At 38.3% G+C, this 144,179-nt stretch overlaps 2 protein-coding genes across 3 annotated transcripts; both read right to left on the bottom strand.

Moving 5' to 3' along the window:
• Positions 1 to 24,435: 24,435 nt before the first annotated feature.
• Positions 24,436 to 49,088, bottom strand: HSPA4L (heat shock protein family A (Hsp70) member 4 like; the record flags this gene model as incomplete). 2 transcript variants are annotated; one of them, XM_081998678.1, is made up of 20 exons in its annotated part: positions 24,436 to 24,630; positions 25,092 to 25,253; positions 25,829 to 25,948; positions 27,056 to 27,163; positions 28,341 to 28,466; positions 29,359 to 29,496; positions 30,024 to 30,125; positions 31,260 to 31,307; positions 32,681 to 32,873; positions 34,056 to 34,199; positions 34,597 to 34,703; positions 35,187 to 35,338; positions 36,516 to 36,592; positions 36,679 to 36,923; positions 37,865 to 37,998; positions 39,787 to 39,886; positions 41,368 to 41,490; positions 43,012 to 43,152; positions 44,559 to 44,616; positions 48,982 to 49,088. In XM_081998678.1, the coding sequence occupies 20 exons, from the start codon at positions 49,086 to 49,088 to the stop codon at positions 24,436 to 24,438; spliced, it is 2,580 nt and encodes an 859-aa protein (XP_081854804.1). The 2 variants fall into 2 exon arrangements, with proteins under 2 accessions (XP_081854804.1, XP_081854805.1); XM_081998679.1 differs by lacking the exon at positions 31,260 to 31,307.
• Positions 49,089 to 64,920: 15,832 nt separating this feature from the next.
• INTU (inturned planar cell polarity protein) lies at positions 64,921 to 112,102 on the bottom strand (the record flags this gene model as incomplete). Its single annotated transcript, XM_081999520.1, has 16 exons — positions 64,921 to 65,032; positions 65,622 to 65,776; positions 69,376 to 69,565; positions 70,248 to 70,345; positions 70,884 to 71,306; positions 71,848 to 72,069; positions 73,127 to 73,189; positions 74,567 to 74,620; positions 79,709 to 79,898; positions 80,697 to 80,774; positions 81,312 to 81,401; positions 84,018 to 84,136; positions 88,725 to 88,928; positions 95,074 to 95,159; positions 106,479 to 107,065; positions 111,963 to 112,102. 16 exons carry the CDS (start codon positions 112,100 to 112,102, stop codon positions 64,921 to 64,923), a joined length of 2,811 nt encoding a protein of 936 aa, XP_081855646.1.
• Positions 112,103 to 144,179: the final 32,077 nt, after the last annotated feature.

Below are 144,179 nucleotides of genomic sequence, written 5' to 3'. Positions count from 1 at the left end.
ATCTTAGACACAGTATTAGGCAGTGAAAATGGTTATTTTAAATCTGATGTCTCTTGGCTGCACTGGCTAATTTTAGGATGGATAATTTTTTTTGCTATTGAAATCCATTTATGTGTATCACAAATGATGCAAATCAACTTTGTCCTTGAACAAAATGACAGAGGTGCAGTGTCAAGTGGGTTGCAGAAATGTCCATGCAGGTAGAGCTCAGGTCTTTAATCAGCTTGCTTGTTCAGAACATCTCTGTGCTGAGATTTGCTCATTAAAAAGGGCAGAATTTACCTCAATTTACATTCTCACAGAGTCAGAAAAGCTAGTAGAAAGCTTGGGTGATAAAGCCCACTTGGCATACTGTGCCCAGCACTTATTTCATGGGTATATTGTTAGGTGAGACTGCAATGCATTTGGGCTGCGTGTGGTTGGTATCAGTTGTTCTGTTGGCTGACAAGCAGAGTAGTATTCTTAGTACGGTCTTGTAACTTCCAGATACAAGTTCTTCTCTACATGGAGTCTCTAGATGGGTTATTTTGTGCTCTTTCATTGTCATGGAAAAAAAATGGATAAGCATCCTGTGGCTTTGGCCTGATCTGTTTTACACTGATACGTGATTAGCTAAATGCAAAAAACATCTTATGTCATGCAAACAGCATGATCCGAGGTCTTTGTTCTGGGCTCATTATGTTGTTCTGACCACTGGTTCCAGAACTTGTGCATAACTAGTAGAATGTATGCGATATAGTTGTTTTTCTGTGTGTTAGTTGTGACTATAAGCAGCCAGTAATTAGACAATTTCTGGTATTTCATATTCAAAATGTGAAGACGATCAAATTTACCCTACTTCTGTTTTTATTTCTGACATTGAGAATATAAAAGGTTTTGCTGGGTCAGACCAAGAACAAACTTTTTATTTTAGCAGGCCTTTTTCGTTTAAATTTTCTCAATTTCAAAAAAGAACCTCTTGGATTTTTGGTTGTAACTCTTAATTTTAATAAGCCGTTTAAATAACAACTACTTGTAAAGCCTGGAAGCAGCTAGTGCATTTGTAAAGCTGTATCAAAGAATATATGGATACACCTGTGGGGTTCATACAGGCAAGAATATGTGTTTACAAAATAAACATGTTTACACACTGACACTGGGAACATTCTCCGAGAGTGCTTGACCACAGGGCATAAAGTTACAGTTTACAAACAATAATCTGTCATCTTTGGTTGTTCTGCAGCTTTCCTTGCATCTTGGCAGCAAGATTCATGACACTAGTAGTTTCACATATTTAACACTTGCATATATTTATTTCTTCTTGCTACTTTTGACAGATGCAGGGAAGCGTTCTCAGTTGTACCTGGGAGTGTAGTGGCAATCTAGACAACAAAAGTTGAGTCTTTTCAAAAATGTTGGTGTATCCTGGGTAAATGCTGAGTTGTGAGCATGTAATGATCCATCAGCTGTGGCTTTTATTTGACAATTAGGACTAAATAGAAAAATCCACCTGGTTTTATGTTTTTCTCCTTCAATGACACTCAAGTGTCATGAAACATTAATTCTTACTGACATTATTTCTTTTGTGATGGACATTGGTCCCTGGTGTTACTTCCCAGTTGGATTTGGCTCATTGCTTTGTACAGCAAATTGCTTCAGCAAGTCATATCCCACTAAACCTTGATTACAGTGGATAATTTCTGTCGAAGAAACCAAAAGCAAGGGGTAGTTAGAGAGTTTCTAAAAAATTAAGTTGTGATATTTCAAAGGTTTCTTTCTTGCTTGAGGAGGAGAAGGAAAAGTTTGAATAAGAAAACCAATGGCTTTATAAATATATTCCTCCCCTCTGCCCCTTCCTGTCACCACCCTTGCAATATTTTTGCCAAGACTTGATTTCTTTAGCTAAGCAAACTAGTATTAAGGCTGCTTCATCTGTGCCTTTGTAATTTGAGCATCATGAAAGTTGTTATATGAGAATGACACTTCCTGTTCACTGTTTTTTTTATTAACTGTGTTTACACTGCTCAAGTAGTTAAGCATCAGGGCAATGGTCAAGCTAATGTTTGGGAACTGTCTAGTTTACTAGTGTACCTGGTGCTGGTGTCCATTTCTCTAATAGCGTACTTGTAAACAACATTTAAGACCTCTTTAAGTCTTTATTTTATCACTATAAACAAGCCAAGCTTTTCTACTCTCCTGTCATGTCATATGTTCTTTGTTCCCCAGGTCAATCTGTAGCTTTTCTCTGCACTTCCTATATAATGAATTCATCTTTTTCTCAACATGAGCTGTTAGGGCTGTTGCTGGTATTAAATTAACACTTAGTAATACTAATCTTTTTCTTTTAATAGAAATACTTTTCCTGATACTTCAGAAAATCACATTTTACTTTTCCCGGCCTGTTATACTGACAGTTTATAGTTTTCATGAGATCAGCGATTGCATTCAAATCCTTCCTTCATTGTCATTCTTAAAATTTAGAAACATCTTCTAATAGCGTAAGTATTTTTGATTAATCCACAAATGCATGACCCTTCACTGTGTATTACTGGGTTTCATTTCATCTCTGTTATTGAAATTCTGAGTGTCATCTGATTAATCATGTATGATACCCAGCCCTCTGTTTTTATGATGGCTTCTAATTCTATGTTATTATTCCAGCTTTTTCTTGCATCCCCCATGCTTTTATAACAAGGCTATTGCTGGTCTTTTCAATTTTCAGTATTTTACACCTTTAATGAAAAGCAATTCTAAGCCTTCTTCATACTTGGGTTCCAAAATCTTTGTATCAAAGAATTGTATATTTGCTGAACATGAGCAATAGTTCTGTGATTATTTTCTACAAACAGATTTTTTTATGGTAGTTTCGCTGGTTGCCAGTCCAAATTTCAAGTAGTGTCACCCCTCTCTGGCTCAGTGTATATATGGCAAGGACTTTGACTGAGCTTCAGTTTCCTCTGATCCGTTGAATTGTTTTCTCATGCTGACACTATACTCTGTAATATTTCTCCTTCTAATCATACAAGAACACTTAAGCCTTATCTGCATCTGATTTTCTCTTTTGTGGACTTTTTACCCTGCCCCAGAAGAGTATCTGAATCCCAGTTTGGAATCCCCTAATTATCTGACCCTGTTTTATTTATAGTAGTTCTTATAGCATCAACGTGTTGTACGAACTCAACGACAAAATTAATTGGCTTAGGATTTCTGCATTAATTATTAAATTAGATTTGTCTTTTGTGATCCAAAGTCTGTATCAGCCTTTTCCCATACATATGTTACTGTAAAATATGCTCCAGCCAAGAGAGAAAGACAGAAAGAAAGAAATCTCTCCGTGTTCCTCTGCTGCAGCTGCCATGTGCAGACATACTCAAACTGCATTGTTTTCTACACAGAAGAGAAGGAAGAGTACTGGTAGTGTGTTTGCCTGAGAGGCCCACAGCTCTGCCATTCCATCTCCAGTGATCTCATTTCCACATTATACATGTCAAATGGCAATGACTCCATTTTGCCTTTAGCTAGCTTGTCTCAGTGGTTAATTACCCCCACTTTAAATGTATGCATTTATTCTAGAGTGACTTTACCTACCTTTGGCTTCAAGCCATTTAGCTTTGTGCTTCTTTTCTGCTAAAATACAAATCACTACTGTTATCCTGTTTTAACAAACATGTCAGGTGGTAGTGAGTCCAGTGCTTTTCAAAAGTCTCAGGATATGATGTTGTATTTGGTTTGTAATAGGACTTCTGAGTGAATCAAGGAGTACACCTGCTGTGTTTGGTGCCCCTTCTGTCATGCTGTATGACTGATATTTGTGGTGCTAGTGCCCTTTAACTCTTTCACATCATCTACTTTGGTCTGCGCTGATGTCAGACTGATCCATCCATATCTCAGGTCATTCCATCAGCCCTTTAAAAATATGATTATAATATTAATTTTTTATTAGTTACCTGAGGCTTCCCCAAGTTTCAGCAGCTTGAATAATCTCTTTAATAATCTCTGTATTAGAAAGAATGAAGACGTGGAGTCATTTAGATAATAACCTTTGGTTATTTTTTCCCCTCCATTTTATTGCTTCAGAAAGTGCCAATCTTTGTTCTTTATTTTGCCCCACTTTAAGTCTAGAGCCAAAACAGATGCTCAGTTTCATTTTAATAATAAATTAAAACCATAGAGTCCTCTGAACAGATATTTCCTAGTAAGACAACTACACTGCTTGCCATTTGTAATAAGCACTTTTTTTTAAAATCTGGATTGTGATTTGAGTTAACCTAAAAGCTGTCCAATTTTGCATAAATTTTTAAATTTTGTTTCACAATGTCTTACTTCCCAGACCAAGAAAAGCGTATCAGTAGAACGATTAGAAACAGTAGGAGATCTCTTTTTTTTCATAGAAACATTGCACTCTACAATAGTGGCTGGTACTCTTTCAAACTGTTCCTGTTGCTGTATTCACTTATTTAGTGCCAAGTGTTACTGAAGAAGATTGGAAGTCTGTAGTTTTTCTGGTGTAATACAGAGATGGTCAAGCGGACGCCTTACATTTAGTGGAGATTTGCTGGCTGTTAACAGTGTTCTACTAAGTGTTACTCTCTTACCCAAGAAGACACAAATGGTTTGGAGAATGACTCAGTTGTATCCTCCTTCATCCCCTGAAGAACTGGGAAGATGGCTTTGCTTTTGAAGAACATGGCAAAGTTTGATGAGTTCTTCGTTACTTTAGATTTAATTTTTTTAAGTTTGCATAACTTCTCTCACTTATGACTTCTTTAATATGCAAGAATGCTAGAAATAACATGTTCAGCTCAGGTGAAGGGAAGAAGTAAAGGAAATAAACCACATAATGCATCATTTACTCTCTTAAGACAATTAAGGTGTGGCACAGGAAGGTGTTGAAAGGATCCCTGTCCAGTTCTGCTTTGATGTGTTAACTTTATATTCTAAATATTAGAATAAATTATGTCTTAGCTTCACAGGCATATGCACAAGAGATTGCTGTGACCTGCCAGGGAGTGAGCTCATCAGCAGCATGCTTGTGCAGGGAGTGTATTTCAGCAGCACTGCAAGCTGCTGAAGCAAGGAAGGGCAAGCAAAGCAATCCAAGCACCAGGGCTTGTCCTACAAGTCTGCCTGTGTGCGTTAGCAACTTGATAAAGTAAATGGAATTCTGCAAGACTTCACTGGAAACCAAGTCAAACAACTGCCAAGAAGAACAACGACTTATTTTTAAAAATTGAAATTTGTAATTACACAGTCACAAAACTTTAGTGGGGTATTTCCTGGCCTAATACCACTGAAATGTGTATTTTGTTTTTGTATTTATCATGACTGCCCTGTGAGGGAAGAGACCCTTCCAGTTACTGTCTCAGTGACACCACACAGGCAGTTTTCTCCCATGTTCTTCATTCTGGATGGTAATGCTAGAAAAATTGGGCAGGGAAGGACTGATTTACCCAAAACATAACATTGAATCAAATCCAGATTATGTTTGCAATGTTTTTTGTTGTATATTTTTTGTTCACTTATTTTATTCAAAGGAAAGTATGTGATCATGGAGGCTTGGGTACTTCTCTGTCTTTCACTAAATAGAATTATGTGTTTCTACAAAGAATATCAGATTTTATCAAATGAAAATTTTCTTCGTTTTGCTGCCCACCCACACAAATGCTTTCAGAGTTAACCTTTCGGTGAGAGAACTGAGCTTTGCTTTCAGAGATGAGGAACCTTGCTCTTGTTATTTAGAATCATCTGTCTGATGAAAACTTGAGTGGTGAAAAGCTAAGTTTCTGTCAGTAACAATTCATTACTGGGAGCTTGTTTCAGTCTGGCATTTCAACAGTTTGATCATTAATTTTGGAACATACTTGCTGGATATCTGCTGTTTACAGTAGCCTGTAGTCTTCACATCATGCTTCTTATGTTAAACATAGTACATCTTACTGCCTGTACTTACAGATGAGCATAAGAAGGTCTTGCCACTTATATCTTAAAAGGCACCATGCCAAAACTCGTGAGAACAAAATCTCTGTATCTTGATTATACTGAAGTTTGGAGCAAATCTCATTAAAAATTTTGGCTCTGACTGTGCACAATTAGGAGCATATAACCTGTTCCTTGTGGTTATTATCCACGCCTTTGGTGTCTGTAACTTTATTTTTTTTTCTATGTTATAAACTGTCCAAAAATTTAGTGTTCTCCTATGACTCAGAAGCTAATCTGGGGGGAAAAAAACAACAAACCAACCAAAAAAACTCTTTAATTTTTGGTTTATGCAAGGGCATTCCACCTCAGACTTTACCTATGCTTAATTCAGCCTGCCAAAATGCCTTGAGAGGAATACTGCAGCGTCTATTTATTGCAAATGCATTTTATTCATGTAAAGGCTTCAGTCTACAATTTCTTTCTCTTTCCATCTTGAGCATCCCCATATCCAAAGGTGATAATAGCCTCCACGCTGGTGGAATTTTAGCTGTTTGTCTTCAGCTCTGCAACCCTTTTCATTTTGTGTTTCTCTACCTTTTCTCTTGGCAGCTGAGTGACTTGGTACACTGGAAATGCAACTCCACCGATACACGTCGGCTGAAGCATATGCTCAGTGTGGTTTGGTATCTGAGGATTTACTAGTCTGTTGTTTTTATCCTTGCCCAATGCCAACATCATTTCCTCCCCCCTCCAGATACACTGCCTAACATATTAGTTTATTTAGATGTTCACTAGAGGTTTCTCTGGTCTTCCTTATTGAATATTCAGTTGCCAGCAGTGGGTGTAACTTCCAGTGTTGACAGCTAGTTTATTTGCAAACCTAGACTGCTCCCTTAGACAGAATTCCTTTGTTAATGATGTTTCCAAGCCATACACAATTATGCTACAGCCATGAGAGTAACTACTGTCTTATGTCACATTTTAATCCTTTTTCTAATTAGCATTTGTCCTTATATATGTTTTCAGAACTCAGATCTTTGCACTTACCTGTACACTGAGCTTACTGTAAGCAGATGAAGTTTGCATCTGTTTCATAGAATGCAAAAAGACCACTGAATAGAAAACAACTGCATTTTGAACTGTGCTGTAATGCCTCCATACAGGAAGACAGGGTCATAGTAAGCAATGCTTTTGATAATAAATGGAGCATTCATATCTGAGCAGTCTTTTAAAGTTAAAAAACCCAATAAACTCTTATTGAGTATAGATATTCTTTTAAGACACCATGGGTAAAAAAGAGTTAATCTGCCTTTGCAGAATGTACTGTTTATTTTGCTCTTCTGTCAAAAGAGGATGAATGGATTTACCCCTGTCTTTATGCTTCACGCTAGCAGTAAAGCTAACTGAATTGTGGGAGGAAACATATGTGCCTGTCATATGCAGCATAGTATTATTAGGTGCATTTATTTGAACTATGAACATTTATGATCATCCACTGAGCCATCAAGTATTACCTTCTGTCACATGAAGCCTAGAAGTTCTCTAAGTGAATAAATGATCTGAAGTGACTATCGCTGTATTCCTGGTATCCAAAACAACCTGTGACATTCATGTGACTGCGGAGGCTTGCCCAGCTAGAACATCCTCAGCTTCCTCTAAAATAAGTGGAGCTTAGCAAAAAAGTGAATAAGATTTCTGTCAGTTTAGCAATAGAACTGATCACTAACTAAATGAATGTGGTTATTTGCCACCATCTTGACTAAAAATAAGTTTGAAGTGCCTGCTTAAACCATGCAACTCCTCTGAAGCAAACATAGGACAGTACTTTCCAAGAGCAGAAACTGTAGTGAACTATTTTTGTCTCTAAACAGAAGCAGCTGTAGTTCCACTGACACTAGAGAAGTTGCGTTGTTTTGTACAAAGGTTCAATTTGATTCCTAGGTTTAAATTTTGAAAAACCGTGAAGTTGCATTTCTTCTGTGACATTTCCAGCTCAGTAGTAAGCAGCCTTACTCATAGTGAATAAGAGGAAAAATAAGAATAATTGTTTATTTCACCAGTAAAATTCATGTACTGTCAGGTTGGGTGGTTTTTCCTGTGTGTTCCAATCTCAGGAATACTTTGACCTAATGGCTTCACGTATGCGCCACTTCTCTTACAACAATGCATGCCTAGTTTTTACTAAAGCCTGAGATTGAGCCTGTGTTTCAGCACTAATAAGCCTGTGTTGAGCTTTGTGCTGGTGTGGCTGCACTAGTACTTGAATGAGGCAGTTTAAAACTGGCAGGGGTATCTTTACAATGTGACTGAAGTTTGGAGAGACATGAAGCAGTATATGGGGTTAGCTTTGAAACTCCTTCCTTAAACAAAAAGCCTATGCTCAGCTTTAATTATTGAGCTCTTGGTTCTCCTCCCTGATATTCTTTCCTACCATTAAGAGATCAGACTGGTTTTCCTTGAGAACTTTCCATGGCATGTTTATGCCCATGATACTTTATTGCTTAAGGCTGACAAACAATAGCGTTGCTACAGTGCAGTACAGTCTCTGTTTTTCCTTTCAGTAGCCCAAGCTTTTTTTTTTTTTTTTTAACTTTCTCCACTTCGGATTCTGCATGTGGTTGCTCAGGAGAATTACGTTTCTCTCTTAAGCATGCTCAGAGGAAATATGTGAATTTAGATATCAGAACATTTGAGTTGTGAGAGACTGGGAGTTGAACAAGTATCTTGAGACGTAGTTTTTGACGCTTTGCCTCGCACAGGAAAGAGCTGTGATTCTCATTTGTTTGTCTGACGGTGAGTTCTCCAGAGGGAACGTCTGTTTCAGACAGAAAAAAGAAATGAAAACTTCTTCATCCTGTAACTGACCCTGCCACAGCCATACTGATCAAGAAAAAAAATACAAGAAAAAAAATTACTTTCTCAGCTACACTAATTCTGTGTTAGTGAAATCCATTTGTTTCAGAGAGGAATTTTTTATTTAAATTTGTATCTTTAAGAAGCAAGTCAAACTTGTCAGCCATGTGATTTGGTTTACTCATCTGTAAAATTGACAACATGTTTCATCCTTAGCTGAACAATGTGGGTGGAGGGGAGTTATTTGTAATACAAGGGAAGGGAAAATAGTTTGTGCAAAGAATGATTGTTTCTGAAATACTAGTTATTAAATATATTCTGGTTTGAGTAAAATCCTTGGTATGTCATAAGGCTTTGTTTCAATGACTAATACATTTTTATGGACATTCCAACTTTGAACACTCCTATCAAGTTACTGGCCCTGCAGCATAGTCCCTAAGTCTATGTTACAGGAATATTATGTTGCTTATATAAATGCTGTCAAAGCCAGGTGGGTATTCTGTTTTTGCTAATTGTCTTGAACTACAATGCCAGGATTTGGTAGTCCAGTGGTATTACTCAGTGGAATTTCACCGTTTATGCCAGCCAAAGCTTTTTTCTCCCCATATCTTTTGTATGTCTTAGTGATGTTACTGTATTTGTAACTTTGTGTGGTACAGTTGAGTCCTGTCTCTGTAGATACCGAGTGTGAGATTAGTCACTGATTTACCACTAGAGCCAGGCTGACATCATGCCTTATAATGTTATGGAAACAATTAAGTCATTGGTATGTTTTGCTAATTTAGCTGATGTCTTGGTTGTAAGTGTCTGCCATTGCTGTATGGAACATAGTACCAGATTGTGCCGTGTTCTTACACAGGACATGAATCATGGTGAAAGTAGCATTTTATGGTCGTCTTTGGAAGTTCAGTGTATGTTCCCCAGTCAGCCTCTCAGTACATTAGTCTTCTGTCTTTGGAAGTCGTATCTTCCTGATTGGACTTCCCCACTCTTGACTATACTTATTTGTTTGCAACCTTCTTTATAACTCCTTACATCAGTGGATATCAGTATGTGATAGATGCATTGACTGTGAAATTATCTTTGTGTCATTGTAATTGCAATTGCAAAAGCAATTATTGTTAGTTGTGACTTACAATGTAGTTGTTTCCTCTTTCTTCCCTGTTCGTCGAACTTCTCAATGGCAATCAAGTGCCTTATATGCGTATCTGCATACCTTTTGAAAATGAAATAGCATTTCTATTCTTTAACTGTACAACAGTAGAGAATAGATACTCTAGATGAGTTCAAGATCCAACAGTGCTCAGTCTTTTGCATATGCATATTCAGTATTTTTCCTGCAGAACTCAACCGACATAGACTTGCCAAAAAGGAGACTTGTTCATAGTCAGATTGGAAATTTGTAGCAGAGCCAGGGGCTCGTTCTCACCGTTGACAGTAATAGCTAATGCCCCATCCCTTAAAATAGCTATAAAATCCGTTTAGCAAGAAAACATCTTTAAAAGCTTTTGCTTGGGGTTTTTTTTGTGTGTTCTCTGTGAACCCACAAATATATTCTCACTATAAGGGATTATCTCCTAGAATTACGAAGTCTGTAATTTTCAAGAAAAGCAAAATATACATTTGTTAGGACGAGTATGACTTTTTTTTATTTTTGCCTTGATGCACTTAGGTGGACTAGATAACCTTGAAAATGTCTTTCCAGATGCATTTTTCTGTGATTCTTTTCACTGTACAGCACTTGTGACCACTATGTGCTAGTTTCTAATAAAGGAAACTTTTGTAAGTCAAAATAAATTCTGTGAGAAAGGGTGGTCTCAGTATTTGAACTGTTTCTTAAGACCTAGCTTGGTCTAGTATTATCATTACATTCATCACATGATCTTCACAAACCTTGCTTACATCAGTGAAAAGAATTCCTCACACCAAAGTGAAAATAACATCATCACAACACAGATGAAAGAGTTTCAAATCAGTGCAGATACTTACAGGTTAGCACTTGTTCTGCCTTGTAAAGTGATACAAACTTAAAAATAGAGGACAGATTTTCCTGTGCAGCAACACTGCTATTTGGATACCTAGAGCTAATAACCAATTTAAATAAAGATATCTTCAGTATTTCCTTAGGCTATTATGTTGGAAATTTTGACTGACTCCCTTTGAAGCTATTTTTGTAAATTTTTAGTTTTAACTAGCACTTAGTTACTGGGCAAGCTGAATCCCTTGGGTAGTGATATCTACTAAGGTCATTCAGGTGGATTTGAAGAGCATAATAAAGGATGCAGTATGAGATTTGAAAGCTTCCTCAACAAAATATCAATGACATTGTAGTATGCCTAACTGAAATCCTAATAATAGAATTTTTTTTTTCCTTTTTTTGAGTTCATACTTCACCATCAGGGCATGTGTCTACCCCTTTGGCTTTGAAAATTGGTTTATTGACATTATCCATGAAAACAAAATGTCACCTGAGCATAAAGATGTAGTTTATGCATTTGTGCAGTTGTTTACAAAGGATTTAGATCAGCAGTTTAGCATATTAAGACAGATGACATTTCTCAGTGCCCTTTTTGTGGCAAACAGGTCATTGCAGTGTTTTTTCTGACATGATACTAAAGGAAAGCAAGACAAAATACTTCTCTAATGGCTTGTTTATATCACCAAGATGATGTAGCAAGAAGTTACTTGAAAAATCAGTTTCCGTTTGAGCCCAGTTAGTTTGTCTTGAAAAAGCACCGTCACGGTAATTTAGCAAATTGGGCCGTGGTGGTTTGTTTCCTTGTGAGCAAAGACAAATGCAAATACTGTATTTCTGTCATTTAAAGTTGTAGGAACATTGTTTTAAAGATTTCCATAGTCTTGGCAACTTAGTGAATTTAGATACATTTTATATTTCTACATGTCAAATTGTATTTATAAATATGCATTTCATACTTTCTGTAATAGGGAAGAAAATGAAACTTTCCCGTGATAGACCAGGTCAAGTAAATCCTTCTTGAATATCTGCAGTCTTGATTTAGGAATCTAAAAGTCCACATTAAAAACTGTGATTTCTAAAACCACCAATTCTGCTTAATTTAGAAAGTACCTAAATCTCCAAATGTAGTGCTGTTTTGCTCTCAGATTCCCAGGCCTCAGTTGTTCTTGTGTGCGCACGCGGCACCGTCTCAGGCCAGTAGAGCCTGAGCAGCTCCCTCGCTAGCTCCAGCCCCAAGTCAGACCAGGTGGAGAAGACCAGGTGTGCCTCTGCCGGTTGCTCTGAAGGGCCTTCTCATTGACAACAAGTTTTTTTATTTGTTTGTTGGGTTTTTTTACCTTATGGCCAACTTCAGCTTGCCGTTTTGGTGGTAAAGCCAGTCCAATAATACTCTCTGCTTTAAAAAAACACCTGTATGGATGGAAAGGCCTGCCTGGAAGAGAAAAAATGGCAAGGTGAGGCTTGTATTGCCTGTGCAGTGTCACTTGAAGGTTTTTGAGGACTAAGTTTCCCTAGTAAAATGTTCTGTGTTTTACTTCTAACGTGTTTTAATTGTGACGACTCGCCTTTTAAAATGTCCAAAGCATTCAAAGACTACCATCTTCATGAAGAAAACTCTATTTCTCTGACTTCCTGCAGAACAGAAATGTAACAGGTGCAGTTCTTGTGCCTATGGCTAAACCAATGAGTGACTAACATCTGCCCCTTTTTGAAGTGTCTGCTGGGACTTGACAAGCTGCTCCTTGAGCGAGTCGTAAGAAACGACAGAATCCATATTTTCACATACACCTGTTTGTTCCTACCATCTGAAAAGAGAGCGCAGAATGGAGGTGCTTAAGAAGGGGCTCAGAACCGAAGACCAAAAGCTGTGTTTAGACTGAAGGGGAAAATGTTTGTGTACAAAGCCCTAAAATACAGTTCTGTTCTGGAAAGCGATGGCAGCAAGTTGCATGAGACCTCTTCACTGGAGTCCTAGGCTCAAATCTGGTAGAGTCACACCTGTGCTCTACTCTGCATATTGCAGGCAGCGCTGTTGACATCAGTAGGATTAATCACACCATGTTCATGTAAGGATCTGTGTAATCTTTGCAGAATTGGTCAGGGACCTCCATTTCAACTTTATATGCCTTATAACTACGGAGTTATTCTTTTGCAATTGTTGGTTATGTAGAACCTCATTGATTTGGGAGTCACGCTGCATGTTTATTTGGTTTGGTTTTTTCAACTGTAAGGATAATAAAGAGCTCACATTAAGCCTTTATTTACACGTTTGTAAAGCCATTGCCTCCTGGCAGAAAGACAAGAGGAATTTAGGAAGCGGTGACAGCAAATCACAAGAAGTAGAAGAGGTTAGATCCCTCTGAGATAGCTCTACAAGATTTAGGGAAGTAAAAAGTTAGGAAGAATGTGTCCCTGTTTTCTTATTTAAATCAATGTCTAAAAAAGTTTGTTTGCAAAATATACCGAGCTATAGAAAGTCCTCTTTGCTCCTACCTCATTCTGCATGTGTGTACATATCTAAACTTTTTCTGAAAGCCGTTTCTCCAGTGGTTGCTGTAATTTTGGCTACCTATACAGAGTGTGTTCAGAAGTCTTATCACTCTCTTCAGTCATAGCTTCTACTTGATTTTAACATGTGATCCTGTCGGCAAAGTATAACTAGAAATGGAGTTGTTTTATTAAATTTTACCTGTTGACTTACTGCAAATGTTTGAGACAAATAAAAATGTGCGTTTACTCTCCTTTTTGTTTTTATACTCGAAAGATGGGAAAATGTACTGTACTTTTGTTTTTAGGTATTTATTTCTCTGCTTGTAAATGCCAGGATTTTGCATTTTCCTACTCCACCCTTTGCATCTTTGAAGTAATTGTCTTTGAGGTCTGGGGGTTTGTTTGGGATTTTTATTTTTATTTTTTCCCCAAAATGTGTGTTTGACTGTCAAGTAAGTATAATATCCTCTTGCCTCTGGGTCTTTTTCTCGGGAGTTGAAGGTTGTTTGGGTCAACAGTGCTGGTCAAAAGTAGAATTATGAAAGTGCCAGAGAGAGAAGTCATTGAAGGTCTTAGGTAAATAGGAGATTCCTTGAGGAATAGCACTTTTATGACAGGAGGGAGTTTGGATTTTACTTGAATTCAAACTGCTGCTGTTGCTCAGGAAATAAAGCCCAGCTGATTATGTGCAGCACAAGAGAAATGGTGGAATCTCCTCCCTGTTCTTGTCGAGAATGTCATCGTGACTGGAGTGAGGAGCTTCAGGAAACAAGGATTAGGGTAGAAGGAATTAGGGAAACCTTAAATCTTATATTTGTGGGAATTATGGATATGTACAGTAAAAAAGAAACCTCACAAACTATTTCCTTTGCTGTGGATTCCACAGTCTGTGAGGCAGCCAGGTCTCTGTGCACCACTATTTTGTCAGTTCTTCTAGGAAAAACATTTCTTCCCGAGCTGTGTATTGTAAGGGGCTCACAGCTTTAGGAGTGCAGAGGTAGCTGGGAGTTTCCCCACTGCCCATCAGAGCCCTTGTTTCAGGGAAGATGTGGGCAGAGGAGAGGACTAAGGAGGACTGAATGTAGGTTGTACCCTTTCAACAAAGCTGGTGACCCTGCCTGCTGCCATTTTCAGACGGTGGCATGTCCTACTAAGGCATGCTCCCAGCCCATGTGCCTTGAGCACTCCCTCCCTCGTGGGTATTGCATCTCATCCTTACTACCTCAGGGGTAGTGTGTGCTTAAGCTACTCTTGTGTACAAGGGAATGGAAGTGAGGCAAGGTGCTGGGGCTGCAGGAGTGAGCAGCTGAGCACCATGTGTTCTGTGAGTATGTAATACATTGAGTTTTCTGTTCACTTATTGAGGGATAGTAATTGAGTACACTTTATTTGGGACAGCAGTTTTGATCACTCCCTGACTAAATGTGTGTTACAGTACTTTTCAAACCTGGCAGTGCCAAGTCCACCACTAAACCATGCCCTTAAGCACCATGTCTACCTATCTTTTAAATACCTCCAGGGGTGGTGACTCAACCACGTCCCTGGGCAGTCTGTTCCAGGGCTTGACAACCCTTTTGATGAAGAAATTTTTCCTAATAGCCAATCTAAACCTCCCCTGGCGCAATTTGAGGCTGTTTCCTCTCATCCTATCACTTGTTACCTGTGAGAAAATCCCATGTTTCTTTATGGAAACAGTTCTTTGAGGAAAACAGTTTTTTTAATAGCAGCAAGCATAGGAGTAACTACATATGTGCCTGGATGTGCTGAGTTGCCTGGACAAGAACTGGAGTGCTTTGTGGAGAGGGAGCAGGCATATGGGAGCTGGAGAGGAAGCAATGAGAACCTGGGGTTCTCTCTTGGGTGCTCTGCTTTCTTCTGTTTGGCACTGGATGCTTCTTTCTTGCTAGTGTTAAGGCTCAGAGATGTCAGACTGGTAAGTTTTATCAGGTGTTTGTGAACTGCTTGATGTTACAGGGAAGTGCTTTGGAAAAAGCAACAGTCGGGGAGAGTTTTCAATTCGAACTGAAGAACTTAGATGCAGTTTATAAAATAAATTACTAGGAAAAAAGGAAAAAAATGTGCAAAAGGGGAATATAGTTCATGGACATATTAAGGGAAATGGACAGTTCAGAGTTAGTACCACCGGGTGTCTGTGAAACTGGCTGTTGCTACGGTATGGATGTATCTACTCGTACAGTTTACTGGGTACTGTGGGTGGCAACAGAGATCTTTTTTGTCCCTGTGGATAACTGCTACAGGTGGGAGTGTGGTTGTTTTTTATTTTTGTTTAGATTTTGTTTTCTGAGTATTAGAATACGCCGATCTTCTAACAGAAGAGTGACTCCAGGCTTCAAACAGAAACTCGAGAGATGTAGAGTGGGAAATGTATGGAACTACTGGTTTTCTCCTCCCTCATGGTCGCCTGCCTGAGCTTTCCAAGAGCATTAGTCTCTAAGACAGGCAGGAGGCTCATTTGTCATATATTTGGTTAAATGAGTATAGATCACACAAGCCATAGATAAGCTGGGTTGTTTATTCCTTGTAAATTAACACTCAAAAGCAGCAAAGGACTTTTCTGAAATATCTAGTGAGCAGGTGGTTAACCCTTACTTAGTAAGAACTTGCAGGATGGAGCTTGTGTGGTTATTCTTTCTTCAGTGACTTTTCAAAGCACAGATCTAGAAAAGCAGTCATAAATAGGATGAGCTTTGCCTCCCAGATCTCATGTCCATCTCCGCTTTCTGTGCTAAAATTGCCATATAAAATTTCATAAGGATATTTTGACCTGCCTTGGTGTCATAGACAATGCAGTGCAGGTGGGTGATGGCGTTGATGGGGAATGCTTATTGCAACAGAGTCCTGGAGCATTTGTAATATGTGGAATGAGCAAGTGAAGTGGGAAAGGTTATTTTTTGGTTGAGAAAGGAAACTTCTTAGGTCCCATCTTGCTGTAATATTGTCAAGAAAAATGTTTCTTGTTTTGCTTTGTCATTTTAGCTTCCAGAGTAGCTCTTGTGCTGGCTGCTGCCATGCTCTACGGAAGGAACACAAAGCTCTGGCCTAGGATTTTTATGCAGGTGTCTGCCATCCTGGTGTTGAGGGTGGCTATGGTCCTGGGAATGTAACGTGTTTTGCCCTTGTCATAGGTGTTGTGTGACTTGAATGAGTCACTTAAATGGAGGCAAAGTAGTAATGCACATTTACCTTCGTCTGTGCAACGCTTGTACAAAGTCCATCCTTACCTCTGGAGCCCCCCTAAAATGGACATAGTGCATGCCACAATAAGCCTCCAAACATCCGGATGTTACCACTTCAGGGCGTACTCAGCACTTGCCCAACTGTTAGACTATACATCTTTGCAGCCACTGAGAAACTTTAAATTGTTATGCAGTTCATCTGGGAAATCACCCAGTTGAGAGACTGTTGTTCATTTTTGATAGGTTTTAACTTTTTTTCTAAGACTATGGGCTACCACTTTTAATTGAAAGAGGTTCACTGCTCATAGTGCTGTGGACCATGCCTGCTGTTTCATACTTTGCAGCATCTACAGTTAAAAGAAAAAAAGCGAATAAAAATCCCTGCCACCTCTTTCTTTAGAAACTGGTGTTTATATTATAGTATAGACAGAATAGCTGCTGACTCAAAAGCTTAAAATTTTTTCATTAATAAAACCGAGACCAGTGCCCCTGACTTTTCTGTTTTTGCGGGTCATTTTTGGAGGAAGCTCATGGCCCTACGTTGTCCTCCTCAGCATGTGAGGCTCTGGGGCGCAGGGGGTCATGTTTGCACAGGTCGAACTCTGGGAACTGCTGGCCCTTGTGGATCTGTTTCCACTGCAGTGTTCATTCCTGGGTATCCTGTGGCCAATACCCATGCTGTGGGAAGCACTACGGTATTTACAGGCCTAATCTTGTAAAATCTGAGTCCTCTGAGAGCTGAGGGATTTTTGTCTTTTCTGTGGCTGGTGAATTGCTCATAATCCACTCCTCTGGAGGGAGAAGAGACATGAAACTGCTGAGGGGTTAGACTATTGTCCTGAAAATTGTCGTGCTGGTAGGGTTTATTACTTTAAATCCTCTTCTTTAAACTTGTGGTTTTAATGTTATTTTTGTATCACATGAAGCAGGGCAAAGATACTGTTGTTTGGCTAGTGCTCAGGCAAGACACAGCAAGAGAAAAGGACACGTAGTTGTACAGTTATTTAGGAACCTGCTTGGATAATTTAGGACTTCTAAAAATCCTTTTGGTCAGGTGGTGTGTTTTTCTTATTTCCCAACTGCATTGAAAAGCTGCTTGTAAAATAGTAGCCTTGGGAGACCGAACCACTGGTGGCGCGATGCCGGGTGCTCCTGTTGCCCGCCCGCTAGCACCAAAGGCAGCAATGGAGAAACGTGAAAGGCAGACTCAGGGCTGGGCGGTAGGGCAGGCAGGGTTTCTTACCTTTGTGGCTTATGATGTCTCAGCTGAGAACATTTTTCTCCTGAAGAATTACCCAAGTTCAGTGCTGCAGCAAAAAATGAGAGAGCAACCAGGATTTTCAGAACTCTGGCATCTGTTTTGTGATGTTGTGCGGAGCTTTTAATCGTGTCCAACTGATAATGGAGTATTAAATTTCTGTGATGATGTGTCTTCCACCAGCTACGTCTCCTTCTTGAATATTAGAGGATGAGGGTATTTTCTGGAGAAATTTGCTCGTAAAATAGTCTTGACTAGTAGTTTTGAAATGTATTTGCTATAGAAAGTGCTGTTTTCTTCTTTGTGATTGAAAGTGCTTCAGCACTATTGAAAATGCAATTAACTTCTCATAAAAGGAAGAGCACACTGGTAGTTGTAGAGGGAATAAGGAAGGTAAGACAGAGTTAATCTGAGAAAGGACAATATTTATTTGCAGTCATGGTAACGATCACTGGGACACTCTTGTTTCAGCAGCTCTGTGACAAACACAATCTTTGGGAATAAATTGTTTTTATTCTGTAAGCTTGCTCTTTTCTGCCTGAAACTGCGCCGAGTCAGCCCCTCGAGATAGCTTCTCTGGCATTGTAATATCCTAACACTATTTTTCAGATGAAATTTGAAATCTAGGTCCTCACATTATATTTCAGTATTTTGATGCAAATACATTAGCATGACATCATGGCTATGTCTTGAATTCCTTGAGTTTCAGCTAGCTGCCTTAAGCTTCTTTTCACGTTCACCTAATTTTGCTAGAATTGTTGATTTTCCTCTGTTGCAGTGTACTGGTGGAACGCTTTTCTTGATGGCGAGCATCCTTGCACAGCTGGTAAATACCGGAGCGTAAACCAGCTGGTTTAGTAGTCTGAGATGCTCAGACTGCAAAGTAGGTTAAGGGCAGTATTTTCCCCTATGCTGACTGCCGTTAAGTACATGGAGTTGATTTTTAGATGGTACATTTTTACATATGCACATACCGGTGTATACATACATACGTGTATACACACACACACTTTTTTTTTAATAGGAAGGAACTTTTGCCACCCCTGAATCCCAAACCTTGCCTGTGAAAGTAATGATACTGAAATATTTTGTTTGACTTTATTTATTGAGATCCAAGTGTGCAAAGCCTGGAAGAAATGCAGACTTTGTGAAGCTTTTAAAGTGTCTTGAAGAAGATGAATATAAACATATTGAGTCATGTTGTGTTTTGATACATTTGTATAGGTTGTGCAGATATTCTACAGTCATTGCGTACTGGTGGAGGATGGAGGGATTGCCCTTGCACTGCTAAGACATGAAAGAACTCCTGGCATAAGCCCCCAGACTGCTGCCTTCCTGCTGCACCTCCAGATCTTCTCAGAGAGCCAACAGTTTCCAAAGCCGTTGCCTTCCCCAAGTGGTTCCAGGCGCAGGAAAAACTAATTCAAACTTGGATGTTGCAATAAACCATTCGTCAGAGATAAATTACTCGAAATGTGGCAGTTTGTGCTCATCCAAGTGCACAAGTGTGATGTGAATGTGACCCGAGTTCCGCAGTGGCAAAGCAGGACTGCGTTTGGGCTGCAGTGGATGGAGCGAGGAGTCACACTGTTCATGGGTAACACATCTGGTGGAATTTGGCTGAAGCCAACTGGGACAGAGGAGCATGAGAGACACCACACCTGACTGAGCAGGCAGGATGGGGTGAGCCACCAAAAATACCTGTTTCTTACTTACGGTCTTTTGGACCAGTCATGCGGTCAGCCCCTACCAACCCATGACATCAGACAAAGCTTCTTTTAAGAACACTGATGTAAAAATGAGGTCTTGGGTGGTCATTTACGGTTCAAGTAGCGGTTTATATATTTATTATAATTATACACAACCTTGACAATCTATATTGCCATTCAAAAATAAATTGAAGTATTGCCAATTTGCACATGATTTGTCACTAAGAAGAATCCCATTTACATACATAGTAAACATTTTGCATACTTAAAACACTGCTTTAAATTCTAACACTCCCCTCTCTTCCCTCCCCCCCATCCTGTGGAGATATGTTTAGACTATGTGAATGAACTTTTCCAACTATGTGACATTCAGAGACTACCACCTTTTCTTACTAATTTACTTAAGCCATTTCAGCACTTTGTAGAGGTGGCCAGTGGGTAGAGCTCTTAATTGCATTTTTGTTTAAAATGATTCTTCATAGATCACGTTGCAGTGATTCCTGCTTTTCATTGCTTGGTGTATTTCCTTCTGACCAGGAAGCTGGAAAACAGGATTCAAGAACTGTACCAGGTAAGTCACACAAGCACATTCCTGGTTTAATATTCAGTAGTGCTAATAGTCACATTTAGTTGTTTTCACTGTTATTTACATGTGTAATAAGTGGTTGAAGTCTTCAAATTTCAACTGTGGAGATTTTAAGAATTCATCTAGGAGCCCCCACTTTCTCTAGTGTACTAAGAGTTTGTATTTATACTCCAACTGCTACCTTGGGAGTTGAAATGAAAATTTACAAGGCATTAACTGCCTTTTGTTAAGCAACACGGTTTTTACCACCTCTTTTGGCAGAGAACTTCTGTCTTCTGGTGCCTGAAAGGCTAGAAAACTTAGCGTAACAAAAAGCGTAAGAGGCAATGTTATCTTCTTCTATCCAGTTAATGAAAACTCACAGCTCACTGTAGGTAACTAATGTAAGCATCCGTAAAGCGTGTGGACACTACACTGACCCACAGCTGAAGTCTGGGCATCTGGGCTTCAGCTTAGAAGGGCTCACAGAAGTCAGCGTATTGAAGTGAAAGCCCTATTTTGAGGAATGAGGTTCATGACGGCGTTACTCTAGGGGACTTCAATTTAGCTTCTTTCACCTAGAGCAACCAGCTCAGTGCTTTGAACCAGTAAATGCAAGATGTAAAATGGTTTCATGTTTTTGAAAGCTGGTGTCAGTTAACCAAAAGGCATGGATAACTAGGGCATGGTTAAGTGTAAAGATTCCAAGGTTTGTTAAGGCTGTAAAGTTCTCACACTGGTGTCAAAAAATACCTAGGAAGAAAAGTCTCCTGCCAGCTCCTTGCCAGTTTCCTGAAATTACACTTAAATGTAATCCTTAAAGGAGAAAAACCACACTTAAAGATGGTGCTACTTGAGAACAGTAACAAAAGAATCTATCACAGGGGTCAGAGTTCAGTGCAGTGAGATGTTTAAAGACACTATTAAATAATTTCAAATGCTGAAGATACAAAGGAATCGTATCAATGGGCAGATTGGATGCTTTAGATGCAAGAGCCTTCACTTTTAAGTGGAAGCACCAAAAACCCCCTTCTGCACCCCGTGGCAGGGACACCCTGTGCCTGCCCACGGGGCAGGCCTGTGCACTTCAGCTGCAGCACAGCAGCACCTCCGGTCCCCTCCCGTGGTGCCATACCCGACCGAGATAGCGGCACCACCCCGCTCGCCTCCTGCAGCCGAGTGGAAACACAGGTTCGGTGCTTCATCCCAGGGGTGTGGAGGATCCAGGACCCAACTGCCTACAGGCAGTTTTGTGAGCATGCCCCAAAGGCAGCATTTAAACAGTGAAAGGACACTGCCAGAAACAAACAAGGGAGAGGATTCTTCACTCCTATTCAGACCAAACAAGGCAGGCGGCTGTACTGGGTTATTTTATCATGTAGCACTCTTGTCAGGTTAAAGAAAGAAAAGTATAAAAACTTAACTTAAAGAGATTGTTAAAAGTCGGTTTATGTTACATCCGAATGAAGTTCAAAGAAAATCCTGAAGTTTAAACTACTGTAATGAAAGATGTGGGAAGGAAGCCATGAATCAGTTGTAAAAGAGCTAGTAGCAACTTAGTTTAGTAGAGCAAATTAATGTTAAAGCCATTTTTTGAGCAAGTCCATTAATGCTCGACAGTTCTTGTTAAAAGAAAAACAATGTTACTCATAAAATAAAACAAAGCTTTTACACTGTTTTGTAACTAAACTTTTACATTAAGTTGTAGACTGTGTAACAGGTTTTTTTTTAAAAAAAAACAAAAAACTCTACTACCTTTACAAAGATAGTGTGGCTTCCTGTTCTCTCTTCTTGTGTGATGGAAAGAACATTTTCAAACTTTAGAAATGTATCTTGCCCCCAATAAAAGTCTCCAACAAGACGTTAGCAACAAATACCTGCTTTTAAAATATACAAGATGCAGAGCAGCATACTACTGTTGGTTCCCTAACAAAATTTGTTATTTCATGTTACAAGATACTCATTCTGGTGCTGTCAGGGTAGCCACAGGATAACTCACTTGTCAAGTCCGGCGCACAAAACCTCATTTTCAAGTACTGCATAGCTCACATAAGTAGTTAAGAACCTTACATCTGTGTCCTGGTAAAATTTCCTCTTATGTAACAGAAAATGGACTGCATATTAACAAGTCATATGGTCACACATTAGTGTGAAGCTCACTGTGAAAAGTACAATTTTGCCCTTCTAAATGGGATTGTTAAAATGTACATCAGCAACCAGCTACTAGCAGCAGTCTGTGGGTCGCATTCCTCTTCACCAGGGATCTAGAGACAGAGCAGATGCACAGCACAAAAAAGAAAACCTAATCTAATAAGAAAACCTTACTACAATTGCTTGTCTTAACCATGTCTGCTTTTAAGCTTGCTGTAGAATTATTCCAGCTTTTATGCATAAGAATTGCCTCACACATTTGTAATGTAGTATTAAGCATCTAATGACCATGAGCAGAAGACTTTCTGTTCTTACACATGACCTTTTAGTTATTGGAGAGCTTACAGGGGAGACTTCTATTGTTTTAGCTCTTCTGCCTGGTATCAGGAAGTCTACTAGACACATTACTGTGTAGATGGGTTTTAGGAAGCCAGTATTTCATAATGCTATCCATTACACTGCTGTGGTAAAGCCAGTAAGATATTCATACTGTTGAAGCCTACAGGACCAAAGCTACCTCAGTCACGTACTGACTTAAACACAGGACAACTGACTGAAGTGCAGTCACCCCCTCAGTGTCAAAGGCATGTGACTACAGCAGAATTCAAGACTGAGGCTGGAGAGTAGCTGCAGCTCTCTTCAAGGTCACTCAGTTTTTCTTCAAGGGCTTTAACTATGTAAACTCAAAATGCCAGACCATCCACAATTGATTGTGTAGAGGAGGAACAGTAGAGAAAAGTATGTGCATCTCAGTCACAAAGATACAATTTAGCACTTTAGCTAGTTTAGCAGGTTTATATACAGCTCTAAATGATGGCTCCTTTTTCTGTGAAGGTATTTGAGAGTGTAGTTCACCTCTACCAACTCTAACTTGGGTCACAGACTACTCTCTGGCACTGAACAGTGGTAGAACATGAAAGGCAGGGTTGCAGATAAAATGGCTGCAAAGCCAGAAACAAGAGCATGACCCTTCACTTGTTTGCAGAGGCAACAAGCTGGTACAGGAGAACTGCTGCAGGAATGCCTGATCAACACCTGAACACCTAAATGCATTTCTGCAGTGGTGTTCAAGTCACTGAATTGTTTCACTGCAACTAATCTCAGTCTCTTACGCCAACTTGACTAAGAAACCACTTTCCATAGAGTAGTCCATTCCTATTCTGCTAACAGAAGAGTGGTTTGAAGTCAAGAGAGAAGTGACTTGTTCTAGCAAGTGCTACAGTACCTCAGTGACTGACAGCAGCACTCAATGTATGAACATGCAATGGCCCTTGACAATGCCTAAGATGTGTCAAAGAAAAGAGTGACTCAACTGTGTAAGACATTATATAGATACTTTCATTAGATAAACTAAAAAACCAAAAGGTAGTTATGTGCAGAGTATCAAGGCTTAAATAGGCTCTCAGTATTTCTTTGAAATTTGCTTAAATGCTGTTCATTGCAATCTCAAAATTAGGGTGCTAATATCTAGCTTGCAGAGCACATGTTCTGTGGTTCCTCCTCCCCAGCACCAGATGTGGATTTAATTCAAAACAAGAGAGGCTGAAATAATAACGTGTGCAGTAAGACATTTTCAAGGAAAAGCTACGCAACAGTCCTTGTATATTCTACCCCTTATTATCATCATCCTATCATAAGCATGGTACGTTACCTACAGCGATGTGCACTGAGAGCATTCACTTAATTTCAGCACATGGCAGAGCCATTATGCTAGCATTCTGCAACTAAGATTGTTAGTGGTATGGGAATCAAAAAAAAATGTTTACGCTTGTATTACTCAGTTTATATGGAAGAGACCATACAATTCTCATGGTACATCAACAAGATTGACTAGTAAGCCAACTAACCTCTATTTTAATATTTAAATTATAACAATACAATAACTAGAAAAGGTCAGTGCTTCAAGTGACAAGTTTTGCCACTTCAATTCCAATATTTTTCCAAAATAAAGATGCAATTAGATCTACACTTGAGCATCAGTAGTGCAATACAGTATCCTTTCCTGAATAAAGGAGCTGAGGTTTATCCACAATAAAAGCTTTAAATAAGGTAGATTGTTGCCATTTATATATCAATTCTGTACGTTTGATATAAAATATATTGGGAAAGCTTAAACTGACTTATACAATCTACATTTGGCTAAAGCTCCACATAAGCAGCATCAGTGGAAATGAACATCAGAGGTGTACTTAATATAAAACACTTTCAAAACTACTCAGCAACAAATGACAGAAGGTTGGCTAAGAATAACTGAACATCTGAGGTGTGTACCCGACAAAAAGAATGGACCCTGTGGTTACTTGCACTATTTTAATTATGCAAAAGAAATGCAAGATTTAGTCCACTTCCATTTCTCCAGGTGGTTTGGTCTGCTGAGAATTGTCCTTTGCTGGCTCAGGTTTTGTTTCAGTACCGCTCTGTCCATTCACTGGTCCATTGTGTTCACCATTAGCTTTTGACTGCCCATCATTGGGAGGTTCTATCTTCGGTTTGGGCTTGTATATAATGGGATTACAGAAGCTATCCAATTCCTAGTTGTAACAGAAGTGAGAGAGCAAGTTCATTTGGTGGCACAGTAATTGCATTAAACTAGAGTGTCTCAAATTTGATTCTGGTTCATAATGACCTGGAATTTGGTTTTCAAGGACTAGACTTTTCAATTCTGTCAAGTCTAGAAACTTGCAATGAAACTTCCCACTAGCTAAAGAGCTTCTGCGCTGTTAAAAGGCTATATGGTAATCCATTTTCTAGCAAGCCTGGTGCTGTAATTCAGGATATTTTAAAAGGTCTTATGCAGAGAAACTGCTGTAAATCGAGAGCCAGAATTGAAGATTGATAAAATTGCTGCTCCCTCTGTATGGATCTTTTCATAGCATTAAAAATCTCTGCAGGTTTAATATTCTAGCTCAACACAGAAGCCAAAATCTTGTTAAAGAAAAACGTACTAGAATGCAACAAGTACAATGATTGGGCTTTGGTTTGGTTTTTTTACCTTAGATTTTGTCAGTATTTCTGCCACTTTGACAACTGGATCCTGAGTTAGACTTAGTTTGTTCTGGGCATTCATTTTGCTGTTCAACCAATTCATAGCCTCACTAATGTATTTTTCAACTTTTTCCATCTCAGCAGGATCTAGGTGATCATACTTTTCATCCTAAGGAAAGAGGTATTTATACCATCAGTTAGTATATGCTTCTCACCCAATTACAAATTTCATCGACACAAAATAGCATAACACTGCTACAACCTGACAAAAATAGTTTTTAAGAAGCGTTTAGTATGAAGAATGGCTGTAGAACAAGACAGACAGGACATTATTTTTAGACACTTGAAATTTTGATCTTAAGTGCACACTGCTGAAGCACAGGTTACTAATAAAGTTTTGAGAAAAAAAGCACCTGAGATCTACTGTAGTTTAATTAACTAACCTCAATAAATAGTCTTACAAGTTATAGAAACAATGGTAACAGCCATAACTTGAGATACCCATTTCAAGTGTTACAAGTCACCATAAAAAAAATGCGACTGTTGAATTCATGTTCTCATGAAGAAGCCATTTTTGCTAGCAATCCAGAACAGTTTTAAAAGTTCTCAGGAGCAGAAGCACAACAACCATTTTAAAGCAGCTGAACAGGTAATCCTACAGGGTTTCTTTTTAAATACAAAACACTCTGTAAGCCAAGCTCAAAACACCCATAATAGTTCATTCCCTAAATAATTTGCTTCTACCTTATTTTTGTATGCTTCTACTGCTTTCATAAGGAGCTGAATCTTCTTTCCCAGTTCATTTAAAACTTTCGGTCTTTCTTCATGTTCCATGTATCTTTCCTGAATAGGCTGTCCAAATTTCTGGAAACATAAGCACAAAGATCTTGGCAAAATACAAGTTTACTTTAGTCTGGTCTAAGAGTAAAACACTGCATTGCAAGGAAGGCTGCCTCTAACTTCTTTTCTCACCTGTTCAAGAGCTTAATCTTTGCCTTTAGCTTCAGTGCACAAAAAAAAGCCCAGAAGTTTAAACACAGGAGTAGTGCCTGTCCTTTTTAGGCTTAGTATTTCACAGATATATTCAGCAAAAAGAGCATTTGGAACAATGCATTCAGAAGAGAAACTAGACAGGATTTACCTAGATGGTTTTAGTTTTAAAGTAGTTCATCTGAAAACTTCCGGGTTTATCCGCTTTGTTTTTTCTGTCTCTTAAAAACTGATATCCAGGCAAAAAAGCAGTTGCCAGGATCTACAATGCTGTTTCCAACAGTTATCCCTCCCCCAAAGGAAATCTGACTTGAGAGAAGACAGTTGGAGCCCAAGAGCTAAAGACATACTTCAACTTCCTACAAACAGAGTAACTAGTCATTCATCAGAATTCATATTTTTCCCATGAGATTATTAAAATCTGAAGTATTTAAGGTGTTTTTGGTCATTACTAATCAAATGATACAGTGGAAGCTACTGTTAAAGCACTCTTCAGCCTTTACCATTAGATATTAGACCAAAAATCTGAGTTTGTGATACAACTACAGAAGACCACTGAAAACAAGAAAACCAGAGCATCTGTTCTGGAGTATAATTCTGAACACCTGGGAGAGCAGTCAAACTAATCAAAAGCCCCCTTCAGATTGTAACAAGGCTGACAAAGAATTTCCGTAGCAGTTATTTTTATTGTCACTAGCGACAGTCTACTTAATTTTGACTGTTTTCAAATAAGGAGAATAATAGGCATTAAGAAAAAATTTATTTCTAGTTCTAAATAATATGTTCATTTCATAACTAAACTACATCCCGATACAGCCCGAAATGTCCATACTTAATGGATTTACAAAACTCACGTATGGGTATGCACGCACACATATCCGTCATTAAAAGAGCTTTGCTCACTTAAGCCGTATATATTTATCTAAGTGTCCCCACCTCCAAACACAGATGATTCTTCTACAAAGTAACATAAAGCCTTACTCTTAATTCCTGAAGCTTATCCATGTAGACTTGTTTTGGCTGGTCCTCTCCATCTTCATAAAGCCAGTTTTCTGTGTCCTCCAACATCAAGGTCAGCTTGTTGGAATCCTATGAAGCAAAGCAGGGATACTCTAGTTCCAAAGGGAACGTGACAAACAATCTTCTCCCCGCAGCACACAAAGAAACCTCCCTACTCAAAAAAACCTGTTTCATCAGTTTAAAATATTCAAAGTGATAGTTAAGGAAGCTGTAATTAACAGACTTCAAAGCCAAGATTTTACAGAATGATAAGGGAGGCAGGCCAGCCCTACTAATCTGATTTGCAGGTGACGTTTATGGGAGTTACATAGCTTCAGGATTGATTTTATAAGAAAGCACATGCATATGTTAACATTCTTGCCTATTATCTTTACACGGGAGGTTCTGCTTCTCAGGTTCTCTGACAGCAGGATGGGAGAACAGACAAATTTGGACAACTCTACATCCAGTTGAAGTTAAAATTGTTTTAATTGGACTCTACTGACTATAAACAAAGACTTTATTTTTAATTATCTAGAAATAACGATTCTATCTATCCCCATAACTTATGTAAGAGATTGTTTTGAAATCGGTATGGGAAAGACAGCCTCACACCCTTGAGTTTATACTGGAAGGATGTCTGTACTGTGTTGCTAGGTTGATGACCAGGTAATCCAGAGAGACAACCTTAAAACTGCTGCTGGACATTTGTTGTTTCAACAACTGGTTGCTTGTGTACCAGCCACATTTATTTAGATGGCCATTACAGAGAAATGATTATAAGACAAGTGTTCTTTCAATACTGCTTCTGTAAAAGCCCAGTGCACAGCTTTCTTCATCACCTTTACTTGGACTTATAAGTGGGTAAAGAATTGTGTTTGTAAGTTAATTAAATCAGACAATAAAACACAGAGCTACAGACACTCCGTTTCTGCTCATTTTCATTCCTACTCACTCACACTGTTTAGAAGCTTGTGGTGATCTGCCCTGCTTTCCTACTCCCATCATAGTGTTTTTATTTTCCACCTACATCCCAAACCTTTCCTTGCCACTGAGAAGCTTCTCAGACAATAAAAGAACTCTGCACACTTGCATGTCAAGTGTCAGGCGTTAAGTGTAGTTTGAACTTCACTTCTGTGAAGTTAATCCACTCCATATTCCGAAACAATTCCAAGAGACCCCTGTAGCCTCCACATAACCCACACTCAAAAGGTTATAAATACAAAGGATTTTTTTCCAACAGTTGAAACACATAGGCAAGTCTTACTTCTTCAGTGATGAATTTCTCAAAGACTCCACACAGTTTGTCTCTGAAGTCATACACATATTCTTCAACAGCATTCTTAGCATCATTTCTTTCTTTCTCAAGCTTGTCCTGCATCATCATCTTCCCCTGCGGTGGAAAAAAGCCTGTATAAACTAAAAGCTTAAAGTGTCAAGCTTAATGATTACTCTCTCAAAACTGTACCACAGAACTTTGCGGAAGCCTGTTAATCCACAATTACTGATTAAAATTTTCACCTTTGTGTAGGTCATCTTCACTGCAGACAGAACTGGAACAGGAGAAAAATGAGTTCATTATTTAAAAGCTGTTTGGCAAGTGCTTCAACATAAATGGATCAAGGTATCAATTATGATCTGATCACCACAGGCAGGATTAGAAGTAAAGACAAGTCTCAGACTCTGGTTTGGAAGTCACTAGGAATCATTTTGCCCTATAAAAACTATTTCGTATTTTATCCTTCAGACTGACCATCTTTCCCAGAGGAGCTTATGCTGGTGGGATCTTCACAGACATGATACCTAGAAAGTTCAGAAAGGATCCTCTGAAAGGCAGGTTTTCTACATGTTCCAGTATTTCCCTGCTGATGTAGGACTTGAAGGGCAAAAATGTGACATAACTAAGGACACAGCTTCTGTAAAGTACCAAAAAACCATGCAAATGCTACTGCTGACCAGTATCAGGTCACTCAGTAACAATTAGCATTCCTATAACATGCTGTGCGGCCTTTGCTGGCAATCCTAGGCATTTCCTGCCTAAGAACAGAATTGATACTTCAGGTAATGACAGGCTAATAGGTGAAACTCAGACATCTGGGTAGTTAAAGTCTAGTGAAACTGATTATTTCTCCAAAAAACCCAACCAAAATGAACCCCCCTTACAATTAAGGGCAACCCCCCAAGAAATTCAGAATTGGCTACTAAGTTTATGGTTGCATAATGGGTTTCTCGATAATTATTTACAGTGACATTAATTTGAGTGGTCATCTGTTTATGCTGCTTACCTCATTTTCTATATAGCAATTGATAAGGTCTTGTCCCAGTTGTCTATAGAGGCTTGCCTGTATAGGTAGGTCAATACTCTTAACTTTTGCTTTAGCCTTTGGCTGGGCTGGATGATCCTGCTTCTCTCCAGAAGCAGCCTGCAAAGATTTGCACTATTAAATAAACTTTCAAGGATAGAAATACTACTACATTTATGCTCAAAAAAGAGAGACAAACGGAACTAGTATGACAGCTACAAATTAATCATATGTAAATGAAGCACCTAGTTATTCCTCTGATATTCAGAATCACCACTAGCTTAGTTTTGAACCAAACTGGTGAAATTTAATTTCTTTAAACATAATCTGAAGAGCTGTTGAGAAAACCTGCTCAAAAGCTAAAGGCACCACATATTCTTCTCCGTAACGTTTTCTAAGTTTCCCTACATTCCATCTTCACTATAAAACTAGGTTAACTGAAACTTACTTCAAAGTCTTAATCATAGTCTATGTTGAAAATGAAAGTGCTAAGGAAGGATTCCTAACTTAACCATTTCAATATAGCTGTACTCCTCTAAATACAGTCCATGTTTGCAACTAAGGCAGGCTAATGACTTTCAGAATACTGGGCAAAAAACATCTAAGGGAAGCAACATTACAATTCCTTATCAATACTGAATACAAACTTTTGTTTCGGTTCCTGCATTTTCAGTCTCCTCATCTGCTTGGTTCTGTTGTTCAGCTTGACTTTTCTGAATACCTTCATCTTGATCAACCTGCATTTTATCCTAGAAAAAGAGTTACATAACTGAATGCAAAGGTTTGCTGCATGATTTCAGACTGACATCAATTATAGTTGATCACAGATACTGCAAGGACTTACTCGCATGTTTAAACAAGCATTTTGGTGTAGTACTTGTGTTCATATCTTTCTCAAATCCAATGGAAATTCTATTCTGCCTGTCCCCCTTGAAATAATTATGATGTTGCTCTTTGTCCCCTGCTCAAGAATTACACTAAGCCCTGTGAATACTCCATTTTAAATTAGAAATGAATACATATAAAACATACGCGAAGAACATTCTAGAAACACACCACCAACACAGGCAATACCAACAGGTTCTCTATGGAACAGCCAGAACTTCCACCTCATAATTTTTCACCTAAACTTTAAAGTTTGTAATCCAAAGCAGAAGTAATTTAGTCATCGTAACTGTTACCTGCATCGGTCTCATAGGACCATAAAAATTACTTTCTGTAGTAGCCTCTTGGAGCACATGACCAGCTGTCTTCCCTCCCTGCCACCCAAAATTAAGAAAGTTTCACTTGAATTTATCTGTAGTTCACCTATGCCTTATTCTACATTTAAGGATGTTAAAGACATCACCAATTATTATGCTGCTCACTTGATTTAGTTTAAGTAATACAATTCCCTGTCATCACTGCAAAAAACTTTTAAGAACATAATAATGTCTAAGTCTCAAGTTTACAGGATGACCCCAATATTTGGACATCCAAAGCATAAATAAATAACAAGCTGTAGCTGAGGTCTGAAAACTCTAAGATTACTTCCATTACAAGGAATTAAGATTCCTGGATTCACAGACTAAATATGCATGTAAAATAATTTACTGTTATTTCTGCGAGATACAATAAAAAGTTATTTAAGGATTTCAAACTCTAGCACAGGTGTGTACGTTGCAGTTTAGCTATGTTAATTGATTCAGCAAGCTTTTAATGATAGAAGTGTAAAACAAGAAGGCTACTTTTACCAAATTTAAGTTTTGTCACTTCAGAGTAGAAAAAACACACCTCATTTATTGTTCTTACTGTTCACATAGAAAAGGCAGCAACTAGAAGGAACTCTTTTGCCTACACAGAAAAGCTAGAGGGGGAAAATAAGACATATATACACCACAAACCTCCTCCTCAGAGTCGAGGGTATCATCCTCAGTAATGAAAGGTAATTGCTGACAAGCACCATTGTAAAACAGAAGATGTGTTAGATGAATGGAGGTACTACAAATTGAAAGCCTGAGGATGGAAGGGGTTACTCTTGGTACTGAACACAGCGTACTCATCTTAGTAACCTCCACATGCAGTACGCCTATTACACAAAATGGCAGCTGCGTCACTTACAAACATCAGATGCAGAGCACTTGTCCACAAGGAACTGCATCGTGTTTGGCATTTCAAATATGCTCAAATTCCTGGAAAGCAGTATAATATTTAAGGAGTTGCTTATATCAATTATGTAACACTAATTGTGTAACTGCTTGCTCTAATATAGTAGTATATTCAACTAAGGTGAGAAAAGCTGCTCAGGACAAATTTTAAATGATTATGACAGGAAATGCATCCACTCCTTCCTCTGAATAAAGCTGCCAAGCGTTTGCTTTCTGTTCAACCTTACTCCCTAAGGAAACCCTCCCTCAGTATGCCTGACAGCCTGTAGGACGGGTCACTGCTGAGCACTCTGCAACCTCAGAAAGACAGCATGAGTGTGGAGCAGCAGCTTGCCCACTGCTTTATCTTTTTCTCTACACTATTATCTCTCTCCCCTGGGAGCTGTGACTTAAGCAAAAGCCCAAGCAATGGAAGGGCACAAGAAAGGCTGCCGAGGCCTGCACTGGTGCGCCGCTCCCAGCCGGAAAGCACTCCCTGGCACCCAGTCCTCAGCTTTACAGCATCGAATAGAATAGCAGCACCTCCCTCTCTCACTGATCTACCTTCAGTATGCAGTGCGCTATCAAGAAAATTGATCCTGCTTGCACTAGAAGAGAACGTAAATTTCTTAATTTCTCAGTATTAACAACAAAGCTGTTGCACATCTATTTCCAGTAATATTCCCTTATGGGCTTACAAGCCAGTTTGTAAGAACTGCCAACACTGAAGTACATAAAAGAAGTGCCCTTAGCAAAAGAATGTTTATGAAGAACAAGTTTTCCATATATAAAGAAATACCATGTATTTTTTTCCTCAATTAAAATGTAGTACTTGAGAAAAAACAAACCTTTACAATTCATTTGTCAACAGATCTCATTACGTATGTTGCCAGTTGACAGAAACATTGGATAATGCTAAGACTAGCAGAGAGATGGCAAAGAAAAGTGAAAAAATTAAAAGTTTTCTTTAGAATCCTGTTTTACATTCTTTTTTGCTTTCTTAGTGCCACATGGCACCATAACAAACACGAAGAAATGTGTTACATAACTGAAGAAATAATTTAAAGGTGGAGAAGTAGTAATTGTCAAAAGCTGTATGCTATGATTGACTCCCTAATTATTGACTCTCTTGTCAGAATTACAAGGACTGTAGATATAAAATTTATAAGTTTACATACCAGCTCATCATCTCTGCCTTGGTTCTTACTTGATGATTCAGTGTCCATAGGTGTGTCATTGTGATCTCCCTCTATGTTCTGCTTCTCTATTATAGAAGCATTAGCCACGCTGAAAAGGCCATGAATATTGACACGTACTTTAACCTTCACTTTGGAATTGTCGCCATCATGTTGGGGACCAACATTCTGAATACTGAAACGCCCTTGAAAAAAAACAAAGATGGTTTTAATTTTTGTTCCAAAAAATAGTGAAAGAGGAAAAAAATAAAATACATTCCTTGAAGGGTGTTAACTTAAATAGCAACTTCATGTAACTTAAACTACTTGAAAACTTCCTACTTCATTGTCAATTCTACAATGTAAGCTGCAGCTAGATGCACTAAAACCTGGTTCCTCGATTATTATCAGTTAACTGATAATTACCAAGACTTTTTTGCTTTACCTGTATTTTATAAAAAGTCAAGATAACACTTTACTAGGTGTTGCCTTCTCTAACGATCACACTACAGAAATTACTCTGATTCATCTCAAACAGTTTCTTTCATCCATGTAACCCAAACTTTGCACTGAAAATGTTAACAGAGATAAAAAATTCTATTTAGTAACATTGATGCACTACACATTTTGCAGAATGAACAAGTGCTTATGAAGGCTTCTGGAAGCAGTGAGGTTGACACTTTATTATGCAAATGATGCAGGCTGTGCGTATGTAAAGGAGAATGTTCTTTCCTAAAGATGACACACTTCTTGCATAGACAGCTAAACAGGTAGCACCAAGTTTATATCAGATTCATAAATCGGTAAATAAAGTCATGACTTAAAGACCCAGAGGAGTCTACTAGTAACTACAAGTAAGGTAGTATTAGCTACCAGGAAACTTACTCATACCATCTAGTACTGTAGACTCTACTACAGATGCTTAAGTTCAGGAAATGCTTATCTTGTACATTCTCAGATTAACTGAAAGAGACCTGAGAGATACCTGTCTGGACAGATAACTGTCTAGTGCTCACACGTCCTTGGATCCAATCTCTTTGGAAAATCCAGGCTGGCCGGCACATAAGATCCTTAACCATTTTATAAAGGTTGAAAGAACCAGACAATAGAGCACTACACTCTTCGTACCCACTTTTTTTAAAGCATTCAGAAACAGTGAAGACAGACAGAATGGAGAAAGGAAATTTTTTAGGAACTGCCAAAAGAAGGTGTTGATACTGTTTGATCAAGGCATTTAAACCAAGACAACTGTGCCGTGCCTTTCTAAAGAACCTAGGCTTTTCTGTAACCTAGTAAATACAGAAGGAACATTACCTTGAAAAAATGAGAACTGCTTTTCCTATTATCAACATGAGTTGGGTATGAGGTTTTTATTCACATGTCCTTACCTATTCTGGAATCAGGATAAGGCACTTCATGCGGATGGGTATAGTAAGCTTCCAGGTCAAAAGGCTCTTTCTTGTGAAAAGTAATTACTTTTGAGAATGGAGCAGCATGGTTCTTACTGAAGACTTCACACTCCCTAAAGCAGGAAAATATTAAGCAAGGTTAAACCACTGAGCATAACACAATGGATAATCAAAATCAAGGTATGTTAATGATCAGCAGCCGTGCTAACCAGGCAGCTAAATAATTTAGTTTACTAAAGTCCGTTTATGACATGAGTTGCAGGTTGAAAGCCTGTAGATCTCAAAGCTGGACTACGCATTCTACGTCACACTTCTCAAAAATCAAGCAACTTCACACCAACATTTTTAAATTAAATGTATTTCCAATTATTAAACAGTAATCGTCAATTAAGTAGTATAATGCAAAACAAGAAAACTAAAACTGTTAGAGCGAATGACAGCTTCAAAGCCTGAGGCCTGGTCTTCTATGTACACAAACACACACTTTTTAGTAGGCACCATAGAACTTACCCTGTTCCTTCTTCATAAGATGATTTCCATCTTAATGTTACTGAATAAGGAACGACATCTGTGATGGAAAATTCACGCACTTTAAAAGCTGGGGAAAGAATTGCACACTAGAAAACAAAGACCAAAATTTTATTATATCCATGTAGTCAAATAAATAGCGAGTAATTAATTAATACCTAAGTGCAAAAAGGCTACAATTCATATAGGTCACATGGAGGTCCTGCTTATCACAGAATTTTTAACAGAAAGTTAATTGAACTGAAAGACTTAACTAAATTAAAGTAACACTACTTCCCCAGTGACTGTCAGTGAAGACACCCAGCAAAGCTTCCACATGACTAGACAGAAGTGGAACAGTGCAATTTATGTCATCAAACTTAACAGGTCTAACAAGACCATCGTTCTAATATGACACAGCAGCAAATTACCAAATGTACAATAATTTCTGACATGGTCACTGTCACCAACTGTTGAAAGAACAAGTAAGACTCTTTGTCCTGTTTCAGCTACCTTTTGCTTTTTGTTAGTTGTATTTCATTAGCACATGACATTAGAGAAGCAATACTCAAGTTTAATTTCAGTAACTATACCTGCAAGGCACAGCCTCTTGCAACAGCTTCATCAGCATTTAGCGTGGTGCTTATCTCTTTACAGAAAAAGTTAGAGATCTGTTCCTTCACTGCTGGAATTCTAGTAGCCCCACCTACTATTTCTATACTGTAGATATCTTCACGCTGAAGTTCTAGAAAAGAGTGCATGGCCTTAAGTTATCATCAAGATATCAAAAAGCTGTCTTTGAACAACAACAACAAAAAGATAGGAGTTCTTTTACTATCTAGACGCTGTGTGACAAGCACTGAATATATTCCAACAGCCGATAAGATGTTTAAAATCAGATTGGTCATGGTATGTCTATTCAAACTCTTTGGTCTCTCCTGCAGGCTACAAAGTTTTCTACTTGCATAATCCTGGAAGATGCAGATGCCAAGCATCACACTTTAAAATGCACTGTCCATGTGCATCCCCTTCCTGGTGTGCATGAACTCAAGTGTGTAATTCGGTGGTTTTTGGCAGCCCTGCACTACTGGACAATACCTCACCCCTCCCAAACAAGAACAAAATGAAACCCTAATATACCTCACTTTATGTTTGATTTAATTTTGCTTGCCAATAAAGAGAAGTAAAACCCTTTACTAAAAATACATAATAAATATTGGACTGTGCTTGCAGGGTAACTTTTTAATTCTGAATTCAAGATACATGTATAAAGTGATCTCAAACAACTGTCAATCTTTGAACAGCTCTGCTCAGCAGTTATTCAGGTTCTTACTTCCTGTATTAGCTATCTAGCCTTGTCACAAGATAAGCAGAATTCTTCCCTTTGTTTTAGTAGAAGATGCCGGAATTAGGGGTAAAACTTTCCTGTGAAAGTTTATTTCCCTCCTTTATACTACATAGAAAAAAAAATTGTTATTTGCACATGCTTCAGAATTTATTTCAAGAATATACTGCCAAATTCTCAGGTCAGTGAGGACATGTATGTATCATATATGGAACAGGCTGGCCAGACAGCTGCAGTAAAGAGTAAGTTATTCCCATCATGGTTTTAGTTTGGTTGTTTCTTGATTTTAAATAAAATAATCTTTCAGAGGGCCAACCTCTTCCATTACACAGGGTGAATGAGGGTCAATAAACCAAGGCTGCAGAGTGATATGTGCACTAAATGAGGCAGGAATGGCATCATGCATACATGACAAGCATACAAATGGAACTTACATTTAACTTTTCAGTACTTAGCTTTGCAATTCTAATAAATACAAAAATATATTAAAAAGATAATCATTAAAGAGATCTAGGATAACCGAATTACTAGTTACTTTCTTGAACCAAAAGTAGTACCTAAAGTAACTCCTACTTACTAGCTTGATCCATGGCTGCTCTTAGAGGAGGTTCCACTCTAGACAGAAGGGTGGCACACAATTGCTCAAACTGAGCTCTGCAGGAACAGAGAAAGCATTTCATGTTACAAGACAGCTCAGAGACCACACTTCACCACACTTCAGTGAAAATAATGTACAGTACCTGTTCATCTTACTGGAGACATCGAGGTCATTCATGAAGCACTCAATGTTGAGTGGAAGGTCCGAAGCATTTGCACTCATAAGCTTCTTTAGTTTTTCACATTCCTGATACAATCGTAGCAGCGCTCGGGGATTCTCCTTTACATTCAGTTTATATTTTGTCCTAAATTCTTCAGAGAAGTAGTCTACCAAAGCCTCATCAAAATTCCTACCACCTACAAAAGGGTCAAAGGTAGTAGCCAAGACCTGCACAGCAGTGAAAGAACAATGATTAAAAAGTTATTAGACAATGCTTGTTTAGATACAGGGATAGCTTTCCTACAGACACTAGTTTTAGAAGTTAACATCTTTAAAAACAGGTTTGATCTGGGGAAAATTCTCTGTGGTTTTCTCACCTTCTTCTACGCAGATGCCAGATAGGACAACCTAAAAAGATCACTCCTCAATTTAGTTTCTGTCCTCCCCAAATAAAATACTATCACACCTACCATGCTATTCTCTACCATGCTGCAGCCCCTTATCAGTTTACTAGCTCACTAAAGAAAAGGCAGACTAGCATAGCTATTTTGTCTTGCTATTACTAGTTGTCTGTCATTTACTCAAAACAGAAAAACTTGCTATCTTCCATATGACATTTGATGACTACATTTTGCTATTAAAGACAAGTTAACATACACATTCATCCATCAGTAGCTCACAGACAAAAGTCTACAAACCAGGAACTGAAGACTGTTCCATTTTACTTCATATCTCCTACTTGAATTTAAATTTTGGGCCATCATGGATATCAGAAAAAAAAAAAATCACCACAGAGCAATTCAGGGACTTCCAACAATTTCCCAAAGATAACTCAGCAGCACAACTACAATGCTTATGAGACTACCAGAACATGCAAATATTTCAGTGATACAACATGAAACAAAAACTGTGCAGTATGCTTAATTTTCAAGCACTTTTCAAAACACACTTTAGGATAATTCATTTCTACATTTTATAAAAATTGATTTGCTGAAATAGCAAAAAAACCCCACAAAGTTTTTTTATTCAGCATTTCAAAAATATTTGCTATAGATACTTATTTAGTTTGGGGGAAAAAAAAAAAATCTTTCCACAGAACAGTATTTTGAGTATTGTTCAATTAAATACTTCAGGAATATGGGATTTTACTGTATGACTTAATAGATTACCTTCAGTTTTCCCTTGTTAAAAGCACAGATTGAAACCTGATACGCAGAATGACCCATATCTACAAAGACTACGTTTCTTGGCTTCTCTTCCAAGGCTGGCAGATCTTGCTTGTATATTCCATAGGCTAGTGCAACTGAAAAACACCACGCGCAGAAGGTAAGGGAAAGCTTTACGTACAACTGTAAAGCATGCATTAAAAGCACTACCAAAAGAAAGACACTGCTTATGTTTATTCTTTCTAAACACCTCCATTACTCTGCTCAAATAGAGCATAAGGGTCAAAAGGGTCACAAGTTTTAGACCATTATGAGTTGCCACGTTCTTTACTTTCATTTCTTGTTTGATTTATAGTTTTACTAATAAATTACCTCATGTCCATTCATATAATTGACATTGAAGTATTCTGTATAACCTAGCACCTCTTTTCAACACTTACTGCATGCTGTGCACCTTCAAAGCACTAACTTAAAGTCAGCAGGATACGCACCATCATATATTTAAATTTTTACATCCAGGATTTAATCAGATTTGTTATTTTTGCTTCTGTTTAAGAATTACTGTTCACATATAAAGCAGCTCATCACAAAGAAAGTTAACATGTTGAAAACACGTTTTTCACTCTCAACGGAAGAAACAGATGCAAGTGGAGGTTTAATACTGCTAAAGTATCATCTTGTATTTCAGTTCTGCTTATAGCCAAATTAACATTGTGGTTTGTGAAATTGCACAGATTAAGTCTCATGCCTACACCTCTCCTTTGAAAGGCCTTACTTTCACTATTTTTTAGCTCAGCTTTGCGAAATTGAAGCATGCTCAAGGATAAAAAAAAGCTTTAGAAGACTAGTTTACACATATCTAACATTTCAATACCAGCACTCATTCGGAAAGTTGGTTGAACCTTTCTAAAAACAAAGGTAATTTAACTCAAGAAAAAACTAAGTTACTGGTTTAAATGGCTCCAACTTCAGTTCCCATGAAGTGTAACACATTTCTATAGTCTACGCTAGAATTCACCAACACCAGAGGAGGGCAGTATACAAATTACCTTACAGAAACAACAGCTGTGCCAATGCTACAACTGACAGGATTGCCACAAGTTTCAACTGTCATTATCCCACAAGACTTGACTTGATTTGCGTATTTCGAAAAGTCATACAGTTCAAGTTGTTTCTAAATACTGTATGCAAGCCTGCCTTCAGAAAAAGCTCTGTAAAAATGCAGTTTGTGTAGAAGCAGTTTTTAAAGCATACATATCAAGTAGTTGAAAATGAAAAATCTTCGGATTACACATTCTAAGATTTCCCTTCAATGTATTTCACTTCAAACAAATACTAGCTTATGATAAAAAAGTATTTCCCTAATACTTCAATGAGATGTATTTTTACTCCAGCACAGCCATCTAAGCTGGAAAGAAAATCAGAAGACCCCACTACACACCCATGTTACATAATGCATTTATTGTAATCTTTCAGACAGATGCAGGTCACATCTGGTGATATTGTACTATATTATTATTTAACACAACAATTGAGAATTTAGGTCAGGTGCATACCCCAGCTGGATCATTAAGGGATTCTGAAGCTAGCTCAGGCCTTCCCCACACAGCTGCTGTAGCTCCAAGGTACAGCAGAGAGGTAAGCACAGGGACCAGCTTTATTTGAGAAGCAGAGTAGCTATTTTCACGTGCCACTGTATTCAGGTTAGCAAACCCAAACTCTCATCACCTCTCCTAAGTGCTGAACACCACCCCACGGAAATAGTTGCTGTGCTTCCAGTTTCCCAGCTGGACTGGACAGTACTAGCCTGGATAGCTTTTTTCCCCAGGCTCCTAATTGTGTAACAGCAGTATGTCATCAGCTTCATAGAATCCATAGCCTGAATGTGGGGGGCAGAGGGAACAGAAAGTGTTGCTACCCTTTACCTGCTGTAGTTTCATTCATCAGCTTCAGACAATTTAATCCTGCGATCTGTGCAGCTGCCATTACAGACCTTCTTTCAGCATCAGTGAAGAAACTGGGTACCTGTTTCCAAAAAGTAATTACATAGGATATTATGAAATACAGACTTTTTTAAAGAAGTCAAGACTTACCCATTAAGCAACCCTATAAATGTCAATACCACAAGAAACTGTTATAAGCTAACTTCAGATTAATAAGGCAGTCTGATTAAAACGGCTAATGCATTTTAGTGCATATTTTCAGTCAAATTTCAAAATTTGACAAAAATGAAGTGTCATCCAGAGTTGTTTTAAACAAAGCACCAAAAAAACCCTGAAAATGTTTCTCAGATTCTTCTGATGAATCTTTGATCTTATAATCATTACCAGTTTCTGAAAACATCTGTGCAGCACAAAGTCAACACAACGAATATTCATGCATAGCCCTAAAATAAGTTACAGCAGGAACACTACAGTGGTGCTGAACTAAACTTTGTGTTATGACTGAATCCGTATCCATTTTTCAGTTATTACCTCTACCACAGTGCTAGCTTACAGTGCACTACAATACTCAGTTCCACCAAAAATAGCCAAAGCCAATCAGAGCCCATTTAGAAACTGGCTGCAATGAGTTACTGTTATCTTCAACTTCAGTCAAGCTTAAGACATAGAACCCCATTCCTGGTGTATTTTGTTAGCTACCATTGTGGTGTATTACCAAGGATCCTTGTTTGCGTGGAAGGTATTCTCTGTAAGTGTCTTTGTATACTATAGGGAAGCAAGGAAAAAGATCAAAGCAGATTTCTAACAGCTGAAGCATACAGCTTTTCAGTTCCCTTGGAGATGATGGGAGTCTGATGGTGAGGGGATAACCCCAATACTTCATGCCCAGACTTTTCACCAGAGCCAAGAGAAGTGAAGCAGTAAACAAAACCATGTGAAAAGCAGACATTTAGGACTTCATATCAGGAACAAAACTTCCTGTCTTCAAGGTCCCCCTCCTGCCCTGCCATGGGTGTGGGCACTAGCTAAAAAACCCACCACCAACACAACTAAACCAGCCAAATAAAAGACCTTTTCAAACAAATGCAGGTAGTCTGGGCTTCTCACACTGCCAGTATAACCCCCAGAGCCGTAAGAGGCAACTCCCAGCTACACTACAACCCAACAGCGTTCAACTACGTAACAATGAAGAAATTTAACATTAATTTGGGAAGGTTCATTGGAACCAAGGAAGATATGCTTACACGTAGGACAGTTCCCGTTTATAATAGGAACTACAGTAATCAGGATGACTATACATAGCACTTGGAGTTAGCCAGTCTGGATCAGCTGAAGCAGCACATTCTTTCTGAAAACACAGTCTGGATTTAACAAATTATCCATTTTCTCACATGATTAACAGAAGTATCCTCATTTGGAAAAAAAATATAATAATGGCCCATGGCGGGGCAGGGGGGGGGAAGGGTGCGATTCCTATCCACTACTTGTATCTCTTACCATGGCATAAATTGTACCAGCTTACGTAACGTTAGGAAGAATTGCAATAAATATATTACAACTTACTGAAATTACACAGTCTGCCACCGGTTTCTTCAAAGCACTTTCTGAAGTCTCTTTAAGCTTGGCCAGTAACATTCCTGTCACCTGTTCAATTGCAAATAGTCTCTCTTCATCTAGGTATCTCACCTGAAACAGAATTGCAATTCTGTAATAAATCATCTCAGCTCTTCTCTAAGATGTGCGACTTGGACATTTTTTGTAATTTTCAACAAATGAGACCCAAGTATAACACGACACTCCAGACACAAATAGCTCTCAGTATCAACTGATCCTGTGGATTTGTGCTTACCTACAACAAATTATAACCTTTCAGTTTAGCTGAAAACTCTTTTGTGGGAAACCTTAACACCTGCATTATCTCAAGGTGCTATTCACAAAGCTACAGTACTTCTGTAGTAGTTATGCAGAAAATGCATAATGAACACAGAATCACAGTTGTCCCAACAGGAGCTAAAACCAAAAGTTTTTGAGTCAGCCTAAGGAACCTTTGCTTCCTGCAAGGGTCACTCAAGCACGTGAGGCGGGGAAGGGGAAAATGAGGCAATTTGAACAGTCCTGCCTGCTCAGGAAACACATCTGAATCTTCAGCCTTCATGTGAGGCTCTGTCCCGAGTCCCTGACACAGGCTGCCGTCTCGCTAGCAATTCCCAACACCCCTGTGCAGGGAAATCCAGAACAATGAGCAGCAGCTCTATTTACACTGGCAATTAGCATGATATGAGCAGGTACAAAGAACAGAAGACACTCAACTTTGTGTGGTATAAAGCCCCGCCAGAGAGCAACTCAAAGTGCACTAAGCGACGATGATTGAGAGATTTGCTTCAGAAGCACACTCCTGATAGAAATTAAAATGCTAAAAGATACGACACATCAGAAAGCCTGGACTTTGAGAAGAGCAGTTTCCACCCCTTTAGTTTGGAAGCAAATTAAAAATAACTTGTTTGGACTACATCTTCAGAGCTTTATCTTGTTTTCCTGAAACTTGGCCTCTGCATGGCTAAGACCTAAACTCAGATGAGACTAATAATCACACACTGTAATTGTATGTATTTGAAGGTGAATTTAGTAAGGTAGGGTGAAAACCTGCTAATGTGACTATAGAAAGCTAATACAATTGATGAGAAAACTGCACGGACATATCTGACAAAGTACAGTACTTGAGCAGATGTTACTGCAGCAAATAAAATGTTCTTCATCTCCTGGTAACAGCAGATTTATTACAGAGTCCATTTGATTGAAGACGAATGAAACAAACTTAACCTTCTTTGGGGGGAGAGTGATTTAACATTTTATAGCATACCTGTATGGGAGACAATGCAATACCTTTTTTTACACTGCTTTATTACTACAGGACATGAGTATGTAATACAGAGCAAGTACTCTACATCTTCCTGAACATTTCAGGAAGTGAATGAATTACAAGGAGAAATAAGAAACATTGCAAAACTATGCTAAGGAAGGCTCTGTGAAAAATAAAAGGTATTACTGTACTGGCCATCACCTGTCACTTCTTTTCAAAACGAGTAAGAACGTATTTAGAGTCTTCTTAAGGAGAACCTGAATCAATTCAAGTAGGAAGTTAAGTGACAAAGGTCTAAAGTGCTCATCTTTACCGCTAAAGATCTTCTGCACAAAGCTCTAACTCACCTTTACTCCTACGGAGCCATTCGGCATCTTCTGAAGTTCATAGGGAAGTTTGGCCCTTTCAGCTTGTATGTAAGGATCTTCAAATGCTCTTCCATGCAGTTTTTTGAAGCCATGTAATGTGTTTTTTACATTTGTGACAATCTGTGGAAGAGATATTTTAATGATATCTCCATGACATGCAGACTACAGAAGACCATCCAGAAAGGAACCTTGTTATGTTGGTCTTATTGCACATACTGAAGACCCACACATTTACTGAAAAACAAAGGGTGAGGGGAGAGAAAGCAGCATCTATTTTTTTAATCTATGGTCTCCATTAAAAAAAATTCAAATTTATTCCCCTCTTTAATATCCATTAGCTTACTGCCATCAATTTTCACTGTAGTTCAGAGGAGCTTTCTGATACAGCGTGCAATATTTGAGATCGTATTACATATTGTTGCAATGGCCATCTGCAGGAACAAATGATGTTATTACCTACATTAACCTTAAAAGAAGCTTCAAGAAATTAACACATTTCACTTCCTTTAAAGTCCTCCTCTCATTCAGATCCCATCTGGACATAAAGCCTCCCCACACCTACTCTCTCATGTGTTTCAACCTAATTACTTTAAGGACAGACTTTTAAGTAAAGAAAGGACCAGAACAAGAAAATCCCAAACTCAATACTTAAGCTATCAAATGCAATTACTCCAGGGTAACCTTCTCCAAGATAAACTAGTCTAGTTTACTAGTCTAAATAGCAAACTTCATAGCTGGGAAGAGTACTAACAGGACACCACCTCACCAGCAAAGTTCAGGGGTTGAGCTCAGATAAGTGTAAAGTTTCTCAGAATGAAAGTGATATAGCCTCTGCATATACTGACTGCTCACGGTGCTACCAGTGGGCTCTACTACCATTGTATCCACCGGGCAAATTTCCAGTTACCTGCACTCTACACTAAGGGGAAGTCAGTCCTCAGCACACTAACATGATGCACAGGTGCAAAGAAAGAGGGTAATTTGCAGATTCACATTGGCTATTATGATTTTTTACATATTTCCCTTCCAAAGGAAGGTTTTCCTAGGTTGCAAGTGAATTCACAGAGATTAGAGACATTTTACTTCTGTTCAAAGTTCCAAATTGAGACAGTAAATTACTAAGATGCATCATTTCACATAAGCAACAACCACTATCTATACCAATCTTCCGCTGTTCAACTTCAGTTTCAACTGTTCTAAAGCATAACCACAGTATTCCTCCCCAATGGAGATTTAATTATGAACTCTACTGTAAGCAAGGAAATAATCTTTTACTGGGAAAAAAGACAAGGTTTTCTGTTTCTTCCCATTTTTTACTTTGAATGACAAAATCATGCAGAAATACTGTTTCAATTTTAGTACAGGGAATATACTGTTGAAGCAGTAACTAATTCTGTGAAATGTACATTCATTGTAGAAAATTTACTTTAAAATAGAAAAATATAAAATGTATTCATTACTTCTCTTCCCCCAGTTCAACAGGAAACAAGTCAAGCAAGTAATTTGAGAGTTTTTCATCCATTTACCTGGCTCTTTGCTGCATTCCCAATGGCTCGGGTCTTGGATCCTAAAGATATACAGGCTCTAAGTAAAAACAGAAACAATAGAAATTCAGCTTTAGAAGAAAACATAGTACTTTGTAACAACCACAAAAACTAAAGTTGAACATGGACAAGGTATTTAACAGCATTCTTGCATGAAGAACTTGCAGTGAAATTCTAGTTATTTTGTTCTTTGCAAATTAGTTTAGAAACTGCAAGCAACCGCAATTGTTTTCATTATAATTGCATTTAAGGAATCCTTGAACAGCTTTTGTGTTCTATAGGTCTTATCATAAAGGTAAGGAATTAATAGTTACTTTTGGGTCACAACTTATAACCAAAGAAGCCCGTGACATTTAATTTAAAAACCTGAACTTTGCCAGTCCGGTTTTCTTGACCCAGCAACCCTGAAGTCCGACAGTACCACATTCACACTGTAAGAGCCACTAGCAACAATAACCATAGGAAACAGTAAAAAAACTCCAACAGCTAAGCCCAAGGTAACTGAACAGCCCAGTTCTACAAACCGTTGAGCACTTCCCATGACCAAGGACTACCAGGTACACCCTGCAAACAGGCAAAAAGGGAGATACCTGGGAACAGCTCCCAGCCACCCAGGGCTTGCGAAGCTCTAGACTAGTCCATGGCCCCTTCCAGCCCTCAGGTTACCACTGAGCAACCCCTCAGCCTCTAGCAAAGGCTACCCCAGGTCGCCAGCCACCCTCTGGCCACCTCACTACTGCCTTTGGAAACTTTTTTTAAGTTACTATTGCCCACGCCTTCGCTTTACAGATCTGAAATAGAACTCTTTCCCCAAAAAGGAACAGATGTGGCTAAAATCATTCAGTAGTAAATAACAAATTTGAACCATATGAAACCTGGGTTGTATCTAATTGTTTAATGAATGCATAAAGGTCACTATAATAGATTGCTTCCTGCCTTCTCTCAATCATCAGTACAATGAGGGCACTGTATGTAATTTGGTAGTATTTTCTGTCAACCTCTTCTGCTGTAACACCACACTGAACATGCAAGACCTTCTCCAGATTTAACTGCTGCAAACAGGCAACGCATTGCCCTACATTTTCAAATAGATAGTTCAGCTTTCACGATGTTTCATGTCGCTTAACACTATAGTTCCCTATTATACTTCGTAATGATTAAGACAAGTCAGATAAAGGAGCAATTAAGGAAGGGTGCAAATGGTTTACAAGACATTTATTTAATGGATAACAACATGCTAATGTTATTAGATCACACCTTTTCAGTGTAGCAAATTGACTCTGTTGACAGACAGCATTACTTGCTAATACCCCTATGCAGAGCATGAAGCATCAGGTCAGAAGGTACTTAGCCCACCAGAGTTCCTGCCATGTTTTACTTCAATTACTCAGTTCCAGCACTAGAGGATGGATGGTTTCTCTCTCCCTCGGCTGGGAAGCAGAGATGTCAAAAAATAAAGTGTGCTCTCTTTGGCACCAAACACTTCAGCTGTATCCAAGACAGCCCTTTAGGAAGCACACTCACCATAAGGATACAAGTGCAACAACTCCCCCTCCACTACCCTCAGCTTGCTTTGAAGCGAGCTTTTGAACAGTACACAGATTTTTCTAAAGGTAGCAACTCTCCTCACCAGAAAGACATTTCAATCCTCTCCATGCATAGTTTTGAACAAGATGCTACCTCATCATTTTAATTACAGTCTGTGATTACACTAATTACACATGGTCTGAAAAAAGTTACTAAAAATTATTAGCTATCAACAACCAACTGTTTTTCCACAAAACCACAGTGGTGAGGCACAGCACTTGAAAGGGCCATTTGCCATGAATTTAACACACCAGGCTTGCTAGAAACATGTACAACAGACTTGCTGGAGTTCTCAGTTCAGAAAAAGCCAGTGTCAGTTAACATCCAAAGAGACACTAAGGCCAAAAGCCTTCAAAAGTACAAATTCTACTGGAATGGATGGCTTAATGGCAGAATCTTTCTCCTTTCTTCCTAAAGTACTTGTGCTAAAGCTTCAAAGATGATACACGTTTTATAAACGCTAACAATCCCATGCTGTATATAGCAGGATATAGGTTTTAGGCAACCAATATTAATAAAGAATTACCTGAATGTTTTAACTGGGACACACTATTTATGACTTGAGTGCTGTATTAAATGGTGAAAATACATATCTTCTATAAGTCTATGCCGCTTTTGTCTGTAGTACTGAAGTATGCTTATACTGATGCTGTGCTGTTCACAGCAGTATTGCACAAATATCTGAACCAGCTCCAAAACTGGGAGCTGGCTGCGCTAATTAGCCTTGCCCAGAAAGGGCAATTAGCCCTGTAGAGCACAGCCAGTACTGTCCTATCTTTAGGACCTAACCCAGTATCTTTACATAGCTTAATAACACCACACTGTGCATGAAAGGGTAGTAGCTTGTCCAGAGCTAGTTAAAATATTTTTATACCAGGCTACACAGATACAACATTAACACTTTGTATTTCTGGGAGTAAGTCCCACGTATTTGGGACATATCCAATCAATGCTAACAATTAGCCAACTTCAAGTATATAAATGATGTAAGCGCCTCCATAGGGACATTTAAATAAAGAGTTCTTTTACTGGGTTGCTATGTGCAGTAAGCAGAAAAGTTTATGATTTAAGAGTTAGATCTGCCAACATCACTCAAATCCTGTTTGAAGTAAGGGTTCCTCATGTTCTCCTATACTACATTTTGGAGTAAGAGAAGAAAAAGCCAAGAAAAATATCACTTTAAGCGAGATAACTACTGCCTTTAAGTATCTGTGCGCTCCAGATACCATCTTGCTAACTATGCTTTAAGCCCTTTTCATAATCACTTTGCAAATGTCTTGAAAGTACAGTTACTCAGACATTAAGTGAAAAGTATTAAATGCAGGGAAACCTATGTGAAGCCTACCTGCAAAGAACATACTCCAAGAATAGCTAAGGATTAGAAGTGCTTTTCGTCGTAAAGGGGAAGGAAATTGCAGCTGCCTGAGGATTCTTTGGGCAACAATTTTAGGGGGTTCCTTGCACAGAATTTGAAGGGTCCCAGAATTTCAATTCTCATAAAATGTGCGCAAGAATAATGCCTTCTTGAGGGTTAATGTGAGAACTGTATTTTTCTAAACAGTAAGAAAAGTTTTAAAGAGTATTCCCATTAATACAGACAGTACGCATTTTAGCGCTCGGCTTCTTTGTACTTCAAAAAAAACCCCAACTTTTTAGAAAGCAAAACAAAGCCTGCATTTCTCCGAGATCAAAAAGCCAGCAATGGTAAAGCTACTCTGGCCTCACATCGCAGAAAACAACTTTCTGCTGTTGGCTACAAATTCCTTTCATAGAAGGAATCACCATCCAAACCCCGCTTTTTATGAGTACTATACTAATTCCTGAATCCTCCTTGAAAATTACGCACAGATGGGAGCTCTAAAAATCCTAGATGTATCCCATAGAAACAGAAAAGAAAAATCTCCACCTACTCTTGCGTATCCCATCATCACGGACGTTGCCCACTGCCCTCCCCTTTCTCGCAACACCTCGGTATTCCACGGCCGGCAGATGCAGCGCGGTGCAAGTAAGAACAGGTTTAAGGAGAGGGAACTCATCGCGCCACTTCCCTGGTGAATCAAGGGCCGCCTCCTCCTCCCCACCCCTCCAGCATAAAATTGTTAATGAAAATGCTTCAGCCCCTGGCAACCGTTCTAGAGTTGGGGAAACACATGCACTTAACCGAGATCTTTACTACACGAAACTAAAAAGTCTTACAAGGACAAGAAAGGAGGGGGACGGGAAAAAAGCCAAAAAACCACCACCAAAACATTGTGCCTGAAGAGCCGTGCGGTACATCCAGCACACCGCGGTGTTTCAAGGACACGGAAGAGTCAAAAGCTGGGGGGGAGGCAAGTGTTTCTCGGGCAGCCTCCTGCCCCAGCACAGGCGTTTCTGCGCCGCCTTAGAACGTTTCTCCCACGGCCGAGAAAGCGGCGCCCGCCCAACGAGAGCAGCCGCGCACGGCGCCGGAGCGACGGCGGGGCCTCGGCTAGCGAGGGGGCCTCGGCGTCACCGGATGAGCGCCGCTCCCCTCCCGCGGAGGGCGTCGGAGGAGCAACCGGCACCGGGCCGGGGCGTTACAGCCGCGCGCGGAGCGCCCACGGGCCGCGGAGAGGACAAGGCCCCGCGGGGACACACGCGACTCCGCCCGCCCCACAGCGCCCGACTGCCCCAAAGAAGCCGGTACGCCCGGGGAACGGGGGGGGAAGGGGGGGCAGGAAAAAAGGGTGGCTGGGCTGCCCGCTGCGCCGACGGGGGGGAAAAGTGCCGCGGAGGCGGGGGGGAGCGGGGAGCCGAGCGGCCCAGCGGCGGGTGGCCCGGGAGCGCCGGTACTCACGGAGTGCAGCGGTCGCTGTACTCATTGGCGATCGTCTCGATACCGCCGCTCCGCGCGACGCCAATGTAGCAGTTGAGGAAGCCGAGGTCAATGCCAACCACGGACATGGCTACGCCTAACGCTTCCCGCCGGCCTGCGACTACAGCGGCAGCAGCGACCGTCTGGCTGCTGGGACCCGGCTTCTCGCCCGTCTGTCTCTCACTGCGGAGCACCGGCCACCAACCGGCAGTTACTGTCCTCTGCGCAGGCGCGCTATGCCGGCCGGCGGGGAATCCGCCAGGCGCCGGCTACGGCTTCGGCACTTTCCGGAAGGGCTCGGGCTGCGCTGGCTGCGGGCGACGCGCATTCGAGAAAGATCTGGAAAGGGAAGGAGAAGGCGTTATCTAGAGCGACACCCCGCGCCCAGACGTCAGAACTGCGGCGGGTCACGCCCCCGCCCCCCCTTAAAGAAGCCGGCGGGGGGAGGCAGCTGCCCTTCGCCTGGCGGCAGCTGCTGGAGTGGGCGCACAGCGGGGCGGGAGGCACCTCCGGCGCAGCAGCCTGGCCTTACCTAGCGTCTTAACGTAAAAGTGGGTTGTAACACAGTATAATTTAACGTGACGATAACAGCCCCGTGCAATTACCGCTGGGCGGTGATTAGGCCGATTAGTACACTCGTCCTCGGCAGGTGTGAGTCACCCGCCGGAGCGGGCTGCGGGGTCGGCCGGCCTTCCCCGAGGGTCCCAGCCTGCGGGCCCAGGGCCCTGCCCGCCACCACTGCGGTGCGGAGAGGGGCAGAGACCCGCGGTTCCTGGAGGTACTGGGCTTTCCTAACTGCAAGCCGAGTCAGGCATTGAACGTGGAACAGGTGGGGATTGCTGCTGGTGGCAGGGACGGGCAGAGACTCGGGCCTTCAGATCCCATGTCTCTCCCTCCACAGCCTGTCCCCATGTGTTCCCAGAAGCACCGTCATCTCTCTCATTTTTCTTTCCTAGCAAAAAGATGCCTCAAAACCCGAGTATCTCTACTGCAGTCACCTCTGGGTTTATGGATGTCATTTTAAGCATGGAGGACTGAAACGCTACAAAACATACACACAGGCTGGAAAAACTCTGTAAGTATTTATTTGCTTCTAAAAATGACACCTCAGTTTCACACAGCAGCATGTCATCTTCAAAAAACATGTAGACGTGGTACTTCAGGACATGGTTTGGTGGGCATGATGGTGTTGTGTTGATGGTTGGACTTAATGATCTTAGAGGTCTTTTCCAACCTTAATGATTCTATGATCTTTCTGACACAACGTGTGATGCTGTGCTGCACAATTTTGTTCCACTGGAGACACTAAAGGTAAGTGCTAAACCTCTAAACCTGATTTGCATCCCTGTCAAGAGTTTTGATAACCTCCCCCTTTGTTATTGTTTCAATGGTCTACTTCAAAACTAGAGTTTTCCTAATAAAGAAAAAAGCTGCTGTTTCCTTCTAAAGCCTCTGGAAGCAAGAGAAGCCACTGTTAAATAGAGTTATTTGTAAAACAACTACTATTTATTAGTCCAAGCAATTAATCACCTCATTTTCCTTGCTGATACTAGGATCAGAAGGGCAAAGCGGTTCCAGGCCCATCTGCAGTAGCCAGGGAGACCAATTCCAACTCTGGTTTCTGCTCTGCTGTTTCAGCCCCTGTTACAAAACCAGTTCTTGGTGATTCAAGGTGTTGCAGCATCCCTGCTTCTGCGGCATCACCTGATGCTAACTCCCCACTGACATGAAACCTTGGGCCAAGAGATGATATGCAAATACTCTTGTGTAGCTCTGCAACGTTACAGAAGAAATTGTGCAACCTTGCAGCGGGGGGACAAGCTGTTACTACAGAAGTACTGGCATGTCTCATGTCTCAGCAGGACAAATGGGCCTGTACGCAGCTTCGTGCTGCCACTGCAGTGTTGTTTCTGGCAGCCAAGTCAGCAGCTTTCAAGCTGCAGTCAGGAACACAGGTGTGTATAGACGTTCGTGATGGCGACAAGAAAAATGCCAATGGACTTTCTTGCTTTGTCAAGAGTAAGCCTGCTATGAGTTGGAGATGAGATCATGAGCAGGATAAGCCAAGCTCTTCAAGTATTTCATAAAAAGTCTTGTTTGCATGCTTCAGTGTTATTGCCCGGTCTGTGAGTATGAACAAAATTTACTTGCATCAGATGAGCCACAAACTTGCCTGAGCATATCCCCCCCCCAGTCGTCTGCTGTCACTGCAGCAATCTTGGAATTGGTGGTGTCTGCATCTTCTCAATTCTCGACCTGTGGATCCCTTCCATTTTTTTAGCAGCCAAGAAAATACTTGTACTTACTTAAAGAAACAGAGCTTTGTGTGAAACTCAATGGTTTTGGAGAAACCTTAGCCTTAACTTCTTTGAAACCTAACATTTAAATAACAACCTCCTAAATGCCCTCTGGAGTCCCTAAGTTACCAATATTCCACAAGGTTTGGTTTCTTTTTCCTTTCCACAGGGAAAATTATTACCTCAGAAATAAGAGTCTCCTCATTTATGTACACTGTAAGATTTATCCTCAATACTGAGAAGAATCCTCAACCATATTAAATTTCCTCAAGAAATAATGTGTATTACGTGTTCTAAGTTTCTAGGTGCTTGGGTCTCCACACTTTTGGGCTATGTTTTAGCTTAAAAAGCTGCCAGCCAGACTATAGTCTTGAGGGTTGGGACAGAGAAAAAAGTGAGTTGCTATATTTCTTAATGCCAATTTAACAAAACAAAACAAAAAAAAGTAATCCCCTTTGCTGTCTTGACTTTAAAATACCATGAAAACACATGAACAGGCTAGAAATGGGTTTTCTTTTTACAGTGGTTCATGTAGAAGCTGTAGGGGGGTGATACGTACACATGCTTATGATGGGCTCTGCTGACAGGCTAGGGAAACTGCTGTTACTGAAATATATTCAAGTACATGCCATAATTTAAAATTCAAGATGTGTAACTTTTACTATGAATAGAAACATTGGAAATTTTAAACAAGAGGCAAGTATTTTCTTGGCTTCATTTCTTGAATTAAATGAAAACAGTGCTTTTTCACTCCCTGAAAACAAATTATTTAATTAGTACATGCTTAGTCACAAAAACATCCAAATAATTTCTTGAAAGTACTGTTTGTATAACATTTAAACTAAAGATATGCCATGCAAAAAATGAGAATTCTGTCATGAACACTGTCCAAGCAAAATAGATGTTCACTCACTATTTTAATCAGATCCTGAACTCTCTGAAACATTGAGATTAGAAATGTCCTTCATTTTGTCCTAAAGAACTAGCACTAAGGCTTTTCCTGTTCTGCAAAGGATGTTGGAGAACACTCCACGGAAGAAAGCATTAAGCCCCTCTTCATATATCTTCATAAAGCAGTCAACAGTTCCTCTGCATTGATGTTTAAGTCACCTGCCCTGCACACACCTAAGGACAAATCATTACTGCACTAAACTGAGAAAGAAACTTAGATGGCCAGCAAAATTTGTCTGTCTTTAGTAAAGAAAACTAAGGAACTTTTTCCTTATGTTTCACCAACTGCAAAGGAGCGATCTTTCAACTAATAAATATTTATCTGATGTAATGCTCTATTAGCTGATTCCAATACCTAAATTTAGAAAGGCTGTGATCCGTCTTCTGATGCTTCTTTTAAGCTCTACTGGGCAAGTAGAAGGCTTAGGAATTAAATGAGGTCACTCCAGTCCTAAGGGTGCTCTGAATTGTTTCAGTACTATTAAAGCTTCCACAGCTCATTTTTTTTCCCCTTCTTTAGTACCACTGAAATATTTTTATACCAAATAGATTTCAGTTCATTAGGAATCAATGGAGTCCTCCAAAAAATGTTTAAGGTACCACTATAAAGTAAAGGCATAGGAAGGCTAAGAAGGAGCGCAGTCCAGTTTTCATTTATCCCACCTTATTTCTGAGCATTCATTTGCTTGATAAAGGAAAACAAAGCAAAAAAGGAGGATTTTGTTAGAGGCCTCAGTACCATGTTCGCTAAAGCCTGCTCCAAATGCTTACAGGTGAAGGAAATAAAAGATGACAAGCAGTGAATGTTCACAAACAGGCATATGACCGTTTCTGTACAAGTCGGAGCTAAAGCACTGAGCCCTCCCTTCAGCTTTTTCCAAGTGCAGTATGACTGAAAATCATGCCAACTCCTCTAAGTTTTGAAAATTTCAAGAGCGGAGTAGAGACAGCCCAGAGGAACGCTGCAGAGCCATTCCCTGCACAGCAGAGCCCTTGGGAAATACTCCTGCCCACCGTCAGCATAATGACGACGGCCAATATCTCGCATACTCTGAGTAACACCACAGCTCTGACAAAGCGGTTTTTTGTAGATCTGCTTGGTGAACTGTCAAACAATTCCTGTTTTGGAACTGCTGTCTCTTCAGGATTTGAGGACTGTATTAGGAAGCAACACTGGGTTTTGTCTTCAGTAGCAAAAAACAAGTACACTTTTTTTTTGGAGAGATTAGTCCAAAATCTCTACCTTTATGTGAAGATCTACTGGAAGCAAGACACAAGTTTTTTTACTTGATGTTGAACATTTGACTTCAATTAGCTACGTCTTAAGTCAAATCCACCTGCAATATCAAGGTAAGGTTCTAGACTCTGTAATGGCAGAAAGATAATCTTGCCTACTTTAGGCCTTTGTGATATACTCTGCAGCTAATAAAGTGATGTTTGAATTTTCTGATGAAGACACTGTTACATTTTGTTACATCTTCTGTTAGGAATCCAGGTATGAGATCACTGTAGATTTCCTGAACAAAATAAATGCAGGAAATACATCTATGGTAACTATTCACATAAATTGATATAAATAAGCATAGTAGCATAGCTAAAAAAGCATTTAAAATATTTTGGTTTGAGTCTACGTGAATATATATAAATGAAAGGATATTTGGTAATAGTAGTTATTAGCTTAGCTGACAGAAATCAATGTTCCTGAAAGCAGTAACTGTACTGTGCTCACTTTCAGAAAGTTATCTCATCTGGCAAATATTTAACTGAAGAATTAAAAGGTGCTATATTTAATTCAGGGCTTCCTCTTGGGTCAGAATAAGCTTCATGATAACAAACTGATAAAAATCATACTTAATCAGCTTTATTTGCACCCAAAGCTTCAAAACTACATAAACGAAACAAGGACACCACGTGAAATATATTTATACATTCACAACATATATATGTCCTCTCATTCTTATCCTCTTTGGGCTAGTAAACCCATTACCTTATTTCATATGATTATAATTTATGTTTTTAATAATCTTGATACTGTTTTTTGTCCTAGTGGTAAGTTAATTACCAGTTTTTGGTGAAGCACAGTGCTTACAAATAAAGACAGCATTAACTGTAGGCCTACTGCTGATTAAGCAGATAAAGCAGTATCTGAAGACAGTGAAAACATATTTAGTCTGAAAGGAAGAAATCAGTAGTGCTAATGGTGTTTCCCACTGGAAATCCACAAGGATTTCTGTTACTTAGGACAGATTAACAGAGGTATGCAGGCATTACCTAAGAATCTAAGTATCTCCTAGGATTTTTTTGAAAGCACCTAAGCAAGTTCTATGCCAACATTTATTCTGATTTTCTTTTGACTTTCTGGAATACCAAGAGAAAATAAAATACTCCTGAAACAAAACACAGAGACACTTCTTTGGAACTAACAACTCCTTTCTGTTGTCAGATGGCAAAACTTCCTCAGGGATGTAGGGAACAAGGTCCTGATTTTTCAACAGCATTTTTGTGGGGTTTGTTGTGTTTGAGGATGATCTTCATAGCGATAATTTGTATTATTAAATGTACTTCAAAATGCTACTGAACTACCTAGAAAAATTACCTAACAGCTAGACAAGATCCAACATTAACTGCTCATAACACACTATCATACCCCTCCCATGCTGAGAAGTAATTCTCAGCTTGTACTGAGCTTTGAAGATTACTGATTCTACCTCACACCTGAAGAACAGCTGCATGCCACAAAGATTATTTTTCTAACTGCATTAGCTGGGCTAATAAAGGATATTATTCTACCCACAAACCTGTCTTACTCCAAATAACTGTCATCTGAGTAGGAAAAAGAAAACAGATCCTGTCTTTCTACTAAAAGCTGTCACCAAGCCATGAACTGAACATACAGTCTCCCACAACACTATTATTTAATCTTTCTTGTTTTTCTGGACATGTTTCCACTTTTTTTCCCCGAAGAGAGTGTCGCCTGCTGTAAGGCTATACAGCGCTGCAGTTAGCACATCAAGCTTCAAAAATCTAAAAAGTAATTTTCAGAAAAGGATAGCAAACCAAGCTGTACCTGCATCGTTATGCGTCTCCTGACAAAGTCAAAAGGATAAGACAGCATTCATGAGCAAACAGTCACAACCCAAGCAATTAAAAAGGAAAGAATGAGTGGAGTTTGTTTGGGATTTGTCAATAATCCCTGCAAAATAAAATAAAAATGGAAGCCTGTACGAATTCTGTAAAATGTATATCAAATCCAGCAGATATCAAATATAATTTTGATAATTTGTTGTTAATCCTACTGTAAAACGACTTGGCTCCTCAGTAATATACTCTATTGAGCACAAATAACTGCAAAGACAAGAGCTGTAACTAACACCCTCATTAGTTCATAATAAATAAATAAAATACCATTCCAATTCTGTCCTCATTTAGCAGAATGCTTATGTATGAATTTTTTTACCCTCGCTCTGAAAGTAATTTTTTCTATGTAATACCATGCTTCCACTTCCTCCCCACACGTTCTTCCTCACATTTATTAGAAGTGTTATTCATTTCAGCTTCTCCCTATAGTGGAACACTAGCCACAAGCTGTGACAAAATAAAAAAAAAAAACAACTGCTTTTTGTATCTGTAAATTCTTCATCTATTTCCACAGGTAACTAGACTCAAGCTCTTAGGATTCTCCACAGGTGAAAACACAGCAAGCAATAAACAGATCTTTGAATGAAGAACTACAAACTGTACACCTTCTTCTACCGAAGGTATTGTGAAAATACTAATTCGGCCTGAGTACAGGGCACAGAAAGCAATAGGAAAAGTCAAGCAGCCAGTTCCTGGCACAGCCATGTTGAGCACCGACAGTAACTTGAGTTAGTTTGTCCTGTTACAGGCAAATCAGGAAAGACAACAACAATACAGACAGCAGAGGTTTTTTCCTCTCTGCTGCAAAGTCTTCCAGACACTGTTTTCTGAAAATGAATATTTTTCTATTTAAATGAATGAAACGTACATCTAGAGACATATACTACTCATAAACTTTGTTGAAAATCTTCAGTTGATGTTCTTGATATAGAGAAAGGATGATCATTATCTCTTTAATGACACACCATAAACCCATAGGTTAGCAAAAATCAATCTCTTCTAGTTTCTGGAATCCAAAGTTGACAAAATTCAATTAAAATTTTCCATACAGAAGCTAAAAATAATGCAAAACTTTGAGAACTATACTATAGCACTGTTTCCAAAGAATCTTCTTTCACTTACCTTCATCTTCTCCTTTTCAGTAAGGATCTACATTTTTTAATACTTTTAAGTTTGTAATTGTCAAATGGTAAATTTTTAAGTAATAGAAAGAATTCTAATACTGTAGTGTATTGGTCTGCCTCTAAAATGAAGTAAATATAAAAAACCTGAGGCATACCAGATAAAACTGGAACTGCTATTTGAGAAATTTCACTACTTTTCCCCAATATCGGCAGCTAAACAAGTTCCTGTGAAGTCTAACGGGTTTGCTACACACATGGATGTTGCTCCTGCTGCTCTGTCAGCAGCCAGGTTTGCCAAAAACTATTTCCAGAACTGAAACACAAAAATTGCTTTATATAGTTATGAAAAGACAGTATTACGATACTAGAATACTGACCTTTGTTGTAGATACCAAATGAAACTTTAGAGCATGAGGAGTAAGATCTATCTAAAACATTGTATTATTTACAAAATTATAAAGAAACGTGCCAGTCTCAGAGTAAGACCTATACTGGGGTATTTCAAAATTTCTAGTTGTAGAGATTCCCTATCTTTATATTCATTAAAAATATTTATATGATATTTTCTTTCTCAACTTCTGAATTATATGGTGCTCTTGTGACCCACGTAGCAGATAGATAGATAATATCTTTCTCATCTATAATCACCCAATTCTCCATAACGATCGGCCTGTGGATTTCCCCAGTAGAACAATTGTGCATCAGCTCTCCAGGATGGGGGAACGGGGAAACGTAAAAATGAATGCACTTACTCTCAGTGTGGCCCATACTGTTTACCAAATAAGAAAAAGCTAATCACAGTGGAAGAAACATTTTTCATCACGTTTAGGTCGTCATACTTGACATAGCTCTGTTGACTTAAATGTCATCACAAGTACATCTTGTGTAGTAAATGCAGACCATGTAGAAAATCACTTGGTATTTGCGGGTTCAGTTAACAGCAGCACGGTAGCTGTATGGAGTCCTGCATAGCTTAACTGCCCTAATACTTTATTAGTTGTAGAGAAGGCTTTACAACCCACCCTAGCTCATGCGGCTGTGTAAATTGTTGCTAGTTGTAGTAGCAAGCAGGAGAGGGGCAGCTGCAATCGGAAGATGCTTGACTGTGCCAGTATTACCTTCGATACCAAGTGTCTGGCACGTAGATACAGCCTGTCTTCTTTGACAGAAGTTCCTTTGCACTTTACACTCTAAAGGTTTTAGTAACTAATTTTTTTTTTAAAGAGAAGCCAGCTAAGCAAAAACCAATGCATGTAACTGTATTCTCTTCCCCATTTCCTATCCTGCACCCACCATGTAAGAAAGCAGCCAGAGACCCTGAGCTACAGCAATGGATGTGCTACTTTGCTAAATACTATACTTCTAAAGAAATGAATCCTAAGTGCTATTCAGGGAATGTTTCTAAAATTTGAGTCACAAGCTCATACACATGTAAGCAATCTGGAAACACTTCTAGGAGATGGAAAGGAGATTTGAAGAACTATAAACACTGTGTTGTTTACATCATGCACATTTTACTTTTTCCACTGTACGAAAAGGAAGAAGACGGCAACCTTAAACTCTTTACATACAAAATGACTGTAATTGAAAAAGGACTGCTTAAGAATTTGCATGCAATACAAGGACATTAATCAAACTTTAATGACTGACGGCATTCCTCCTGATGAGCACCACCAGAAAAGCCTGTGGCAAGAAAAGTTTCTGGCACGGCAGTAAAAAAGTGTCAACAAGAGAAAGCACAGAACATTGGATTTTTGTTTAAATTATCAAAAGCTAACCAAAGAAATCCTAAAACAGATAACCTAAGACAGACACAAATAAAGCAGATTTTCCAGCTATATTCACATTAAACAAATTCGATATGAAGAGCAACTTTTCCGTTCTGCTGATACTAATTAATTTTATGTAATATGTTAAATGCCAATATCAACATTTCACATTCCAAGACCAAGTTTTCTTGTAATTAATTTCATGGGTGTAGACTTCCCTCAGTAAGTTTGCAGATGACACCAAGCTGGGTGGGAGTGTTGATCTGCTGGAGGGTAGGAGGGCTCTGCAGAGGGATCTGGACAGGCTGGATCGATGGGCAGAGGCCAACTGTATGAGGTTTAATAAGGCCAAGTGCAGGGTCCTGCACTTTGGCCACAACAACCCCATGCAACGCTACAGGCTTGGGGAGGAGTGGCTGGAGAGCAGCCCGGCGGAAAGGGACCTGGGGGTGCTGGTTGACAGCCGACTGAATATGAGCCGGCAGTGTGCCCAGGTGGCCAAGAAGGCCAACAGCGTCCTGGCCTGTATCAGGAATAGTGTGGCCAGCAGGAGTAGGGAAGTGATTGTGCCCCTGTACTCGGCACTGGTGAGGCCGCACCTTGAATACTGTGTTCAGTTTTGGGCCCCTCACTACAAGAAGGATGTTGAGGTGCTGGAGCGTGTCCAGAGAAGGGCAACGAAGCTGGTGAGGGGTCTGGAGCACATGTCTTATGAGGAGCGGCTGAGGGAACTGGGGTTGTTTAGTCTGGAGAAGAGGAGGCTGAGGGGAGACCTTATCGCTCTCTACAACTACCTGAAAGGGGGTTGTGGCGACGAGGGTGTTGGTCTCTTCTCCCAAATAACTAGTGATAGGACAAGAGGAAATGGCCTCAAGTTGCACCAGGGGAGGTTTAGATTGGATATGAGGAAAAATTTCTTCACTGAGAGGGTGGTCAGGCATTGGAACAGGCTGCCCAGGGAGGTGGTGGAGTCGCCATCCCTGGAAGTGTTCAAAAAACGTGTGGATGTGGTGCTTCAGGACATGGTTTAGGGGACATGGTGGTTCTGGATTAATGGTTGGACTTGATGATCTTAAAGGTCCTTTCCAACCTAGTGATTCTGTGATTCTGTGATTCTGTTGTCTTTCAAGAATCCATCCAAGTTAAGGGACTTTTCCCAAGTACACAGAATTGCAAGGTAAGGCAGCATAGCCCAGAAGTTTAATTGCCTTTTTGAGCGATAACCTAAAACTACTCCTTTCCTGGTGCAGTATACAAAACTAAGTTCTTAAAATGCTTTAACTATTGATAAGTATGTTTCTAGCTTTACATGTAGCAATAAGTCAGTTTTTAGTGTGAAGCCTTACTAATCTACAGCAGTAATATGCAATTTACTATCTCTAAGTTTTTTCTGACACTTACATACTAATGAATATCAAGAAAACAATGTGAAAAAAATTAAAATGAGACACTCCTGCTTGAGGGACACAACCCAAGAACTTCACGTATTAGAATAAAAGTGAACATAAAGGTTTTTGAGACTAGAGTGTATGTTAACACAATCTTAACTGTGAGAATGTAATTGGGCTTTTTGACAAAGCCCAGAAACAGGTGTCTGAGTCCAAGATTTTTAATATCCATCTTAATACTTGCATCATTTAGCACCAAAGTAATTACACATCCTAAACAAAACTTTGAAAGTTCTCACTGCAGTTATAAGCAATTATTTACATGCACCTCAGAAAGTCATTAATCATTAAAGATCAAAACCCAGCTTTCATTACCTTGAACAATAAACTACACGGTAAGCCATGCTCATTGTTATAAAATAAGCTCATTACAAAATCTTATCAGTATACCACCACTAATTACCAACCATGCCAAGAGAAAGAATTGCACAGCTCTTTACCAGATCTAGTTTATTAAACAGAACTAATACACAAGAGGTTATTTACCTGTATATCCTCTTCAGACATGAAAATTTGTTTGTATTTGTCCTTAAAAGCAAAGTTCAGAGCCTGCAAAGGGAAATACTGTATAACATTTGTCAAATTGCCACACCAAAAGATGAAAAATCCTGCATAAAAAGGGGTCTTTAAAATAACATTTTCAAAATTTGTACTACACCAAGTATATTATACAATATTCCTTTTACTGCTTCTACTTTGGTACAAGCTGTAACAAAGGCCAAAAATGTTCCCTTTCAGGTCTTTTATTTTTCAGGCATTTGGTAGTGGAAATCTGGATTTATTCTGACACTTACCAACAGATGTATGCATTTGGTGTTAGCACAGGAAAACCTAAAACCCCTAGTGAAAGAGCAATAATGCTGAAAAACAAGTAAGGTTTTTCAACTTCCCTACTTTATATGTTTCTAAAACTAGGAAAACCTATGTAAACTGCAGTCCGGAAACTGAAGAATAGAAACATAATTCACAGAATTGTGTGGAAATTATTTTCCTGAAGTAGCCTGCCTATACATTTTCTCTTCCATAGGGGGTGCTCACACTCTGTAATAAAGCAATGACAAACGGTTTATACAGGTATCAGAAACTCGGTAGTGCTTTTGTAATTAAATTCTTCTTCTAAATTAAAGAAAGGATCGCTTTGGACACAAAGATAAATGCCTAAGAAACTATATGGAGCTGAGGAGGTCGTGCAAGAGCAAATCTTATGTGGATTATGAGAAAAGAAAATAAATGTATTTGAGGATGCTCACAGACATTGGACTGTCTGGCCATGTTAGACTTCGCTACGCAGTGACAACCAAGTGCTCTCTGTAATGCATAGCCATGCTCTCCATTCAAACTTCTTAATTTTCTTGTGTTACCATGGATGAAGGCAAAGACTCCTTAAAGACAAAGAAAACTCAAAACTGCATTTCCATTTCTTATTTTGATCATGCTTTCCTATACATTTGCATGAGGATGCCAAATAAGCGCTGCTTCTGTGAAGCTATCCAAAGGAAACCTTTAAAGGTATTTTATGCTGTCCACAAATACCAATGAGCACCATTTTGCTACTACCAAATAAACGAAAAAATTCCTGCGGGGATGTACCCAGCAGTAACCCACTCCTCACCCCCTCCTCCAGCAGCTCCCGTACTCCTTTGAACACTCGTGGCCCACGATGAATGCTCCATCGCTGTCGCTTCAAAGGCGTTTCGAAAAGCTTTTGTTTTTACAAGGTTTGGGAGAGAAGGGACAGGGGAGCGGCTGGGACCCTCGCTCCCTGGGGATGCACACAAAGCAGTCTGCCATGCTCTTGTACTGCTGGTCCACCCGGATCTGCTTGGATGAGGCCTGCACTTGCAGCCACGGCTTCACCCGCTCAGCAGGTGCCGCCGCCATCTTGGAGATGTTGGCCATCACGCCGCTGACCAGCAGGTCCTTCCCAGAGGAGATGGGGTCGTAGAGGTCCTTGCTCTGCAGGGCCCCACCCTTGCTGTTTCCTCTTCTTCCCAAAAAGCATGCAGACAGCGGGTGCCTAACCAGCTTCTTTTTCCTCAGAAGTTGAAAGTTGATGGTCTCAGGGTACCCAGGAGCTGACCCATGCTCTACCATTATGGGCCGTGTGGAGCAGCTGGGCCCAGAAACCGCCATTTGCTTCTACTACATGGATCCCCTCCAGGCAGCAAGCCTCCCGGAGGCCTCGGGAAGTTTCCAGAAGCTTCTGTCAGCTGTGGGAACTGGCCCCTCTCCGCCGACTAGGAATTGGAGAATAAAAAGCCAGGTAACAAAGGGTAGTTGTTGATCATATTGAATTATAAGTTAATAAACATAATCTATGCCAAGTAAATGAATCTTAGTCATGTTATTTATACCCATTCCATTGCGGGTCAGTAGTACCAATTCCTTCTAGATTGCCGATAGCATTTTTTTTTTTAATTGCCTTACTCCCACTACATCCTCTGACTTTATGACTAATGAAGGCATGAAACACCGTATTTGTTCAGTCAAAATGTTTTAATTGTTTATGTTTTTAAATGCTAACTTTTATTTCTTGCATTCCCTTGACATTAGTAATTTTACCCTTGGTATTCCATTGACTTGTTGTACACTACATTGCTTTGCTAATAGTTCTTTTAAGTAGTAATTTAAAGGCAAAATAAATTAATTTCTTTTGAGTCTTACTACTACCATTTTAACTTCTTTAGTAGCTTCTCCGTATCTATTACTTTTAACATTAATTCTATACAACGATTCACAGCTGTAATCTTCCTGGAAATTACAAAGCTACAAGATTTGTATCAAAGATACCTGATAAAATTTCTGTTCTGTAGGAAATTAAATCCTGTCATCCTTTGGGGCTCTTCCTAAACATACTCTTAAAAAAATGTGCAAAATATATCTCTGCTTAGTTGACTAACAAAGTAGCCAATAAAAAACTCCTTAAGTGTAGTATTAAGATGATTAATATAAATTTTGCAACTATTTGTTGATGAACTACACTGCTTTGAATATAAAAGGTGTGCCATACTCAGATGCCCCTAATTCTGTTTAAGGTGCAGTTTCTTGTGAAGGAAGAAGCCGATAGGTACTGGAAGAGTCCCACCTTCCTTCAGTTCTTCTTTTCTCCACACACATCTACATACAAACATAGTTTCTTCTGCGTTGACTCAGTTGTGTGTTTGGCCCAGCTGAGCCAACTGAGTTTAACCCACTACACTGGCAGCAGAGTAACCTAGTCTGACTAAACACAAGGATCTACATAAAAGTTAGCTGTCCTCTTTTTAAAGCATTCAAATGTCATCTTTTTTAGCATTCAAACCATATAGCCCAGCTTTTAAAAGACTGAAAGAAGAGAAACAGCAGCAAAATTACACTTTTATGTATAGATACACACTTATCTGTGCACATACCCCCTGCCCCCCCGACACACAGAGGTTCTGTAAAAACTGTTAAACCTGCTAAAAGCAGAGTAGCAAAGACTGCTTGTTTTTCTGTGGTCCTTCTATGACAAGGAAATCTTGTATTCAAACCCTACATATTTTAGACTTTTAAAAGCTGCTGTTTGTATGTCATCCATACTATTACATATTTTTATTTTTCAGAGTAAATATCACATAACTTGATTTGCAGACGGGAAACAAATCTAAAGCAGTATTGGTATCACTCAGTTTTCTATGTCTCAAACTGAAATACTGTCTAATTGTCATCTTCTAGGAACCATAAAATCTGGAGAAGGCTGATTAACAAAATCTTCAATCATATGCTTAAACTTCAGGCCTAAGTCTTCTGAGTCCAATTCTACTTGCAATTAAAGCAACTGTTGAGTGATTCAAGACAAACTAGGAATCACTCTGTGAGAGTGGGCAGTTAGAAGCATTTGATTGACTATTTTAGAACTACTCTAAACAGTATAATTTGAAAACAAGATCTAAAGATTTGATCATGAGCCGATGGAACTGTATTTACTTTCCTGAATACTTAAAATGTTTTGATCCCATTGTTTAAAAATGTAACTTTAGTCATGCATTTTAGAAAAAGCACTCATGAAAAGCAAGCCGAAACAGGAGAAAGAAAAAAAACCAAAGCACTGTTGACATGGAATGTGATGAAATGCAATGCAGACAACCAGACCTATATGTGCTGGCTGTAGGTAAAAAGACCGTCCCCAAAAATCTTCATTTTAAACTAAACTCTTATTAAAAAAAGCTTTAAAAGCAGCCCATCTGTAGGTTAGAAACATTTTAATAATTTGTAGGAAAGCTGAATTTTGTAGAAGCATTCTTATTTTGCAAACATCTTCCCTCCTCTTGCCTTATATGGATATAACCTATCATTTTTTGTAATATCCATCTGTAAATCGTAGAAGACCTAGCTAAACAAATATTGTTTAAATGAAAAAAAGAGAAAATATGTTAAGTAAAGAAAATAACAACACTTTGCTGGTCTTTAACAAATATACATTTTTTATTATGAAATTATGAATATCATACGAAATAAGCCAAGTCCATGCATAGGCCTTAAACCATTGCCCCCCTCCCATTTTCTTTTGTGCCTTTAAAATTGCATTTTAACAAAAAACAGTATTATTTATAGTTAAAACTTACGAAGTCAAGTAAAACATCAACCACACTCTAGTCCTCAAGTGTGTAGGAGACCATACTGGCAAAAAGGGTAAGCCATTAGTTTTCTGTGGCTAAGTGCCATGAATTGGCCAAAAGATTTCTTTCTGTTTTGATGAACACAATGTTACTGAAAACATGCAGTATTTTTCATGCCCTTAGAGGCAAAATTTCAGTTAATTGGAAAACTTTTTTCCCCGCTCCGTCACCAATTGCTAGATATTCAGAGTGTATTTTGATGATATCACCTTACCATTTTACATTGCATATTATGTACTGAACAGCAGTGAATGTACAAATTACATGATGTTTTCATATAATAAAGTTACGATCAGGATAAATAATTTGACAGTATATAAAAATAAGAACTTTGTTTCTCTGAAATCTTTTTAAGTGTTCCATCAATAAGGTCATTGAAATCATCACTGAAGTTTCACCTGTGTCATACCACAAGGTAGATTTATTTTTTTTTAAAAGTATTTCAAAGGTACGCCATGGGTGGGCACCACAACTGAATGAATTTCGCTTTATAATGAAGTACTTTAAAGAAAAGACAATGCCATGCAGGGATGGCTGAATGTTCAGGAAGCTCATTATGTAGCTAAGCCGAAGGACAGCTTAAAGGCCAGTTCAACAGCAGCTTCTGTGACTGAGTCATGAAAACAGACGTAACACTCCTGAGGTTTTGGATGTAGAATGAGTCTCCTGGAAAAAAAAAAAAGGGAAAAAAGAAAATCATCATAGGTGTTAGCTTTTTCTCTTCAAGTGTTTGATATATTCTGGTTGTACTCTGAGGTTTCAGTAAGATGGTAAAAACAACTGCTGTGTAAGACAGAAAATTTCTGTGTCTCTCCTGCATTATCTTACTTCTTTCAATATATTAGGTTTTTAAATCAAGTTATTCTCTGCTCAGTTTTCTCAAGACTGTGTATGGAAAGCAGGGAATAGAGAGGTCAGAAGGAATGTGAGGAGCGCAAAGAAAGTGTAGGGTATTAAGAGTATGATTGCAGCACCTTACCATGTCTGCATAGCACAGTGCAGCACCGCAAAGGGTGCCAGCTCTGTGGTGTTAATGTGCTAGCACAGTGCTCACCTGAATTCACGCACCTATGTTTTACAGTAGGTGAAACATCACACCAATGCAAGTTTCCAGACCCAAGTCAAAGCTACCTCAACTCAATCGGCTCCAGTGTTTCTGTGATGTGCTACATTTAAATTTATTCTTAAGGAGTTCAGCAGCATATTCAAAACAGAAAACTTTGGGAGAAATACAATCATCTGCCTTTTTACTCACCCCACAACCCAATAATTCATTGTTGGTGGTGGTTTCTTCTGATCAGTCCAGTTATCAGGACAGCACTCAAACAAAACTCCATGTTCTCTTACTAGATCTAGGTCTTCAGCTTCCTTACTGAATTCTGAAATCCCACTGCTTGCTTTTTGTTTTTTCTGTAAAACAATTCGTGAAATGTTAGTATAAAAGGAAATATTTTTACATAAGCACTAGCAAATACAAGTATGTGATTTCTTCAGGAATCTTGGATCAATGATATACCTATCAAAAAGCCAGACTTAGAAGATACAACCAATTTGCTTACATGATGCTTTTCCCCAGTTTTGTTACTTTGGCATCAACAGGCTTTTCCATTGTTGTACAATCTGGAGGTAGACACCTGCTCCCTTTTTTGACACTTTTTTTTTTTCTCCTTCTAGTTGAACACTATTTCTCTAATAAGACATATGAGATCATACAGCTTCCTTAAAAACGTGTGTTAAAACAGCTAAAGCTCTCATCTTTCACTGTGTGCCTTCCTAATTCAGAACTGTGATAGTAAAAGCCTATGAATAAGCTTGGCCATGCAGGAATTTATTTTTGGAAATCAAGAGTTGAAACACTTTGCTTAGAGTTTTCTCGCTCTTACTTAGTGTAAGTGCATAAGAGGTATAGAAGATAAAGACATTTTCGTGTGTTTCATTGAGTTTTTAGGGCTGTGTTTTGCACTGAGCTTTTGAATAAACCTTGTAAAAGTTCCAGGTGTTTCTAACTGAACTCCTGGTGAGGATCAAACTGTATGCACAAAAACTACTTTTCTCTCTTCACTCTGTCTTGGTGCTCAACAGTCCTGTAAATCCAAAAAACCCCGTGGTATTTTTCACCAGAAATACGAGGGGAAAAAGACTGGAATGAACACAGAGTTAAACACAGGAGGAATTTTGAAAGGGTTTGTCATGAGTTTAACTTTTCTCCCATTGAAGTCAAAGGAACCTTAGTACTCTTTTGTAAACTTCTATGTAATAATGAAAAAAAAACAAGCTTAAAAAAGAAAAAAAAAGATTTAAAGCATGAGAAGTGAGATGAGATTATGCAAACAAGAGTAAAAATCCCTTTGAAACAAATCTGTCTTTAGACAGTTGTTAAGCCAGGGCATCTCTGGCTCTGTAAGTGAAACTTCTAATTACAGGATCTGAGAATGAGAAATAAAAGGTTTTATTGAAAAAAAAAATCTCACAGAACTTCTGTCTGCCATACGCAGCAGCATAAACCACATCTTTCAATCAGCCTACAACATTGAAGATGTGGAAGCTGAAGGTCTCGAAAAGGTGGTCACATTGTCACGAATATCTCGATTTCTCAAAAATGGTAGAAGAAAAAGTAAAATGCACCTTAGCACGAGGAAAAAAAAACCAAAACACTGCCTAATACTTGCCTGAGAAAATGTCTTTCGAACTTCCCTAAACATGCTTTGGATTAAATTCATAAAGCATATTCTAAACTACTGCTAGTTCATAGAGTGGAAAAAATTTCACAATAGACGATTTAACCCTTCCTGTATCTTTCCTTAGTACACAAAATTGTTTCAAAACCTGTTCTTTCTAATACTGCTACTGAAAAAGACTTAAGGGGTATGTTAGTATTCGGTCTAATTAATCTTCCCCACCAAAAAAAATTTGGTCCTTATCATGCAATTTCCAAGCTGACATTTGTTTATATTTTAGCACATCTTACATGATGTTGAAAATACTCAAGAAAAATTATGTATTAAGAGGGGATATTTGGTAGAACTATGAGAGTCTGTACTTCCATACGCATTAAAACTTCTGATTTTAAGAGTAAGAAAATACTAAGATGATGATGAAGAAAATGAGCCCACAGCTGCTTATTACATACAGTGACATATATTTTAGGGTTTAAAACTACAGGGCTTATTTTTGATCAATGTAAAATTTATTAAAATTTCTGTACACATTTAGAAGTTGAATCGTGAATTTTCAGTTATCAAAAAGTGAGGCAAAATTAATTATTGATCAGTTTACAGTAATTTTGCATTATTGGTGCAATTCTCTGAATCCTAAACTATAACGGTATTTAGCTGATGTCAAAGAATAAGCATTATTAAGAGTACATTTCTATATTTACTTTTTTGTCACGTACTATCAAAAAGGAAAACCTCTACTCATTCTTTTTCGTTTTCCTCATGCCATAATGCAGCCTGCCAATTTTAGCATTAATTGTTGGAGCCAACATGCAAAAACTACCCCAAATTTATCTAAAAGACAAACTTTGTTAGGCAGCACAAGTTCAACTAGTATTTCTGATTTTCAGAGCAGAACGAACCCAGCTGCTGCCTAGCATACTTGCGTCTGAAGAAGCCAGAAAAATCACGTGCTGAGCTCGCTGTGACCAAAACACAAGTTTTGACTTCCAAGCGTGAGTCCTTCACTTTTTATGAGCTACACCTAACAGGTGAATGGTTTCTTTTTTCACTTTTGGTGTGAACTATAAACTGTCTATTTAACAGTTGTAACCAAAGGCAACCTGGTAAGAAATACTTGCATATTCTCTCTGCTTGCTTTTGGGTTTCTACATCTCCCAACAGAAGTGCCCAAAATACATGATTCATTGCCAAAGTCCTACTCAGCCAAACCTCAGCGTCACATGACATTGACAGAACAATCCACCAAATGAACCTATTTTTATAACACTTAAAAATTCCCAGATGATTTGCACGGCACATCGGTCTAACGAGAAGCGATTTTTTCGGTAAGTTCAAGAAAACATTAAGAAAAATTATACTGTTATTTGCAAACTCCATTCATTCAATTTCTACTGCTATTTCCCATTTCTCATTTAATTCACTTGGACTGTCACTTCAGGATCTAAAAAAATGCAACTGATAGACAGTATTCCACTTAGGTTTATAGTTAATTATTTCTCTTTTCCAAAAGGACTAAACAGGTCATAAAATTAGCAGAGAGGAAGTGTTATCCTAATTCGGTTCACATCAACAAAAATCAACTGTGCAATTAACAAACCAGACTTTTAGTAAAATACAGTGGCACTGAACATAAAATGTCTGATCTGAATGGAGTATCTTGTAAATTGATTCTTATACCTATTGTTTAGATTTCTGCATTACTACTCCTGCCTTACTCCAGATGGATCGTTTGGAGTAAACAGAAATTTTTAATCAAACACAAGGCAGTACAGTTGCTGACATCTGTCAGCATTTTTAAGTCTAATCTGAATGCCAAGTACCCACATAAAGCTCTGGCAGCTGGGATCAGGCTTCAGCCCAAGTCTAGAAGCAAGGCTTGAATTGGTATCTTTGTAAAGGGAAAAAGCCTTACCTATTCTGGCATCCCACCTAATCTAAAATCCAAGAGGTCTGGCAGCATAATGAAAAGGAATCGATCATTATAGCCAGTCTTCTTCTAGACGGATATCCACATGAACAAATGATTACAGACATTAGTGGATGGCAAATGTATAAGCACCTTTGGTAGCACAGTAAGAAAATACTATATTGGAGACGCCGAGTATGTATTTTGAGGGCATTTTTGGTAGGAGAACATACCATAATTGCATGCATACCTGGATGGTCTGAGAAAGAACCTGCCCATAAAAGTAAAAATATCAGGAACTTTCAAAACAACCACACATGTGCAAATACACCTGCTAGTGAACTATTTAAATAATGAAGTGAAAACAATCTTGAAATACTGAGTTGAGAATGTAAATAGAAAAACAGAAAACAAAGCTTCCATACTTCTTTCCTCATGGACTGCTGAAAAATGGAGCGAATTGAAAGACAGCAACGATAGAAATTCTCAATTAACTGAGGGTGGATGGAGCCACCGAGCTGTGCTACTTCTTTGTGAGTTGGAGTAATAAAGATTCCTTGCATTGTTTCCAAAGATAGATAGTGGAAGAGGGTATTCTCAGGACCAGATGTCAACCTTAAAAAAACAGGAGAATTAATATCAAAATACTTTTGAAAAAAGTCTCAGTTAAACAACATATACTTTTGTTTCTTAAGACAGAATTGTTTTTCTGGTAGCTACAGCAGAGTACAAAAACAGATACAGACATTCAAAAGGCGCCTACTCCTACACCACGAAAATCCTGCTAATTTGGACTGTTAATAATTAAAAAAAAAAAAAAGAAACCAAACAAAAGCCCTATTGTTGCACTTGTGTACTCAAAAATTCTCACCAAAGAAAGTAAAAGGAAAGGAGAAATAAAAGCTAAAGCTTGGGGAGGTGGAAGGAGAGCTTTCTTTAGAGCTCAAAGAAAACACCAGAGCAGGCTGTGCTGTCACAAGCAACAAGTGGGAACTGGGAAGATCATGGCTTCTTTGTCCATTCTACACCTACCCAGATATACCAGGGAGGCGTAACGTATAGGTATGGTCCAAAACCTCTTTTATTTGAACTTCCACGGTCACATATATGTGGGATGTGCATATATTCTACTGACATATTCTTGAGAAATGGTGGTCTTTTCTAATTAATCTCTCCATTTAAGAGCTTCAATTTTCAGAATCCTTGCATAGGGAAGTTTTGGTTCGAGTAAAATTATGCAGGAACTTGATCCACATATGGCCTTAAAAATGAAATACCTAATAAAAAAATTTCTTACTTGATAGCATTAAGAAGTTCTGTATCTTTCTCTGAAAGGTTCTTTTTGAGGCTTCCTAAATGAAATGGATTTGGTAGGGTATGCTTTTTTCTAGTGGCCTGAAAAACAAGCAGACAGACGAACAGAGAAAACAGCTAACAAAAGAACAGAATCAAACCAACTAATCGCCTACTTAGAAGAAGATAATGTAGCATTTTTTGAAAGGCCCAAACAGTTGCATCAACTTAAATAAATATATTTCATAGGCTATTTTAGACTAAAACGGTTTAGAAGCAGTTGTACAACTGTACAGTAATTAGTTCTCATTTATGTTTACCCCATTATTATTTTGGGGATATTCTCCAATTATTTCTGCTGATTCCATCACAGTTGTGCCCCCTTTAGCCATGTGAAAAAAACCAAATATTTACAAGCAACGATAAAATAAAAAAGGATGATGGCTCTGAGACTGACCCAAAGCATCCCAAGGCAATAGAATTATTTTCTACTAAATTCAGGGGCTCTTACATTTAGTCTTTTATAGTATGCTTTTAAAAAAACAAAAAAAAAAGGTACTTGAGTGAGTTTTTAAAAGAATTGCCACCTCCCCCAAGCCCACCAGAATCTTCTGAATTCTCTTTGTCTTTGTTCTCAGACCTGATCCACTACAGACTGTGGATTACTGCTTTCCTCTTCCGCAGGACCTTCACTCCCGTAGTCAGGTCCTCCACTGTTTCTCACAGGGCTTGGCTTACGTGTCATTAAGGAAGAGTCACCAAACAGGGTCCTTTTGCTTGCTGGAGTGGTTAATGATTTGGAAGTACTTTGTAGCTTACTTAGGATGGGTGAGGTGGTCAAGCTCTCCAGTTTGTCACGTGTTGCAGGAAGGAACCAGTCAGCACAAGATAAAGGTGGAATGGAAGGAGAATCTAGCCTTTCCTCTATGCTGGCATCTATTCCTTCCAATTGAAGTATAGTGGCTTTGACCTGATCTACATATATACAGTCTGGTCCTGGATTCCCAACAGCTTTTGATGCACAGCCTCCTGCTTCTAGCAGGACACACAGCATAAAGTGTCTCTGTAAACATGGAGGTAGCAACATTAGCCTTTGGTTTAATATACAGTATGTGCTGTATTGTATTTATATCTCATCTGATACTTGGGCAAAATACAGCACTATATTCAACATTCCTTTCTCATCTCCAGAGGAGTTACTAATTTTTTTTCTAATCAAGTCACGTCCAAGGAGATCTGTTATCATGTTATTTAATCAAGCTATCATTTACATAGTCATTAGTTGTTTGCTTTAAAAAAGTCCACAATTAAAAAAACCCCTCATTTCTGAAATCGTCTAAAAACACAAGATGATGAAAATAAAAACATCTTCAACAGAAGTGAAAAGGCATAAAAGTAACGCAAATTCTTACATAAACTTGCAAGCTTTACAAATGTATAAATAATGCTACTCTGAGAAATTCCACCCACTGAAACAGCTCTAATATGAGTATTTTGTAAAATTACTAAATAAAATGCATGGAAAGTTTTGGTCTTAACAATAGGCAACACACAACAGCAAAACGGAGCAGAAGAGAAGGGGCGTACTGGAAATGTTAACTTACCAAGCCAACTATCAGTAAAAAGTATCTTGCTTCAGGTTCCCTGTATCCTGTAAAACTTGAAGCTTCACATGGCTGGATATGGTGATGTGGAAATACTTCCCGCCATATCACTAACTGACCAATCTTCTGTTCTGCTGCCAAGGGTAACAGACAATAGTGCCGACAATATAAACCTATATCAATAAGATCTTCCTTTGGCAAGTGATTACCAATCAAGTAACCCTTAATTAAACACAGAAAAGGAAGTGCATTCAGTAAGAAATACAACACCAACACTTATCACTTAAGAGTACCTTACATATAGAGATATCCATGCTCTACATGCATTCAGATTGTAAGTTTTCTGCCCAGAGACTGTCTTTTTGGTATACGGTTGTACAACAGCTAACACTGAGCTTCTGCACCACATCTGAAGAATAAAAATACTGAAATATAAACAAATAATACATCAGCACATATGCATATTTGCATATATGCAAATTATCAGAGGCAAGCTGGGAAATGCATTGCTTTAACACCTTTAACACCTAAAACAGCTACAGAGTTAAGGTGCTTTAATTCTCATTTCCTGCCTACCAAAAATACTGAGCTTTCACTGGAATTAATAACATTTCCAAAGATACTTAGTAGAACAGTGTTTCTAGCACTAAGGGCATTACAGTTAAAGCACTGTCATGGCAGATACTTTGTAGTGCCGTTTGTGCTAAGTTTAGTCTCATAACACTACCAGCATAAAGAACAATTGCATGACAAAAATCCTTAAAATGTAAGCTTCCTTAAAGCAAAGGCTGTTATCTTCCTCCTTCTTTATACCGTTGAATACACTGTCTATATTTAATAAACACATTTACAAATGAGGCCGATGTCAATCCAATTTCTCAAGTCTTTCATTTGAAGACAGATTAAAGATAGATCACCTATTCTCTTTCTTAAAAAATAGCAATGAACAAAAAAATTTCTATTAGAGTATCAAACAGTCTCACTGGAATTGACTCTTATTACTGTCTCTCTTCAAACCTTGGATCATACATAGCAAAATTCCCATAAGACAGTTTCCAACAAGTATTTTGTTCTTACTAATCATATAGTACATATCACTTCCTGGCATCAATTTTTTCTGTTACGGTGTTTGAGTTTTAGGTCTGTTACTAGAAATACACATTTTAAGCAATCATACTTTTTTTTCATATTTGTGAGTTTCTGAAAAGAGTTACTCCATGACTAGGTTAGATTTCCAGATGCATTTTCCTAATCTTTAGGCCTTAATCACTAATACTACCTTGTAGAAGAGACAAGAGCCCATGATCATATATAATCTTCTCATGTCGTAATAATCTTCAGACTGTAGGGAAAAAAAGCATGGTATAATTTTTAATTCAAAATTGTTATTTTATTGACCAAATCCAAGTAAACTAATTCCAGTCAATTGTAATCAATATCTTATTTGATCCGTCCATTTTTGACCACTTCTTATTATCAGTACAGCAGTTAATACTGACCGGTTAAGTGAAATACCAAGTTTTTAGCCTCTATTATTGATTTTCATGTCACTACCATTTTCTCTAACAATTTTCATCTCAAAATAACAAATTTCCTGTTTAGTTCTTATCTGTCCGAAAACTACTTTGTTGGGATATGCTAATTCTCAGCGTTCTTAACAGCAAAGTAGCTGAAGCATAACTACTGGCACCAGAGGCCCTCCTAGAGTAAAACTTCCAAGTCAAAGCATTTTTTCCAGTATTTGACATTTTACCCAAAATATACCCAGTCATTGATGTTTTAATTTAGATGCTCAGTGCTCTCAGATTAGTAACACTATCTTTAGTTGGATATAGCTTATTTTAAATGAAGTGAGTACAATCAATTTCTGTGCAATAAACTGCAACTTGTAGACAATGCTTTCTGTAAGTAATCATCCAGGTTGTTTAGTACAGTAATTTTTTTTTAATTCATTTGCAAGATGGACTATATGTCTTCCTAACTTGTATTTTAGGTTTTAAGAATCATTAAATGTCTTTTGTAATTAAGAATATGTATGTCCCAAATTGCTACGCTAAATATGTGATCAAAACAAGTTATTTTTATGCTCAATTATAATATATCTATAAAGAAAAGAATTTAAAAATAACTGTTCTGGAACATGAGTTTAAGACAGCTCTTTCATTAGAAATTAAAACTGAAATTTCAATGTTAACACCTCACTGTCCTATACAGCGCAGTGAAGAGCATGCATAGCAAGTGATATATAAGTGAATTACTATTTCCTCCTTTATCAGTATTAAAAATATGCATAACTTGTAATTGGTTTCTGTAAACTGGAAAATTAAATTCTCAGTGCTCCATAGAAGTTTTCAGGTTTATTCACAATTCCTTAGGAAGGAGAGAGTTTTCTATATGAAAAAAAGAAATGTAAAAACAATCAGCTATGTTGAAATCAGAGTGTCCTTGTAGACATCACATGGACTTAAATTACAGTAAATCATGGGTTTTCAGTGACTAATACTATAGGATAATACAGTTCTAGTGTTAATCATGGAGGAAAATTCAGGATAAACAGAATGGGTAAAATTGAGCCATCTTAAGAGTAATACAGTATACCTTTACTTTGACTCCCACTTGATTAAAAAAAGCGGAGTGTGGAATTAGTGCTTTTTCAAACTCCATGACACCAAGGCAAAGAGATACCGTGCAATGCAAACAACAAAAATAAAACTTTTACCAGCTCTGCAAAGTCAGCCGCTTCTAGATCACTCAGTGCTGTGTCAACTTCCATCTGAAATATCGAAATAGTGCATTTTAATAGAGATTCCCACATATGAACTTACAATAGCAGCATAGTTTGCTCTAGCTCAGAAGATTGGGATTCACAAGTACGAAGTGAATGGTCAAAAATTTGCACATACTTTTCAGTGGTAATATCAAATATCAAGAACACCTCAATTCATCCAATTAAAGAAAAATCCTTCTTAATTGCTGTGTACTTCCCTCTTTTTGAAACTGTAGAATTTCTCTGCTTGTGTGCCTGCTGAGTCCACTGTTCGGTATAAAGGAGATGTCACTCTTACTTTCAGCATGCTTTAAAACATGAGGCCTAGAGATTACCCCGTGAAGGCTAGAGACAACTCTGAAATCTGGAAAGCTACCATATCCAGCTGAGTTATTAGAAAAATCTTTTTCACCATGGATTTAGTTTTTCTCTCTATGGAAATCGGCAAAACTTTCTCACACATTATCTTTGTTCTATGGAAACCACTTTAAGCTTGCTTATTTCTCTAATTACAGGAGCTGTTGGTTAGTATGTTTTACTAAAAATACTTTCTTTTAAAGAACATGGTACTAGATACTGAAGTTCATGACATAAATGTGCTACTTAATGAAAAGAATCTAAACCTCATCATTACAAACTTCTTGGGCTGTATTAACAGGCTGCCTCTAATTGAAATACATACAGTTTTTCAGAGAAACGTCAGTGAGGCTGCTGGCAGTCAACAACTAACCAGTCTCTCAGCTTTTCCCCAGTTAAAATTTAAATGGCTTTCTTCCCAACAAAGAATTGATATTTTTAGTTTTATATTCCTTATAGGATATAAATATCTTCAAACTTAACTGGAAATTTCACCTGCAGTGGCAACAATTTTTTTCTGGAAAATGTATGGAAAGCAGTGTCTGTATCATTAATATCAACTACGTTGTTTGCTAAATACCTTTAAAACCTACAATTTTTCAAGAAAGAAACAACCTGCAAGCTAAACTAGAGAACAAAGCATCACAGAGTCTCTACACAAACTTGAAAGAAAAGAAAAAAGCATGGAGGAAAAAAAAAGTTTATCACCAAATAGTACAAGAAAAAAGTGTCATTCCCTGGATAGGAAAAAATGAGATATATATAAGGTTTCTGACTGACCATATTCTACAACTATATGTTGCATAAATGTTTTATTCCCTTCAGTTATGGAGCATGGATTTTGCAAGTGAGTGTTACAGGACTATGTGTGCACCTTTGCATTTTCTACCTGGATAGTAGATTTAGCTCTGGAGTTAGGACATGCAAGAAACTTTGCTGAGACACTCCACAAATATGTACATATGTAGCTAAAATATATATACCAGCCTGTTCATAGATATGTATTATAAAGCAGAAGTCTGACTAAAATCGTCACAAACACATTGGCCTCAAGCACATTTAGCAAAAATGTATCTAGACATATACTATGGGTGAAGGTGGAAAGAACTAAATCATTATCAGTCTGCTATTAAAGATGAAAGAAAAGACAATTCATATTACGGGGAGAAGAGAGAGAAGGCCACACCAGCAAGCAGAAATGTGTTTGGTAATGAACAGCACTGACTGATGCATAGCTTGCAATGTCCGTGGCAACTTTTATTACTGAATAGTAGTAAACCCGAAATAATTCTGCAAACCCCATCAACAGTAAAGCTGAAAGACTGACCACTTCATCCCTTCCCCTCCAAACACACTTCTATGAAAATTGTACATGAGATCTTACTAAACATAAAAATAAGAAAACCAGAAAAGTCTTAGTTAATATTATCCTCAAATGAAGACCCTATAAATTAAAGTATATGCCTCTGCAGGAGCAAGGTCATTTTGAACATCTAAACTCAGGTCTTCTGCGGAGCCATTCTGAGAAGCACTTTCCATTTTCCATCGTATCGCCTCTTTACTTCCAGTGCATACAATGTTAATTTCTGTTGTTGTTGCTGATGAAGTAAGTGTGGATTATGGAGTTTATGGTCAGCTCAGATTAGAATCATTGTCTAATAATTAAAAGTAGCCTTAATTATGTTATCTACAAGCTTACAAATATTTTGGGTCTACCCATGAAAGAAAAATCTCAGTTTAAAACTTCCCAGCTGTTTCCTTTACATTAAGTCATGGCAAATACTCATTAAAAAACAAACTCTACCATGACAAGACTACCATATTCTAAGCATTATTCCATCTTAATGCAACATTTTTTTACAAGATTTCACAGGAAGAAAAACTGCCATACACCTATTGACTCAAATACAATATGCTAACAACTCTTCACATGATATGGAAAATAACTTCCTAGTAGTGGAGCTAAAAATATTTAAAAATCACAAAGGCAAAAACGAATCCTAGATTCACTAATGTTCAAGAGGATGGAAAATGAAAATGCAGTGAATCTGTCTTTCATCTACTTTAGGCCCTGAAGTGAAATGACTGATAATCTAAAGGGTCCATTGTGCCTTACTACAATGCCCGGTATCTAACACATCTTCAATGAAGGACAATATATACTATATTACCAAATTGCAATTTAAGTATATGCACTGTATGGAAAATTACCTTCTCAACTGAAATAAAAGATATTAAGAGTTTTTATATGTCAAATGAGTGCTCTAAATACAAAAAGAGGTCCAATTTTACAATATGTCTGTCTCATTAAAGGCCAGCAGATTTAAATAGTAATTAGCTACTTAGTCATGTGTTTAGTTCTTTGAATGAGACTGCATTTCATTAAATACCTACAGTGTAGATATTCTCTATTTGAGCTAGTCCTTTCACTTCAGGTAATGCAGATGAAGCCACAGGAGTCCTGAGGCATGATTCATCTAATACTAAAGTAAACAGCTGAAGTTGGGCAGTTGAATTACTATTAAAGTACCAGATTTTTCCCATTAAATAATAGGAAGAGTTCAGGATTAGAACCTCAACCGTAGTCATTTTTATCATAGCTCTAAAAGAAGGCGAGATGGATGCTATACCAAGTCACTACAAATAAAGTGAAGAAGCCTCATTTTTAATCTTATTTTGCTAAGAGGCTAAAAACCTCATTAGGAAAAAACCTACCTCTATAGGATTAAAATAAGAAGCATTAATAAAACCTACAAGGGAATAACAACTATTAATACTGATGAGATTACAGAAATTGGAAGAAGAAAAAAAAGCCATGAGAGCGCCCTTGAGCCCTGCTTAAATTTTTGCACTAGTGCTCTACAAAATAATTTCTTGGGGATGCTTTATTTATCCAAGTGGACTGTACCACCTTCCAAGACTAGAGCTTTTCATTTAAGAAAACAGAGGAAATGGGGGCTGGAGGATGGAGGAGGAAAAAAAATTTGAAGAAGAAACAAAAAAGGAGACCTTTTATCTATTTTATCTTTTATCTATTTCTATTCTGGGACTATGAAGTCCCAGAAGGTCTTTCTGATGAAAAACTTAAAAGCAATCATTTCATGATCACCAGGTCTTGAAAGTACATTGATTTCTGTACTTCCAGTATAATTGCAAATAAAGCTGCAAACTACACCTAGCAAGAGCCAGTTATCTACACCTGAACCTAAAAAAACATGTTCTAGCAATGCTTTATGTGGAACACATAACCCTTGGGCAGTGATGCTAAATCACTTCATAACAAAACTGTAACATGAAAACAGAAAAAAACCTGGAAACTACAAGCCCTTTGAATGAGTAAGGGAAGTCTTCTGCTTTGTTTCTGAACAAATGTATACACAGTTGTGTTATTAAAGAATACATTTGCCAGCATAATTAACACAGGAGCTTAAAAAAAAAAGAGATTGAAAGATGATCTGGATAGCATAACAGAAAGAGAACCATATGAGAAAAAACATTTCAAAGAAATTTTCTGTACGTAAGACACAATTATCAGCTTTTTAGCTAAATGTAATTTCATAAAAGTTTTCCCCTGCATTAGCTGAGGTTGTACCCTGTTCACTTTGCAGACCTACTACATTAATAAAAGGTATTATAATAAGCTTGTCTGCCAACTACTGTACAGCACAGCTAGGACTTGCTTATCTATGCAGAGCCAAACTGTGGTGGAACTATGTTACAGAATCTGCCACCCAGTAAGCCAAAGTTTTTCTAGTTGTAACCCCTGTCACAGACTCAATCTGAATTGTTTTCATTTTGTGTAAGTCAAATAAATACATAATTCTAAATAACACCATATATTTCTGAATAAATGAAATATGTGTTGGTCTTACAACTCCACTGCTGAACTCTCCTTGGGATTGTTTTCTCTTGTGCAGAAATTGTTACAATTGTTTCAAATTGGAGAAATACCATCTTTATGTATTTTGGTCTAATAACATCAATTCTATAGTGTATATGAAAAACCACTTCAGAGAACACTTATCAGGGATGATGTGTCACACATATATAACATCTATTATTTTTATTTTAAAAATATTACTTTACTAATAATTATCCTAATGATCCCTATTTTAACTTCTTAAAGTCATGAAAATGAGGTTTAAGACTTAAAGCTATGATTTTTTTACTGTGATCTAGCTTTTGTCTTACTACTGCTTAAAACACAACTCAATTTCAAATTGGGAGGTAACCAGACACAGTGAAATGGTGCAGAAAAGCTCTACCTGTATAGTGTCAAACAAACGACACATGGATATTTATTTTGATTCTGCGATGGCCATTTATAACTCTCCTAAATTACAAATTACACATGGGCTTCTGGAGTAATATTTTCTACCTGGACAAATGCTTAAATGGTCAAACTCAAATATAAACCTACGTACCAGCAGCTGCTTTCCCTACTGCATATGCTAGTAGAGATGTGTGTGCGCGCGTGCATATATATTTTAAATAAATTTTAATTCCTTTGTCATCACGTTCTCTAAAGTCACCAAACTACACTCATAATAGCAATCTGTTTCCTGTAGGACTGATTGTGTAGTTCCAAACCTAAATAAAGGATCCTGTAGGAAAATGGGTGGTCTGGGATGAGCAAAGTGCTTATGTAAATGACACTGCAGCAGCAGAAGATACCTGCATCAATTTTCTGGCCTCTCATATACAAGTTTTTCTGGAGAGATCTGAAAATGACATTACCTTGATTTCCTGAGGCAACGTCAGCCAGCGCAAGCCTGGGAGATTGTCTAAGAATAACGCACTGCAGGTATCATAGTGCTGAGCACTGGGGCTGGCATTTGACTTGAGTCTTGCAGGCTGAAGCGCACGCTGGAAGAACAGGTTGAAAAAATGATCCAGGCGAGAAACATTTTCCACCTGGCAAAAAGCACTGAACAAACATGAGCTCCAAGTTAGAAAAACATCAAGAAACTTGTAGCTTGTTTATATAACCCTCTGTGCTATAGAAGTCTCTTTACAGCATGATACTACATTTGGATTTTTTTTCTTAACATTCATTTTAAACGTGAAAAAACCCACTAGGCTAATATCCAGGCAGTACCTACAAACAAAGAAAAAACTAAAGCAGTATAGTATTATAGTAGATGTCTTAGAGCAACTTAAGATGAGACAATGATCAGCTTCATCCTTTTGGAAATTAAGATTATTGTTTTTCTTTATGGCATACACACTTTAACCCTGAATCAGATGCAAGCATATGAACAGCCTACCTTGGCAATTTTATTTAGGTTACAGTCAGACTGAAAGTTTTCTGGGTGATTTCCAAACGCAGAGAAAGACAGTCACTCTGCCAAATAAAGTTGAGAAGTCTGGAGTGTTTACTTTATGAAAAATGTAACACCAATTTATACGTACGCTGTACAAATGGTGCTTTAACACAAAGGATAACATTTGCAGAGTGCTGTTGACATGGACAGTGCCTTAGATTATGTGAATGATTTAACCTAATCAAGGACAAAACTTCCTGAAGTAACAAGGACTGTTTAAGAGAGTCTTACTAGTGTTACAACTGAAACAAAAAGGCAAGAACAGAATTCTGTTTCTTATACAAGTGTACAGGAACATGCAAAGAAATTCCATGTAAACATTAATGCTACTAGCGGTCTTTTTCAGTGAGCATCAGTGAAAAATTAGTGACTAAAAAGAAAATACTTTTGAAAGAACTCACCTGTCTAGAGAACCGTACATAAATTTCAAGGTCCTGACAACATCTTCAATCATGTTCCTCAGCTGAGCAAGTGGCACACTAAAAAAAAGAACAATTCAAATGTACAGCTATGTTTATAACATCTTTACTATGATTAAGCCTAGGCATCTTTTGAAGAGCCCTATTCTTAAGTAGTGATATACTGCAAACAAACAGAAAAAAAAATTCTTCATCGGACTGCCATGATGACACAGACAGTAGTAAAGCTGGGAAAAAAAAGTCCTCTGAGAACCCATAAATACATAATATTACTGCTGTTATTCAGTAGTCTCTAATCAGGACCTGACTTTACCAAACACAAAGTTACTGTTTTCTAGCCTATATGTATTTCTGAGATCTAATAAGACCTTATTGCCTTCAGAGGAAATTAAAAAGAAACTGTAACAATGGATATAAAAAAGATGCAAACAAAATCAATCAAAAAAGTGGAATCACAGGCATAGAGACTAGTTATAGTAAAGAGAGTACACTGTAAGCCCTCCCTTTCTTGCTTTTTAATAGAGTACAACTTGAGGACACATAATAGGAAACAAAATTAAATTAAAAGAAAAACAAAGCATTTTATTTGAAACTCACTTTTCTTCAGGAAGGCCAATTACAAGCAACTTGTCAGATTCTTTCCAGTAAACAACTTGAACCAGTTTTCCACATAAGAAAAGGGAAGAACTAGAAAAATTAAACCAGAAGTACTTCTGTTAACACTACGAAGTCATAAAAGACCACCATTATAAGCCAGAATGATATGTATTTTATATGCAAAATCTTAAGCTTATGTATAATCACATGCATGCAACTGGGCTTGGTAATTATATTAATTATTACAGAACTCAAAGACTCTCTGATTTCTATCCCAAACAGATCAGGCCAGTAGTAACAACGTTTTCAAGTATATAAAGGACAAACAGCTACTGAAGCTCTGCAGTCATCTTTGGAATGATCCAGATGCTATTTAAAGGTCTTCCTGCCTAGCTTTTAATACAATCAACTTAGAAAGTGAATGCCATTTCAGATCACAGTGAGGTAACCAGAGTTACTAATGAAGGTTCCGAACATAGTAATTACTCACAAAATCTTTTAAAAAGACTCCACACATGTTTTGAAAACAAGCTCAAGAGGTATTTGAACATATTACTTGAGTGATAAACAAGCTTGAGCTCTCATTCCATCTCCTTTGTATAGAAAATTGCTCTACAAAGCTCCACAAAAAGACAGAGAGAACTTTCATTTGAACCACAGAGTGGATTAGAATATGAAACAGAGTTAGACCCAATGTTCTAGTTAGCAGTAAACCATACATTATGTACCAGATTATCAGATTAAATGTACTGATTGCTGATAAAACCAAGGTCTGTAAATATCTCAAACACTAAATTTATAGCAAAACCCCACTGTTCTTGCTATCATGCTAGAAATTTTAAGTAACAAAATAACACTGCTGCAAAGTAAAAAAAAGAGTAACTTTATTTTAAGCTTGAAAGATTCAAGAATGTAAATTTTTAGGATATGGCTCCATGATTAACTTACTTCACTGATTCACTCATACTGTAAAATTGACGGTACTGAATAAAACACTGTAATTTCTTTAGTTAAGAAATACCTTAGTATTTCCACAGGTCACCAAAAAATTTCAATCCTTCATGTAACCAAAAGTGCTTTCCAAACAAAACAAATTATATATTTATAATGCAATTAACTACAAAGAAATAAACATCCCCGTCCCAAAAGACACACAGTCACATGGAGACACAACAATCATAATTTACTCTTCTGATAGAAAAAGCTTCATAGGAGAGCTGGGGATTATCTAGCATATTTTTTGAAGACATGAGACAGTCCACAGAGACCAGCAGAAGTGCTTTTATATTTTTAAAACTCAAAAATGGGAAATTGAGAACCTTAACAGGAAAGGTGAATCTACATTACCATGGATTTCTGTATTGCTTTTCTGATGATACCATAGGTATAGAACAAACAATGGATTGATTTGTCTTTTGGATGTGTTTGAAAATCTGGACATGTCCAAAAATGCTTTTACATGGCAGAATTTCCATTAATAGTGCATAAGCATTTAAGAGGAATTAACATACCTCAGTGCTAATTAGTGTGGCATTGCCTTACAATCCTGGTACATGCACAAGACCAAGAGCCTGTGTTTGACACCTGCTGCTAAAGGAGTCAATCTACATTCCTACTGATCACTAAATCAGCAACATGACTTTCAGTAACTTATTAGCTAGAAAGTTATAAGCATGGTTAAAGCACAGTGTTAAAACTTCTTACTCAAAATAGTAGGATGCCAGAAAGTCTGAGAAAAAAAAAAATTAAAAGAAACAAATGTAAACATAAGTAAATTAACAAGTATTAATTTTCTGGTAAGAAAAAATATTCAGAAGCACTTCAAGAACTCCTTTTAAGGAAAAATTTATCAGTGGAAAACGAACTTAAATGTATTAAACAGGCCTTTTGCCTTTCGAGGAATTCCTTATTATTGCCAATGCTGTTCACTACTGTTTGCACTCTGTGTTCTTAGGCCTGAAATCCCATTTACATTTGGCTTTTTTATTCCCATTCAGGTCTTGTGTCTGATACGCACGGCACTGATGTGCAGAAGAGAATCTTGTTCGACACCCCCAAGAGATGTAAACTTATATACTGATTCTCAATGGGAAAAAACTGAAAAGTGATACTCGTTATCTCAGTTCTAATTATTCCATCAGAAAATCATCTACCTTTAAGTATTCAATAATCTGTTGACATATGTCCACCACCCCCATGCTGCTCCAAAAACTCAGGAGTCATTTTTATTAGACTTCTTACTAGAGTCCTGGTCTGTGGATATAAAGATCTTCCAGGTGTTGCAAGTTGAATGTGAAATAGAATTAATTTAAAAGTAGCAGGCACTCATAAATTTAACTGAATTACATTTTATATTTAATTCTTTTTTTTAATTTGATTGACACTGTTGTAGAATTTCCAGTCTGCCATAGTACAGTGCCACAGAATCCCAATTTAGATAAGGACTTTTTTAGGACATCTAAAAAGGATCTAAAAAAAATTTCACCGAATCCTAGTCATTACCACCCATGACAACGAAACTCCCCCAAATCAATGTACATCCAGGCTGAGCAGTCCAACTTCAGGCATGCTGTTCTAGTTAAAACATTACTGCCTAACACATACAGTCACTCTTGTTTTGTCTAGAGCTTGATGCATGACCCATATGTGGTTTTCTGTACACATATGTATAAAAGTAGTAATACATTACATTTCAAATGCTTTTACCTGATAATCTGGGTACCAGTAACACTTTCCAGTATGTCAGATAGTGTGAGAAATATTCCTCTCACACTTTTCAGTTTTTGGGATGCTTCTGATATGGGGTACTGATACAGAATTTCTTGCTGTGAAGAAAGTTAGCTGTTAGTTAAGCAAACCAAAACCAAAACCACAAAAAAAATCCCCAACAAACCCCAGAAAACAATTGTTTTTCCTGGCTTTTTTTTTTTTTTTTTTTAAAAACATTGAGGCTTTTATCATATACTTTCACATGGTATCAACACAAACAGTGGTCTGAATGGGCATACTGGAAAGTTCCAAAATGCACATGAATGTTTCTGACAGTTTTAACTTTTCCATTTTATAGAAAAGTAGGACTTATTTAGGATCATTATTATATGGAGAAACATAAAATGATAAAGCGTGGCCACTGCACTTTACAGCTTGAAGTACACTGTTAACAGATCTGATTCCAAGAGATAGCCAGTATTTGTATGGTTCTTCCAATATTTAAATTGTGATTTAAGTCATCATCAAACATACAGCTCTTTAAAACCAACAATAATAATACGAAAACTCCAATTGCTCTATATAACCCTACCTAATTGCTTTACATATATAGCACAAAATATAACTGAGGTATATGCTCAAACAACATACACACCATTAACAATTTTATCACCAAACCTCTGACCATCTGTGTCAGCATACTCTTAAAGAGGTCATCTTGAAAATGAAGATCAGTAGCGATAAGTATTTGTGACAATTATTTTTCTTTTTCTAACCATTTTTAAAAAATGAATTTTTAATGTAAGCATTTAAAAAATTCTATTATTTCAGCAACCATAAAAATACAGTAATAAGCAAACATACAATTCCCCCAGATTTATTGCTTTCTGACAAATCATGATGGCTAGAAATAATGCATGTAGTGTTAAGCATATCCAATGCAAATGGTATAGTAAATTATCTTTCTACAAACAAAAGAAACACAGACATGATTAACTTTCCTATTTATGTCACTAAGCACATCCAGCCAGTGCCAACACTCGTTAGAAAATTTTCCTTCATCAAGATTAAAAGAATGTAAAGTTTCATTACAGAAGGACCTGACAAACTCCTCATTCTTATCCAATTTAATTAGCTCTATTTTCAAATACTCATTAGTGACAAGGATTTTGTTCTTGAATCAATCCCTTAGCTGGAAAAAACCCTGCTATTTTCTAATTACAGAACTACAAAGGGCTAGAAAGAGCCTTTTTTTCTCCTCACTATGAACTGGGGCCTTTACACAAAATTCATTTGAGAATTATCTGTCCACTTTCCCAGGGAAAGAAAAGACAACTGTAACAAAAGGTCATAGCTGTATCATATATACTAATGAGTTAGCAAGGTTCAGCACATACCACTATACAAGATGAGCTGTCTTAAAGCAAGGCCAAGTTCATAGGCCAATGAAAATGCAATTAATAAATGAGAACTAGTTCACTCCTTCAAAAATATAAACCCTCTCTCAACCCAAAAACCCCCAAACTTGGACAGACTAGCTAAACTAATGGCTTATCAAACAGCTTCCCTTTATTTTTATTTTACTAATTTTTCAAACTGAGCCTAAATAAGCTTCAAAAAAAAAAAAAATTAGTGCAGTCTTGACAACATAAGAAACAGCTAAAAGAAACTGTGTGAAAATAGTGCTGACCAGCTAAAAACCTGTAATCTTCAAACACAGTGCACTGACAAGAGAGGCTTTAAGTTGCATCTTACATGAGATTAAAAAAGAAACAGTAGATGAAGGACAACTATGTATCCTTAAAGACTAATTCAGAAATCATAAAAACAGGGAGAAACACTACAGGAAGTACAAGCCAGTGTCTGTATGAACCAAGCTATCGTAACAGCTACTCAGTAATACCTACTTCGCAAGTACACTAAACACATGCTTCCAGTAACATTATCATGTAGGAGGAATATCAACGCTATTCCTTTTAAGACATGGTATCGCCAAGATCAGTTCAAACACATAAAGGTGTTATAGTTGTTTGCTGGTACAAGTAACACATGTTATGATCGTAATACCTACCTTGAACTAAAACTTGAAGACAAGATCAGCATTACTCAGTGAAACCATTATGGGACACTCCCCACATGCAAGCACACATCCTAAATGATTTCTAATTCTACTTTCCTTTAATAGTCGAGCAGAAAGAGCTTACAAGTCTTAGAGCTCATTAATTCTGGTTTTGGGTGCCAAAAGCTCCCAAGTGGAAGAATTAGTTACTAGTTCTAGCTGCCATTGTTTATGTGGATGTGATCTGCATACCATGCCTCCTTTGGATATGGGCAAAGCAGCTTAGTAAAGGATCATTAATTGTGCAGTATGGCGTAGGTGTATAACAACTTTACCGCTAATTTGAAATACTACTGTAAACTAAATCTGGAACAGTACATCTACAGGATAAATGTCGCTTTACTGTTCATCAAATGAAATTAAGAGACAAATGCCTTTAAGAAGGTGGCATTCTTTTGTTAGGAAATGTTATAAAGACCTTGATTACACCAGCAAAGCATCTCTCAACATTAGAGACTATCTGGAGCTGCATAACTGCCAAGACTTCTCAGGAAGCAATTCGTCTGTGGTATGAAGGGAGAACAAGTACATTATTAGTACATTGCATATCTATTCACCTACCAAAAGAGGAGCCAGAGGCCCTGAAATATATTTTTTTTTAATATTTCATGAAGTTTACGTGACCAAGAAAAAGACACTAGTCTTTAAGTCTACAGCAATTGTCCATAGCTGTTCTATCCACATAACATAGCAACCTTGGACTACAAACTTAGAATTGAAGAAAAAAAAGAACTATTTTGAATATGCAAGTGAACTTTGATAAAGCATCTTAAGTTTATTTAATTCACAGTTAAATGAGCTCTTTTAATTTTTATTATAGAGACATACCAAAGCAGAAAAATACTGCAGTATCGCATATTTTAATGGAAGCAGCCTACAGGTGGGAAAAAGAGCACAGAATGACTTTGCCCAGTTGCAATGCCATTAAAAAATAAAGTAGTAATTATAAGACACACTTCTATAAACTAACTTCTGCTGAAGGTACCTCCCATGAAAAAATGTAGTCTCTTAAACGGGATCGGAAAGAACTGCAAACCAAAGCTTACAGTGTTAGCACCTTGCTGTAATATGCAATGCAGCATATATTACCATAAAAAAATATTACATTAAGAGTATGATTTATATTGCAAAGTCAAGTACTCCAGAGCTATGAAGTACTGGATTTATAGTCACCTAATAAGCCTTAATTATACACGCTCACCTGTCCATCTTGTCCTCTGCACAATACAGGCATCTTTCAGATGTCTGCTGTGTCAACAATGTCATGCTGTATATGTACAAAAGGGCTGAATTAAAGTTGCACAAGTAGCCATAAATCTGTCATTTCCTAGCTTTCAACCACTTAACTCTGCAAACTTCACATTATTTACATAATATTATGATACCATGTAATTTTCTACAGTTCTCCTCCCCAGCCCTGTCTCTAGAAAACAAAATTAAACTCTATTATGTGTAGTTGTAACACTTGTTCTCTATTGCACATCACCAACAGAGCAACACCGACTTCTATCAGTTGAAAAATAGTATAAACAAATAATAAAGACACCTCAGAGAAGGGATGGAGCGCTGACTGATCTAAGGATTAATTCCGGGGAAGAGAAAGCAAAATGCCTTTCTTCTGCTCCCCAACTCCATCACTGTCCCACCATCCCAGTCCCTGGGGACTGACAAAACTTGTGCTTCATTTGATGTCTCCACATCCCAGATAATAAAAAATCACTGGGGCGCTACGCTAAATCTAAGAAGGATTTACAGAAGGCGGGGGAGAGTTTTTTTCTGAATGTTTGTTCCCAAGAAGTCCACTTTGTCCCTTTGTCATTTTCAGATCGGGCAAGAGGCCAAACTCAGCCCTCCACACCGTTCTGGGTCCCTGTGTTTTGAGTGGAGTATTCGTAGCTATGGCTACATCATGAACAACATCTACACAAACCTACAACGGGTTACACGTACACCGGCAACATTTTTCTGAAGAACACAAAAAGGAAAGAGATGTGAAAAGAAGCTTTACGGGACAAAGGAAAAGTACTTCAGTAGCTCAGAAATGTTGCCCAAGCAAGAATCAACAGTTGATTGCAAACAGCAGACATGCGAGAGCCCTCTAACAAAAGGCACATTAGCATTTCAAAACAGGAGGAGCTAGACAGATTATATATGTGGACTGCCAACAGCTCCTGCTGGGGAAAATTTTTTTGACTAGGCAGATTTCATAGTTCAAATTTGAGAGGCGTATTGAAAACATCACAGTGAGCATCTGAGAGACAATAATGAACTTCTGAATTTCTCTCTGCTTTGTCTGTTAACACCTCTAGCCTGCTGTTTATGTAAAGACATACAGCAGAGCAGAAGTGATTTCAAGTCCAATTAGAGTTTGTCAGCAGTGATACTAATTTTTTTCCCCTGGAAAGCCAGGCCTTATTTCTGTGAAAATGGATATTTTACAGACTACTCAAAATGATTAGCAAGGTGGGGTTTTTTTGTTGTTGTTGTTTTGGTGCTTTTTGGGTTTTTTTAACATGAAAAGGCATAGCAGTTGCTGTTGGCAGTTATTACCTTTCATCTTCAGTTTTATTTAGTTAGCGACATACCTCATCCTTAGATGTTTCAGAGTCCAGTTTCAGTGTGAGGAACATAACAATATGAGGCACAACTTGTATAGCCTGTTGAAGGTCCGTACTATCTTCTCCCCACAAGAGCCGAACCAGATTGTTCATACTTGACTGTGCCTGTTTACACCTTTGCTGAGAAGTTCCTTCAGGCTCAAATATTGATGTTTCAAATGTAAGTTTAACCTATTAAGATAATTATTGTGAAAATGAGGCTGTACTTACAATCACATTCTAATATCAGATGAAATAGATGCTGTTTGAGCCCTTTAAGAGATTGTTTTCTTAGCTTTACTGACAAAGACATAAGCATTCAAAAAATTCCTGCTGTTTCAAGAAAACTGATTATATATTCAGCATTACATAACCATCTATTATTAAGGACAAAGCCAGCTATTACATGCTCTATGAACCATATGAGTAAGCATGTGGTTTGGTGTGTTTTCATACTTAATTCTTACAGTTTTGAGAATGGAAAAATATACTTACTGCTCTGGGTTTGTCTGAACACAAACCTATTACCACACTTTTGAAACAAACAGTATTTGACTTCTTTCAAAATGTCAGCACTTTTATAAATATATATCCTCAAGGCTCTCTCATGAGCATTTCTTTGCTTTTTTTTAGCACACTGACAGGTACATTTGCACAGGAAAATAAATTTACATTAGACTGCAAAAGTCTTAAATTTGTAACACTCAGTAACACTTCTTATTTCAATCTGCCAACGTTTTCACTATGTTAATTTTTAAAAAAACTGTAGAGTCAGCAAATAAGAGTTTTGTTGCCATATTTAACGATTGTACACAACTAGCAAGAAGCATAAAAATTGTTTACCTCACTTGCTGTGTTATGTTTTCAGAAGAAAAAAAAAATGAAAGCGCTAACAGAACATTCTCTCTTAAAAAGTAACTTAAAGTTTAGACGATTAAGCTTACTTTGTCAAAAAGTTACATGAAGTTTACTGTCCTTTATTTCCCAAATAAAGTAAAACAGAGGAGTTTTAGAATAAACACATATTACAAGGAGCACAAAATCCAAACTTAGTGTGGAAATGATTCAAAATTTGCTTTACAGACCTCCTTTTTATGAGCACTGCCTTACAAAAATTATTTTAGTTGTTCCATTAGTCATGAAATGAAAGAGTTGGGTTTTTTTGTAAATGAAGACTTCATCCTAAGTATGAAAAAAGGGTATGTGAAAGAGACCTAGCTCTTGACTGAGCATAAAATTGTATTTTTCAAGGAGAATAAATTGACTTATTTTCTTAAATGATACTTTAGTTTTCATCATTGTTCAAAGTAAACATACATATTTAGACTAAGTAGGCACACTCTCAATTCCTTCTTTCAGAAGTTTTTACTCAAGATTGTTCGTCTGCTCTGAAGTATCCTGAACATGCCTATTGACTGGGAAGTTCTAAACATGATACAGCACACCAAATACTGCTTCTCTTTAAAGTCAGTGACACTTTAGCCTAATGATTGATGAAAACAAAATGGGTTTCTATTTTCCCACTTGCAATAAATTTGAAAAGCCCAAGCAGAGGCAATTTATACATTTAAATAGTAATAATTTCTATTTTTGTAGTTGTGTATGTGTATACACGTGTGTGTGTGTGTATATATATGTATACTCCTTAAAGAGAGGAGTGCCAGCAAGAAATAATGATGCTTTAAAACACTCACTGCCTGTCAAACTAGATCAGAGAAGTGCCATCATCAGCTCTTCCAGCTACAACATTCATGTCACTGGCTGCTTTCCTCCCATTCCACTCTACTCCCTGCCGACACTTCTCATTAATCTTTTCCTCTCCTATTTTGGCTGCTATCAGCTTTTTTCCTCTTTTCCCATTCTCTGGAACAGCACTGCATTCAATCCTGCTTTCCTGCCATGTGCTACCACATTTTTTTCTGACAGTAACTCATCACTCCTTCTCTCCTCATCATTTCAGTTTCAATTCTACACTGCATATTAACAGGACTCGAGGAGCAGAAACATCCAGCTAAGCAGCAGTGGCTTCTTACGACCCAGTAACTTGATCATTCACAGTTTCATAGACGTATGTTTTCTTCTCTGGCATTCTGTGACTTGGTTCTCTTTTTTTGTCACGCCATCTGCATGTATTTCAGAGGATTTTCCTCATACCCTAACTTCTTGCAGATTTCCTCAAGGCTCAATAGTTATTTCTCTTAACTTCTACTACATCTTGTCTGTGGACACTTATTCATGACACTTAGGCTACAGTCTCTACGCTAACGAGGCACGGATGTAATTCCTGCTGCAGTCTATCTTTTAGTCTCTCAATTTATAAAACAACAAAACAGAACAGCTCAGTTTGTCTTGTCTTAGCAACACAACCATACAGCCCTCCAAGCAAGAACTCAAAACAAATTGGGCCAAACTGAATTTTAACTCTCCCTCCTCCTGTGGGCATCCATGCTGCCTCCCACATCACTGTGGGCAGTACTACACCGCTCAGATGCAAAGTCACTGTATTCTGGGAAAGGTCTCTCTGCACAATCTGACTTCGAGTTCCTATCCAAATCTTCTTGATTCTAACAGCTTGAAACATGGCATTTTCTGTTCCTCTCTACTTTTGTCCAAGTTCTAATCTACTTCCTGCCTTTAAGAAAAAGTTACTGTGAAAAAGCCCATGTAGGCTGGAAAATATTGTAATAGAAAATGAAAACAGAAAAGGAAATGAAATAAAGAACGAGAAAAGCACAGAAATTACTAGCATTCCACTCTATGAACATATAGCATGCACACATTCTCAATACTTAGAACAGTTCTCAAAAAGGAGTTAATCAAACTGCAAGAAGGCACTGATGAAGGTGACAGTAACAGCAAGCTGTGAGGCACACAGATGGGAATTTTTCCCACTTAAGATATGATAAAAGCGGATCATGACAGAGCTCTCCCAAGTCATGCAATGATACAAGGAATAAGACATGGACAGTCAACTACTCCTAACACAGGAATCTGGGGGTATGAAGTGCACCTAATTAGGTGGCAGTTTGAAAATCAACAAGAATGAGTGTAACACACCAATCAGCTATGTAAATCACTGCTACAGGATGCTGTGGAGGTCAAAGAATTTTACGAACTAGATTAAAAAAGGAGAAGGTACAAACCTGTACATGATCCAACAAGTCCCTAACTATTGATTGCTGGAAGCTAGAAAAGTATGATTGGAAGGTCACTCTGTGACCTTTAATTTTTTCTTAATACTATTTACTTAAAAAATTTGTCAGTCTAAGAAACCAAAAATGTTATACCATTGGTCTGACCCAGGAAGGCACGCTTTCTGTTCATCTGCAAGAAAGCTGCATGTCTTAGAATGTGGATTTTATTATAGACAGAGCTGGTGGCATTGCCTGCCTTTTAAGATTGCCTGCCATTTCCTGTTGTAAGTCTGTTTTCCATGTGCTTATGGTTTGTACAACTGCAACTCAAAATTTCAGGCTGAAATTTCTGATTCTGAATGTCTGCCTCCGGCTGAATATTTTTAGAAAGTTTCAGGTAAAACGGTTTTGCAACTTCTGAGTATCAGGGTAAGAAAAAGTATATACTTTTAGCATGTCTTCCCCTTCCTGTTCTGTCTTGTGGTGATAGGAAACAGGCCCTATTTTGATTACAGAAATGTAAAATTGTGTAGACTGCAGAACGTAACTATATTATCTCAAGCATTGACTGAGGTGTATGCGTTGTCCTGTCACGTTCAGTGACTCCTATAAAACTTCTAAACAGAGTATCCAATGCTTTAATCAGAATTGGGACTTTATCTTACTAGGTGACATGCAAGGACCCAAACAGAAACAGTTCTGCCATTAAAAAAAAACCCAAACAAAAAACAAACAACTGATGTAGCATTTGGATTTTATTGCTCAATAAATACACTGAACTAGCCCTTAGGTGCCTAGAAGCTAGTTTGCCTAAACTGATGTAAGAAAAACAAAATTCTGGAAAAATAATAATGAGAAATGTTACGCCACATGCTGCAACTGAGAGAATCTAGGTAATTCGTTTTTGAAATTACTTCCAGTAATTTTTAACACTGAACCCAGAAGAGCGGTGACTTTGCTTATGTACGTAACTTATAACTACGGTAAAATGGCTTTAAACTGCATCTTTTTTGATATTTTGCAATGTATGCTGAATGAGAATACATTAACAGTTTTGGTTGCATAACAGCTGCCTTTATTACTAAATCTCAGAAACAACAATGCTCTGTTTCTTCAGCAGCATGAACAGAGTGTTCTACACTGCAAAAAAGCCAGAACTCTGTATTTTAAGTTCTCCACCGGTCTATTTCAGCAACCACTCTTCTGGCTTGACTCAAACTGCACAGTAAAAAAGGAATAATTGCACTTTAATAAGAGGTTTTGGAAAGCCAACATGACACAGTTATACATTTCAAGTAATCGCTGCCTACTTGACAGATTTACTGACAATGTAAACATTAATGGTGCATTAAAAGTAACTACTATATAAAGGGTTGCATTGCATTTTAGCAACAAGTAATACGCATACTCTTAATCTAGCAAGGATACAATTAAATAAACTATATAATATCTGCTTTTTTAATCATTTGATATTTAATAACAGTTACAGCAACTCCATATTTGGTCAAAGACAGGCAAGACAAGGTTTTTCCTACCATGGAGCTCTGCCAATACCTGACCACAACTCTGGTAGCTTAGGCAAGCTTCATACTGTCAAATATCTTGGAAAGGTTCCTATACTGACATACTCATACTCAATCTTACTGCAGTTGCAGATGCAGTTCTTCAGGCACTTACACTATGCAAGTTGTGAACAGAAGCACGTTTAGCAAAACCTAAAATTTCCACTTCTTTTTATGTCTGGACAGTAAAAAATGTCTATTATTATCACCTCGTGTATTCTACCTAAAGAAAAACTACCAAGAGGTTACAGACATACTGTAAGAGACACTATAATTTTAACCTGCTCCATCTCATAAGTTGCAACTTTTACCTTGCCTTCCTGTTCACCAGGAAATGGATTTAAGCAAAGTAACTCAAAATACTTAATTTTACACTACTGATATACTAGGTAATTAAGACTCTGCTGGTTTAATTCTGAAATAGTCATCTAATCCTTTATTAGTTATTATATTCTTCATTATAGCGCCAAAATTATTATTCATTTAGAAGATATATACAGTAGGTTTGAGGGGAAGAAACATTATTCAAGCAGGTCTTTTTTTTTTTTAAATAAATTTTTACTACCGACTTCTATCAATTTTCACCACTGTTCAGTTCTGAAAGACTTGAGAAGTATTTAATGTAAAGGCTTCTAAATACTCAAGAACTTAATTTTCTATTTAAAGATAAAAGCAGTATCAATTCTTCCACTTAAATGCTCTTAAATATCTTTAATGGCACTACTTGTTAACTCAGGCTTCTTTTTACTCTCTTGTGGTTTGAGAGTCTCTTTTATATTGATGTAGAGATAATTATTTAAGTCTTTCCATAGCAATTATTACTGTTGTCAGAACAATAATTGACAAAGAAAGCCACTACTATTCTGCAGTTGACATTCATTTTTAAGGTAGATATATCAATGTCTTGCTTCATACATGCTATTGCCAGATTGCACATCTCCAGCCCTATTACCCACCACGAGCAAGGCATCACAACATTACATACCTTGTCCTTCACTTGCTGAGATCAGAGCGTTCAAAACAACAGCTCTCAAAGGAACCATACTTGCCATCTTTGCCCATAACTACAACTATCACTGGTTAAAAGTTTGTGCAGGTCTCAAAGGAGTTACTTCCCTGTATTCAATAACAAGTGATTAATTTCAACATAATTTTCTAAGCAGGAAAAGTAATAAAACTTGAATTTTCACATATCTGTGTACTGGTTCCCATAGAGAAACAAGAATACCCAGAATCCTGGCAAGCATAGAATTCTTGATTCTCACACTGGGCAAAAAACCCAAAAGTAATCAGGTGTTATGGTTAGTCTGAACCTACAAGTATGCTGCTACCTCTTGCACAACATTGCATGTGGTTTCTGACTCTGGCTGATGACAGAGTGTGTAACAGCTGTACTGTGCCTAATGTCCCTTAATGGGACACTGGCTTGAGTCACTTGCACCTATTTTCACAAATCTTACCAGAATTAAACTCTGAAATTTCTACTCTAAGTTTGACTGAAGTCAACCAATGTGTTCAAAAAGTAGATGAGGAAGTTCTAAGAAAAATACTGCCTAAGTTTGGTTTCCTAAGGAAAAAAAGCTAGAAACAGTAATATTTTTTTACAGAGGACATTTTGGAATAAATGTTCAACTACTGTACCTGCATAGGACCTGGAACACAAGACAAAACCCTTTCTATGTTTTCAGAATTCACATCAACATCATTTACAGCAACTAGAGCATCTCCTGGAGATAAAACAGACAAAAGCATGAGAAAGTTAGATGGTATTACACCACAATACAAAGCCGAACAGTGTTTTGTTTTAAAAATTAATATGACATTCAAACAATCATAAATGTCTTTTTGTTACATTTAAGTAGATGGTTTCTACAGGCAACATTTACTGTGTTTAGAAACATTAGTCTGTTACCTCAGTGCTCTTAAGACTTTACTGTCACACTTTTATCATTTTACAAAAATAACTGTCAATGCCTCTCCTCTCCACCCAGGCCTATATCATTCTTGTTACTTGATCAGAAAACCCAACGTCTCCACCAATCAAGTTATGCCCAAGAATTACTTTTTCCCTTCCAAAACTATCTTTGTTCAGTTGTCAATCCTGCTGCACTGCTATCTCCATTCATAGAAACACTACTGTTCCCAAAACCACTCCAAAACTCACTCTTCCTGCAGAAGCTTAGAAGTTTTAGGCCATCGCTTACACCAAAGGTTTCAAGTGTTGGCTGAGCCTAACTAGGGGAGAAGCACACCACCCCTGAGCCCCTCTCTTTGAAGCAATCCTGGCAGTTATCATGCATATTAGTAACTCAGCTTAGTTCACTAAACTGGCAGAAAACCATTCACTCCTCATTTCATCCCTTTGTTGCCCAAGCCACATCACAATTTAGTCCTTTCTCTTCTTTTCCATGCCTTGTCCACTGCTGTGGCTTCTTATTCTGCCCTCTTCATGCTTTTATCTTAATTTATTATGCCAGTTCTTCCTGCCTAACGACATCTTGCGTTTTCTAAATCTAACTCTCTTCTCATTACTGGAAATGGGGAGAAAAACAACAGGATCCCAAAGAAAAAGTCTTTAACTGCAAATAGAAAAGGTTTGAAAAATTAAAGGCAGTAGTTACAAAAGCAAAGAGAACCAAATTAGATCTTAAAAACCCCATTAAAATTTGAAGTACAAAAATCAGACCAGGATTTCTATCTGAAGTAAGTGAAAATATTCTAGAGAAATATGCCAGTAATAATTAGGCAATAACCTCTGCCTCATCCCCCTCAGAGAGACACATGCTTAAGCATGGAGTGTGTTAAGAAGGATGAGAGAAAACTGTGAAAAAAACCCACCTGTGAAGTTAAAAAACATAAAGTAAAATAACATCAAAAGGTAAAACTACTTAGATCTGTCAAAAGGAATAGAGACTGAAAAGTGAAAATAGAAGTTTTTTTGGACATTTATCTGCTTAAAGAAAAAAAGGAAGCCGCAGTAAGGATACCTATTAAAGATATTTCCGGTGTGGTAGTGGGAGACTAAATCAACCAAAAGATTTGGTTACTTAGGCTGGCAATTTAGAATGTCAGTCCAACATTTAAGGTGAGATTTTAGGTTGAACCTACGTCAGAAAAACTCTCACTAAAAGGACAGTTCTTCATGGTTTCTCTAATGTCAACATCCAAAGTTGGAAGCACTTTTTAGTATAAAAAAAAACACTGTATCACAGAGGAAGAAGCCAATAAATATTACTAGAATAACAGAAATATAATGGAATTAAATAGTATATTCATTCTCAAGGCGGCAGCCAGGTAACACAAAACATGAAAAAGATAAAACATCCAGATGCATTAGGAAAGGCATTTACTTTGAATAAAGGCAAGTATTAATAGGACCTGACAGGATCCCGTCCAGTGTATGCCTTACAATTTTATCCACCAGTGCTCAAAAAAAATGAAATCAAGTGAGATCAGATACATAGAAGTAACGCTGCAGTGACCATGGGAAATGGAGAACCTGTTTATGTTGGTTAAAGATGAAGTCAGTAAGCATTAAGCATGAAAGCAGCTGGAGTAGAAATCAGAAGGTTCTGTAGTCTCAAAATAGAGACTTTCTAAAAAGCTTTCCAATAAGGCTATCTAGGGCAAAATACCTAAGATGAGGCAACATAAATTTATGAAAAGAACTGTACAAAGTGACTGCTAGTGGCACCAGGATTCAGGACTTGATGGTTCATTAAGCCCTTTCCAGAGCAAAATATTCAACTTCAGAGTAACAAAACAGGCCTTATTTTCTACTTGATTTTCTTTGGTGTCACTTTCAGTTGTCTCTGCTTTCTGTCCTATTGGGTGAAACACTTGATTAGTTTACAGCTTGAATCATCTTCTGTCTAGGGAAACGGAAGAAAAGAAAAGAAATTAGCTTCTTTCTTAACACTGACAGTGACTTGATTCCAAGGTCATTCTAATTCCTTACAGGTGTGAACTAAAAATACCAAGAGTTGCTCTGGAAGAGCAAACTGAAAACCAAGCACAATTTTGCTTGAGCTGCACAAAGACTCCCTCAAAAACTCCACATCCTCTCCAAGATAATTAAGATTTTAAAAAGAACGTAACACTTAAACGACTGAAAAAATGAAAAAAGGATTGACTGAGGTATTCAATTTTCTTTCAAACTCTTGAGCTTTGTTTTCTAGGGAAATGAGGCATCTCCAATTGTACTATGAATAGCTTTGATCCCATTACTAAATTTCAGCCAAAGCTGGAAGAGAAGGCTCCAGTCATGTTAAACGCCACAAGTTCTCTTCATGGACTGCTGGATAGAGAAGCTCCCCCCGCTTTTCCTTCCCTCTCCTGCCCCAGGCAAAGCTGCACCCTGAGCTCATCACCTGCCCTGTTTGTGCACCAGGCTGGCCAGTCTGTACAGGGGCAGTTCAGAATCAGACACAGCAAACACCGATTTGTCCAAAAAGCTGTTGGAGGACAGGAGAGTGAATGGCAATATAAGAGCAGTACAAGGCATCCCCATGGGGGGAAAGGCACGAGGGGAGGAATTCTGGCATAGCAAAAGTATGTGGATATAACGTAAATCCAAAGACAGCTGGACAGTTCATCATTTCCTGTGTTCAGAGGTTTTTTTATTTCTACCTACATTTACATCTCGTCACACTTAGGTGAGCCTCATTGGAAAAGGTGAAATAAACCCGCATGGCCCTCACAACTAGTGTCGCTACACTTGCGGCCTTAAGGGAACTGTATGAATTCCAGAGCACACTGAGCAGGCCAGAAGCTGCGATCATGATACCTATCCTAGTCTTCTGCACCAGGCCACGTGCAAAGCCAGTGGCAACATTATAGCAGTAATGCTACACCTGCAATAGAAAAACCCTCAGCCAGCTAGTAGGAGCAGCGCTCATCACTCTTCCAGGCAGTGTAAAGAGATGAAAAAATGGATATGGATTCATAGCAAATGCGCATGTTATTTTAAGCCTTGACTTGGCAACAAAAACACGCTCAACTGCAGAAATAAAGCACTGAGCAACTCCAAGGTTCAGTATGTATTTCAAGTTTTCTAGGGAGAAGACTTGCTCAGCTCAAACTAACACGGTAATGATAGTGACATTCATTCTAAGGAAAAGCAGAATCTGTGTCTCTAAGGTCTCTCAGTTTCCTGAGAATCTAGTAAAGACAAAGCATTTGAAAGTTTAGAAGAATTCTGACAATTTATCATTATTTCTGTCTTCTACCTTGTTGTTAAATACCATCAAATACAACTGGAATTCTTCCCGGGCGCGAGGCTGATTGCTCAAAATCGGTGCAAAACACAATTAAGGCCAATGGGAGAAAGAACATCCTTTTTAACTAACCATCAATAAGGGAATACAGAATCCCCCTAAAAAGCAAGCAATATTCCTCTTTAATATACTGGGCAGCAATCAACTGCTCACTCTTACTTTACATCAAATCAAAATTCATTCCTACTCTTTCTTACAGCAAAGCCAAGAAAAGGTTAAGTTTTATTATACACACAAAAATGTTATCATTCCTTGGAATTAAATTGTTTTTTCCTATTTCAAGTAATAGTAGCTCTCTTCCTAACCTCTGTGTTTCTTGATGAACAACACAGTAAAGTTTTAGCCTATCAAATCTTCAATACAACAGTAACTCAAAGACAAGAAAGTTGAAAGTTAAGCAGTATTTAAAAGCAACTCAGTAAGCCCACGCCAGAGCCCCAGGACTTGAAAATTAGTAATCAAAAGCAGAGCATTCAGGCTACTCTAATATAACAAGAAATTATAAACAGAATTACTGCATTCTTTGTTGAAGAACACAGTATTAACGATCATAATTCACAAATACAAAAGAAAGCATAAATTGCTCTTGTACTAATCTGGAGCACTGTTAAACAAGAGTTGTTCGTGTTCTGTTTGTTTTACTAGAGACATTACAAATTCTGTTCTAAAGACAACAGTCGAGTCCTCTAATCCACACAGACATTCAAATCAGCTGCACACATTTTGTGAAGACATATGCACCTTAGCACTTAAGGGAGTATTTCTGAACCACATCTCCCAGGGTGGAACATAGAAAGACACTTTGAAAGGAGAAGATCCATCAGTATGTACATGTTATATACTCAAAGTGTTTTATTTATTTGACACCTAACATACATATGTAAAACCTTCATCACATCAGTAAATATTTATTCCATTCAATTTGTAAAAATGTAATCATGTACCATAAATGGAACAGCCTTCCAGAAGACACAGCCAAAGCAGTCCTGTAAGGCTGGCTTCATTTTGCCAGAAAATGCTGTATCACTACTGAAGAACTGCAACTTGATGTACAACTGAGAAAATCTACGTTTATCAGCATGGAATTCCCAGAATGGGGGTGTGTCTATGTGTTTGCAATTTTCCTTCTTTTCTTTTTGCCAAACACAACAGCATTCAAAGAATAGAGACTATAAAGTAACAGAATGAAAGACATCACTGGCACAATAGGAAGCATGTAAAATTATGAACACAGAATATATTAAAGCAGAACATGACCACAAGCTCTACCCAGTGTGATAATTAATGCCAGCAAAAGAGTTCATATAAGCAAGCGTTTCTTTGTTGGAGTTTCACATCTATATGTTCTTTGAGAATTGTTTCCTCCTCTTCAGCAGTATGAAAAACTTAGAGAAAGTGAGACTTAGATCTTCAGACATTGTCAGTCAAAAAAATTGCACAAATGTATTAAGTTTAATCTAATTTAATTTACTTAATGCTTAATCAATTTATGTTAAATGAAATACAAGGGTAAATGGCGTTTGCAATTGTTTAAGTTGATCTAACTTGATGGTTTGCAGAGTTAAGTCAGATTTTCCCAGACTAAAACATTGCTGAGTTTCAGATGTAGAGCAACATTTCACTAGCAGAGAGAAAAAAGTTGTACAGATGGTACTGCAAATACATTTTTAAACCACTCTTGTGCTCTTATGAAGGGGAGGGGGGGAACCCTCCAACTAACTCTTCAGTACAGAGATCAAAGGGAACTTTTTCCTTTTTGCTGAAGTAGATGTATATACTTACATAGACAAGGAGACATTTACATGAAATGTTGTTTCATAGCCTGATATAAAATAATATAAAATTTTGCTTTTTTGTTTTAGCTTTTTCAACAACATGGCTGTACACAAAAATTTTCCTGTATACTACTATATAGAATAGCACTTGACCTGCTCTTACTGGTTTGCATTTCTACCAGCCAGTAAGATCACTATTGTCTGTCATGAAAGTCACCAGAACATTGGAACTAAGCCTCACTCAGTTCCATTTTCAGAGACACAGTGAGCAACTGGAATAGAGGAAATACATTTTCTTCAGGCAGCTCCAGGATAACAGACCTTGAGTCAATAAATTTATCTTTAGAAAAATACATGTCCTTCCCTTTAAGGAATAAAGTAAGCATTTTTTTAATCCCATAATAATGAATAATCAAGCTTCCGAGTTCTATCACTTAGTGTAAAAAGATTCTCAGTCCACAAAGAAACCATAAGATGTCCATATACATTCTCCACACAATGACAAGCAGAACTGAATTTTACTAGTGATGGAACAGAGAGAGAAGAGAGAGGAATTCTTTCCTATTTTCTTTTTCTGTCTTTCCATCTTAACATTAAAGAAGACTTCTCACATCCAGTCAGTATTAGCTAAGAACAGTATATATTGATCTCAAGCACCTAGTTTGCATGCAGCTGATGAAATTATTCCTGCTTTTTTAAAGACAAAGTTTAGAAAAGTCTTTGGGACTGCTGGCATCCCTAAAATGTTTATTTCGGAACTGCCTATCACTTTGCCACATGAGGCACAGGTCTATTACTTTTGATAAATACCCATTCCCTAGAGAGAAACCTGCAAGCACCATTTCTAAAATCAGATCTTCTTTGCATTAAGCCAGGGGACACCGATGGATAAGTGAATACCACTTCCATACTGTAATGGGAAGTGAACATTTTTGGCTGAATTAAAATCAGAACCATGTTGCTCACATGGGACAGGACTGAGGACACTTTTTTCATGAAACCCTGATACTTAGTTTCCTCTGTTCTTGGTAATGACTTGGTGGAAGTACTTATAAATGTTCACATACTCCTTTCCAAAAAAGGCAAAGTATGGAACGCATTCTACTGAAGAAAGCCAGATCAATTATTCGCTTTATATGTTAGCAGACTGCTTTTACCCAAACCAATGCTGTTATGCTTCACGAGGAGATTAAAAGAACATAAACGACATCCCAAACTCCACAGCGAGAACACAGCAAAGCTTACGCAAGCTCTGTATTTCTATCTTGCATGCCCGACATCTCTACTTTGGAGAGCCTTTTCAACAAGGACACCATATATGGTAATTCCTCATGAAAATCTCCAACTCTCATAGTATTTTGGTCCTTTCAAGGACATTCTTCTGACAGGGCTCTTAGTTCCATGGTCTGCAAATGACAAAAACAGCACTTACTTCGACTATCCGAAGATGACTGCAAGTTGCTTATTTTTATATAAATGAATTCCTGTTTTAAATTTCTATAGCATAGACTGGTTGTTTAACAGACATACTTAGCTTCCTAGCAACGATGGCCTGTTTTACCAAAACTTCAGAACAGCAATATCTGCATGTTTACTATCAAAATGAGCAAAAATGACTACATAAACAACTCTTCATTCAGGGAAAACAAACAAATAACCCTCCCACAAAACATTAATAGAATTATTGGGTTAGAAACCCACATAAAACCATTTGTCAGTAAAGTTGATCCCAACCCCATTAAGCTTGCAATAGCAGTCTGCATCTTTTGCATATTTGTCCAAAACTGGATTATTATAGCTCATCTTTACTATCATCCAAGATTAATCCCTGTCCCTGGGTAGCTTTTGTATTTTTTTGACAATCGTACCTACTGAACAGATGAGAGAATTCATGCAAACCATTCAGATATTCAGTGATGAGAGCAGTAAGAACAGAAGATAATTTCAAAGAGGGTAACAACAGTATGCTCTGCTAGTGAAAAGAGCTTTCCTATATTTTCAGAGTCATTGAAATTACTTCTCCGTTTGTGCTATAGTAAAGATGACTATCATAAGCATTTATAAGAAGTATTCCCTGCTGTGAATCGACTAGGTTTCAATCTGAATGGGGGGGTATGATCAAATTATAATGGCATTTCCTATCAGAACCCTTATCTGCCTGGATCTAAAAGTGCATATTTAGTAGAGCTTTTTATCCTTGAAGATACACTCGAAGATGAGATTAGAAAGTTTTACACAGCAGACCAGACTTTGCATATTGTTAATAATGAACTCAAGCAGGCAAAAAGTTTTGCCAAAAATACAAAAGACACTTAAAAAACATGAGATAAAAGCAACTGTATTTCATCTTAACCAAAATGAAAGTGACAGCAAGAATTTAAAAATCAATGAGGGCTTTTTGGTTTTGAAAATTTAAGATGGATGCTGAACTGCTAAATATATTTTTAAAAAATAGTGAACTGATAAACACCACATGGATAGAGTGGCATCTTTTTACATATTTACAAAGCGGCAGGGTTTTTTTAGCTCGCAAAACTGCTGTCCTTACTTTCATATGGTCAGTGCCTGCATTCTACTTGGTTAATAAAGTACAGCAACAAGACTTACGACTTCCATATGCAATCTTAAAAAAAAATTTTTTTAAGTGTAATGCACAAATAATAAACAGATGTTTTAAGTGTTCAAAGCTATAAGGGATACACATTTCAGAATAAATTGAAGAAGCCACCTGAGGAAAGTGATTATTTAGGGGGGGGAAAAGCAGTTATTTCTACTAAAAAAATGTTAAAGCAATAACCACTTTGTAACTGTTTATTCAGAGTGCAAAAATGAAGAGAGATTAGTCTCCCTTACAATTCAACCTTGGTAGCCATTTAAGTGGCTACCATACTTATCACAGACTAACTAATTTGCCAATGAAAGTACAAAGTAATCAGTAACTTGGTTATTATTTAACAAATCACAAACCCACATCTCGGAAAAAATAATCTAGAGAGCTCAAATGTTAAATGAGGTGGGAGAGTTAGAAAACTCAGGCATAACCAGCAGGATTTTGGTAGCGGGGTGCTGCAGCAGGAGCGCCCTGTGTGGCAGGAGGTCATGAGCTGCCTTATGCTGCTCGTAGCCAGTTCTGAAGCTGGTGTAAGCAACTCACCACATACCAAAACATCACTTGGCCAGGCACCTCTGCCCAAACGTATCTAAGAGCAAGCAACAATCACTAGGGGAAGGGCTGTCGCCTGTGAAGGAGTCATGCTGCAGCAGAGGAAAACAAGAAAGCAGCAAGGAGCAGCAGAAGGAAAACATCACACAATCACCCACAATCTCTTGTTAACACTGTACATCCCAACCCCTTTGAGGTAACGGGTGGCACATGCAGTGAAAACAACAGTACCCAAGACAGGGAAAGGGGAGAGGAGAGGTGTTTGGTTGAAGCTGAGCCCTGAGAAGACAGGTGAAAAGGCATTTTCTCAATTGTTTGGGGTCTTGTTTTGTTTTCACCTTCTCAGCACCTTAAACAGCTATCTGAAGTTTTATACTAATTGGCAAAAAATTAAATTCAGTAACAACTCCCTGAGTCAAGATTGTTTGCCTGCAAACGTATGTTGCAAACTGGTCACCAGGAAGACCACAGAACAACACATTAAACACATACTAAGTATTTGCTTCACAAAAGACTACTAGAAAAAATGGTCTGCGCCATTGAAAGCTATTAATATATTAATAAGCAAAACAAGAGCATGTTAATATCTCTGCATATGCAGGCCAATGATGATGAACCAAGTTATAACCAAAGCAGCCAGCAGGCATGATGCTATACTGATCAGGGATTCCTCATTTGTGATGGCTCAAGCAGCTGCTAATTTTTGTGCAGATACTTCAATTTTAGACTGACCACAGGAATATTCTTTACTGACTGTTTCCACAATTCACAACAGGATTCCTAAAACTTACTTTTAACAACAACAAAAAAAGCAAATTTCTACTGTATTTTTCTTGAGCTTCCCATCCAATTCAGATCCTGTGAGACTGAACTACAGTTGCTTCTAAACCAGGCTTTGAGTGTATACCATACCTATCCCATCCTCTGACATGCAGTGGAGAAGCAGTAAAACAGACAGTTTTTTGTCCAGAACAAAAATTTTTTTACTCTATATTCTTTATGTAGACAGCACTGAAACATGAACATTTAATTTATGCAAAGCATCCCTATTTCTAGATACCACATAAAAATGCTAGAGTACTCAGTGTTCACTATAGATATATAATTTGAAAGTATTTTTATATGAAAATTATACATTTTATACTGTTGGCACAGAACACAGCTCATTTTCCTGGTTAAGAGCTGAATAACTACAGTATGCTTAAAAGTATTTGTTTCCAATGTGTAAAAACAAGGCAATATTAGTTGATGATAGCCTAGGACATATTAAACTCTTTAGATTAATTTAAATGTTCTTCTATTTAAAACAAACTAAAAACCCCACAGTTTTTGTCCTCACTAGCTCCAGATCAAGTACCATCTCCATTTAGGTTCGCTTTATCTCCTGGATCTGGTACTTGCCCCCACTGTTCTGATTTCACACCTGCTCGTACAAACATGCAGTGATATACAAATTTGTGTCCGAAAATTAACTTACAGGTTATAAATACCCACTCTTACACTAATGAGATTAAATACCATTAAGCAGATCAAGCTGAAACTCACTCCCTCCCCCCAAGTCTGCATCCCCCACTTCTTGACTAATCAGTTCTTTCTGGTAAAATTTGAAAGTTATCCAGTTTTCCCTCTGGAGTATTCTTTAGCATCCCTACCAAAAACACACGCTAGAAGAATCAGCCAGTCAAAGCACGATCTGCCTTTTTACACACACAACATTGGAATTTCAAAAGCACCCATGCTGATTTTGTGGGATTTGTGCTACTATAGTATTAAGATTGTCATGATCTTCTAACCAACATCAATCACATCTCTGTTCTCTCTCTACAAAGGACCAACTTCTATGGTGATCAAACAAACTTCCACCCCTTACAGACATAGGCTAGCTGTCTCACATTTACTGCCTCTGAGATTGGGGTCTTCTGAGTGCCAACTCTTTTTAATGGCCTGTTGCTGCTGGACGTAGGAGTACTTCTGCTCCTTCACTACCAGCCACTGAAGTTCATTCCCCTCCGTTATTCACGCTCCGGTGCTTGTCAGACCTTCTCTGACCCAAGTTTAACTTAACGACACCAGCAAAAACTAGACAAGCAGTTTTTCTTCTGGGTTAGTTTTCTGCCAGGTTATTTAGTTGCATCAGCTCATGGAAGTGTCTTACAAGAGCCAAACCAACACAAAGGAGAGCTGCTACACTGGCTCGCTGCCGCCTCAAACTGCAGACCCACTATGTATTTTGGATGCCTTCTGAAGGAGCAGCTGTTACACTTGCTAAACAGAAGAATATCCAAACAGGGCTGTGCAGAAAGTTTGTAACATACGAATATATCTTACTCAGTATTTTTTCCTCATTTTTATGGTATAAAATCCATTTAAAGCATATACAGCAAAGCTTTTTATCTAAGGGGGATGGTGTGGAAGAGAATTAAAACAAAATACAGTACTTGGCAGACAATAGCTCTTCCCCAGTCCCATTTTTCTACTGAGCAAATTCTGCAGTAAATTAAAGGTGGTGGTGGTGGTGTGTTTGTTGCTCCAAGTTCAAGCTGCTCACTCCCTGTATGCCCAAAGCATAGCCATCTCCTAACTATATTAACACCTTCTAGTTTAGGCCACATGTCTGAAAGCCACTAATATAGTAAAGTTGAATAGGTTACAAAACATCGGATGCAGTGACATTGATTTAAAATAATCCCTCAAGAACTGACAAAATAGTAGTTGTAAGTAATTGCTTATGTCTCAGGAATATTCCCATCAGCTGCCTCAAAAAAACGCAATTCTAAAAATCAACGTTTTAAAGGAGGAGTGCAGAAGTTAACTACTCATTCGATTACTTACCGATCAAGATTTGACCCGTTTTCATTGCTGAACTACCTGGCACCAAGCCATGTACTACAAGCTTCTCTTCACCAATTCCTCTGATGACTTTATCCTTCCTGCCTTGTTTCTCTGCTCTTCTGCTGCTCCATGAAGACTGATGGATGATCCCTACTAAGGCCTCCAGCAGTCTGTGCTGCTCATCCTCTCCAGCACTGTACAGTTTTCTGGGATTTACATAAACATATACATCTTTGTATTTTTGCTGAACAGTGGCACCCATTTTCTGAGTGGATTGGTGTTTCAATATGGAAGTAGGACCAGTGGAGTGCACATTACAGCTTCCGCTGCCTTTCTTACCAGATTGCTTTGGTAAAAGATTCTTTTTTTTTAATATTTTGGTCAGTTTCTTCAGTTCATACTTTCTTGCTTTTCGTGATCCCTCTTGAATAACTTCAGCTTCATTTTCACGAAACCGGACATGATTCACTGCCGGCATTTCTGGACAACTGTTCTGAAGCAGAGTTTCTTCTTCACTTTCACTCAATTCTAAATAAAATAATTCCCCATTTTTCTGCACAATATCCAACCATTCAGGCTCAAGGTCACTGTGAAAGAAAGAAGAATGATCAGTGACAGCTCTGATAAGGAAGACTGCTACACAAGTGATATCTGATTACTTCCAGTAGGTAGAGAATAGGGAGAATGCAAGGAAAAAAAAAGGAAAAAAGTATGTTGCCTCCTGAATATTGAAAGCTTAACTGCTTTAAGTTTGTGATGAGGGTAAGAGGTCTTCTTGGACAAATGATGGATATGGCAAGGAAAGACATCCCTCCCAGATGTTAAAAGAGTTTCTTCAGATGCCTTACAGGAAAATAGCCATTGCAAAAAGCAATATTCCCTCTTCTGAAAGCAAACAAAAAACCCCAACCACAAACAGTTTCTTTCACCAAGTTTTAACTAGTAATGGAGGCTTTCTCTTAGAGAAAAAAATGCTATCCTATTTGTTCTCTCCCATTATTTTTTTCCCTTATACATTTATAAGAAGGATTGTACCGCAAGCCCTTTGGAAAGACAAGATTAACATTTTTAGATCACCTCAATATAACCAAAAAACCCAAGATGAAATCTAGGTAACACTTTTTAAGACAACTTAAAAATAGCATACTCAAGCTTACATGCAAAAATACACAACAACAAAAAAAGGCAGCACTGCTATACAAAAAGTTCTAGCAGCTGGAATGGATCACTAAGTCATTAGCAACAAGCTGCTGCAAAGAAAAGGCAAAGCAACTACAGGATGTATTAACAGGAGTACCATCTGCACAAAAATTTTTGTCCTAATTTGGCAATGGCAAATGTCAACCACGTCCAGTTTCGGATAGAACATTTTAAGATGTAGTAACTGGAAGAAGTCCAGAAACAAATAGTAAGTAGTTTATAAACATGTTTTAAAGGGAAAGAGACTGAAGGAAATCATACTCTTTTGGCTGAGAAAAAACACAAAAAACAATAGCTGAGAGGTGACAGGCCAAATGGTCCACTCCCCCCACTCCAAGATGAACCACAGTGTATTGCTACAGAAGGGTGAGGACCAATATGGTCAAAGCAGGAGTACTTGGTGGTTTAATCCACCAAAGTATTTAAGTGAAATATTAAGAAACCTTTTTGATCACACACAGCCCCCCCACTCCTGTCCAAATTTAAAAAAAAAAAAAAAAAAAATCAGCATTAGCAGGTGATGTAAGCAGCATCTGGGATGTTCTGTATGGAAGATTTTCAGGAACAGACAAGACCAGTTCATTCTTCCTGACTAGATGACAGACAGGTCTCCCTTTCTATGAATCTGAGACCACACTGATGAAGATCTAATAATGGAAAACTAGAACGGAGACTTACATTATAATTAATATAATTAATTGTTTAAAGTTAACATACATTCATACATTTTATACTAGAATTAGCTAATTTTATGGAATAAAGAATGCGAATTTTGTTTAAAACTAGTATTATATAATTCAAATAGAGCATTAATTTGAATACACAGATAGATGATATAGCTTCAAAGCTTAGCTCAACAGAGAACATCATACAAACACACTGCACCACAGCACCTTTAAGGGCTCAAAGAGAAGATCTGGATGGACTAAAAACATAGAAAATACTGGCATTAGTCTCCTCCTGGAATCCCAGTGACTTACAGAAGTCTACAGATGTTGCAGACAGGAAGAAACATAATGCACTTTCTCTGCATTTATTAATTATTTTGCATAAGTTGATGGTTTCAAAAGAAGAGCCATGACCTGTGATAATGTGGCTATTCTTGATAACCATGGGAAAGTCAAGAGTTTGCATCTTCTACGAAGTCTTACTCAAGACCTTGAGTCTTTTACTCAAGGAAGTATCAGAATGATAACAACACATGAAGGCTGTTAGGGACAGACAATTATCTGATCCAACAACTCTCAAAAGCTGGTAGGTAAGAAGTAACACAACAGAGTTTTTCCTTGGTTTATTTTTTAAGAAGTACTCCTGCATTCTGGTACATGTAAGCAAAATTGTAAAAAAACCCAAAATTGATAAAGGAAACATTAGAAACTTGCAAAGAAACAACATTTGGGTTAGCAGAAACCCCTGTGATTTATGATAGCCTTTTTATTCCCTCTTTAAAAGGGATTGTGCTCTTTGAAAAAGCTCTTTCTTCTTTCGGGTAGGTATCAAAATTTCAACCTGGATGGCAGTTGATACACCCATGTTCTCTAGCTTCACTGTCTACGTTTATTAGAATCTACTATAGTGACCAAGGAAAAAAAGGGGGGGGATGTGTGGTGTTTACACCGGGTCCACTCAAACAGAAGTACTCCAGAGAGAAGGCTCATCAAAGGAAGGGCACAAATGGCAAAGTCACCCTATACGAATAATCTGATGAAGACAGAAAACTGAAAAAGTGTCACAATGGCACGAATTGCTCTCCTCAAAGGCATTTTCATGAGCATATTGTAAAGGAACTATCACTTTCTTAATATAAATCCGTACAGACATCTAAAAAAGCCAAGACTGAAACAAGAAGTCTCACCTGGGATGACAGTTTTTGTCTCTATCCTATAGTTTCACAACTGATTTAAAACAAGCTGGGGGGGGGGGGGGGGCGGAAATCTTGTTTCCATCTCTCTTGCCTTGTGCTAAACCAAGCACTTAGACAATAACCTGAGCTTCTATATAGATGTTGAAGCTTCAGTCAAGGGATCTAAAAATCTGGAAGACGCACGTTCTTCTAAGAGCACTTTTGCAGATCCCCCACAGATATTTCTTTGGGATAAATGTCTGGAAAAAACTGTGCCAAGTGAAATTGTCCACGTATGGAAGAAATATATACTAGAAACAACTGATCCAAGTTCTGATTCTGAAGCAAGAGAAGACGGTTCTCACCCAAGGAAACTCAGAAACAATAAATGGTTAAACATCTATGAGCCTTGTTTTAAAGCAATTAAAGAAAACAACAAATCAAGGGTTAACTATTTTACTGCACTGTATGATTAAACTCCACCCATATGATACTTTGCAGAAGTTAAGATCATAGTCTTCAGTTTTCCCCAACCTTCGCCTATGCAACAACAAAGTACAGCTTCAGACTGAAGCATCAATTTGGTATATGCAAAGCTGCCATCCTCTGAATAGCTATGACTGCCTATAGGGGCTCTGAGCCACCACAATTAGCAAAAGTGACAGCAGATGTTAAACTCTGTTAAAATAGACAAAACTATAAAAATACCCCAACAGAGAACTTTCACAATGGCATACATTAAGCATCCACTTCACAGCTCTGTCTGAAAATAGGCCTTGCACAAAATCCTAGGGCTCCAACAAAGCCGCACTTGCGTAACCCCAATATCTACCCTTGCATGAATGTTCCTTGGTGTATCTTGGTTTTGTCACATTAGCCGTCGTATCAACTGTCACAGGTTTATTCTGGAAGTCAGTAACTTTTAATTTAGAAAGCCATTCCCAAAGTTTTTCTTTCTTTAATTTAATCAAATATGGCTGATTATAAAACCACATAAAAATATACATATACAGAGGAACAAATGCCATTACCTTAAAATACCTAACAGGCCTATCTGTGTACCTGTTGCTTTCCAAAAGTGTACTCTGTTTCTCCCTCCCTTTTCATTACAAGTCACATCTCAACCTCTTGTTTCTATACTCAGAAGGCTGGAGCACTATAGTTCCAACAGAAAAAACTATTGGGACCTAAAATTGAGGCTTCAGAGGGATAGAAATTATGTATTTCAATTTATCCAACAGTATTATACCTTGTGTTCCATTTTGAAAACTGTGGAACACAGCTTTACCCCCTGAACACATACAAAGAATGCCAGTAAATAGGCAGTTTAGATAAAAGAATTGGAAAAGCAAAGAACCCAAATGCACACAAAACTAAACAAAAAGAAAACAAACACCACAGCATGGCTTCTAGCAGAAACATGTTACAGTCCAGTTCTGGCTTATAAACATAGGAACAAAATAAGGTGGTTGTACATCCAACAGCTCTGCTTCTCACTGAGCTGGAGGTATGGGACAACTACAAAATAAAGTATGGTTAAAAACACTTCAAACCTCTCCCACTTAAAACTTTTTCTTCTTCACAGCATTACATAATGAAAATGACACGCCAAATAAAATGCTACCAATTAGACACTGAAATACACATTTGAACCGTCAAGGAGAGTTGCTTTAGTACAGGGAACAGAACAGGGAACAGAGGAGAGAGTAAATTTTTATATGAATTAATAAAAAACACCAGTGGTTGCATATATGACTTTAAGATATGTATTGGTAGTAGCGAGTTGTCTTCTCACCTACCATTTCCCAAGAGACAGGCCACTAAAATAGGAAGACCGCACTTCCAATGCTAAAGCATTTATAATGCACGCGCCCGTCTCCCTTCCCTGTCTCGAGCAGTGTCCAGCTGGGATACGGGAATCAAGCCAAGGGCTACCCGCTAGCTGAACTCATGCTGCCCCTCGCCACGTCGCTTTTAGGGTTCTGCCAGAGAAACGCAGCCTTAGAAAGCAAAAAAAGCGTTCTCTGCTGGGACAAGCAGCACGCCGCCGCCAAGAGCTGCGCCCCCGGCCACCACGCACACGGCTGGCCCCGCTGGGGCAGCCGAGGGGAACACGCCCGAGCAACACACGGAGCAAAGGCTCCCCGGAGCAAGGACAGGGGGAAGCGGGAAGGTGCCCGGTCGCACGGCACCGATAAAGCTTCGGTCCCCCGAGCGCCCGCAGCGTCTTAACGGCGTTCCGTTAGGTTTCAGGGAAGCGAGTGAAAAAGCCGCTTTCTCGAGGCGTTTGCAGAGGCCGGGGGCGGCATGGGGCCGCCGGCTGCGTGGGCCGGAGAAGCGCACTAGGGGCTCCGCTACCAAGGGGCTGGGCGCCGGGAGAACCCGGGGCCGCGACCCGCCCCGGAGGCCCCGCGGTTCGCCCTCCCCCGCCCCGCCCTTACTCGGAGCTTGCGGACAGCGAGGTGGCGCAGGAGCCGCTGTCGCTGCCGCCGGCGCCCACAGGCTCAGCGCCTTCTCCCCTCGGCGGCTCCGTTCCCTCAGCAGTTCCGCGCCCGTTCCCGCCGTCCCACCCGGACGCCATGATACCCGCACCCCAACGCGCCGGGCGCGCACGTGACCGCGCCTTGCCCTTCCCATTGGCGGGCCCGACCCGCCGCCATGGAGACAAGGTGAAGCGTGAAGACGCGTCCTGCCCCCAGGCAGCCGCGCGCGGAACGTTAACGGTCGCGGCGGCGCCGCCTGTGAGGCCCGCGCCCACGGAGAACCCCGCCGCCAGCCGGCCCCAGGCCTCAGAGCACCAGGCCTTGATAAGCAGTAATTACGGCTCGCACCGCTGCCCGCCTCAGGAGGAGGTAAATGGTAGTTTTAGTGCAGCATCTGGCAGAAAGGCCGCTTCGCCTGCCTCCAAAAGGCTGGCAAGAATAAAAATAACCAACCATTTAAAGTGCCCAGCCTCCCCGCTTACTTCCTCAAAACAAACAGCTGAGTCTCACTAGTCCCTTGAAAGTCTTTCAGTTGGGTCAATATGGAACACATAATGGGGAACAGACTATTTATTTAGTGGTCTGATATCAAGGCCTCAGCAACAGTCCCATAAAAGAGACTATTAATGAAACTCATAGTCCTGGGGTGAGCCTCAAAGCGTTGCTTATAATCAAAAACTGATTTGGAGAAAGAAACATGAGGTAAATAGTAATTTTCATCAGGCCAAATGGTTAGCAGTGGAGTACTTCCGTGCTTGATGTTATGCTCCATTATAATAATTTAAAGTGTCGTAAGAAACTACTACAACTTCTCTTCAGGTTAGTCAGGAGAGCAGTTACCTTGGGGAGGAAACGCAAGGATGTGAGACAGACCCAAACAAGCCAGATGATTTGGCACCTTAAAGCACACAATGCAGTCTACAAATGCAAAATCATGTACAGTCAAGACAGAGAGAAAAAAACCCTCAGTTTTTAGGACTTAAATTATTCACCTCCATGAAAAACAAGACCCATGGCAACCCTGCAGAGAACTTGCTGTGTAGCTATGTCAGTAAACCTATCAGGACACGCATGGTGAATAAGGAGAGGGATGGAGAATAATTGTTGGAACATTTTTAATGTGTTGGATTTAATCTCTGCTCAGTGGGATATTTGCATAGCTTCAGCAGTGAGGTTTTATAGTGCTGGAGCACTATGTAGGAGTCACAGAATTCTGGTATGAAATTCCTGTGCTTGAAAGAAACTGTTTTAGGGAAGTGTTCGTTAATAAGTGTGATTTCAAGTGAATTAACAAACAGAATGTTTTGGACTTGTATCCATATGATTAAGGCTTCAACTGGAGTAATTAAAGATACCTACAGTAAATTTTGTGGCCATTCTGAAATGCCTGTACAGACCTGATGTTACAGATAAATCACCGTTGCATGGATTTTAAGACTACAAACCTATCTAAAGGAGGAGATAGAAACACCTACCTAAAGAAAAAGAAGTTTGTTCTAATATGTTTGCATTCAGTTTAAGAAAGGATATGGTAGATAATTTAAGGCTTTTTTCCTATCCGAGCTGGCAACAACCACTTCACACAAAGTATATAATCCATGCATGGTAGACAATTCTTTCAAAAAAAAAAAAAAAAATCAGATCTCTGATTGTTTCCAATTGTCAGAATGCAAGATATGCACCAACTTTCATTCTTTCTATCGCTTCCAGAAGAACAGGTGGAAAAAATATTTTAAAAGAATATTTTAGAAGTATCCCACTTTCCAAACAATTTACTTTGTGAAAACAAAACAGTCCGCATAAACAGCATTTCTAAAAGAGCCTAATGAGTTACGATTTTCTAAGAGGAATACTGCAGGAGTTAGAATTTTAATAGAGGTAGGTGAGATACAGTCCCACCCTCCCTAATTCTGCTTATATTTGCAAGCACTTTTAATACACTGAACAGCACACTGAAGTGTTTCTGTAGCGAAGTGATAGTCTATGCCAGATGGTCCTGTGTTAGTTATGTTAAATTTCACTGAGTTCAAGAGTTGGTTAATTGTTTCCAGTTGTTTGCTCAATAAGTGAGAAATACAGGCTCTCTAAAAAGGAGGCGTCAGTCTTCCACTACTTGCTATTTTATAGGGATAACTGTATCATGAGGGAAAGGATGATGGAAGATTTTTGTCCACTGAGAGAGGTAGTTGGGAGTCACCTAAGTATTCTCCTGAAACGAATGTGGAATTTTTGCTGCTGTGGGAACAATTAAAGATTGCAAGACATAATATATCTCACACAGCAGGGTTTTATTTTAGGGAAGACACAGATTTTCCCACACAATCCCTCTTGAGAGGAAAGCCTCTCATTTCTTGTGCATAAATATTAGAAAAAGACTTGAAATAATTTGTCTTCTGGCAGATCCTTTACACTTAGTCCAAGAAGTTGGGCTGATGCTTCTCACTAAGGAACCCATAAGCCTCCTATGCTAGATTGCTGTTATTAACAAGCAGATGGTAAAAATTTGCCACAGGGCATCATTGGCATCACTACTACTGCTCACCCTTACTGGACAAGTGGTTAATGAGCATTTAAAAGTGGATAATTAAAAAGCACTCTCTTTTGCCTTAAGGTTGTTCTGATTAGCCGTTCCTGCAAGGAACTAAATCCATGTGTGGAAATTCATTTCAGAACAAGAGTTCCTTGTTACTTTTTTGGCTTAACCTGCTTCAAACGCTATTGTGCTTTAACAATAACAGTCTACCTTGATCCACATTTATATTCAGGAGTAGATCGTAGCTAAAAGAGGACACACCAAAGAGATATACTGGTCCTTTCTAATAAAGGAGGAAAATAACTAGGGTGTAACTCTATTTTTTGGTACTGTTGCATGGATACTTATGAACCCCTACTCCAGCCACTGTCCAAGTTAAACTACTAACACTTTTTCATTGTTACATACTGCCAGCTAATTTTTTCAACTTGATGAAGAAATGAGGCTGGAGTTATAGTCTTTCCCAGCAGCTAGATGGGAGAGGGAAATTTAGGGTTAGTGTTTATGACTACTCTAACTTGCCAGGCCTGATCTTAGCAATTTTACCAGGACCCATGATCCACTGATGATATGCCAGACTGATTTCATGAATTCACATTCAGCAGGCATGTTGGGCCTGAATCGTGGATGTAGCTGAGCTCTTCTCTACACAGGCCTGAAAACTGGGAGAGGGAGAGCGTTATGCCTCTGCTATACTGGGGCAAACTAATGCTCCCTCTGCTATGAGTGAATGCCACCTGATACTTTGGAGTACCATAATGCCCATGAGGTGCCAATGCACTATCCAGGAATTCTATCAGATCCCTGATTTTTCAGCAATCTCCCCTTCTTCAGGGTCATTCCCCCTGCTAAATGCCAGCATGGGTGAGGAAGAGCATAGATGCAGTGCTGCCTCTGTACTATCTGAACAGTGCTCCAAACTGGGAGAGTTCTCTAACGACTGGATCTGCCAGCTTTCTGGCTCTTTTGTGCAGCGTAGGCAGTATAAACAGGCCATGGTAACACTGTGAGACAAATCACACTGGATATACCTGGACTACAGTTGAATCTGCCTTTCTTACACTATGTGTATCAACAACACTTCCAGTGTCCCTTTTCTTTCGCCCTCCTCTTCCATACTTCCAATTACAGCTCTTCATATTTGATAAAGAAATAGAAAGGACCGAGTGACTTCTTGTTGTTTCATTTTTTCCTTTCTGCTTATTTCCAAATCAGAGAATATTTCCAGGAAGGCTCTATCAACAACTGGACAGGCATAACATGATAAACGACAGATACAATATGATACATTACAAGCAGATAAAGCTAAGAGGAAAATATTCTCATCTTTCTGTAACAGTTCTGTTTCTTGCTGCTAACACCTGCATTACTCAAACATCTAAAGAAAAACTAACAGAAAAACTGGATTGGTAAAGAGTGACATTACAGACTTTCCAGCTATTGATTTTTCATTCCTCCAGTACACAGCATCAGCAAAAATGAGACAGAAATACGTTCCTCTTTTTTGAAGATTAGTGACAATACAGCTTTCCCCTACCCTGCCAAAGTCTTTCTTAAGAGACAAAAGGCATATTTCATAGGCATTCCTTAATAAACAAGATTTTGTGATTTATGAATAAGACTGCAACCCTTCTATTCACAGCTTTTCTGACATTATCACATAGAGACCATCCACAGCAAAGGGGCATGAATTGCATAGTGATACTGGACTGTTATTTTAATTGGAATATTTACATATAAGCAGACTAAATGGAGAATGAAGGTTACTGTTATGATCAAAGGAACAGAAGTTTTCTGAGAAAACACTCCAGTGCTCAATAAATAAAACAAGGCTGTTCTGACGTTTTAAGCTTTCTGTATCAACTTCCCTCTATGCAACTGGATCACAGAAAGTGTTTCAGAAGAAGAACATAAAAACAACGGAAGACAGCTATGATGAATTCAGGAAGACTAGTTCAAGTCATCTCATCCTTTTGGAAAACAGTCTTACAGAGTTAGGAGTTCCCCATCTAGCACAAAAAGCAGCTGTAACTTCAAATAAGATTTTTTCCCACTGCTTTTACTTCAAATCTACAGGCTTTTTTTAGGATCACCTGCTATGCATAGCAGGCATGTCAAGCATGAAAGAAAACCATTATTTGCAGTCAGTCAACATGCAAATGTTTCAAGTATGAATAGTACCTTATTACACTGGAAGTATATAAGCAATACCATGGGGCAGCATGTTTTTAATCCAGCTTTGAAATGGAACGTTTTTCTGTTAAGTCACTGACAAATGCATGCACAGGGTTTCAGATACCAGCGGGTCCGCTGTTAGCATATGGGCACATTTACTTATAAAGCAGCTTCAGAGTGTAACGCAGGAGCAGGCCGACTCCCGTGTGCCCTCCTCGCTGGACTCGGTGTTCACTTTTAAGCGGTTTTATTCATTCTTTCATTCATTATTTATTATGTTTGATGCTTGGAGCTGGAGGGAAGCCGAGTTAATAATCAGTTGTTCGTTTCCACAGTGAGAGCTGCTTGGCGTTGGCACGGAGGGAAGGTGTACTTTTTCTTTGCAGTAGGAAATCAATCAACATAGCCGAGAAACCACGTTAGGAAACGGGCACTGTACGGAACAGCTGGAGTTGAGCTGCTCTTGGATACTGCTGAACGGGATGGCGTTCTCCTTGCAAAGTTTAAGCGGCACTCAGCTACCGCAAAGAAAAGGGCACTGAGGGTGGCTTCCAAAGCCCTGCACTGACCCACTGGGTAAGGTCCTGCTAGCGAGATGCCTTTGTGGGGGGACACCGCGGAGAACTGCGCGGTAGGGGTGCTGAAGGCAGGGCGAAAAGCAGGGTGCCTCCCGCACATCCCCTTCAGCAGTGCCCACCTTGGGTTTGTGTGCCAGTTAAGAGTGCGGTTTTTTCTTTTCCTCCCCTTAAGGAAGAGTTCAAAACGCTTGCGAAATCGATGCAACAGAGCTTCCCTCTGTCAACCCGTTTCCTTACACGTGTAGCAAGAAACTTGTGCGTAGCGCCCGCGCTCCCGGGCGGCCCGGCGCAGGCTGGAGGGCACCCTTCCGAAGCGCATCAGGGGCGCTCCCCTCACCTGCCCACGGCCGCACCGAGCAGAACCCGTGGGCGAGCCGGTGCCCCGCGGGCAGCCGCCCTTTCCCTTCCTGTGAGCACGAGGGCAGCCCCAGCCCCCGCGGTAGCGGGCACGGTGCCCCCCTTCCCCCGGCCGGCGCCCGGAGCCGGGCGGCCGAGAGACGGCCCTCCGCACTCCCGGCCCCGACCACAAACGGGGAGCCTCTCCGGAAAGCCAGGGCCTCGCCGCTGGCCCGCGGGCCTCGCTGCCGGTCCCCCGGACCGAAGCAGAGGGGGCCGTCGCTGGGCCCCAGCGACCCCCGCCTGAGCGGAGGACCGGGCAGGGGCGCTGCTCAGCCGCCGCTGTTCTCCCAAGGAAGCAAACTGCAGCCGCCCGCCGGTGAAGGAGCCGCCTCCCCGCCCCCGCCACTGACCTGTGCAGCAGGACGCTCTGCACCGAGTCCAAGTCCTCCAGGTTCCTGGTGACGGGCCGCGGGATGCTGTACCTGCCCGCCCCGAACATCGCCCGCCCCGCGGCACCGGGTACTGCGGGCGGCCGCAGGCAGGTGGGAGCCCTTCAACCCGCCCGCCTCCGCCGCGCCTCCCGCGCGGTCCTAGAGCCCGCCGGCGCCACGCCGCGGGGCACGGGGGAAGCGCGTCCCACGCAGCTGCGAACCGCGGCGGGCGCCGGGGGGGATCGTGGGACTGGTCTTGAAGAGCTGGTGTTCTGCCGCCGCCTGCCCCCTCTGGGGGGTCTGTCCAGATCTCTTACCGGCCGTCGAGGCGGGCTGTTGCACGGTATTGTTTTTCTCAGGATCTAGCAAACCCCGAAAACACCAGTTTCATATAAGTGCAGTAAAATCATTCCTAGCTGCCGCCGTAGGTTGTTTTTTTTTTTCTTCCCAGAGCTGCATCCGCAGCTCCCATTATGTGAGAAAATAGGTTTTCCACACCGATTTTCCCGTTGGTTAAAATAATGGAATTGCCCAGTTCTATGTCCTTAAGTATTAAAATTAAAAATTATCAATCCCACAATATCTAATCCAGTCTTTGTTTCCCTCTTTCACAAAAGAGTAATTACAAGTGCTTTCAGATGATTACTGAGTTACAGGACTCCTTACTGGTTTCCCACCTGTGAAATTCTGACAGTGTATTGAATGAACAGGGGTATGAATACATAAAAATGGTGTGACCCATATCTTCACTGTTTTTATTTCTTACCTATGTATTGCTGTAATTTGTTTTCTCTGCTCCCTTTTACAAAGAGATCAGTTTTCTCTAATGTTTAGAATTTTTCAAGATCTTGTCATCTCCTCCAGATTTTCTTCTATAGGTGATTTAAGATCAATAGCTAATAAAGTCTTGGAGTCAGTTATTAAAAGCAACAGTTCTAGTTTCTCTCAGTCATTGTGTCTGAGATAATGATAGCAATACAAAAATGAAGTTGTTTCCCAGAAAGACCATTAAGAGGAGGACCATTAGTATGATACAGAGTGGATAACAAATTGCAAGCCATTGAACATTTTAGCACCCAACTCCATGGGATGTTGGCCACTACATGGAGTAAAAACTTCAGCCTTCTTGAAGACTTTAGCTTGAGTAGACAGTGGCAACAGCTCAGTTTGGAGAGGGTGAATGCAGAATCACTATGAGTCTGTGTCTGGGATTCTCACCAAGTAGTGTGACTCTAATATTTAGGTGTCTTACCATTTCTTCCTTTTTTAAATTTTGCTTGCTTTCTTTCTTTGATACCAGGTAGAAGTTTTAAGAGAAGGACAACCTCAATTCTACTGCTGTCAGAGATATGGGAGCCACCGTCATCCACTGAGGTAAGCAACAGCAGCAGCACTATCTAGGATAATGAGCATAAAACCTTTGTCATAACCTTTAGCACCAGGGCTATGGCACTAGGGAAGATGAATCCTGAATACCAGGATTTTGGGTCTAAGTAGCAGTGGCTAGAGGAGTTTGGGATGTGCAATATCAACATAAGCATAATGCTTTTGCAGTGGGCACTGAGTGAAGAACTTCTTGCAATACCCACATCTTGATTTCAGAAAGCTGCATGGTGGTCGTGTCCCCATTGCTCTAAGAAACCACTTAGGCACAATCCATGTTTCTAGGTGACTGCAATGTGTGATATGAAGCTTAGAATATTTAAACGACAAATGTTCTTGCAAGTATGGATCAGATGGCAAGGTTACAAATTTCCCTCCTCTTCATAGTTATAGCTACTTTTGTGTCTTCACAGTGTGTTTGCTATGGTAAATGAGCCCTGTGAAAGCGGGGAAGAGACAGCGCAGGTCATTTTAAACTGTGTTCACTCTTGTCTACATGCTCAATTGAAAAAGAACCCCAAAGGTTATCTGATGATGCTTAAGCTAGCATCGATTAATCCAAAAATATTTTGCAACTCCTCTTTGAATTAATCAGCCTTTGGCAGTTCAGCATCTGACAGCAGCATCGTTAGGAGCCAGAGCTGCTAGTGTGTATTTTCCTCCAGCAAATGAGAGGCAAAAGGCCCTACACATGCATACAGAGGCTATAAATTTTAGGCTAGAATTTCATGTAGATCTGGGACTTCAGCAGCAGATTGTCTGGGCCTCTAGATTCCCATCAGTCCTGTACAATGTGGTTTTCAGAACAGCATTATGTAACAGCAGCAGAGCAAAAAGCTGCAGAGATTTACTTTACTGTATTTTTTTTTACTCTTACTACGATTTTTATCCCTTGAGGGAGCAAAGATGTTTAGTTTTGTACACAACAGGGGTGTGTTTTCTCAGTTCCCCTAGGACAACACAAAACCTGCTTCTAGGCCTGGCATTTGATGGTAGAAAACAACAAAAAAACCCCAAATTACCATCAAAATCACACTGCATTGCCAGAAGGCCTTTCCAAGATGCTTGTCAGCTTTTCTTTGTCCCTGGGTTCCTTCTCACAGGAGACCATTTTTTGTGTTTCTTACAACTACTGACCTAATGCTGAGCTTAATGATAACGTTATCTGCTACTAATGTACTTTTGCATGGGCCTAAAATCGATTGTGAAGATCTATATTAGAACTGCTTACAGCTCAGTAAAAGTAGAACATGTAAATATAAAGAGAGCCTCAAAACATGCCAAAATGAAAAATGGTGACTTAGGTTTTATGTAACTTACGAAATTGCAGATCCAACAGCACCATGCTGCTGATAAACAGGAAAAATTACTAATTTTAAAATCAAATAGAATGTTTTTCTAGATATGAATTACAACTTCTACCACATTTAGTGTGCCTAGGCTCAATATTTATGGATGATGTAGCTGGAAAATGAAAGAGGAGCAGAAATTCAAAAGTGATACAGTGGATACTTTCAGAGCCATGTTTTTTTTCCCTGAATATGTTACCTTAGCCACATGTATGATTCTTAAGTTAAAAGAGACAGTTCTGAGCTAGGATTATTCCTCTAACGCAACTTCTGCAAATCCCCCAGGCTTTGACATTTACAAGAATTACTTTAGTTGAGTCTTACAGATTGAAGTTTCACTAAAATACAAAGTGCCATTTCATTGTATTTTCTGAAAGATTTTAGAATGGGTACAATAGGCCACAGAAAAAGGAAAGACGCCATTCCATTTGAAGTCTGTCAGCTCTTGTTTTTAGCTTTAGCTACATATAGAGAACATGGCATTACAGCATATTTCCTGAATCCAATGAAATACATGCAACTAGAGAAAGATTAAAAAGTTCTGCAATGCAGAGAAACAAAGCCATTAGGGATTGGTGAAGGAGGAAATGTAACCAGGTTAAAAACAGAGCAATGACAACAGAAAATAATTTTAACAGGCACCTTGCATACAAAATAATTGTAGCATGCCTGGGTTCCCCTTCCGTTTGTGGTACTTTTACTGCCAGTTGAACCATCTTATGAAAAGCCCTTCTGCTTTGTTAAAGAACAATTCTGGTGTTTCTGATGTAAAAGAAAAAAATAAGCAAAGTTTTATGATGCTATGCTTATGACAGAGATCCCTTTCTGAGATTGTAGTGTGCTTTTTTCTTAAAGAAGCAGCTGTTAGGCTCTTGATTATGAAACTATTTCCTATGCTGACAGGGTCAGAAGTTTTTGAATCATAAATCCCCTTTTGCAAATGACTGAAAGAGGTAGTAAAGCTTCTTCTGCTATATTCGAAGGCCTTTGACTTCCTTGACTTGCCTAGTAAGTTTTAGCATACCTAGGGACCAAAGACTAACCTGCTTTCATTGGCTGCACAAGATGGAGATCAGGTTATCATTACTTCATATGTATGATGTGTCATTTCTATCATTAGCTGTGAGATGTTAGCACTCTGGGGATAGTCAAAATCTTTTGGAAGAGACTCCATTCTTTCCACTGAATTCAGAGGGGGGAATGTTAGATAATTATTAATCAGTCTGCTCCTCTTGAGGCATCACAACATTCCTAGTCCAATGTCCTGGCAGTAGCCAATGGTGGGCTATTGTTGGCTGCTGACCCAGGATGGGTTAAGTATGAGGCTTGAAAGTGGGTTGACTGTGACTCTGTCTGGATAAGACAAATGTTGTGATAAGATTGAAAGAATTTAATGGAAATTAGGAGTGCCAAGCAGGGAGGATTTGGAGGATTTGTCTCTTTTAGGTCATTTTTGCTTGTAACATTTTTTGTCCAGGTGCTAAGTTTGTAGAAAAAACTATTTTTTTCTTCTCAATTATACCTATGAGTAAGGGAGACTGTACTTTACTGTATTCAGTTCCCAAACTAAGGGCTGTGGCAAATTGTTGTTTGAGCACAAGGTTACTTTCCTGGCTACTCTATCCTTCCTCACCTCTTTGCTTATGAAACTACCTCTGTAACAGAGGCAGCAGGACAGGCACTGAGAATGCATTTTACCAGCTGCAATTCATAGTCCAGCATATTAACTTAAGCCACCGTCTACTTCCATTTATTTTGTTATGCCAAGCTATAAACTGTGGCAGCTGAGTGTCAAGTTCACATATCTATTGCATTAAGCTCTTGAAGGGGTCCAGGAACGATGAACCAGAGACCACATTTTCTACTCATCTGAAAACACAGAGATTTGACAGCCTAAGGATTTTTTTTTTTCTTCCATCTGACTGGGTCATGTGTAATTTACCTTTTACTGTTAAATAGGAGAGAGTTTATCTTTGGGTGTAGTAGGCAAGCAGGGGCTCTACATTACCACAAGGGATGAAAACCCATAAAGGAAACTCATCAGTTGGCACTGGATGGTTCTGTATTGTGTTATATTGCCTTTTCTGGTAAGTGATTTCATTAACAAATAGTCTTCTACTTTCTTAAAAACGTAAGAATAACTGCAAAGATTAGTAAAAAGCAGTGATTTGCATTAGTGAATGTAGGTCTTCAGAATCATGGCACATAAGGAACAAATAAGTATAAATTCTGCCATTCTGTGTAGAAACGTTCTTCAAGCCCGTAGTGGTTTATTTCTAGTATTACTTGACCTTCTGCTGATTAATACTGGATAGTGATGGCAATTTTGTGGAGTGAATATTTGTTCTCAGGTAACAGGATAGGCTCTCACTCACCAGAAGATGCATACTCGGGCAGCTGCTGCCTGCCTGTTGGGGTGTGTAAAAGATTGAGGGGTGGGGTTGGTAGGGTATTTTTGCCAAGGAGATGTTTCCAGGCTTTGCTTCCTTTCCGTAACCAGCTATCAAGGTTATAGGAGACAGTGGCAATACTATACTTTTCACTTCTGACAGGATCAGATATAGACATTCACCTCTGGATTTGCTTTTTATTCTAACTGAGGCTAGATGCACAGTAAAAAAAAAAACAAAACCCACACAGAGATTTTGGCGTTATTGCATCATTTAAGGAATAGGTCCTTCTTTTCTATCTGTAAGGAGAAAGCTGCGTTCCCCAAGTTCTTGTCTTGCTAACTCACTTGTATTATATCAGCACTGCGCTGCAGAGAGCAGAAGGTTTATCTCTGCTATGCTGTGTTTAAGGATTTGTCTGTGTGCAGTTGCCATGTCTGCCTTCAGTTCAGCCTTGCAAGAGAGAAAATCCAGTTGAGTTGTCAAACAAATTTCCTGTATTCTGGGATCTCTTCAAAACCAGCCACAAAGGCAATGCTTTTGACCAACTGTTGAAGTCAGCAATACAAGAACCCCTGGAAGTAAGAATTAATAGTCCATGAATAAACCATTAGTTCCAGGAGTAAGTGATAAACTGAAGAGCAGTGTAGGTTGATGTCATTTCATCCATTTCATATCAATCTATCAGTTCCCCTCTGCAAAGACTTTCCAATTTGAAGAATAGTGGGAATAAGGTGACAACATGTGGCAAATTGACAGCCTTTAAAATAATTTGCTGGATTCTTATTACTTCCTCTAATACAGTTTTTTGTACAAATGAGGAGTTTAAATCTAATTTGAAAAGCTATCCTAAAAATTATTAGATTATTGATATGTTGCAAAGACTGATAAAACATAATTAGATTTTGTTAAACTGAGGCTAATAGAAGTTCTTGTAAATTTGTCTATAAATATGGTTTGTGGCCATCTGGTCTTCTGAGAAATAGATGAGAAGCATAAAAAGGGGCAACTTACGTTGTATATGAACATCTCGGCAAAGTATAAATATATCTGTCAAATATGCTAAATAAAAAAAAATCCTTGAATTTTTACCACAGTTTTATTTTCTAGAATTGATTTTAAGGCTCCCTCTCCCTCTTATCCCCACATTCTGGACTTGTCTGAGTTTCTGGAGACAAAGACTTTGGTGTTCAGCTAGCTCACTCTTTCCATCCTTTTTCTTCCTTCAAGCAGCAAGTAGGCCTGTTTGCGTGTCCCATCCAAGGCAAGCAGCTTGATGTTGTTGCATTATGGGTTTGTTTGCAAAAACTTTACTTGAATGTTTGTTCTTGATTTTTTTTTTTTGTTTTACAATAATAAGCACTTTTTCTCCGTGTCCAGCTTCCAGAGACATGTAAAAATTTAATTTTATTTTGAAGAAAATTGTGCCTATACCTAATCCTCATGGTTTCAAAATAGAATGTGAAAATTCAACTTTATTGGTACTAAGAAAGAAGGCAAAACCATACTTTTATTATTTTCAGATCTTGTAATTAAAAAGAAATCTAATGGTTAATGATTTGACTTATGCTAATTAATATTTGGGGCTGGCAATGCAGTATATGTCACAATCATTGACAGTAACCAATGGCAAAAAACATTCTCTCATATATTCATGTAATAGCAAGGTTGATATTGTGTATTAATCTGATTTAACTTTGAAGGAAAGGAAAATTATGGAACATTGATTAGACAGCCTGTAATTTAAAAATTTACAAGCATTTATATTTATGCATACTTCTTAGTGCCATCTCACAACCAGCACTTTTCAATTAAGCCAAATTTTCTTTATTGTGTGAGACTCTCAAAAAAGCATATGTAGAATTTTTATGGATTAAACAATTTATATAACTAGTTTAATCATGAGGTAAGTAGGATTACTTTAAAAGCCACAGGCTTTTTAAATTTTCCTATCTATCAGGTGTGCTGAGAATCCTCTGCTTCTTAAATATATAAATGCATAACAAGCAGTCACAACTGACTTTTCTCACTCATTTAGTTTTAATCAGAGGTTATTCTTCTAAAATGTAAATATTTTTGTAGCTCATGAGATTTTTAAAAAAAGCAGAATAGCACCACCTGGTGCTGAGCAAAGTTTTTACGATCAATTCCAATCACTTTTTTGAGATTATTGCTGTAGAGGTAAACTACTGCCTTTCCCAATCATGATTTCAAGTCAAATGATTAGGGACATAACGTTATCACTATCTCTATTATTAATGCATCCTGTCCCTTCTTTCTTATAGGCACTTTTTTCCTAAATCTTTATCCGTCATTTACCAGCTTGTAGGGACTTTTAAAAACATTCTTCTTGTAGCTTAAACATTCAGGATGTGTAAAAAGTTATTGATCTGATTTCTAGACTTTTTTTCAGCTGATGTAGGTTTGAGGATGATGAAGAACTACAGCTAAAAGTGAACTTCACCACTCTTTCTTTTTTCCTAATTATTTCTGGACTTTCTTATGGAGCTCAGAATTAAAAGCATAACTGAGGTTAAGACCTACATGCTGAAAGGACTTCAGATGCCTAAAGCCTGTCAAAATCAATGGGAAGTTAAGTGCCTGAGGAGGTATCCCTAAGATTTCAATTTCTAGGGAATATATATTTATTTCTGCAACTAAAAGAATTAAAGATAGTGTCTCATTTTTAGTCATCTATTCCCTGCTTGGTATTTATAGAGTCCTCAGCTGAAGCCCATAAAAAGTATAAAAAAAGTCCCTTGTATGTGACATCCCAGCAGGAACCCTACATTCCAGCTACATCTTGAAGCTACCTAGAATTATAGCTTAGATTTCAGTCTTCAGCTGTGCTGTCACTCTAAGGCTTTCTGATTCTGAAGACTGCACAAACAATAAAAGGAAACCAACATCTCATCATTAAAAGTGAAAAGAAACCCTCTCCCACAAGGCTTAGCTGTGTCTCTCCTCAACCTACCAGTGAATAAAACCACTTGAGAAAAATGCTGAGACTACTTTTGTCACTGCTGAAACTACTGAATGCTGAAGCTATTGGATGACAAACTGCCATAAAACTTTATATATTGGCAAAAGGGTTAACTGGTGTTGACTGTTACTTACTGTGAAGAACATGGAAGAACAAGGAGGTTTATTTCTGCTTGATGCTTTGTTTTGCTGTATTGCAGTTTATTATTCGTTCCTCCTCCCTGACTGACAGTTAGTAACCTTATGATCACTTTGTCCCATAAACACCACTTTGTGTGTCACTGTTTTGAATATGTTGCTTTTTAAAGATGACTTGCCTATAATTTTTTGTGAAGTAAGAAAATTATTTTTATAAAATGAATACATTCATACAATAAACATCAACACATTCATAAAATAAAGAAGCTAATATCTAGGTAAACTGTCACAAATGATTAGGGGACAGCTTGTGAATTTGTCACAACATTGTTTTGGATTTTTTTGTTTGTTTTAATTTTAAGTGTTTGAAGTATTAAAAACAACTGAAATTGGTAGTGTTTCAGATTAATGAGGCAGAACTAAGCACCTTTATGTTCAGAAATTGCTGACCAGAAAGCTAATGTAAAGAGATACTAAGGGCATATATTCATGAGCTGACACAGCAGGAGGATAGAGATCTCTCAATTACCAAGCCAAAAACGTACACAATAAGAGCAATACTGCATAAGATACACTTAACCCTAAAAGCGTCATCAAAGCTGGTTAGCTTGGGCACAGTGCTGTAACGAGACATTACTGCTGCTGTGCTATGTATCATGAAATCAAACCATTCATAGCTCTAAAAATAATTATTATTTCTTAGATAGTTGCTAGCTAGGTGACGAAATCCTGATGTTAATGTAGTCTTTATGATTCCTGTCATTGGGAGAGAACTTTGTAAATACATTGTGTCATGCCTTGGCTGGATTGCCTGTTGTCTTCCAGCATCCATGCTATTTCTCACTGTGTACATACATAAAAATCAGGACAATCATGGAGCTGTTTAGGACAGGGTGCTCTCTCTTACTGAGATAACGCAATTCTAATCAAACTATTTTGCAACTTCAGTTTCTTCTGGTCTCTGAAATCTCAGCTATTTGTTTGCCTTCATCTTATCAAGACACTTTGGTCTGACATAGTCTCCTACTTCCTCAATTTCTTCCATATAGCAAATACACTTGGTCATCTTGATCCAGTGCATAGGATCATACAGCTGAAAGGAGACTGTGGCATTGCAGGGACAGAGCTATCTAATCCTGTGCCCCAAACCTCTGGAAGATACACTCCTTAGCTATAGGTAGTGTCATGGCTTCTTCCTCAGCGAGTGACTGTAGATACATCACATTTCTTGTGCAGGCATGTCCTGAATGCCTCAGTTTACCAATAAACAGGGTCTTACAGTTTGCAAGAGAAGTTGAGGGGCCTGCTATTTGCTGTTTTAATTTAAAACACTGAGAACATTCCACAGCCTATCTCAGCTGAGGACAGTTTTACTTAATCTTCTGTGTTCCATGATATGGCTGTATTTACGATGGGTTTGTTTTCAGTATCCACAGAGGGACTTAAAAATCCAACTAACCAACTGCACTAACAAATTTTTGCCGACTATAAATTTTAATTTGCAAGCAAGAAACACTAGAGGGCATTGAAAGTTCTGTGCACATACATCTGGTAACTCCACAGTGCTCTACTTTTACAGCAGTCTTCTCAATGTGATTAACAAATAAAAGATTACTAACATGATGGAAAAAGCTGTGGAGGCCATGTGAAGATGAAAAAAAAAAACCAAACCCTTCTGGCACTTAAATGACAAATAAAATGATTGCTTTGGTGAACAAGCACATGCAGCACACACAATACAAACAACATAATACAAAGTTGCACATGGATTTCTCTGAAAATGGAAGCAAAACAATATTAGGTACAGCCATTTCTGAAAATGGAATTGTGTAACGGGACTGGCAGCTGCTAGGGTTATATATTCCAGCCTATCTCTGGTCTAAGAAATAGAATATTTTTTTCCCTGCGTGCTTTGTACAAATTCTGTTCAAAATTTAACAAAAATACTGATAATTTCACTAGGGTCTGTTTTAAGTGAGTTCTAAACTGCATGTGTTCTTATAAAGAGAGAAGGGACGTAAAGATAGAGTAAGTATACACAAAGGGGGATTTTAGGAGTAGTTTAGAAGTCATTTGTCAGTGATAGGAATAGAATTTGCAAGATGGCTCTTTGATTTTCCCGCAAAAAATGCAGGGTCTTCAGAAAACTTCTGTGTCCTGTAATACATGCCACTGATATTTCTTCTTGGAAATAAATAGTGCAGGAAAAATTCTGAGGATGCAAAGAGTTCTTGAGACAGAACTGCACATCTGGGATACAACAGAGGAATGTCCTCCTTTGAGGAAGGAAAGGAAAAGGAAAATGTCTTCCTTATCTCTTTATCTGTTTTAGATGTCTGTATGTGTCTGTATATGGCAGACTTCAAAGAGGGTAATTTTTTGAAAAGTGCAAATGCTGCCATAGTGTCAGAGGGAGTGATGCCAAGTGGTGCAAGGAAAGGCAGCCGCCTCCTGCTTCTCTGATTCCTATCAGTTTTGCAAACCTGCACAGAGCTATGCACCGTCACAGGCCGGGGTCCAAAATACTGGCACTTAATGCTGTTTTACTTGTATGTAGTTCTGTGTTTAACAACAGATAATTAAGCCTGGATGTTTTTCCCTTCGTCATTTTGCATATTGCTAAACTACCCAGCCCTTGCAGCTATTTAACATCATCTGTCACAACTGAACTGTTCTTAGGGATTTTAGAGATTTCCATGTCAAGAAAAAGACATTACTAATTTTTACAACTCTGAGTTTTCTTTTGGAAAAATGAGAGGAAATGAACATACATACAGAACTAGGATACATATGCACATTGATGTCACTATCAGGGATATCACTGCAGTGAAGCAGAGAAATACCAATCCAACTCAAATAAAACCATTGCATCCCGTGACTTTAAACCAGTCCCAGCAAAGGCTTATTCCCCTTAGAGAATGAAGACATGAAGATATAGCAGATAGGAATCCTATGAAGTACGTTCTGCAATAAGAAAATAAGCAGACAACAATTCTTTTCCAAAGGGGAATCATTGTCTATTGCTATTTTAAATCTTTTGTGAAAAATCCAGTATGGAAGGTAGTATTTGACTTGCACATAAAGTCATGGTGACTAAAATCGTGCTTTAACAAATAGCAAATAAATTATTTGAAGATCTGAATTGTGTATGCTGGCTACAATACAGATGATGCTTTCAAAAAAGTATGTTTTGTAGGGGAACAGAAAGGGAAATGAAGTTTTTTCATCACTGGATTAGTGTTTGAAATTCACTTTCAAAAAATCTGAGCAATTAAAGATAAACAAAAACTGAAATATAACCATGTCTGAGAACACTGGTGGCAAGTGGCAATCTATATTACAGGTTTATCTGGCAACAAGAAGAAAACTTTTAGCAAGGGAGAACATTAAATAGACTTTCTTTATCTGTCATAAGCCCCTGACCTTGAAAAAGTATCAGTCATCTTATTGCATCCTTCACAAGTTGTCAATAAAAATTTGTAAGGCTTGAGGTCACACAGAAATTACAGCAAATCTGCAGTGGAGGCTTACAACATGAAGACCAGAACTCCCATATTGTTTCCCAATGGAGAAGCATCAGATTTGTGTTTGCCAGTTCAGGCTTTTGTGAATAGCTTTTTCTTTCATTATGACCAACTGCTGGAGTTGCTACTAGCTATAGTTTTCACCAGAACAATTACACCATGGGATTTGCTTCCATTCAGAGTCTCAGATGCTGTGGATTCTGCTTTTTGCTAGCAGCTGTTGCAATTGGGAATTTAGATGCAGGCAAATGAGCTAAAGCCCCAAACTGATGAGATGAAAGTTAATAAATTAGAGGTCTTCAGGAACTGAAACACAGTATCTGCACTGTCTGCACCAGAAATACCTTGTGTTTTGTCATTATACTTCTCTTCAAAGCTTGTTTTCTTTGCCAGATAAATATTTTTCTGCTCATAATCAATGGTAGTTAAGAACTGGTGCAGCTTATCAGTGCTTAATTGTTGTCCATCTCAGGTAGTGATGAATGATGCAATCTTTTTTCTGCTATGGCTAATCAGAAAATTGTTTTGGCTTCTTTTGGCAGTGGACTTGCCACAATGATCTACACCTTAATCTGCAACTTTCAGGTTCCAAACAACATTAATTTTAACAGCTACTCGACCTCTGTAAAACAGGAGACAGTGTAACGGTCATTCAGGGTTCATTGTGGTAAGTTGAGATGTACCATTACTCTCGCTGAGCCACACTGTGGTGGGGTTTCTAGCATGTTACTGGCACAAATCAAGTAAAACATGGAACAAGGATTTGTAGCCAGGTTGAAGAGTCAGCTGTACAACCAGAACCTACCCAAAATGCAGTAAAGCATTTTACATTGACTCTTGCTGCTCTCTAACCTGATTATAAGAACTTTGTCTTCACTAGGAAAAGATGTATGACGAGTTGAACTTTAAAATTGTAGTGTACTTGATGTAATTACATTTTTAGATGATTAAGATAAAGCCTCATTTCCTTCTCAGGAGAATCTTAAGACAGGGCCTTTAATGCTGGAATCTGCAAATTATTTGTACATCTTTAATGTGCACAAAATACTTGTCTGATTGCCTGATAGCATTCAGTAGTTTATTGAGGAAGAAAACCAGGATTCATCAGGAAGCTTTTAAGAAGAGAAACCACATCAGCATATTGTCAAACAGGAAAGCTATATGAAAACTCCATAGTGTGTTGAAGAAGAATGGCATGATCTATACAGTGAAAATGAAAAATCTGCTTCAGTTAATTTGGAACATGAAAGAGAGTGACTTAAAACCATTTATAATATCTGGTACCCACTGCACAAATCACTTCAACTTACGTTTACCTAGAGGTCTCTTAAGCACAAGTGTTTTATATGAAGAAAAATTCAACCGCATTACAGCAGAGCACATATCTTCAGTTTTAAACACCATGCCAAAATAATACCAATGCATTCCAGAAAAATCTATAAAGGCAGAACTAATGCAGCTCTGTTTTTATTAATGCCCAGTTATATCAAGATGCATAACAGGCCTTCATGATTATAATAAATCGGTGACAAGGTATGCAATAAAAGTCATACTGTAGCTTAGGGTTGTGGTTTCTGATTGGTAACTGATGAAGTCATACTATGAACTTACCGGGTAAGGTGTAATCATATTGTTTAGATTATTCTTATAGTAAACTGTAAAGTACACCTATTTTTTTCTGAAGTGTTATTTGAAACATTTAGAATATTTCTGCTTCTATTACATGTGGACATTGTTTTTAAAAACGCTTAATAGCTCACTGATCATACTAGCTCTGGCACCTTTTATTGTATTGACAAGTACCACAGTGGTGTTCTGCATCCCTCTGGACATTTATTTGTTAAAATATCCTTTCTTCTTTATCTCGCTGAATATGAGTGTTCAGAACAGACAGGAATATCTAAAGATCTGTGAAAATAGCAGCTGGTTAATGCAAGTAAAAAGACATTCTTAAACTTGGAGAATTTAAGGTCTGCCATGAAGAAAGAAATAAAACTTTGTGATTAATATTTCTTTGGTTCTATAATAAGTAAAACTGTGGAATGTGTGTAAGGTTTTAAAAAGTAGGTCAGAGTCTGACTAGAAAGATAGGGCTTACAGAAGTATTTATCTGATTTCATCCTAAGCATTGAGGAATGGAGTGAGAGAGCAAGTTCAGGATGTTCTTTTGCGCCCCAAAAGAACATAAAAATACTAACAAGTTACTTTTCAGAACCGTTTTGAGGTGTGGTTGTGCCCTGACCACTTTCATCATTCTGCAGGGCAGCAGAAGCAGCTCTTTTAGCTCTGTGAAGGGAGAACACTAAGAAATGCCCTCTAGCTGGTTAAGGAATTCTGTAAAGGTTAAGGAATTATATTTCTGGAGGGGATCTCAGTTTGATCTCTTCCACAAAGGAGGCCAACTGTAACAGCAGGGTGTAAAATGCAGAAAACACTATTTTACAGAGGACAAAAGAAAAAATTCATATTGTGCAATTTGGAAATATATTAGAGCAAACATTTAAAAAGCGTACTTATTTCATCAATTGTAATAAATGATTTTTACTTTTACAAATCATTATCCCTAACAACAACTTACAGTATAGGTAACCTTTAAATAACAATTTTGTACTTGAGAACATTTCTGTTTTTATCTGAAATAAAATAAAAAAGTTTAGCTTGTGCTTTGTGTTTTAATAAACATATTAATGTTAACATATTAATGTATTAATTTAATAAACATATTAATAAACATATTAAAGTGTTTTGTCAAGTACAGGTTTTAATGGAGTAAATTCCACTTAGTCTGCAGATACTACTGAAAACAGTCCCAGCTAGCTGCTTCCCCAGAATCATGGGAACTTTGCTTGAGTACTGAGCCCAGGAGAGAGGCCAAGTAACAACTGACTGCAAATTACTTTGTATATTGATATTCAACAAGAATTGCCTGGAATTATTTTACACGTCACATGTTAAAGTATTATTTTTGCAATACTTCCCCTAAGTGGCAGTAACAAGTTCCTGATTCCCCTTCTCTATACTGTGGGTCATTAAGCAAGATTTGAAACAGCAACTTTCACTGCTGTTGCATGGACCAATGCATTCTGAGCAAAAGAAATAATTATCTGCCTGGTAGCAGTACTAAGAAGGTATCCTCTGGAAGAACATAAAACCTGTGTCTTTTTGATGTAATCATATAAGACTATCCTCAGCCTCCTAAAATACCCTAACCCTCTTTCTCACCTCTAGATTACTTTACTTTAGTAAAAAAAACCTAAAGATACCTCTCTCTTGCCTACCAGTGAATGAAAAATGAGAGATTTTTTTAAATTAAATTCACTTATTCCAAAGACTCTCCATGTCAATATGGTTGGAATGAAAAATGATAAGCATCCTGGAAGAGTGGTGTGCTTGTTAGTGGTGAAAGTGCCTGTGTAATACTTCTGTTACATGCTGTAGCCTAATCCCATATTATTTAATATTTGTTTATACAATTGTCAGAAAAAACACACTGAACTTCTTTGTAGCTCTGTGGAAGCCAAAGGCAAGTAGTTTATTATTTCAGTGGAAGTGTTGGGACCACAAGCACAGACCTTGGTAATGGAATGTGCCTAAAATACCAGTGATTTGTGCTACGTAGGACAGTAATAATTTTGCCAGAAGAAAGCAATTGAAATAGTTCTTTCTTTGTTTAAGCACCTCAGTTGTATTAAATAGTCCATCTCCACAATTTTCAGATATATAAACAAGGTTATAGGAAAATAAAATGTTTGCTATGCTCATAAATACCAGGGAATACAGTTCAGGAGATCTGATTCCCACCCTCATGTTCTGGCCATTAGTTATGGATACCGTATCTGGGTGTGTTCACTTTTTCCCATTGGAACTTCTGACCAGCTTTTGAAGATCTTTTCTATTTCTCCAGCATTTTTTCCAGGAGGCCATGCATGCGTTTTATTATGTCCTGCTATTGTTTTACACATATGCCATAACGTTTGAAACACCACTAACATTTCAGATCTACTTCACAGGCCCAGACTATCTGCATGTTTCACATGCACATTACCTCTCAGGGAAATCCCAGGCTGAGATCTGTGAGCACTATTTTGCAGAAACCTAAATATCAGTTCAGTACCTTTTTATCTTGTGTTTCACTGAGAAGCTCCCTAAGATGAAAAAACATTTACAGTGCTTTTCCTATTCTGAGTCTCTGTATTTCACTGTCTGTCCCTCTGGTAATTAAGTTGCACCTACTTTTCTCCCTCATTTCTTACTAAATTTTTTTTCTTTTCTTTTCTTTTTTTTTTTTAAATCTAACTCTGGTACATAGAATTTCTTATTGTAACTATTTCTTTGTTCAGCAATACTACCATCTCTGAAATCTGTCCTTGAGATGCATATCCAATGCTACCTACCTATTAGACAGACAAAAATGGATTAGAAAAAAGTGAAAGATTATTATTTACAGTTATAGACAAACTGTTTTGTTTTTTTTAAAAATATTGAATTGTGGACACTTATAAACTCTGGCAACATGCAGGATTCTTCTCTCTCCCTATTACACAGTAAATGCAATGCATTGTTTTGAATTGGGTCCAGATGCTAGGGTGAATTATGAGACACACACTTAGCCTTGTACGTTGTGAATATTCCTCCTGACTCAGTATGCAGCTCAGCGTATGCCATAATTCTCTACAAAAACAGGACCCTAGAAATAGGTCATTGACCTTTCTGATGAACTGAATATCCAAGCTCTGCAAAAAGAAAAAAAAAACGTGTTAAAACACACTGGTGTGTACTAATAATTGTTCAGTGTCCATCTTATTTTAATGATACATTATTCCAGAAGAGGGACTTGTTAGAGACAGTAGAACACAGAGGTGGAGAGGCTGTGGATTCTCCATTCCTACAGATATTTAGAACTTGATTGGGTATGACTCTGAGCAGCTAGCCTTGCTTTGACCAACGTGTTGTACCAGCTGACTTCCTGTGGTCCTTTGCAACCTAGTTTATTCTATGATTCTGAGACAGCACATGTCATTTTGCAGATCCCCAATTGCTTTTGTCTGCTAGTAAATGGCTATGGGCAGCCTGCAGAATAAACACACAAGCTTACAAAACTGGATAAGCAGCTAGGAAGCTTTGCAGTTGTATTTTGGAAGATTCAGATTTTCTTTTGGATGTGCTATAGAGTGTTATAACCACAGGCAGTTTTTTGTGTATGATGAAAAGGTATTTTCAGAGCTCGTAAATAGTGAGGTGATAAAATAGAAGGTTCTTTGCTATGAAACAACAGGACAATGTTTCTCCCTCTCAGTAAAACTAGAAAGGAACATGGTGTACTTTCTACTGACTTGACAGCTGAGATACTCTTTCTGCATGATTAAGTAAAAATATAATATACCATCATTGTAAAGGTGTCCAGGTTTCAGCTGGGATAGAGCTAATTTTCTTCCTAGTAGCTGGTATAGTGCTGTGTTTTGGATTTAGTATGAGAATAATGTTGATAACACCTGGATGTTTTAGTTGTTGCTAAGTAGTTGTAGAGCTTATACTCAGTCAAGGACCTTTCAGCTTCCCCGGCTCTGCCAGTGAGGAGGTGCACAAGGAGCTGGGACGGGGCACAGCCGGGACAGCTGACCCAGCCTGGCCAAAGGGATATTCCCTACCGTATAACAGCATGTTCCGTATATAAACTGGGCGGAGTTGGCCAAGGAGCGGTGACCATGGCTTGGGACCTGGCTGGGCATCAGTCAGCGGATGATGAGAAATTTTATTGTGCATCACTTGTTTTGTATGCTCTTTTATCATTATTATTATTGTTGCTAGTAGTAATAATACTACCTTCCTTTTCTGTCCTATTAAACTGTCTTTATCTCAACCCACGAGTTTTACTTTTCCCCCGATTTCTCTCCTCCATCCCACTGCAGAGGGGGAGTGAGCAAGCAGCTGTGTGGTGCTCAGTTGCTGGTTGGGGTTAAACCACGACAGTCCTTTTTGGCACCCAACATGGGGCACGAAGGGTTGAGATAATGACAGATCTGACCAGAGCATGTTAAAACAAATTTGTGATAAGCATTCATTATATTAGTTTGATAGTTGCTGGTCACAATGTTCATTCATTTGTTCTCAAAGCTGTTGTGCTTGTTCTCAGACTTGTGATATGTAACACCTTACCTGGCTGTATGTGTTCCCTGTTGTGCTGTTTATCACCTCTGGGAGCTGGGTTAAGCTTATCATTTTGTTGTACTTTGTGGTACAGGCTTATGATATGATAAAATGGCTGGTCGTGAGACTGATCTGGTATTTGTACACAGCATTGCTGTCACCGTTGTACTTTGGGTGTTATTGACTTGGATCATTTGGGATTCACTTCACTATCTGCTATCTACTAGTTATTCCCCACTTTTTTATTTATTTAATTTCATTTGTGACACTTGACATTTGGCTTTGCTACTACCGTTTTGAATTATAAGCCAAATTCTGTAAGATAGTTTTGATTCTGAATCTGTCCTTCAAAGTGCTTGCAACCCCTTTTCTTTTCCTATTGACATGCATACCTGTAACCTTGTGAAATTAAATTAATTTTATGAAAATGTAACTAGAGAAAGCAGTGTATATGTCAGCGTCCTCTTTAATTTGTTCTCTTTCCCCATTAAGTAACGGACTTAGATACCATCTTTTTCCTTGTTAAGACATAAAATACATACCTCCAATCAAGTAGCACACTTAGGCCTTTTGGTTGTCCTAGAGACTTCTTGGGATGTGGAAGAAATAAATGAGTCTTCCTGACTTCATTTCTGAGGTCTGGCTCCATTTTGGCCTCCAAACAGTAAAACTCCATCCTGTGTCACAAAAGCCATAAAACAATCTCTTACAAGATAAAAACGTAGTGAAATAAAGATAGTGTGTTCAAATTATTATTTTATTGAAGCTCAAAATTGATGACACTTCCTTTTTTTAGTTCAGGAAGAAATTGGGTATTTGTAAGATTTCTAGTGAACACTCAGAGAGAATATGGGATCTCTGGAAAGCAAACTATGCATTAATATGAGCACATTCCTTTTTGAGGAATCATTTCCATTAAACTCAGTGAGAAAACTCTTCAGAAACTAAAAGGATGAAGAAAACACAATTTACCTGGTAGTCTAATCAGAGTGACCAATTAGCATACAAAGATGTCTATTGGAGCTTCAGGTATTTGATACCTATAATAATTTGGGTAGTCAGTCTTCGTAGGAATGACAATCTTGCTCATGTTTGCTGAGTCACATATGGAAGACTTCATTTGGGCAAATGTAGTTAACAACTTTTGTAGGTATAATGGAAAAAAGAAACATTTTTGAAGGTTTCCTTCCTAATTTGCTATCCCTTTAGTTCCTGTCCAGCGTTCTCACTCTTATAAATAAGGCAGTTTAAGAAGATAAATGGAACAATACTTTTGCCTTCCTGTCCTGATATGGTTAAGAATAATAAACTAATTAGTATTCTGAAGTATGTTTTATAATTGATAAGTCTATTGCTGTTAAAACTATGAAGCATATATAGAAAATACATAGAAAATTAATACAATATGAAGTTTTAATTGTCTTAAGAATACAGACCATATTTGGGATATCAGTGGACTATCAGTTGCAAGTAATTTGAGCATTTTATGTGTGTGATTGGGATCTGTGCTTCCACTGTAAATAATTTAATTTGTTTTCACATTTATTTTCATTTTTTTCTATCAAAGAATATGTACACTTTTTTTTAAACTGGAAAGTTACAAGGATACTGTCAAGTGTTTATGAAATAATTAATTGCAGAAGTTCTCAGATGTGTCTATAAAAAAAACCTATTTTTTTCCATCTAAGGAGACATAAAGCATTATATTCTATGATACTGAATGATTAAAATCTCTCTTTTTTCAGTGGGAAGAGTTGTATCTGAATTCTTTGAACTAATGAGCTACTAGCTGAGTGAGGCAGAACAAATTGTCCAAATCATACAGATGAAGAAATGTAGCAAGTAAGTTTAAGGAATGGCATCTCACTGCTCACAGCCATCCTTTATGTTCAGCTCACTCAATATCACACCACTGTAATAAAATATTCCATTAGCTAATAGAATCAAAATGTTGTAACCAAGACGTGAGATACCATTAGCCAGCAAAATATTAAAAAGTTTAAAAAGACAGAAATGAAACAGAATGACAAACTCTTATATTATGCCATGTGTTTTAGTTCCTCCTTGCAGTGAGGATTTTATTTTAAGATGTTCAACCTTTCCCCTAATTTTTTCTAAGGAATTGTGAAAGTTCTCCTTTCTCCTGACCTAGATATCTTTCTGATCACAGATAGACAGTAAAATCTAATCTTCAGAAGTATTTTGGCACTTAAGTGCTGGAGCAATTAAAAATTAAAACACTGAAATGAAACTGAGGAAAGGCAGAGAGGGATGGATACAGTTCTGTTTTGAAGTGGGGGCAGGCTGTGCCATTTCCTCCTGACATTGGTTTGTGTACTGGGATGTGGAGCAAAGAGAAGGAGAAAGACACTGATTTCTACAACTGCAATGTACCCTGAAGCTGCTGAGGGAGCCCTGCTATAACAGCAGGAATTCCCACAGCTGTGCCGCGGAAGGGGTGGATTTTCCTAAGCTTTGGGCTAACTCCACACCTGCTGAGATCCTAGAGGCCATTGGACAGCCTGGCCCACAGTGATTTAGCAGTGACTGCAGGTGTGTACCCTATGTTGGTTATAGTCATTCTCAATATAAGTATGGACAGAGGAATAGATTTTTTTTTTTAAATGCTAGAAGAAATCTCTGCATCTTTCAGTCTGTTCTGTATACCACTGTCCTTTTCACTTCTCTCTTTTACTGACATGCCAAACCAAATAATTTTTTTGTCCAAACCATCACTTTCAGCCTTAGGGTGACTATATTTGGGGGTAGACAATCCACCATTTCCCTGGATAATTAGTTCAAGTAGTTAATCACAGTTAAAAATCTGTGCCCTACTTCCAGTTTAAACTTGTCTTCATTCAGCTTCAGCCATTGTCCATACCATGTCTTTTTTGTTAAACAGAATTTTTTTTTAGTATCTTTTATCTTTTCTGAAGGTAGCAACTTCTCAGTCTTTTTTATTTTAAATAAACAGATTGACCTATTGTCATGGTTTAACCCCAGCCAGCAACTAAGCACCACGCAGCCACTTGCTGTCTCTCACTCTAAGGCACATTCTCCTCTCCTTGTATCATCTTAATGTCTGCATTACCTTCTCCAGGTTTGCAAAGACAGTGAAACTACTGGCATCAAAACTGTGCACAATATTGCAGGACTGATCTCACTAATGTTACACAAAAGAATAACACGTTTATTTCTATTCAGTCCTCCCCATTCATAGATCTAAAGGTCACATTCACTCTGTTAGCCATAGCTTGACAGGAGAAGGAATGCAAGTGTTCCCTCCATTCTGACTCTAAATCTTTTTCAATCATTACTCTGCATGATGCAGCCTCTATTTTATAATATTCTTTACTCTTGAATATAACTCTGAATTTGGAAATGGTGAAATACAGTTTTAAGGGTCCAAGCTTGCCAAATGATCCAGATCACATCACTTCCTTCCTTCCAGTTTGACACTCTTCATGGATTCCACACATTTTATCAACTGTAATTTTATATTTACTTCCAGATCATTGATAAAAATGTTGAATACCAATAAGCTTAGTACTAATGCCAGGAAAATGCTATCAGATGCAGTCTTATTGAATGAAGGTTTCTAATGGATATCTGCTTTGAGATCTATAAACAAATAATTTTTAGGATAGTTAACATGGGCTTTACTAATATTTTAAAGAATCATTTTTTCAGTTATAGTGCAAAATCTAAACATATTGCCATTCAACTTATAATGTGGTCCAAAGCCAAACATAAACGAAGGAAAGTGTCTTTATTGTACTATTCTTTATAACTTGAATTTTTTATTGAGTCTGATATCAACTTTTCATTTATGTGTATAATTTCTTATTAGCAACAGCTTGAGCCATCTTGATTAACTTGAATGGGAAGAAACTTCTTAAAATTTAAAATAGCGTTTCCTATGGATTAGCCTCTATAGAGTGAGTCTGGAAGCAGGATATCCTGGTTTTCAAAATAACTGGAAATCCTTTTTACTTTTGAGTATTTAAAGTTTTCATCAGAATGCAAAGAAAAGATTGATGATTTTCCCACAGTGGGTGATATGGTCACCATCAACAGTGGGTTACAATGTCAGTTTAGATGATTTATTACAGGCCAAATTTTTATTTTGTGATGTTTCACATCTTGTACTGGCTGCACTTTGAGTTGTTTCAGCATGTCCACAGGCACCGAATTTGATTCTTTAAGGGACAAATACAGGTCTCAATTTTTACAAGTTCATATATTCATTTTCATGACACAGTACTAAACATAATGGGTACATTTAAAAACATATACAGCGTTTGATTACATAAGCATTTATATCTCCCCAGTGTTGCTGTCAGACGTGGAGAGCTGTCAGCATGCAATGGGATCCTGTAACTTTTCAACATTATCTAATGAGAAAAATGAATAAGAACACCAGAACGTTTTATGGATTTTTATTATTTGGATATGCCTATAATTGCTTTGTATTGAAAAAATACACACCATATTCTAACTATGCTGTCCAGAGATCTGGAACAAAAATTCCTCCTGCTAACTTTTAGTTACATTTCTCTGACTGCTGGGCTTTTGTTTTAAATTACCTATCCAGTCATTATCTTTTGCAGATTTTTATACTAAATGCAACAGTTATAAATGCTTTAATTTTATATTTTATTATTCATTAAAGCCCTCCAGCTGGCCAGATTCCTCCTGTGTAAACATTCGGACACTTTTGTTTAGAAGCTATATCAGCATGTGCAAGGCAATGGCCAATGAAATCTCCATTATCTTGGTTTGACAGGGAATGCTTTGAAAGGCTGTGTACTTTTAATGAATAGGAGAAATCCAAGTCAGAAGAATATCTTGGGCCTCTATAAGTAAAAAGAAGGGCATATTTATTGACTCATTTAAATGTCAAATTGCTGTGTTGACAGTTGGCAGTCTCAAGTGTTCCATCACCTACAGGGAGTATTAAATATAGAATAAACAGTTCAGTATAAACTGAGGGGCCATTTTTTCTATCAGAATAGTGGGTGCATCTATTAAGTTAATTTATTAACAGTGAAACTCAAGTCACAAAACTTCAGATGAAATTCCAGGCCGTAACTCATAATTTTATAGCTTTCCATTGTAGATTATTCTCTCCCCCCCCCAAACTTCAACATATTTATTTCTACAGAGATATAAGCTACTTACCTTTTTTTTCTTTCTTCTGACCCTTCTTCCAGGCTTGGTATTGATTCTATTTCTTCCCTCACTTCCCTTGCAGAGGTTTTTTTTTCCCATCGCCCTCCATTCTATTCCCTTCTTGTACTGTACTACTGGCATACATTCATTCCTTGTAGTTGCTCTATTACTTAGTATTTGCTCTTCCCATTTCTCATGTTATCTTTCATTAGAGCTCTCCTTTGCACTTTAAGATGACTCTTTGGAGTACCAGGCTATTAACACATCCTATTAAATATTTTGGTCTGTGTTCTTCCCAACTGTCCACTGCTAAATGTTTTATAGTGTTTCTTTTCACTTTAAATGACCAGAATAACAAAAATATCCTCAGCTTTGTTTGCTTGAGCATTTAATCTCCCAATAAAACTGACAGTTGGAAAATATTTCCTCTATGCCATCCCCATTTCTCCTTTTTGATTTCAAAGGATAAAGGGGTCAGTGTGGGTTGCTACTATCCAGATTTATTAACAAGAGAGACAGTATTTCATTGAATTTTTATGTGAATTAGAAGCATACCTATATCTATATAGCCAACGTAGCGGTATGCCTTATTGTAACATTTCCCTTGTCTGTCTGTGCCAGCCTCCACCACATGCTCTCCTCACTTGTTATGTGTCCCCTTCAGCTTCCAATCTGATTCAGTAGGGCAAGGACCTACTGTGTGTGGATAGCATGCAGCAGTTCAGCTTCCTACAGTTTAAGGCCATTAGGTGCTATTACATAAAACAACAAATAATAATCTCATTGCCCTGATCTATAATGTCCTGTATTATTAACCTAAACTATTCCTATCCTTCCTTGATGTTTACAGTGTCTAGTATGGGTGTGTAGACATCTATCCAAGCTATAAATACTATTTTTAAAGAAAGTATTAAAATAGAAGTGTCATGAAAGCAGCTCCAAGAGGTATGGTTATTGTGTATGTAGAAGAAATACCTTGTCATAATTGTATTATTAGAGAAATATAATGGCCACATATTTATTTTCCAGAGTTTATGTGATCTCTTTTGGCTCCACTGGGATAGCAGATCCAATTCTTCATGCGTACAGAGATGCTGATCATGTCTTAATTTAGATTATATAAATAAGCCTGATTTCCTGATAAACAAAGGAGAAAAAAACCTGTCAGCTCACAAATTTTAGGCTCTCAGACTGTTTGGGTTGGATGATTTTCTGGACATTCCTAAACTGACCACAGAGAGCTATTGGATTTATACATATGGAGTAATGAGACCTTAAATAACTTTAAGAGACCAGTTGTTCCTAATTAGAACCGATCATACTTTCTGATTCCTGAATCTTTAAAATTGGATTGGGACAAGATAGTCTTAAGAGGAAATGTGAACAAGAGATTTATATGGTGAATACTATGCCCGTACAGGTGTTGGTAGGTGTGGAGGATAAGGGGTCAATACCCAGAAATAAAAGTACATATGCATAAAAACTAGTCACAATTTGGCCTGCTATAAACAGGCCAGAATTAAAAACTTCAGTATGATGAACCAGTTAATTAAAAACTTCAGTAATATGACTTCTTCTATGGGTAAATATTTCTGCTCCATCAATTTCAGCCCACAAAATTTTCCAGGACTGTATGAGAATTTACTAGGACAAAAATGGACACAACTTATTAGAACAACAGCAATTAGCAGTCTGTTTGATACCCTATACCAAAGGCTGCAGGAAAATCTATCCTGCAGTTGACCCTATGATGTCAGCAGCCACTCCATGTGTTCAGGGGTACTTAGCTCTAACACTTATTTGATCACAGGCCAGGCCTGCTGATTACTGAATGTCAAGGAAAACAAGAAAAACTGAGCAGATAACACAAAATTGTGCAGAGGAGGGATTGTTGCTGAGGGAGTTCAAAGAGAATATTTTGGAAGAGAGTCAAGAAAAAGTTGAGATTATTTGGAAAAGAGTGTAAGGCAAAAGGATATGCCAGTGAAAAGGTCAAAAAGGAAGTTTAAGGAAAAAACATCTTGTCTTAGATATTTGAGAACCTTGAATTAACATACTAAGGCTTGGTATTGTCGCAAAGAACCAGCAGCTTTCTCAATCAAATCCTATCAGGCTATCCTGTTTACAGATGGTATGACTAACAAATTCTGAAGTCCTTGCTCAGATACAGCAAGTCTTGAATAAAACCTGTGCTGGATCCTACAAGGTAGTTCTTACTGAGCTGCATCGGAAAAGTAAGATAGGTATAATGAGATACCACATCTAATATTTGAGACACCCGATACTCTAATGTAGTGATTATTTACATTTATGTACATAACTGCTTACATTAGTTATGCAGTTCTTTTAAAAAAAGCTACAGGGCAAGATGACCAGTTGATAAAGGGCAAAATTTTGAAATAAAATTATGCTTTCATTAGTCCTTTAAAAGCTCTTCAGAGTGGTTGGGAACCCCTTTTGACACAAACTACTAACTTCCTGTTTTTCATAAACATCCCTGCACACTTTGTTACAGTATGCAGAAAACCAATCTAGACTAGCAGTGATCTAAGCATGCTGAACTGGACCTCCTGAGAAACAAATTTTAAAAGCTTGTTTAAAGCTCCATACTATCACCGCTAGATTGTGTTGGTACCCAGAAATAAAAGTACTGTAACTTGCTGGGCTTAAAATACCAAGCTACATTCCTACATTCATTGATGTAACAGTGGACATTTTCGGTTGACTGACTGAAGACAAAGCATTCACTCAGAATCACTCTGGAAATTGGTCATTCAAATAAGTGTTTTTCAGTTGTGCTCTTTGGAAAATATTTTCAGCACACATTTTAGTATTATTATGCAATGGTGCGTAAAAATCTATCAAATATGTCTCAAGACAACAAAAGAAGTTCCTTTGAAGAGACTCTGTCAATCTTGAGATCAACCCTACAAGATTAGAGATTAATTGATCATATTAAACATGACTTTTAAAAAAAGAAATGTTTTAAGTATACCTCTAAAATTGTACTCACTTTAAAATGTCAGCTGCTGTA

This window comes from Phaethon aethereus (genome assembly GCF_964289735.1).
Source record: "Phaethon aethereus genome assembly, chromosome: 4".
NCBI classification, from domain to species: domain Eukaryota; kingdom Metazoa; phylum Chordata; class Aves; order Phaethontiformes; family Phaethontidae; genus Phaethon; species Phaethon aethereus.
The sequence above is the reverse complement of the archived record's forward strand: the minus strand, read 5'-3'. Positions and strand labels throughout refer to the sequence as shown.